Raw genomic sequence first — 144179 nt, forward strand, 5'->3', positions numbered from 1 at the left:
GAGAGAGAGAGAGAGAGAGAGAGAACAGTGTAGGTAATTGGTAAAAATCCAGATCATTTCCGTATACCGGAGATGCAAATAATTTGTTATACTGATCGTCTGCTATTTAATATTTTCTGATATGACGTGCGCCTAACATGTATTAAAAACACGACACGCTTTATATAATTAAGAAGCATTCAAGATTTGATTTCGCTAACCAAGTAATTATTGCTATTTTTATACAGCCATGATGTTCCTAATGTTTAGCTATTGCACTGATTATGGTGTATGTACCCTTCTCTCACGACCATTAATGTATTCTCTCTCTCTCTCTGTCATCCCTAATTTCCTCTTATTACTATCTGTCCCGAATCGCGTATTAAATCATATTAATTTTGGTACCGCTATCCAATTTTTTTTATAAATTGTAAGTAAATGGCCTAATTTAAGTTGTGAGGACTTGTAGCCCAACACCATTTATTAACATTTATGGCAATGAAATTTAAATTAATTGTACAAATAAAATAGCAAATACAGCACGGTCTCAAGTCTTAAATTTTATTTGACCAGGTGGGTGCTCTGCGTGACATTTTCTGTTGATAAAACCACGTACCTGTATAGCAAAAAATCAACCACAGCTACGCTATTTGTATCTCACACAATTTGTGTTGTGAATGAGAGCTAGTTATGAAACCATAAACTGCTGCTTTGTATATCATTAAATTTTTCACATAAATAGATTTAAGTTAATTAAAAACTAGTCTTTAAGCAGTGCAAAACAGATTATTTCTCACATATACTTACTCCTTGATTGGATACAAGTAATTTATAAATTCATTGACGCCTACAAATTGCTGAGGCAAATACTGATGAGACTGGACACATCAGTCGCAGACCTCGATGTTTCAACAAAATATTTCGACATAATAGGTTTAGGCTTGTATAATCTTCTTTGTCGTGTTTGCACATTTTTAAAATCCATTTTGACATATTTGTTTTGTATTATTAATACAGACAAAGCGGTGGACAGTCATATTTAAGAACCTATTCACCCATTCATAAATTTGTCCTCTTGCGTGAAGAAAACGCGTCGTTCGTCCTTTGAGTCGGGTTTGATTAATGTCAGTGAGAGACTGATCAGTCTAATTTGTGCTTCTCTGAACTGTCTGTTGCACTCTAGACAGGAGATGCCGCTTGGGTTGTTTGATCAATAAAGGACTGTAGCTCCAACACGAATGAGGCTACGCCAGGTAGAGAGATTCTGTGCGAGATCATCTCCAGACTCAGGGGCAATGGTGAAATGTTTCAAAGATGACTTGAGGGAATCTTTGACGAGTCTCCTCTGCCCACCCTGACAGCGTTTTCTGTCTTTCATTTTACAGTAGAAAATCTTTTTTTTTTGTAGTCACTCTTCTGATATCCTGATGACGCGTCCTGTCCACATCATATGCGATTTCATCAGTAGAGTGTGGATGCATTAAATACCTGCCGTTTGAAACGCAGCAGGGAGGGTTAACAGACCTATTGCTGAAACGTCATTTTTTAAAAATAAAGCTTCCTACGAAAGAGAAAATATAAGGTCAATAACGCGAAAACGAGGTCTCTAACTAAAACCGAGAGTATCTATAACTGGGTTAGTTTATTTTGTAACTTTAGCTCTTGTCGTTCGTGTTTTTTAAAATTTGTATGTGCGTTCGTTTACCCGCCGGACGTTTCATTGAGGTCGAACCCTCCCTGCTGCTGTAATGTGTGAGTAATTAAACCATTATTATTCCAGTCTCTCAGCCAAATATTTTGTCAAGACCTATACGACATCGTGATCGAGGATCATGCAAATTTATTTTTATTATTCCGTGTGGGGCAGGTTGTGCTTTTGAAAAGAAGTTTTTAAACTGAATCATATCCATATCCCCACTGCACCAAGTCTGATGAATATTTCGTAGAGTATGTGTATCAACTCCATTAAACACAACTAAAATATTACAATTATCTTTGATCACTTTAGGTATTTGTGTATATCGTCGAGTAACATAAATCACGTCTGTGTTTTTATGTCTGCATCGAGAACATATCCGAGCTGGATTTGATTGTTTGTCCGGCGCTGGTCTATGTCTAAATTTGGATCACTTTATTCAGAAAATATATTATAATGGCTTCTACAAAACTAGTCTGCCTAAATATGCCAAGGAGAAAAATTATAAAATTTAATTCCAGGAGAGAGATGGTCAAAGAACTAAATGTGTCGTATAATATTTTTCGTCGTATTTATTGTTATATGTTGGACGGTTTATTTTGGCTCATTCTTCACAACAACGAAAAGATCGAAGATTGGATGTCTAATATTTTTATTGACATATTTGATCATGTGACTTAAAATCTTAAGATATTATTGTAATGGTAGAACTGTTATTTAATCATTCTGAGGTCTCTATCGTCGGTGGGGAAAAGGGAGTAATTACAATATATTATATATGAAATGTCCTTTTCCCCAGTCGCAAAATATGCATGATAGAACAATTATTTGATCATTTTGAGACTTCTATCGTCAGTGTGACAGAAGTATGACCATCATGTTTTGTTGATAGAGATCTCAGAACGATAAAAAAATATTAACTTTGATAAGTCTAGGGAAAGATGATTTACTTTCACGATGTTGTAAAAGCTCCTCAATTGTTGGAGGAGCTTCTTCTTTTCCTCTTCTATTATAATAATCAACTAAAGATCTATATCTTCCTCCTCCTCAATCGGTACAAAGTTGAAATTTTTCACGAACTCCTTTCTTACATTTTAGACACGGTCTTGGACCAGCACATTTTCTCTTCTCTCACTGTGATTTATGCGCTCCACAAATCTCAGCATAACAGCTCATATTACATAATTCCCTTGATCCTTGTAAGGGCCATTTGCATTATATTGTATCACACCGTGCTGGCATGATATATATTTTCCTTATTTTTAATTAAAATTATATCTAAACATGTTTATGAAATATATATAATTTTTAATTAGACATAAAGATATAATAATAATGATTCAAAATACAGAATCACAGGCTTCTACTGAATACACTTGCGATTTATTATGTGAGATTATACCTGCAGATTGTGAGATTAAATCCGATGAAGTTGTTGAATATATCTATTCCAAATCTTTAAATATAAAATCAGATGATGATGATGATAATGATAATGATGTTTTTGTTGACTGTCTTGGACCAAATGAAGATGATATAAATAAAACGTTTGAAAACATACATGATGATGAACTACAGGATGTCGCTAAGTTCGGGGTTTTTTTTAATACGTAATTGTTGTTCATATTATGTCGACTCGCGTAATAATGCTGTTTATTTTGATAATAAACAACAATCAATAAATATTTCCCTGGAATATGGTTATCTGCTACAAGGAATAATAATACAACATTTCAACAAATTTTATGTTTTTACTTCTGATGATGATTTTAATTTTATTTCTAATGAATTTATTGGACAATCGTCCGTCGCTGAAATTATCCCAACGAACAGGAAAAGATATCCTGTGTTTGATTTTGAATTAAATTACAAATACGAAACGAAAATATACTCTTACAAAGAGAACGAAATAAAACTTAGTGACGAGAAAATAAATACTGAAGAGGTCATTGATTATTTCGCCTATTTATGTGATTGTACTAGAAATAAAATATTTCTGTTTGAAACAAATAAGTGATATCACGTATTATGTAAATCAACTCCTTTATCTGTCGAAAGACATAAAGAATTAATCAATAAAGCAGCTGATGAAAAAAAATCCAGCTTGGCAGAGTGATAGACAAGCTGGAGTAAATAGTATAAAACTCCCCGGCACAAGACCATACAAACCAGGCGAAACGAGCTTATGCAAAACTTATTTCACACAACGATACATTCGCCGCATCTGAATTACTTTCTTATCCAACATGGATCCAGGAAAAATACATAAAAATTAATAACAATAAAATTAAGAATGATCGAAATATTGATTGCGATCAGATTTCACAAGATGACATGAATAGAATAACTTACGCGTTGACAGGCCAACCCTATCAATTCACGAGTATTATTTCATCCGGCAGAAACATACTTACTATATCAAGACGTCCAGGACATTATTGCAACATCTGTGAACGTCAACATGGATATAATAATTTCTATTATCGTACTGAGGATAAATGTGATAATTGTCTTGTAAATGTTTATTCAGATTGTTATGTTGTAATGTGTCCCAAAAATCCTAACCAATGAATAACAACTTCTCGTGATATTGGCGAAGAGATTAAGAAATTTCTGAACAGCTAGTCAAATAATACGGCGATAGCAGGAGTTGTTGATAATTTACCGGGATCTCAAAGAAATCCAGATTTCATTAAATACGTGATTAAGGCTAATTATCATAAATTAAATTATCCGGGACATTTTCCAGAGAGAGAACTGCAGATTATTTGTATAATGCAGCGCCGTTTCATGAAGGAGGTCCAGGATGTCGAGTAATACGTGAAGAAGACTATATTGATGGATCTGCATGTGGAGTGGGCAAATCTGAAGCAGCATGGAAATCTTTACGCGATGACCAATCTGTAGCTATAGTAAGTTACAGAAAGAAGTTCACTGAAAATACAAAAGCAGATTATAGTATTGAATCTTACTCGGTTATTACATGTGATATAATATTCAAACCTGGGGATCGGAGAAGATTGATAATTCAGTGGGAATCATTACAAAGAGTAAGAGAAGCTCTAGACGTGCTGATTGTTGATGAGTGGCATGGAATTCGCAGACAACAATTTTCATCAGTAAGATTAAGCCGTGAACGATGGGATAAATTTTCGGGATTAGTTTTATCATGTAAAAGATTAACTGTTCTTGACGCAGATATTGATGATTTAATGATTCGTGATGAAACGAAAAGATCGACAATGAAATTTGTCATCAACAATTATAAACCGGATCATGGTTAAAAAAAATTCATCGTGGAAAATTCTCACCAGGATAATTTTGAGAATATGTTAGAACAAGTAAAATCTGGAAACAAGATAACTATGTTTACTCATAACGCATCTAGCACGAATTATTCTGTAGAAAGTCTTGCAAAACAATTACAATACAAAGAATATCGTGTGAGATATTATCATGCAGATACGGATCGAGAATAAAAGAAATTAGAAACACAGCCGTGCTTAACCCTGCTGATGACTGGGAATGGTTTAAATGACTCGTCGCGGACGAGCAATTCATCATGAAATTGCCGAAGCACCTAGATGAATTTCCAAAATTTTGTCACGATCATCCAGAGGCCTCCATGACTGACTGTGTTAAAGGCTTTTGTCAGGTCTGAAAATGTCGTGAACTGGTTGAAGGTCTGTCGTCTGCATATCTCCTGAAGATGACGATCTGCAAAAACCATGTGTGTGATCCATCTTCCTTTCCGGAAGTCACGCTGACTCTCAAGCAGGGGCCTGTGACTAATGTATGCACAAGGCGATTCCGTGGAATTCTGACTAGGATTTTGCCTGTTATTGAGAGCAAATACCCCAAAGGTTGTCACAGGATTGTTTATTGCCCTTCCACTTTTACAATTGGACAATGGATACATCCTTTGTACTGCTGAGGTATAGTTCATTGAGACTAAATTGATTGGAAGCAGCCAGCCAGTTTCTATGCCATGAGCGAGCCTCCTACTTTGTAGACTTCTGCGGGTATAGCATCCACTCCAGATGCTTTGCCATTTAACAGCAGGTCAATTGTTTTCTGAGATTTCAGTCTGTGCTAGAGGATCAGCAAGTGCCATGTTGATTTTCACTTGGGACAGTCGATCAATTTCCTCCTCAGTGATTGTTGATTGAGGATGTTACTTAAGTGTTCTGCCTTTCTTTGTAGTATCTTTTCTTTGTCAGTGAACAGTGTGGTGTATTGGAGAGGTTCTGATGACTGTGTCCCGCAGATTGTCGTCAAAGTATCATGGAGGTTCTTCATGTCATTCATGTACGCATACAACTGTGTCTCAACTGCCTTGTTGCTCAACCATGAGCCCCATGACTCTTGCAGCTCTCTGAGTTTCGATTGGACAGTCCCCTAGATCTTATTGACAGCTGCTTTCTTTGATGATGATGAAGTGCTGCCTTCTAAACAGGCTTTTCGTAGCTGATGTCTGTTACTGAGTAGTCTCTGTATGGCTGCATTGTTCTCATCAAGCCACTCCTGATGTTAACATGTGGTGGGATCAGGGGTCTCTAAAGGATACCCCATTTTCTTCAACATTGTCAGAGTTCGCATCAATTGTTTTTAGTTGGCTGCACAGTTCTTCGACAAATGCATGTTTAACATTCTCGTTTCAATCTGGTGACGTTGAACTTCTAGTACACTTTTTTGCCTTGTAGATGTCTGCTAGACAGAATCTGGTTATTGAACTTGGAGACAAAAAGCCTGTGGTCAGTCTAGCCTTTTATACTTCTCATTGCCTTTGTGACCTGGACTTCCTGTCTGTTTCTTCTAATGATGACGACATAGTCAATGAGATACCAGTACTTGGAACATTGGTTAGGCTGGTTCACTATGATAATCCATCTAATATGAAAAGCCAGATCCAGAAACTCCAAAAACCTGGACCTTAATCAAGCAAAGACAATATCCAAGACTGACTGCAACTATTGTATTTGTTGTCACTATTCCATAAGTTTATAATTTTATTGTTGTTTCTGTAAGATTATAGTGCCCCTGGTGGGCTTGTGGTCTTAGCTGATTACCGACATCTCACCTCAATCAGCATGGATTTAGGTCCTACCTTGTTCTGAAAAATGCCATTAAACCAACATATCAGTCAAGCTTAAGCAAAATTGTAAGGGTTGGCAGGTCTGCAACTAAAGTGTCTGAGTACAATCTATCTGAGATGCACACACATATTCCTTACTGCCTATGTACATGCACGTACTTCAGGCACAAGAGATATTGATTTAAATTGAAAATGCAACGATTCATCATACACGAGTGCATAAATAAATAGGTGTTCTTCAGGCTTAAGATATTTAAAAATGCCAATATCATACATACATACATAAATACATAGACAAATAGATACATACATACATATATACATGTGGGTGTGTGGGTGTGATTTGGATGTTCAATGTAGCTTTAACAATCTTTCAGTCATATCGCTACAATATCTGCAGTGTGGCAGTTTACAGTGATGTCTAGCACTGGGGCATCATGCCACAGACATGTAGCATGATGTCCCACCCAGTCACATTATCCTGACACCAGGCCGACCAGTCCTAACACTAACCTCTTAATGCTGAGCGCCAAGTGAGGCAGCTGTTAGTACCATTTTTGTAAGTCTTTGGTATGACTCGGCTAGGGATCGAACCCACAACCTCTCTCATCTGAGGCAGATGTTCTAACCACTAGGCCACCGAAGCGGTTCATATATACATACATATACAATGTATACATACATACAGTAACATATATACATACATACATACGACCGTGCTCTTCATTCAAGAATTTTTTAATTTTTTGTTCAAATTAAAAATGCAATTATAGAATTAATATCATTTATGCACACAAAAAATGATGACAAAGCAAAGAATATCTGGCATGATAGGTTTATTGATCAATCAATGGTAGATATGTCAAAGCCTTAAATTTTCAACAATTTCCTTAATGACTCATCAAAATATTACAAACAATAAAAGTAAAAGGAGAAAATGACAAATTAATAACATTTCATTATTAGAAGAAATATTAGCACTACAACAATGAAAACTGCAATAGCAAATGCCATATATGACATCTTTGAAGTCTGTTCAAATGGCAAACAACACACTCTGATTAGCCATTGCATAATGTGCTGCCAGATCAGGGTCCATGTTGTTTGTTCCACTGATTATTCCTAACAAACTGCAGAGACTTAGATCTGCCAGCACATTATGCTACTTAAAAGCAAGTAAAAATAGTAAGTAACCTGATGTACCTGTGCTGTGTGAAAATTAAAAGTCTACAAAACCTGTGACACTATTGTGCTAACAATACATGATGAAACCACAATAATGGGCTTGCAATATACCAATTAACAGCTAAAATAGTTTTCAATTTGATTTTGTCACTTATATTTAGATGCTCCAAAGAGAAAAATATAAAAGCAAGAAATTTCCACAAAATTAATAATTCAAATGTACTGGGATTAGTATATTATGCACATTCCCTGTGCAGTATTTCTACGTCAAGATCAGCTTATTGTACAAAAATAATTTCAAGTTTTCAGTTACAGACTCCTTAAAACTTCCCATTTAACCACATAATTCATTATCTTCCTTTGGTATTTACAACACCCCCATCTTATTGCCAAAAGGGTTCAAACTGCCATGGATCCCAACAAAATAGCAACAATAAATAGAGTCAATAGGAAAACAATACATTATTTTATGCTTGGCAGTGAATTAGTGGATTTTCCAAGTAAAATTATTGTGATAATTCACTGGAGTTACAATAATTAATTTCACTGCTGCGTCAATCACAAGATAACCATGAAATTCAAAGTAATTTTTTTCATGCTAATGAGGCAGAGTGGTGAACATAGCTGCTTCAATAGAAATAAGACTTGAGTTGAAATCGGCTACTTCAATGTCTAATACAGTATAGCTTGCTAGCCAGTAAGTTGAAGCATACAGTAAGAAATCGGCTACTTCATTCTGTAATACAGTACAGCTGGATAGCCAGTAAGTTGAAGCATACAATAAAAAGAAAATCTGCTTGCTACAAGTCAATAATGGAATAGCCACTTGAGAAAATATTGTTTTTCATGAACTAGATTAAATATATCCAATATTCACTCATTTCAAGCGAACATCCTCTATTTATTCTATGTTAGACACTACATTTGTTGATTTTCCAACAGAGGTAACTTTGACAATTCACAAGTCAATTATCAAAAAAAATAATCTTTCAGTCAATAATATTCAATGTAATAAACATTATCTAGCAAATATATTTAAAGAAAATGTTCTTGTTTAGAGGGAATAATGGCTATATTGCATCTTGTGAGTGGAAAACTAAAGTATTTTTATTCATGGATTCACCACTCATGAAAATACTAGTTCTTAACCCACCAGAAACATATCCATTATCCACTTGATACAAGCACATATTTTCTATATGCTGATAAAGTTAAAATGTGCTGGAATAGGAAGAGACCCATGAAGGGCCTGGTTCTCTACTGGCCCAAAAGAATTTCCTGGAATTGGTTGTTGTTGTTGTTGTTGTTGTAGGGTTTAACGCCATTTTTTAGCACACGATAGGCTATACATGGCGGCCAGTATTAATGGTAGAGGAAGAACCTGGGAAAACCCCTGGAAAGAACCACTGACCCACGAGAAGCTACTGGCAGGCTTTCTCACATACCCACATTGGCCGAATCTGAGACTTGAACCCACGCAGACAGGTGAGATGGCTGTGATCCGTAACGGAGAGCGCTTTAGACCACTCGGCCACTCTGGGCCCCTTCATGGAATTGGAATTTCTTCCTTTTAACTATGTTTTCAAATAAGCTGCTGTGGTATATATAATGAAGGACAGCTTGGCACCATTTATATTTAGTACAAAGTACATAGATATCACCAAAAATCATCTGGTGATGTGTCATTCAAGGGGTGTAGTGCCAGGATGATTCAACTGGCACCATTTTTAACTAGGACCAACTAGGTATCATAAGAAGTATACTGGTGAAAACCCCATGTTGATATAGCCATCCCTTTGGACAGGAGTGGACAATATTCACAAGATATGACTTTCCATTCTTCTGGAGCAGCAATAACAAGATTTTCAAGATGGCTGCAGTGGTGGCCATATTGGGTGTCAAATCAGCACTATTTTCACTGAAGACCAATTGGACATCATAAGACTTCAGGTGAAAACCACACATCAGTATGACTTTCTGATCAAGTGGAAATGTGATAGCATTTTCAAGATGACTGCCAGATGTCAGATTGGCACAATTCTTTATTTATGTAGCAGAAGCAGCAATAAGATTTTCAAGATGGTCACTGTGGTGGACAATACTGGACATCAGATGGGCACCATTTTCTTTGAGGGTTAACTAGATATTATAAGAAGTCGTTTAGTAAAAACCGCATGTTGATAATCCATTCAGGAGATGTACCATGAATAAGATTCAAGGCCACTCCAGTGGCCTAAGTGGTTAGAGTCTGCCTTGGAAGCAGGTTGCAGGTTCAACCCCCCTCCCGACATACCAAAGACTTACAAGAATGGTACCAACAGCTGCCTTGCTTGGTGCTCAGCATTAAGAGGTTAATGTTAGGACTAGTCAGCCTCGTGTCAGGATAATGTGACTGGGTGGGACATGATGTCCCAGTGCTAGACATCACTATAAACTGCCACTGCAAAGATCATAATGATATGACTGAAAAATTGTTAAAGCTATGTTAAAAAAATCCAAATCACACACAAAGATTCAATTGGCCACTGTGGCAGCCATACTGGATGTCAGATATACACTAATTTTTTACTAGACATTATAAAATGTCTCTCAGTGAAAACTCCAAGCATTCAGGAGTAGTAGGAATAAAACAATTTTTAATATAGCCGCCATGGTGGCCATAATGGATGTCACATCAGCACTATTTTCATTAGGATAACTAGTCATCATAAGAAGTCTTCTAGTGAAAACTACAGGATGATATGACTATTCCTTTAGAAGGATTAGTGATAACAAAATTTTCAAGATGGCCAATGGATCTTGGAGCAGCACAATTTTCATTTAGGACCAAGACGACCATGGGATGAATGTGCGTGTAAAGTTTCATGGCAATCTTCCAAGTAAGGGGAATAGCAATAATAAACTTGTGCTAACAGATGGACAATGGACAACTGACAATTCCATAACTTCCTTTGCTCTCTGGCCAGTATATGATAATTACTTTAGTCTTGATTAGACAAATGTACACATGAAACATCATTGTTCAATAAATATGTGGTGAACATGGATTGTGACATTTTGAGATCAAGAAAGTATTTTAGTGCAATTCAAAGAGAAGCAAACCTGACACATTCATGAAAATATCAAACAGTAATTTGACTAAACTCAGAAAAAATTATTTGCACAGCACACCTTTTCTTGTACCAAAACAAGAAAGAGTACTGGGCCATGCACAGCTTAAACCTGGTGTTAGTCCATGATGACTTCCCAAGTCTGGTACTAGAGATTGTAGGAAACCTGATGTCATATGTGTTGTGTGTCCATCAGATGACATTTTAGTACTTTTATTTCTAGAACAAGCCGAAAGATATTGTTAACATCCATTTCAGTTTTAAAGGGTTGGATCTGTGAAGGAATGGATGTTCTCCTAATGTATTATGATCAGGTTATGTATTTGAAAAAGACAACTGCTTTGAATATGTTTGTCAACTTTAAAGGTATCAATAAAAGGACCTGGTTTTTTATCATTGCTTATGAAAATTACTCATAAATAAATCATACTATTTACAACATTGTTTTAAGATTATCTCACTTTATTAAAAAAAGACCTCATAGGATAATGATAGTAACATGGTCCAAAACTACTGCCTCTTAGTAACTATCCTTTAATTTCTCTAATCGAATGATGCTTGTTTTTTCTTTATTTTCCTGAATCAACAAATTCCTGATAGACTGATCATGGGCTTGAACCCAAGGTAAAATATAATTGCAGACCTTCTGCTGGGTTCTAAACACCAGTCTCAGCAATTCCATAGTATCTGACACATCCATAAATATGAAATTTAAAGTATAATGCCCATTTTATGCCAATTAATTCTGTTAAAGTTTTGATATAATTTATACATGTACAATAGATAACCTTTGTTTTTTTTCAAAATCTTCACTTTATAGAAGTCCAGTCAACATTGTGTTTTGAAACATTCTTTTTACCTCCGAGTCATGCAAAGATGAAATAGTGCCCCCCTCTTCATTATATGCAGAGACACCTACTTAAAGTTCCCTATGATCCAACACTTTAAAAAGTTTAAAATTCTTGTGCTAGTACCACATGATCTATTATTATTTATTTATATGCAACATATACTACACTCTGTATCCATGGCAACATACACTACATTTTGTATCTATGGCAAATTAAGAAATAATGAATGTTGACAATTCTAAGTAACAAAAGGTGGCTCTACACAACTTGCTTTACATGTGCACCAGGTCTAGTTAATATACCATGAACCATTTTGAGAGTTATGTTCCAAAAATGAAAATGTTTATGAACCAACCAAACGATATAAGCACAAATATAGTTGTATATCCCAAATTACATACAGTGGGGATAAAAAAACAAAAAGAAAACAGGGTATGTTGGATTAAACACTCGTACTCTAATTGTAATCTTTACGGCAAGAAGTACAACCAAAATCATACCATATTGTTTAACATTATTTCTTCATAGTTTTTATTACATTAGTTTCCTCACACAAGTGTGTCAGTGATTAGCTGGTTATTACTGACCAAGTGAGGTACTTGTAATTTATCATAACTGAAGATAAAGAAAATAAACGCATCTAAGATTAAACTTTCAAACAATAAATGTTGTTTTAAATTCTCAGCATATGCATACTCATTTTTTTAATTCAAGATTTCTGCAAAATCTTTGTACATGTGCATCAATTACTCTGAAACTGATATTACATGAATATCTTGCACTCGCCTAGAAACCTACTGAAACTTGCACATAAAACATAACTGCTCTTGTCCTTGGTTACTGGCAACATTTTAAACAATAAACATTTTGCATATAAACCTGAAAAAGATACTTATTTTGAAAGAACGCTTGAATAAGTACATGATTGCTTTAATTAAACATTTGGACGGTAACATTAATGATGAGAAATCACAACAGCCAATAACAAGCATTCATTGGCACAGTTTTGATGAATGAATATTTGAAATGTAACAACATGATATGCTTACAAACACATGCATGCATCACACAACTTTCAAGCAGATATTGACATTAAAAGCGTTAGTCCTTAAATATATAATACCAGTTGAATGAATTTCAAAACCTGATGGAAAGCCCAACAGCTTACCAGGAAAGGAATCTAACATCCTGACTCTAATCCTGGAGCACAGAGAAGGTTTTTCAAAATGAAACTTAGCTTCAAGGTTTCTCATTGTCCTTCTTAAAGGAGATTCCTATGTACTCTCCTTGGTAATTGTGGCCTGGAGAAAATGTAATAAATTATGCAGAAGCCTACTTGGCCACAATAAATTAACAGATTGTAGCGAAGATGTAGCATTCTGGCAACCCCCAGCCTTCTGTGCACAAGATTTGTTGGACCCTGTAAACCAAAATCTAAATGACCAAGTGAAGTCCATGTATATATCTAACCTACCTCTTGTCTGTCAACTATTATATAACATAAACTCCAGTGGCAAAAAGACTGGTCTTATTACCTATCTAGGTGTGAATATTCACAAAATTACATTTTGTTTCCATGTACTCGGTGGGTGACCTATATGATTTATACTATACAGCAAATATATTTCCAATCTCTACAACAACTATCATCCAATTTTCGGATAAGTTAAAGTCCTCCATCTTAGACCAGGATTTGTTTCAAAGAGGATAAATGACAAATTTGGAAATAACCAATTGTAAGGCAAAGCATTCTTCTTTTGAGAAGGTCAGTAACCAACAAAATTAAATATTTCTCAAAAAGTAAAACATCTGCTTCATTCAGCACATGAAAATTTCAAAGTATCTGGTACAAGAAAATGAACAAGTGCTCCTGTTGATCAAGTTTGATTTTTAAAAATAATTTGTCGTATATATTCATATATATTTTTTTTAATGTAAAAATATCATCCCAACAAAATCCTATGATCTGCTTTTAGTTATGGTTTCATGCATGTACTCTATAAGAATACTTAAAATACACAACAATATCCATATGCATCTAAAAATGTTAAACATTTTTGCAAATTATCACTTACAATCATTGAGATACAAAAAGTATTTTTTACAAGCAGTCCACCTGCAACAACTATCATGTTGTTTTATCATCATGAAAGCCATAATATCAAAAAACTGAGACATTAACATAAACATTAAAAATTAATGACCTGATCTTCTTCCTATACAATTATGGTATAGAAGCTCAAATGATTATCTGTGATCAGTTTGTAACCTTCCAGACTTGCCAAAATCCAGCTTCATTTTTACAAACCATCTACTATTTCATTCCCATCATCCTCTTCCTCTTTGTCTGTGTCAGACTGATGATCTTCTGGTTCCTCTTCCAGATTTGCAAGCTGTGTCTGTGACTGATTTACCCACAACTGAATTCTCTCCTTATCAACAGTCTTGCTTTTTCCCAATGAAGGGTTTTCTGGTACTGTCTCTTCATCATTTTCAGGAGAGTCCAACTTGACACCCTCAACACCGATTTGCTCCCCTACAAGAGTGGAACTTCCATCTCCATAAGTCTTTGACGAGTGTGTGGTTTTGGATGAATGTGTTGACAAGGCTTCACAATTTTCAAGTGTCCTACTAGAATTCTGGGATAATATTTCAGTACTGAGGTCATAGTTATTACTGTGTATAGAATCTATGTGTGGAAGGTCTTCCATGGTATCACGGGATATGCATGAATCAACATCTCTTTCATTTCTGGAAAAGCCTGGTTTCAAGAGATTTTTGAATTTTCGTTTTCTTGTACTGTCAATCAAATCTTCTGTGTCAGCTTCATTTCCTGGGTCAATTTCTAACACTGATGGATCCATTGTCAACTGAGTAGAACCAATATTGCTGTTGGAATTCCCTAGCACCCGCTGGCCAAGTTGTGCAGGGTTTTTTATTATCTCGTAACCTTTACTATCTGTTTCTGGCTCACACTGTGGATAATTTTCAGATATTGGCTCAGAAAGAATACTACTGGTAAAGGAGATAGCACTACAACCAGACGGCGTCCTAGAGTGTCCCATATGAGCGTAGATATGAGGCATATTAGTGGATGTTGAGAGGTGAACAGGATTTTCTTGTAACTCTTTTTCTATCTGTGCCAGCATATCTCCATAAGCATCTCGAGCTTTCTGTGTTAAATCTATCAACTGCTTGAAATTTTCCTGAAAAGGAAAACAATCGTTAATTATTGTGAAAGCAAATTGTAGAGTAAATTATCTTTCTGTTAGGATACTTACCCAACCACATTAACATTATGAATATAAGACTGCTACCCTCTGAATACAGCCTTACTAAAAGAGAAAAATCTGCCTTCCTATTTAGAACATAGAGAAAGGGCAATAACTCTTGCTCATTACCTCCCCATGCCACCTAGTTGAGTCAACTACCAACAAGAATGCTTGTATAGTGGATTGGTTGGGAGGGTCTTCAAGTAATGCGATCAGGTAATCCCCCATAGATTAACATTAGTAGAATATGAAACAGGTGGAATGAATGCTAAACATCCTACTTTTACCTTGGGTATCCTTCAAGGAAATACTGGATTCCCTTTATGAATGATATCCTGTTCTACTGTTTAAAGCAAAACTGCCTATGGTCACATGATCCGTGATTGCTCTATCAGGTAAAGATGATTATTGAAATCTTACCTTCAAAACTCACCGGTGAATCCAGCTAAGCCGAGATGCTGTGTTGGTATTTACTTAGGTCTGGTTGTGATCTGGATCCACAAGGTTCAGATTTTCTCTCTGGAAAGCTCAATACCCAAGATAAAACCTCAAGGATTACTCTGAATGCCAGCCAATGGCTTCAATGATGTCTTGGATATAAACACTGCATTAATTTCATCAGCTGGCAACTTGGATCTTTTGAGATGTTAGAATATGCTAAGCATATATACCAAGAAGACTGGGTGATGTGGAGGTGATGCCCTGCCTTCCTGCATTCATTGGGTGAAAGAGAGTTGTTTGTGGTTGCCATAACTTGTCTCTATGCATTTCAACTAGTGCTGGATGGTGTGGACATGCATGGCTGCTACTCTTGACTTATCTAAGGATGAGAGGGAGCATATAAAGACTCTCCTTGCTCACTGATGGCCACAAGGTCTGGTTGCGTCATGACGATAACCAAACCATCTGATCTGCACTAAAGATAGTTCAGGTTGACTGAAAAGGTATGTAACTCTATTGCCCTGCAAGCTAAAGCTAATGTTGTCCAAAAACACTTTTTTATGATAACAGCATCACCAAGGTCTGGTCTAATGGTTCAAACTACTCAGATTTGAACCATATTTGGACCGAAGTCATATTCCATCTTGGACATTAGGTCTATTTAAATCAAAATTGGCTAGTAGATCTGATAGATCTTTATCTTGACTGATATCACCTCCACCATGGTGAAGAATGTGTCAGATATGATCAAGCAGTAGCCTTTGATGGTAACTTGTGCTAGAGATAAAAGCTAGTTGAGGAACTGAAGCACTCAGAGGGATGATGGTACTGACTCTGCACCAGCCCTAAAGCAGAGCAGCATGTGGGTGCCCCAGCCACGTGTACTGGCATTTGTACATATGTCTGGATGGAGTTTCTCCAGAGGAATTCCTGTTCTGAGCCAAACGTGGCTGTGCCACTGACGCAGGCATGATGATATCTTGTTTGTGATACTGACCTTTTGGTTCAGTGAACTGGAAAAGGTGCACCACAGAGCCAGCAAAGTCATTTGTAACTCGCACATATAACAGTGACCCATCTACATTGGGAAACAGGTGATTTGGATTTTTAATGTAGCTTTAAAAAATGTTCAGTCATATCTCTATGATACCTGCAGTGTGGCAGCTTATGGTGATGTCTAGTACTGGGGCATCATGCCACAGGTATGTAGCATCATGCTCCACCCAGTCATTTTATCCTGACACTAGGCTGACCAGTTACAACACTAACCTCATAATGTTGATTGCCAAGCAAGGCAGCTGCCAGTACCATTTTTATAAGTCTTTGGTATGACTTGCCTGGTGTTCAAACCTGTGACGTCCCACATCCAAGGCGGCCATTCTAACCACTTAGGCCACCCAAGCAGTGCCAGGGAAACAGAAGGCTTGGGAGTAGAGAAACTTAGTTTCTTACATTCCCTGTAAGATTGCATTCTAGTCTGATTCGACTGTTGTCTGCTGGCATAATGAAGTCACCCATAAAACCAGGGGGTGATGTGGTTTTAGTGATGAATCAAGTCAAGATTGGCATAGGCAGTCAATGTACTAGCGACTGGATGGTGAGCAGCCCGGTTAATGACATAGGCAATTCAGGCTGACGAATCTCAGGCATGCTGGTTAACTGATTCTTCCACCAGTCAGAAAATTGCCAACGAAGCCAGATCCAACACTTAAGACATGGCAACAACCCGCTTCAATGTGGCAGGAAACATACTTTTTTTTATCCACCTTTTAAAATGGTGGGGCAGACATGTTAAATACTATTCCATTCTTATCCAATGGCAAGTGTTCATTATGGTAGGTAGTGGAATGTGCCTTGTACCAGAACGACAAAAATGTGACTGGTACTTGACTTCCCAAAACAGAAACCTTTAGCATTAACTGGATCACAGATATATTCTGACAAACGGTCTTTAATCCTCTTGAGTTTTTCTGAAATCAGCCAGAAAGATCAAGATTCTTCTTCACTGTGATGTTGACAGATGCTTTGAATTTATAGTTATGTGCCATAGGGCATTCAGACCTGCCAACCCTGACGAGTCCATCTCATTAAGGCAGTTGATTTTTTTCCGTAAGTTTGACCAGTTTTCAGTAAGGTGTAACAAAATATCATAAACTGTTATTGTAAAGCTGGAAAACATAATTAAAAATTAGTTTTTTGGAATGTGCAGCGATGATAAACATTATGTTCAACTGAAAAGTTTGTAAAGTATGCGTAGGACCTTATTTACCGCTAGTACAGTTGCACAAATTTTAGTTCCAAATCCTATGGAGCTCAAAGGTTTGTTGCTCTCAACTTGATGTAATTCTTGGAAATTCTTTTTTCCATTTCACAAGACGACGGCAATCATATTTCCCGCCATGAGTGATACTCAAACTGGCACATGATGTCAAATAAACATAAGTGTGTCCCTCCAGCTTATATTCACAAGAATCTGAATATTCCTTTTTTATTTTTCTGTGTTGGTTATTAACACTTTTCAAGAGGCTTATTTTCCCTTTCGTCTTAAACATGCACTGCTTGCTGGACGCCAATAAAAAAAAATTCTATGATCAACAGTTTGATCATGCAGGCGCTTCGCATGAATAAATATGTGCAGTTTAAAGCATCTTACATGCTGCTGTAAAGTTAGTCTGGTTCCCTGACCAATTTCACTATTTCCAATATGAAACCCAGATCCAAATCAAACACGGATGAACAAATTTTCCAGAATTTTCGGCAATGATCATTTTCCTGTAAGACTTACAGCAAAAATCGCAAAAGTTGGCAGGTCTGGGGCATTCCATGACTTGCAACACCCAGTATATCTCCTCAGTAGCATTCTTGAAACTAAACTCTGTCCTCTCCATTGATCGGATTTGAGGATGGCTGTTGCTCAGAATCACTGTGAATACTCTTCCATTTCAGGACAAGCTGTGCCATGAATTACCAATAATGCAATGCCAACATCTCTAAATAAACCAATGTCAACAAGCATTAAGCAAGGAAAACGGCCAATTTTGTCACACCTTATCAGAAGGTTGGTTAGAGAGGTGAATGGTTGGTTCAGTTGTCGGAAATGCAGAAGCTGGTCTGCTTGGCTTCAGTACTGGTTGTGCCAGAAGCATGGTTGAATGGACAGATTTTCTACAACCTTCTCTGGATATATGGATGTATCTTTCATCAAGATTCCCCTCATTTTATGTATATGTATATGTGGGTGGGTGAGTATTATATATATATATCTCTCTCTCTATGTATATGTATGTATGTCTGCCTAAACCATTGGCTCTATCACTAAGATTCCCATAATCGAATCTGGGTTAGGAAAGTTTGGCTGGCTAAACATAACTACATTTGTCTTTCCCAAATCTGCCAAAGTCAAAGTGGTGGAATGTGTCATCCTTCTGTATTTTGGGTGAGGCAAGACCCCAGCAGCATCCACGACAAGGCTCACAAATGAATCTGTATTTAGATGAATACTTAGTATATCTATACTGGTCTTGTGTGCTTTTACCCTCTTCTCTTTGCCGTATGCTGATTTTTGTCGTACGGCTCACCAGTTGTCGTCAGACTACAAATTGCACACACTGCTCTTCTGTGATAGAAATGAAGGGCGTAATAAATTACTAGATCTCTTTCAAGAATGAATCCTTGAGATAAAAGATACATGCTATAAAATACACACCCTGAATTGTAGCTGGTATTTTCTTGAAATTTTCAATAGAAACTATTGAACAATTGTTGGAGTGAACAGCTCTGCATTTGATCCTGTTATGACCCTGACCTTGGATCCAGTGTCCTGCCTATGATATGTAACACAATTTATAACTAGGATGTTGCAACATGTACATCCATCAAGAGCTCTACATTGAGACAAGAAATTCTGAAGTCCGTACATTAAATGTTAACTACTTAATGATAGTATCTTACCTCAGTTCCTTCATAGTTAAAAATTCCAACGACACTGACAGGAACTAATTTTGCACAAGCTCGCCCTAATGCTCTTCTGCCCAGGGCAAACACAAAAGGCACATTCTGCTCCTGACACAGGTCTAATATGTTGTTTAAGGCATCATCTAAACCACCTAATTCAAAATAGGAAAAATATTCTTCAATATATTTGTGAATTCAGTAAGAATCAATATACGACTCTGCCTAGACACAAGAACTTGTAAATCACAATATTTTGGTGTCATTATAATTTTGTTGTTAGTTTTAGTGACACATTTAACATATTATCGACAGTAATTGGGAAATGGGAGATAAGTGCCTTCAAAGAAAAAAAGAGGTGGCTGACCTGACCAAACAAGTGTGGTATAAATCAATTAAAATTATCATAATGTGTACAGGGGTCAAATTTCAGTATCTCTTTGAGTGGTTTAATGCTTACATCCCTGAGAAGGAAACATGTCACAAAACTGCATTATTTCTTTCTGTCCACATATCCCCCGAGTTGGGAACCTTACTATGACATGCAACACACAGTCTAGTCATAATATAAATCTGGGTGAAATTTCATGCCAATCTCTGAGATTTGCATAATTACTGGACAAGAAAATGTCAACAGATGGACTAATGGTTAATGCTTTCACATGATATGCCTGATAAAAATTTATGCACAGCAAAACATTTGATAATGATAATGAGAAAACTTGAGACTAAACTGTATATTGTTGAGTTTTGTCACCATGACCTGTTAAAACTTCTTTACATAAGGATATATACCATCAACATGCATAAGGAAACACTTTGACACAATGGACACTGATCATTAAGAACAACACTATACATTTTCAACCTGCATATAAGCAAAAACCAATACATATTGGAGAAATCTGTTTATGTTCCATTCTAGTCAGGTTTTAGTGTATTCTTATTCCGTGATAGGTCTTGATAAAAGCCTAATACCACTAACGGAGCCCTGTGATCTAATTTTATATGGTGTCAATAATTCTCCTAAAAATAAATGCATCTTTTTATTTTCACAAACATACATGTGCCACTATCTTAAGCAGTGAAAAAGCAACAAGAGTCATCAAAAAGATAAAATATTCCACTCCCCATGTGCCCTGTTTATGTACTGCGTTCTACTCATAGTAACCTACAGTCTAGCACTTTCAATTTATATATAGTTTATGCTAGTACCCTAGTTGAGCACTTTCAATTTAATTTATATACTATGTATGCAAGTACCCTATAGTCCATCACCAGTAGCTTCTTGTGGGTCGGTGGTTCTTCCCTGGGTTTTCCAGGGTTCTTCCTCCACCACTTATATTGGCCGCAATGTATAGCCTATCTTGTGCTGAAAAATGGCGTTAAACCCTAGAACAACAACAACAACTTACATTAGAACCTATGGTCTAGAAACCTTAATTTAAGCACTACTTGTGGTATAATTTGTTTCCATGGTAACCAAAAAACAAATTGACTGGAAATTTCTCTGCATCAAAAAGGCAGCCTTAAGCAACTTGCTGGACACGTAAAACATTTGGTAAATAATTCATTGGTTGGAGAGTTTTGCTACAAAACAAATATGTTTACAGAAAAACATAAGGACACTGGAATAATTTATGTACTTCTTGAGGTACAATTTGCTTCCATGGTAATAACTACATCAACCCATATTACATATTCAGCGCATAAAAATGTAACCAACATTGCACTGAATGAAGGTCATCATAAGATTGAGGCATTTTTCCATGAATGTACCCCCAAGTTTTATGACTGCATATGCAAAAATATTCTCAAACAGACTGAATGACAGCAATGAACCGCAAACTAACATGCATGTACTTACCCTTTGATTGAATTTTTTCCAGATTGGGGGAGATTACAACACACTTAATCTTCTTAAGTTTAAGATGTTTTGTGACTTCTCTAAGTCCAAGCACAAATCTTCTCCTTGCTTTTGCCTGTGTCCAGAAAATTAAAAAGCAATAAAGTTCTGCATTTTAATGCCACTATAAAAATTTCATGTATAATCTACACAAATTTTATCTAAAAAACAAAATGCTCAATTTTCTCAAACAATAATTCTGCAGAATGTTATGGCACTCTCTGAGGATTATTTAAAATACACAACCAAGTCAATGAAGTGTGTAAAGTAAATCAATGTGACCTTTTGCTCATGAATGCATCATGTTTTGCTTGTACATGCAACATCATCAGAAAACGGACATCTACACCAACAACAATGTTGTTGGAAAAAGCGATATCTATGTTTCACCTACTCCGGTGAGACAATTATATTACTTTGTTCATCAAATCTGCACGGAAATGGAATTTCAAGTACCTAGTTTCAACAAAACCTCAAACATTAAAGAAGCTGACAGATTTTTGCATATTTAACATGAGTACCGTGAATGACACATTATATGCCAACCCAGTGTTTAACAGTCTTCTATATAGATAACTCTTCTATATAGATAACTGAAATTTTCCTGCAGAATCAATATTTCTCCTTTCAGAGTGAACTTGATATCTGAACCCTGAAATTAATAGGGCTCTTCCTTACCCCAAACCATCCACAAAGGCTTGGTAACGGTAGATGGTGATATTTCTCGAGTTACTGTGCAGAAATCATATATCTTATTCCAGTCAGTGACCATGACCTTTGCATGTTTGACCCCAAAAATTGATAGGTTTCTTTCCAACTCAAAGTGCAAGCAATCCACAAAGTCTGTTGTGGACAGAATCAGCAGCAGACCAATGGACAATATCAAAACATAATAACACATTTCTTGTATGTTATGCTGTGTGGCAATATCCGAGTACTAAGTATACTGATGCCTTAGAGGGTTAAGTGACACTGTCAAAGTAAAATATGCAATCAGATGGAAGAAGATAATTTCAGAGCTGTTATTATTAATGGTCCTTTTTACTATCATAAACATATTACTCTAAATAATCATTATAATATTTATGAGGTAATTTATATTAACATCTAAAATGTTACTTGACATGTGACTGTAGTAATAGCTTGTTCAAAGCATTTTCTACTACTGTATTATATTAATGGAAAAATATATATGTACACTGCTCCCTTGATAACTCACATCAGTGGAACAATACCCAATTGAGATTAACTATTATCAGGCCTATCCATTTACCTAAATTGAAGTTTCCTCTTTTGTTTTAAGCCACAGCAACACCTGTAGGTTATTTAGTTCAAAGGTAACTGAATAAAGCGTTTGCCCAATGAAACACCAAGGGAGGTAACTTTGGTTGATCCAATGGCAGTATTCAAAACCATGTATTTTTAGCTATGAATTTAGCATGCTAACCACTGGCAGAATATTGCTCTCATCTACACTAGTTACCTTATTTTATATCTCTAACCTGTCAGTGTCTGTGCATTTGCATGTGTGTAATAAATATACAGGATGTAAGGCACATTTTAACTGCACTGGTCGATGCAAAACACTTTCGACAGCACAGATTATTCCACTACAATTTAATGAAAATAAGTGTTCTCCTGCCCCCCATTCTGATTCTTTAATAAACCTTATAGGTGAATCCAGTTGAAACCAGACCTGTAAAAATGACTGTAGAAAAGGTGGGCTTAAAGGAATAGTTATGCCCGGATAACATGCAAATCCGCTTATAATGCAGTGGCAGGCATAGACTCCCATTTTATTACCTGGAAAATTCCAAAAAGAACTAACCCTTGGTAAATGGAACCCCAATAATAATTAAACACCCTTAAATTATCTTAAATTATCCTAGTCATTCCTGATCAAAAAATGTGATCAAAGGTATCAAGACAACCAAGTGAAAGGATTAACTGGTAAATTTAGATTACCCAGTGAAATCAAAGCTTTTTTAAGATAGCTATGGTTCATTATGGAGAAGCGAGTTCCAAAATCTGAATTTAACATTACTGAGCAGAAGTTCCACTATCACTTGCAATGAAATCACAGCATCAATATTTTGATAATAAAACAATTTTAAAAAATAGAGCTTTAACAGTTTTATCGTGAAACAAATGTCTCCAGCTTTTGAAATCTTGTTTTGTTGTGCAAAAATAAATGACATAATACAATGTTTTGCAGGTACACAATAAGGCATACATGTATGTCATGTGTTGAAACCTCTTAGAGTTATGTTTATCATAATCTTTCTGAGATAGTTGAAAATAAAGGTAATTTATACCAAAACACAATTTCATTAGTAAAACTGTTTCTGACAACTATTCCCAATATGATTATAGAATGAAAATACAGCCATTGAACAGAGCCTCTAACTCACCCTCCACTGTCTTTTTAATGTTTAGCTGGGATGGACACTCTCTTCCTCAATTGCTGAGGTCCTTTGGTTGTTGTTGTTGTGGGGTTTAACGCCATTTTTCAGCACAAGATAGGCTATACATGGTGGCCAGTATTATTGGTGGAGGAAGAACCAGGAGAAACCCTGGAAAGAACCACCAACCCACGAGAAGCTACTGGCAAGCTTTCTCAAATACCCATATTGGCCAAACCTGGGACTTGAACCCACGCAGACAGAGGTGAGATGGCCGTGATCTGTAATGTTGAGCGCTTTAGACCACTTGGCCACTCAGGGCCCCAGGTCCTTTGGTAACTGGTGCCCTCTCTTATAATGCAGTTTATGTTTTTGGACCCCAGTGTGCACAAGTTATTAAGGCAGGGGTGTGTGTGTGTGTGTGTGTGTGTGTATGCAGTGTTTTATGGCACCTCAGCACATTAGTGGCTATATGCAGACAATGAAAGGTAAAATTTGAAAACAATAATATAATGAGCATTCAATTTTACCAAGGAAAATCTTCCACATAAATACAAAGATAAAATAAAAATGTAATAGGATGTTAACACGATTAATATAATTATCATGCAGGCTAGAATACCCACGAGTCCATACCTTGGTAGGATCTTTATGATACATACGGTCCTGGAACTTAACTAGATCTTGTAGAAGAGACGTACAACAAGCATCTATGTCCTTATCCAACACCTGGTTACAGTACCTATGTGGAAGAGATAAATCGGAACTAGAGATGGAAATTATAGCAAAAATCTGCTTGTATCTTTTGTAAACTTTTTTCTGCAAGAGGAAGAACTAAACATGACCCCAAACCTGTAATTCTAAACACTCTCTATCCTAGGTTACTTACCTTGCTTAACTCTGGTCTGGGTCAGTAAAAACCTTTCTATTTAAATTTCTTCTAGTACTAGTGATTACGTTATGTTATGAAAACAAATTTTATTTTTCTCAAAGTTTTTATATCTGATAGCACATAACAATCATCAATGCTGAAAGCCTCTATGCCAGGTGCTCTCAGCATGGCACAGTACCATCATTTGTCCAATGCTGAAAGCACGGTACATGAGCATCATTTGTTCAATGCTGACAGCACGGTACATGAACATCATTTGTCCAATGCTGAAAGTATGGCACATAAGCATCATTTGTCCTATGCCGTAATCACGGCACATGAACATCATTTGTCCAGTGCTGTAATCACGGCACATGAACATCATACGTCCAATGCTGAAAACCTCTATGCCAGGTACTCTCAGCAAAGAACATGAGCATCATTTGTTCCATACTGAAAGTCCCTATGTTTAGGACTAGGTCAAATTTTAGCTTTGATTTAGAAACAAAAGTAAGCTTCTGGTGCAAGTGACATTAATTAATCATAGTTTTCTCCTCTTTCATTCCTGTTTATAAAGATACATCATCTTGAAGTAACTAGTATATTGGAGTCTGATGAAACTCAGGATGCTTTATGTTATGCTTGTTGTATGGCAATCAATGTATAGGGATATTTAAGGTCATTGTATGGCATTCAATGTACAGGGATATTAAGGTCGTTGTATGGCAGTCAATGTATAGGGATATTAAGGCCGTTGTATGGCAATCATTGTATAGGCATATTAAGATTGTTGTAAGGCAATCTATCTATAGGGATATTAAGGTTGTTGTATGGCAATCAATGTATGTATAGTTGTTGTTTGGCAATGTATAGTGATATTAAGGTCACTGTACGGTAATCATTGTATAGTGATATTAAGGTTGTTGTATGGCAATCAACATATAGGGATATTAACGTCATTGTACATTAATCAATGTATAGGGATATTAAGGTCATTGTATGGCAATCAATGTATAGGGATATTAAGGTGGTCACTGTATGGCAATGAATGTATAGGGATATTAAGGTCACTGTATGGCAATCAATGTATAGGGATATTAACGTCATTGTACGGCAATCAATGTATAGGGATATTAAGGTCACTGTATGGCAATCAATGTATAGGGATATTAAGGTCACTGTATGGCAATCAATGTATAGGGATATTAAGGTGGTCACTGTACGGCAATCAATGTATAGGGATATTAAGGTCACTGTATGGCAATCAATGTATAGGGATATTAAAGTCATTGTATGGCAATCAATGTATAGGGTTATTAAGGTCGTTGTATGGCAATCAATGTATAGGGATATTAAGGTGGTCACTGTATGGCAATCAATGTATAGGGATATTAAGGTTGTTGTATGGCAATCAATATATAGGGATATCAAGGTTGTTGTATGGCAATCAATGTATAGGGATATTAAGGTCATTGTATGGCAATCTATGTATAGGAGGGATATTAAGGTCGTTGTATGGCAATCAATGTAGAGGGATATTAAAGTCATTGTATGGGGGGGGGGTAAATTATTGCAATACTGATACAGACTGAATTTTCTGACATCCTTTTTTGAATACTGTAAATAATGACATTTTAGTTTCAATAAATAGCTTTGAAATAGCATGAGATGTAACAACTCCCTGACAAATGTTTCATGGCAATTTAATCATCTGGATGATTGATCAGCTTAATTACTCTACATAATCATCTGGATGATTGATCAACTAAATTACTCTACATAATCATCTGGATAATTGATCAGCTTAATTACTCTACATAATTATCTGGATAATTGATCAGCTAAATTACTCTACATAATCATCTGGATAATCGATCAGCTTAATTACTCTACATAATTATCTGGATAATTGATCAGCTTAATTACTTTACATAATCATCTGGATGACTGATCAACTAAATTACTCTACATAATCATCTGGATAATTGATCAGCTTAATTACTTTACATAATCATCTGGATGACTGATCAACTAAATTACTCTACATAATTATCTGGATAATTGATCAGCTTAATTACTCTACATAATCATCTGGATGACTGACCAACTAAATTACTCTACATAATCATCTGAATGACTGATCAACTAAATTACTCTACATAATTATCTGGATAATTGATCAGCTTAATTACTCTACATAATCATCTGGATAATTGATCGGCTAAATTACTCTACATAATCATCTGGATGACTGATCAACTAAATTACTCTAAATAATTATCTGGATAATTGATCAGCTTAATTACTCTATATAATCATCTGGATAATCGATCAGCTAAATCACTCAAAATAATGGCTAATTGATCAGCTAAATTATTGTTGTAAACACTCAATTAATTTATGAATTTTGTTTCCTTATGAAAACTGTGAGCACCTAAAATTTTGTGATTTAGAGTAATAGCTGACCACAATCGATGAAAATATTAAAAACCATCCTTAATTAGGCATTACTCTCTAAAACGCCTGCTATGGATCTTCAGTTTTGCAGGGTCAGTTACTGTATTTCCTGCAACTGGGCTGTTCACACCTGAACTCTGTGGACTTGGAGAAAATGGACTCATGCTAATCGGTGAAGTCTGGCTTATCGGAGACAGATCCGCACTTGCTGGCAGTGAACATTTGGAACTCATAGCTGAAACAAAGTGAAATACAGAGAATATATTTCACTGGTAAAATAGTAAATGGGTACCAATTAAAATTCACACTCCATCTTGAAATGGCAAAAGAAAAGTTCCAACTGTTGAGTGAATTTTTCAGTTACAAGTGCTCATTCAAGGCTGACTAGTGTTTCTCACTAATAAAATGGATATTCTGTTGAGAATATTGCTAACTATATTCACTAAAAGTCCATACTTTTTACCAGAAGTTTGTTTCAATATTTTACGTTGTGGTTAAGTTCACACAATTGCTTTGCTCTCCTTTTTCAATACTTAATAAAAAATAAAGAAGACAGCAGAGTGGTCTCAATATGTAATTACTTACAACTGATGTTAAAATTGTCACAGAATAAGTTTGCAAAACAACTCTCACATCAGTGAGTTAGTCATTAGAACTGTCAACTTTTATATCTCTATAATAGCTGACAGACTCAAAGTTTATTCAGGGTGAGTAAAATTTTATAGCACAAGTGGATTTATAGTACAAGATAGTACAAGTGGCTTTTTAGTATGAGTGGATTTTAGCACAAGTGGATTTAAAGTACAAGTGGAATTTTGGTACAAGTGGATTTTAGCACAATTGGATTTTTAGTACAAGTGGATGTTAGTGGATTTTTAGTACAAGTTGATTTCTTGTACAAGACAGTACAAGTAGATTTATGGATCCAGATAGCACAAGTGGATTTTTTGTACAAGTTGATTTATAGAACCAGATAGTGCAAGTGGATTTTAGATGATATTTAGTACAAGTGGATTTTTAGTACTGCCCTGAATTTCAGTGTACAGCATATGCCTGCCTTGAATTTCAGTGTACAGCACATGCCTGCCCTGTGTTTCAGTGTACAGCATATGCATGCCCTGTGTTTCAGTGTACAGCCTATGCCTGCCTTGTGTTTCAGAGTACAGCATATGCATGCCCTGTGTTTCAGTGTACAGCATATGCATATTCTGTGTTTCAGTGTACAGCACATGCATGCCCTGTGTTTCAGTGTACAACACATGCCTGATTTGGGACAGCATTGACCTGGGAATCACAGTGACCCTGACCATGACTATTGCCTGCAGGGCAGTATATATTCCTTCCTTGCCCATTCATGACGTTTGTAAAATGTATTTTTTGAGTGTGGGACATTATGACCTTGACCTTTAAGATGATGACGATTACAACAGCTAAAGGTAACTTCCTCCTCATAACAGCAAGTCAGCTGCCAGAATATTCAGTATGCTTGTTTTATTTGTAAAGATGATACCTCAAATCAATACCCACATTTAACCAGACACTATCAACATTATGGAGAAATTATACATACATGTAAAGTGCATAGTTACAATATCAAACAATAAGCTCCACCCACTTAGTTACTGTTGCTCTGGCTCACAAGCTATTGTCAAAACAGCGGATTCAGCATCATCAGCAACACATTCGTTGGAAAATATTCTCCACAATGTTTCTGAAACTTATCTACTTGACTGCAAGTCTTTCAGATCTTGTGTTAAAGAAAGGCTTGAGCTACTACACATAGGGTTATCTCCATGAAATTATGATTTTTGATAGTGAAAATGAGGTGAAGCATGTTGCAGGCAATTTATAAGAAAAAAAAACAAGTATCCTAACATCATTTTACTAGAAGAGAGCAAAGTAACATAATCTTTCTGTCCTTGTACGGTGTATATTTAATAATTAAATCAGAATTTAAAATAGGACTTCAGTAATATTTTTGTTTTATTTAAAATAAAAACTCTGTTATGTAGTTGTTAAATTTATATCATACATGTATAACTGTCAGGTAAGAATAAAAAAACAAGTACGTTCTACAATTAAAAATTTGATTATCAATTATAAATTTTATTATGTTTAAGAAAAGCATTAAAGTTACAAAAAATTAAATAAACAATTTATGCAAAGTTGCTAGAGTGATCTAAGAAGCGTTTTACATTCCATACATTGCAACAATTGACGGATAAACATTTTTCAGAAGGGTATCATTGATAAACCAGCAAGATTAAATTTTTCAAAATCTCTCAGAAACAAGAAATACTAATGGCACATCGAAATAAGCAGGCATGTTGGCAGGAGGTATATTTGCATCTGCTTTTACCTATCTTTCTTAATTAGCATGACTTGTTTCAAGGAACATTTTGCAGGTGTTATGAAATCAGTAATTTGTAAAGCATGTTTTATTTGATATCAGCATGACACAAATATAATAAATGGCATAGCTCACTTTTGTTCAATAGCTTAGGGCCTAATAAAGGCAAAATAAATATTTTTTTTACAGTTTCATCACTTGTACAGTATAATATTTATTTTAAAACAACCTCCATAATAATCATTTCTTTAAATTAAAAATTTTGAAATAAATATCAAAATCCAACTTTTCAAGTACAGATATTGAACAGAATTAAGACAATTTCAGAAATTAATGTAAAGGGTGGAAATGGTTTCAAAATCCCAAACACCCCAGCATTTTATTAAATTTCTTTAAGTAAAACAATTCTAACAGGCTTTTTCATGTTATGTTTTTCAGATTACAAGGATACTGTTCATAAATTATTTGCTTACTCAAGTCACTAAGAGGTTTCAAACTTCTTAATTTTAAGAAGGTACCTGACCATCAGAGTTTTATAAGTTTTCCAAAGCAATGGTGTGTGCCTAGGTAAGCTAAAACACAACCAGTACCAATCAACCATGCAGCTGTTGCTAATACTCCAAATTGAATTTTTTTAAAAACCAATATCAGGTAATAGAAAGACCCCAACAAATAACATGTATAAACACAATATTGCATGCAATATTCTGACTGAAATATGATACACAATTTGAACATAAGCATACAATTAGCATAAAAATGTATTTGAAATTTACACTAGAACAAATAATGCTCTTCTTTTGGAAACGTTTTGTGCATGAAATATAATTAATGTTTCACTTTCAATACAGGCCAATTTTCCATGTTGATTTTTGGCTAGAGAAAATTAAAAAAATAATTCCCCACCCCCTGAATCTGTTCAGGACAATGACAATCTGCATTGCATGTACCACAAGCACAATGGCAAATCATTTATGTGATAAATTTTCAGTGATTTTCTGTGTAATCTTTCAAATTCTCTTGCAATGTAATAAGAAAGTAATCAAGTTTGATCTTGTTCTTAAGAAAATATGGTGAAAACCACGCCACGAATTTGGATTGGTCAAAAAAATTAATTTTATTGATGGGTCGGAACTATCCACTGCATCATATGAGTAACTGTATCCTAAATTTATACAAAGTAATAGTTACCATCTTGAGACAGATCACTCTCAGCATCAACCACACCTATTCCAACTGGAGCACTGAAAAATTTAGGTTTAAATACTGATTTCATTTAGTAACATAATTCCTACAACAAAGAATGATCGATACTTATGCAACAATGAACAGATCTGTGAGAATGGAAAATAAATTTGGCCTCCTGATGTTCAGAGTTAAAAAGATTTTTGTTGTTCCAGCTACTTTCTCATTAACAAATTTCTTAAATATGGAGATATCTTGTTGGATGCTGCTGCAAAACCAAGATGCCCAATTGGGTCAAACAACACTTACCTGGATTATGTAACCTAACAGTTGACCATTTCACTTTATCCCTAAGCAGACATTTGTGTTATTGTAAACTATCTCCAAAACTATGCTGATTTTGCCCAATTTACTATATCATATCTCCAAAACTGTCTATCATGCTGATTTTGCCCAATTTACTATATCATATCTCCAAAACTGTCTATCATGCTGATTTTACCCAATTTACTATATCATATCTCCAAAACTGTCCAACATGCTGATTTTACCCAATTTACTATATCATGATAAAAATTCATTCTAAAAATAAAGGAATAATTAACATGCAGTCTCTTGTCATAATCGAAGTCATCCATGACCTTTATGACACAAACCAAATAACCAAGTTTTATGCAAATTTGATGAGAAATATAGTTGCTTCCATAATGGTTACGAACTCACCAATCACATGCAAGATTATCTCATTAATATGCCTCAATCTTTTTCATTATTGACCCCTATATTCCAAGTCTGGTCAAAACTGGATCAGAGAAAAAGCACAAACTCAGATAATCAGATGCAAGACCACTTCATCAGCAGGCATGGATCTCATTAATTATCCAAATTGTCAAAGATCTTCCCATATATTAATATTCCCAGATCTTGTTCAATATTGAAACCATCCAAGATCTTGATAATGCAAGCCAACATTTCAAGTTTAATCAAATTTATCAGATATAGGGTAACGAGCTCAGCCAGATTAACCTATTATTATGTGTGCATCTCACACTCCAACTTGTTCCCAAAATTTTGGTGTTATATTGCATATCACACTCCAACTTGTCCCCCCCCCAAATTTTGGTGGTATGCGCACATAGTAAGCTATATATGATGGTCAGTATAACGGGTGGGGGAAGAACCCAGGAAAATCCTGTTGAGAATGACTGACCCACAGGAAGCTACTGGCAAGGTTTCTTACATACCCATGCTAGGTGAGCCCAAGACTAAATTAATACATGTGAATTTCGCTCAACACTGAATTCATCTGAGATGTTAACAATATAATCTTAGATACCAAGTGTGAGCAAAACTAGATCAGAAATATGGTCACCAAGGTGGTTACAAGGTCAGCCAATCAGATGCAAGATCATCTCAATAATTATACATGCATCTATCTCATCAAAGCCCATACTCCATATTGGATCAGAAATATTTACTTCTGAGTGGTAACAAGCAATTGACGACAGACGGATGAATTACTTCTGACACAAAGTGAGATGGATACCATAAGCCCGAATGGCCAGGTGAGCTAAAAATCATTGGGAACAAAACCGTTTTGTGTATTTATGGTGCTCCTGCCCAGAAAAAAACCCAACAAAAAATGTGGACTTGGCAGATTAATATGTCTCATTGCAAACTGTGCCAAGATAACCTGGTATTTATTATATCACAATAAAACAATTTGAAACACCCAACATAAAAATTATAATACTGCTGGTTCAATGATGCCTCATTCCCCATCGGAAAGGAATTTTTACACAAGTCTTTAAACTTTTAGGTGGCTGGACAAAATCAAATATATACTTACCCTCCACTGTCAGGTCCCTCCCCGTCAAGCATACGCAATCTTTTCTTCTCCTCTCTCTCTTTAAGAATAACCTGGCATGAAAATAATATAAAAAATTGTAATGTTCATGACTGAAGCTATGTTTTTAATGACATTTTATGTCTATAATGTTTATAATGCAATAACTTATAAATTGATCAAAAATTATATTTGAGATCCAATGTAATACCAAACCTATAAATAGTTTGAAGAAATAACCTCCCCACACCCATTACTAAACCAAGTAAGCCAAATTACAAGTTTGCTTTATTATTTACTTAACTCCTATGACTAAATCATTCTATAAAATGAGGGTCATAACTTCACACAAATAAAACATTCCAGTACTACAGATCATCTAGTGCCGACATATATCCCCCAGTGCCTGCCTAATATGTAAATACTCCAACTGAGAATATCTAATGGTCCACCATGCTCAATTTTTATACTAATCACACACCTTGCTTTCATGATAACTTGAAAAATATTGAATGCAGGTAATTTCGTTAATCAAAGGGCACTGCTATACAATTTTCCTATGAGAACCACACTCCACAAAAGAAAATGATTATGGATAGACAGACGGACAGACAGATGGAGACAGCAATAGCTATATTAATGTGTAATACATAAAGGAACAGAGAGATCAAAGAAAAAATAAAAAGCTTGTGTCATGTGTATCACCTAACCCAACAAAATATCTGCTAGAAGACCAAAACACAGGAACTTTGTATTATATCATAAAGTGATAAGCATCAAAATTTGCTCCAGACATGAAGAAAAAAAATGCTGGATGGACAATGAACAAATGGAAGCAAATGTTAAAAATACAGCAACTGAGAAACTGAATAGCAAATGGGACATATACATCACTGTTCTAATATGTGTACCAAATTTCATAGCTTAAAGATGCAGTTCTGTCCAGAAAACAAAAAAATCTAGGTAATGGATGATCATGTAAGTAAAATATATTAAGTCTGAACAGCAAAAGGCACAGAAAGTGAAGAATTGCGATTAGTACAAGAATAAACTCTACTCCAGTCCAATACCAAATTTCATAGATATATCTTCAACAGTTTTGGAGTTCTGCCCAGAAATGAAATGAAAGTGCGAGTGATAGGTGGATGGGTGCATACAAACTGACAAAAATGTTAACAAGAGGCCCAAGATGGACTGAGATCACTCACTGGCTGACATCTAACAGTTTAATGCAAGGGCAATAGTCTAAAAAATCTGGGTCAAAAGGATTCTTTCTGTGGAATTGTTTTCTAATTCTGTTGACTGAAAACAATTGTTACAAGGTTTTTCTTTTTTAATATCTTTAGTCGTATTTCAAAATACATCAACACCAGTTTTTTCCTCATTTCCTGAAAGACCTTTATACCGGGATGCTTTCTGTCAAATTTGGTTTAATTTTATTATGTGTTTTTTTTTTAAAGACAAAGTTGTTTCAAACTTTTCCCATCTTTAGCGATGGTAAGAACATTTGGTGACTGATATCATCTGTACTTATTTCTATGTCAAATAGAGTAGTACATTTTTTGAAATATTTTTAAGGGGATTTTGTTTTTTTCCCTCAATGGGGTCTTATGGGCAGTGCCCCTGTTCTGGGTGGGGGTCCAGGGACCCCCGGCCAAAAACGCATTTTACACTCATAAAAAACTGCTCCTGGTGCAACTTATGATGATAAAATAAACCAAAATAATCATTTGAAAAACTAATAAACTTTCTAAAAATGTTCAACTTTACTTCAATAATTTCACAATATTTATTGCTGGATCACTGCCATCTCACCTCTGTCTGCGAGGGTTCGAGTCCAAGGCTCGGCTAGCGTGGGTACGTGGGAAAGCCTGCCAGTAGCTTCTCGTGGGTCGGTGGTTCTTCCCTGGGTTTTCCAGGGTTCTTCCTCCACCAGTTATACTGGCCGCCATGTATAGCCTATCTTGTGCTGAAAAATGGCATTAAACCCAAGAAGAAGAACAACAACATTTATTGTCACATGAATTTGTTCCACAATACTATTGCTGCTGAAGTTATTTCATGTGCATGTCAGTGTTCACATCGTAATTAAGTCACAATAATTTGTCAATTTTTGCAGCAAATATATTATACTTCTCTCTTTTCATAACAAATTTGTAAAATAAACACCTAAGTACATCAACTACGTACTAAATAATCCCATACATTCTTTTGTCTTTTTTCTCCAATGGACACAACCTGTTGATATGCCAGTCGAGTTCTTTTTGTGGCTTTGGCAAATATTTCTTTTTGTCACCACTGACTTTTTTGGTTCAATGTGCAATCGTTTCTTTTCCTTCTCAATGAGAGCCTTTTTCCTTTCAAGCTGGTGTTTGTATTGGCAACATGCAGTGTGTATATTCTGACAGACGGCTACATGTTCCCTCATGCACGAAAACTTTCTTCTTATAGTAATTAATTACACTTTTTCAGATGCCTTCTGAGCTTCAATTTTTTCGTACGGAGCTTCTTTTGTAGGTGATGTTCCAAACTTTTCCAACTGTGATTACCATAATCTTTCTTGCAGAGGTCACAAAATGCCAGTCCTCTAGCGTTCAGTTTTCTTATAAACTGACCAACTAAATTTTTTATCAACTTTTCGCTCCAGCCATTCCCATTTTTTGTTTTTAAACCCTTGGGATACCATGTTTTGCAAGCATGCTTCTTCTTTCCATTGCCATCAGTTTCCATTACATGAAGAGTCACGGGATGAATTAGAACCTTTGACCAATCAGAATACTCTTTATGAGAGTCATGTGCTAACTAATACATGGAACAAATAATTTACAAGGGTTGTTGCAAAATGGGACCAGACAGACCGTTTTTTTAAAACTGGATTGGAGATGATAAAATTGACTATATCAAGAAAAATCTGATTCAAGTTAGGAGAAAAGCGGAATTCTGCTTTAAAATGGAGAAAAATCATGTCTGATTTATGGCAGGTATTCGGGCATATCCTGCGATAGAAAAGTTGCTGGCACTAAATGTGTCATGTGATAGCAGACACTCTGGCACAGATGGGTCTAAACTATTTGCAACTGGAGGGGTGTCAAGTTATACTATCAACTAAATGGTACTTACTTTCTTCAGAGGACTTGGTTTTTTAGGTTTGGGAATCTCCCTTTCCTTTCCTCTCTTCTGTACTGGAGCACTTGCATCCAAAATGTTGTGTGGTGAGAATTTATTGACCTGGAAAAGTATTCAAAGTTCACAAGCAATCAACTGTACCTGAATTTCAAATATCATATTAACAATACATAACAAAATGGCCATCAGCTAATAAAGGTTTGACAGACTTCTGATATCACACACATTTCGACCTATGCAAAGCATTTCTTGTACATGTAAAACATGTATTCATGATAAGTATCTTTTCTTCACATAGTGTTGGCATCAAAAATGTCATACTAACTAGTGTGAAATCATTGACCCACAAGGTGAACTAAAAGTAAAATAAGTGTTTTGTCAATTTAAACTCGGTAAATGCATTATATTACTCAAATCTGCAAGCTCCCTTTCTTTTACTTCAAGTGATAGTGCTGGAAACTGATATATTTGTATAAATTATCAAAGAATTTTTCATCTGAATAAAAGTCTGCAGGGCCAAGAATAAATTTCAACACAACCATATTCTAAAGGGATAATTTTCAACTACAAGAGTTATTACTTTGGGTACCCTGAAGATGATATATGATGTCTGATGAACAAACACAGGATGCAGGTTCCTGCTAATTTAGATTCAAAACCTATACGCACCTTCTCATCTTTCTTAAGAGCTTTTGGTTCTGTTTTAGGTTGAGGCTGATCTTTCTTCATCTGAAAATGTGAAAAAATAAGGTAATAAATTCTGCACAGTAAAGAAAACTTGAAGCACATAAATACCTGCTTTCATCAACCTGCCCAATATTAGCAACTGACCATAATTGGGGATATTTGTTTTTATCAACAATGTACTAGCATGCACTTAAGAATATCTAAGAGCTGAGATAATGATAGGTCTGAGAATGAGGACAATACTATACATTAAACAGGTTCCAAGGACTGAACATATATTGTATGATATTGACGATCATGTTTCTTTTCATAACATATATTGTATGATATTGACGATCATGTTTCTTTTCATAATAAAATACAAGTATCCCTCAAGAAACTGGTAATATGATTTTTAGCTTCTTTAACTCTTTTTTCATATTTATCTCTAAAGAGAAGTAATAAAAATCATTCTTACAACATTTTGAAAAGAAATATGTAAACAAATACACTTTAAATCATTTTCTATTGACAGCTGTCAAATTATATCAAGGATGGTAATTACTCTGAGGGTAATTATGTCCTCTGAGAATTAAAATTTGAATCATATCCCTTTACATAGTGAATTTTTAAATTATCTCTGATATTCCTGAGAAGCTCTAATGTACCTTGAGTCAGCATGCTCACAAGATATATGTGAGTTCAGTACAAATTTCTTTGTCCTAAACCTTTCACACTGAACATGATATCTGGTATGTTTAGTTAAATCTATCATTAATATTTGGTGGGGGGGGGGACCAAGCATTATTTAAGTTGCATTGTTCAGTGTATTCATCAGATGTGTCCACAATCTGGGTTTGATAAAAGTCAATTCATAATTGGTTGTTATCATGCTCACAAGCCAGAACAGCTGAAAACACATGTCTTGACTTTACAATAGATGTCCCAGTCGTGACCATCCACCTGTTCACTGGAAAGCAGCTAACTACAAAGTAGTCAAATTTCATTTGTATATTTGTAGATGTCTCTGTATTCACAAGCTCAATGAAGTACAAAAAATGCAGATATGCATGTCTTTAGAATCTGTACTATTTTAATTCAGAACCAATTAAACATTGCACAAAGTGTTTTAGTGAAAACCCCATGTCTATGCCATCATTCATGATTCAGAACCAATTAAATATTGCACAAAGTCTTTTAGTGAAAACCCCACGTCTACGCCAGCATTCATGATTCAGAACCAATTAAATATTGCACGAAGTGTTTTAGTGAAAACCCCATGTTTACGCCATCATAGACCAGAAAACCATAGACAGAGGAGCTTACGGGATAATTTTTCGTCTGTCAGTCATCTGTTGTCCATAATCCATCCATTTACACAAGTTTGTTATCACTATTCCTCCTACTCTACTTAGAAAACTGCAATGAAACTTTGTATACACATTCATCACTTGGTCTAGCTGGTCCTAAATGAAAATGGTGCTGCTCAAAGATCCAAGATAGCCCCAAAAGTGGCCCCTTAAAAATCTAAACTCAATTCCTCCTGAATGAAAGGTCATATCAACATCAGATTTTCACTAAATGACTTTTTATGATAAACAGTTAGTCTTCAAATGAAAATCACATGGACCTGATATCCAAGATGGCTGGCTACCCTGGCAGCCATCTTGAAAATGTTACTGCTACTATGTCTGAATGTATGGTCATATCAAGGTGGGTTTTCACCAAAAGACTTCTTACAATGTCTAGCTGGTCCTAAATAAAATAGTACAAATCTGATCTTGAAAACCTTGTTATTGCTACTCCTCTTACATGGATGGCCATATCAATTAACATATTAATCAATTAACATAGGATTTTCACTCACACAAAAAAAAACCTTATGATCTCAATCTGGTCCTAAATACAACTTGTCCTGACCTGGTCATCATGGTCACAATCTCGAAACTCATTTTCACAACTCCACCTAAACATAAAGTGGACTTCTCACCAAAAGACTTCATATGATGCTTCTTGTTTCAAGAAGGTCTTAAATGAAAATGGTTCTGACTTGACATCCAATATGACCAACACAGTGGCCATCTTGAAAATCATGTGTTTTCCAAGTTGGAGGAAGGAATGAGTTTTGATAAGGTGTAGTAATACTCTGAGGCCATCAAACTGAAATGTATTCATAAGCTATATTATTTTTTCTCTCCTCAAATTATAACAAAACACAAATGCAGTTTTGTATTAACAGATCTGTCATCCCTAACAAGACATCAGTAAGGCATTCAATCTTTCTACAAGTTACACGAGTTTGCAGTAAGGTGTAACAAAATATCATGTACTGATATTGTCCAGTTGGAAAACATGCATATAAAATATTCAGAGGTGTGATTCAAGACTGATGCAGTGACGGTAAACATTATGTTCAATTAAAAAGTATGTAAAGTACACTTAAACCTTAATTACCTCCAATTTAGATTCAGAAATTGCAGTTCCAAACCCAATAGAGCTCAATGGCTTCTGGATCTCTCAAAAGAATATAATCCTTTGATTTTTTTCAATTTCACTTGTCAACGGTAATCATCTCTCCTGCCATGAGACACTCAAATCAACACATGATGTCCAATAAACATAGTTACTGCTCTTCTGCCCAAGAATCTGAATATTCCTTTAAATTTTTCTGTACTGACTATTATACTTTCTAAGAGGCGTATTGTCCCTTTTGTCTGGCACATGTATAGCTTGTTGGATGCCATTTAAAAAAAATTCTACAAGCAAAAGCTTGATCATGCAAACGTTCTGCAGTAAAAAAAATATATATATGCAGTTTAAAGTATCTTATGTACTCCTGTAATGTTAGTCTGGTTCCCTGAATAACTCCACTGAATCTAATATGAAATCTGGATCCAAATCAAACACAGAAGCCAATATCCCCAAAAATCTGAGTAATTTTTGTGCTTTTTCTGTACGTTTGTATTTTATGGGTCATTTTCATAACATTTATGGTAAATTATTACAGTTGGCAGGACTGTATTTATTACATGCCCCCACTTTTATGCTTTGAAAATATATTTAGCTTTACGGCATGAACAGAATTCAAAACAAACTGATAGGCATACAAATTTGAGTCACTGCATCTAAAAATACCAATGTGCATATATCAAAGAAGACACCTAATTAAGTATTTGCAAGAACACAACTTATAGCATGTTTATCTGATCTAATTTGCTATAGCTTCATAAACAAAATGTTCAAAGATAAAGCTATAATTTACTGGCCTAGTTTCTTGCTCATAAATGAAACCACCTAAGATCATGATGATATAAACCTATTTATCGAGTTTTATCATATCTGCTGACCAGATAAAAGTGACTGGTCATATTACCTAAATAAATCCAGAGTTTATAATATACCTCCAATGCATCAATCATGGCCCCAATATCAAGGGCAATTGGCTGTTTTGACTTCTTGCCACTGCCACTGCCCTGTATATCTTTGGGATTTGCTTTCAAAATGCCTGGCTGATTAGTGATATCTTTCTTATTGCTGCCCTTCTTCTGGTCTTTTGCTAAGCCTGACTCCTGTACCACGGTGCCCTGGAGCTGCAAAAAAAATATTCTTGTAAATGAATAATACTTTGATATCCAAATTTAGCTACTACTCAATGTGACTCAGACACAAATGAAGCATATTGCTGCAATATTTACATCATTGTGACTTAAATGTAGCTGAGGAGTATTCAGATGCACTGTGTACATCATTGTGACTTAAATGTAGCTGAGGAGTATTCAGATGCACTGTGTACATCATTGTGACTTAAATGTAGCTGAGGTGTACATCATTGTGACTTAAATGTTGCTGAGATGTATTCAGATGTGCTGTGTACATCATTGTGACTTAACTATAGCTGAGGTGTATTCAGATGCACTGTGTACATCATTGTGACTTAACTATAGCTGAGGTGTATTCAGATGCAGTGTACATCATTGTGACTTAAATGTAGCTGAGGTGTATTCAGATGCACTGTGTACATCATTGTGACTTAAATGTAGCTGAGGTGTACATCATTGTGACTTAAATGTTGCTGAGATGTATTCAGATGCGCTGTGTACATCATTGTGACTTAAATGTAGCTGAGGAGTATTCAGATGCACTGTGTACATCATTGTGACTTAAATGTAGCTGAGGTGTACATCATTGTGACTTAAATGTTGCTGAGATGTATTCAGATGCACTGTGTACATCACTGTGACTTAAATGTAGATGAGATGTATTCAGATGCGCTGTGTACATCATTGTGACTTAACTATAGCTGAGGTGTATTCAGATGCAGTGTACATCATTGTGACTTAAATGTAGCTGAGGTGTATTCAGATGCACTGTGTACATCACTGTGACTTAAATGTAGATGAGATGTATTCAGATGCGCTGTGTACATCATTGTGACTTAACTATAGCTGAGGTGTATTCAGATGCACTGTGTACATCATTGTGACTTAAATGTAGCTGAGATGTATTCAGATGCGCTGTGTACATCATTGTGACTTATGTGCAGCTGAGGTGTATTCAGATGCACTGTGTACATCATTGTGACTTTTATGTAATTGAGGCATATGGATTCAATATTTACATCATTGTGACTTAAATATAGCTGTGGAATATTCATATGTTACATTTACATCATTGTGACTTAGATGTAACAGGCATATTGCTGTAATATTCAAGTCACTGTGACTGATGAAACTGAGGCACACTGCTGCAATATTTACATCACTGTGACTCAGATGTGACTGAGGCATATCACAGTGATATTTAAATCATTGTGACTTAGATGTAACTGAGGCACACTGCTGCAATATTTACATGTCAACGTACTTAGATTTTAAGTTAGTTATGTGATTGCATCACTGACGTTAAGTTTTCTTAAACATGAAGCAGAAAATACCGGACTGTTGCCAGGTGGTCCATAACACTGTCATCTTGTTCACAATATAAGGATTATTTTTTAAAATTCAACAAAGTACGAACCAATAAAAACCATGTGCAAACTGTATAATCTGTGAATTATAATTCGGTTCAGGCTTTGTTAAATTAAAAGAAATAAACAGTCAATCTTTATAAATTCAACAGCATAAATAGATAAATAAACTCATAGTTTAATAACATTCTTTTATTTAATCATATTGTGAATTTCATTTATAAGGCGCACTTCTACAGAACAGTATATATAACAGAATGTTATTAAACTATTAGTTTAAAAAGCGATGCATTTCTCTGGTTGGCTATATATATATAGCTGATGACAAGGCCACCACTTTAGTTAAAATATCAAAATCCATATCTGCACGATAGAAATCATCGTCCACAAAGACTGTTTTGTTGTTTTCAGGCAAAACACGATTTTGTTCTTCATTTTCATCAATGTTCAGGACTGTATACAAATCATGATGCAAAATGCCATATTGCGCTGTACCATCATCTCTTCACATCAAAATATGTAAGCAGACAATGTTTATTTATTCATTTAAAGTGTATCTCATTTGTAGCATTAGTAATTTCTCCTAATTCACTCCAGTGAATGATCACAATCATTTTACATGGAAAATCCATTGATTCACGGCCTAGCATAAAATAATTAGAAGATTTTTTTAACCTTTAGTAACTTTTTCACAAACAAAACCTTTTTTTAAGCATAATATAACATAATCATGCAAGGGAGACAAATGAAATTTAGTAGGTATGTTGCATGCATAATATAACATAATCATGTAAGGGAGACAAATGAAATTTAGTAGGTATGTTGCATGCATAATATAGCATAATCATGTAAGGCAGACAAATGAAATTTAGTAGGTTTGTTGCATGCATAATACAACATAATCATGCAAGGGAGACAAATGAAATTTAATAGGTATGTTGCATGCATAATATAACATAATCATGTAAGGGAGACAAACAAAATTTAGTAGGTATGTTGCATACATAATCAGATGACGTAATCAAGCCACAACAGCAATTTTCCCACTTTTTCTCTAGTTTTGAATATCTTTGGGCTGGACATAAAGTATCTGCATGTTTTACAGACACAATTCTAATTATTTCCTTCACAGCTAAAGTGAAACCATTGTCACAAACTCCTTTCAAATATATCATGTGAACTTTTTATGACTAAAAAAAAGCCCTGATTATATTTGTTCATGCAACTAATCTAAATTTGTTGGGATGGAAGTGGGTTTTTTTGTTGCTATTTTACAAAGCAGCAAAACAAGTAGGTCATTTAAACCCGAGGCAATTCGAGGGCATACCACAATAACTGACCTAGGCTGATCTTCCAGGAGGATATGAACCTACACCATTTCTGTCACAAGTCTGACAAAATGACCACTGAGCCACAAGTCTGCCAAAAAACCCACTCAGCCACAAGTCTGTCATAATAACCCCATAGCCACAAATCTGACAAAATGACCACTGAGCCACAAGTCTGCCAAAAAACCCACTGAGCCACAAGTCTGTCATAATAACCCCATAGCCACAAGTCTGACAAAATAACCACTGAGCCACAGTTGCTCCATGAGTTGTTTTTAATGAGATATGGCCCTCTTCTACAACAATGAACCTATGTGCAACTAATATAAACACCAAGCTATTCCTCATCAAAGCCATCTCATGCAAAAATACAAACTACTATGTGCATATTTTACATGATGCTGGAACCTGAACAATTGCTTTTAATAAATGAAAATAAAAAAGACTCACTTTCAGGGTGACCACTTGTGTTCTATGTGGAGAAGGAGATTTGGACTTTTTCTGAATGGAAGCATGCCCTACAGATATGGCTGTCTGTTTCTGCTGCTTGAGTTTTAGCTCCAACATCTGCTGTTCCAGATTTATTTCTGCCAACTCAGCATCAGCTGCCTTGCTTACAAGTTCACGTCTCTTTTGTCTTTTTCTTGAACTTCTGCCCTCTCTACTTGGTACTGGATAGAAAACAAGGAAACATGTATGTCATGTTTTAAAGGTATCTAGTAAATAGCGTGTTGCCATGGCAGCTCCTCCCTCATCTCTATCTTTCTAACCATCTGTATACAGGGACATACATTTGGTTCTTAATTAATGGAAATTGCACAAGGATAATGAACAACCAGGGATCAAAAGTCTCATTTTTATAAAGGTGTATGATAAATCTGACTTGAAAAGTTATGGCCCCTGCTGACTTTTCACAACACAACTTCTGTGTGTTGTGAACAGCAGTCAGAAGGGGCCATAATTTATCTGTTCGAACTGAAACTACGGAATGCTTGAAATTAAAACTATACAAGGTATCATCAACACAAAGCTGCATGACCAACTTGGTTTAAATCATCTATTCTTACTAAAATAAAGTCTGCTGAATCCAAAGTCTGATTGACATAAAATCTGTTGTTATAACTTTTCAATTTGATAACATGGAACACTTAAGAAGATGATTTTCAAGGCCACCATGGTGACCATATTGGAGATAAGATTGGCAACATTTTCATTTACGAGCAACTAGGTGTCATACGAAGTTTCCAGTGAAAGCCCCATATCAATATGATACCTTCAGTTCTGAAGGAGTATCGAAAACAAGAATTTCAAGATGGCTGCCACACTGGATGTCAGAACAGCACTATTTTCATTTATGACCAACTATGCATCTTTGAGTGAAAAGCCCATGTCAATATATCACAGAATAAGGCAAGAAATAGCATGGTTTCGCCTTAGAATGATTCAATCATTTTCGTTGTACATGTACAAAATGTTACCTAGGGTGGATAATTGTTTTTCTAGTTAAGTTACTGATCTAACATGCATCATGTCATAAATCACTTGCGGTAAGAGACACAAAAAGAATGATATGCATGGGTATTTTACCCATGCTAATACTCATTTTCCTGTAGAATTAAGGCAAGTTTCTGTTCTAATCAACACATTGGTCATTTGGGAACTTGTCAAGGAGTGTATGCTCTCCAGACCTGTCAACCCTGAGGAGTCCATCTCATTAAGTTAACTGATTTTTTTTCCTTAAGATTGACCAGTTTTCAGTAAGGTGTAACAAAATATCAATAACTGCTATGGTAAAGCTGGAAAACATAATTAAAAGTTTGATGCATTGACGATAGACATTATGTTTAACTGAAAAGTTTGTAAAGTACACGTAGACTTTATTTACCACTAGTACAGTTGCACAAACTATAGTTCAAACCATATGCAACTCAATGGCTTACTGACATGTATCTCAACTTGACAATTCTTGGAAATTCATTTTCATTTGACATGACAATGGCAATCATATCTCCCACCACTAGACATACTCAAATTGGCACGTGATGTTCAACAAATGTAATGGGAATCCTTTCCAGCTTTTATTCACAAAAATCTGAATACTTCTTTTTATTCTTCTGTGTTGATTATTAACACTTTTCTATCAGCTTATTTTCCCTTTCATCTTAAACATGCATCGCTTTCTGGATGCCATTTAAAAAAATTATATAATCAACAGTTTGATCATGCAGATGCTTCACATGAACAAATAGGTGCAGTTTAAGGCATCTGAGGTGCTGCTGTAAAGTTCGTCCGGTTCCCCGACTAATTTCACTAATTCTAAGATGATCCAAATAAAACACAGATGAACCAATTATCCAGATTTTTCAGCAATAATCTATTTTTCTGTACTTTTTGCTTGTATGCTGTAAGTTCATATTTAAGGGTAATTTTCATAAGATTTACAGCAAAATCATAAGAGTTGGCAGGTCTTTCTCAATTTCATTCTATAGCCAAAGGGGTAAGTGTTACATTTTATTTGCAAATATGTAAAGCATATTCAGTTTTACTGATGTAGCATGAAATGTTGCTTTTATCACTACTTGGATTTGAAACGTTATGAACTTTTGAACTGTTACAAATTGCTATTAAGAGTTTAATTTAGTAGCATGTGTTTACAGATCTAATTCCGCACCTGTTATTACGACCAGTTTGGTTTTATTTTAGCTGTGTGCGGGTGTATCAGGCTGTCAGTCTGGCTGTTTGTATGTCTGTCTGTATGGGGATGGAATCATGTGTGACCATCAAGGCCATACAAGGATGGAAGTGTTCATCTGTAAACTTGTGCGCATGGTGGATTCATGAAGGGGGTTGTATGGCCAATAGAAGTGCAGGCAAACCCAAGAATTCCGGAGAAGTGAGGTTTAACAATGGACAAGTGAAACAGGTCAAAATATCTCATTTACAAGGTTTACAAGTATTTAAATGAGTCATACTTAGTTTTGAATCGTACATGCTGTACAAACGACTATATGAGTCAGAATTGTTTGATACAATTGTTATGTTTATTACAATTGATCATGTTTGTTTCAATTGATTATGCTGTGTTTCAAGTGAGTACATGGAACATACCTTGTGTTTCAATTGAGTACATACAAGTACAATTGAGTTACACCTATTTGTATGAGATTATATGAATCTTACCTTTATTACATGAGATTATACGAATCACATCTTGGTTTTCATGTGTCTACAATTTTTTTGAATATATGAATCACATTTTTATTTATGAATTATTTTTGTATCTCATAAGGTTTCATAAAGTCACAAATTCATTCGCAAATAACAAATGTTTGTGTGAAGTAATCGAATGAGTCGTATGTTTAGAGCTCAAAAGAATCGCACTGTATATGTTGTAGAGAATATGCATATATTAATTCATTTCATAAACTTCCATCCTGCATTATATTGTGTTTGTGTTGTCATCTAATTCAGGCATCCATTCAGGTAAAATCCTGTTACACAATGAGTACCCATTCAAAAGGATTAACACAAAAAATATTTTCGAGATGATCATTTTGGTGTTCATATCTGAGCATCACCATTTTCCTTGGGAATCAACTAGACCTTACTATGAATAAGTGTGTAAAGTTTAAAATCCTCCATATAGTGTCTCATGCTGAAGCAAATTTAGAACATTTTGGCATTCAAGACTTTATCTTCCAATATGTGTGTGCTACTGTAATAAATGCAGCAGTATTTTTGCTGAAGGATTCACCTTCAATTTACATTTTCTGTCCATTCAATCACATGCTCTTAATCGATGCCAAAGCATATGCTTCTTTGGCAACTAATATGTCTAAATTCACCCAATTTTTTTCATTTCTGGGGTCTTTTTTAACAGGATGCCACAGAAGGAAATTTCTTGTGTTAAAATGAAAGCTAAAGGTCCACAGTGTAATGGCACATCCTAAAATGAACACTGACTAACAAAATACACCCAAATAATAATTTCTTAAGTGATCAGAACAGGAAACAAAGTGTGCAATATGTTTGTTTGCAGAAACAATCATTAAATATTCAACACATTAACTCAATACACAAATTTTTGTACTGATTACAACTTTTAGAGAGTTCCTAATCTTATGAAAGACTGCTATTTGTGATCAGATAGGGGTATAAAACCATTTATAATTGAGTGTAACCAGAGTTTTGGAAATGGTTACAACTCAGGTGCATAAGTCTCCAAACTTGAGCTAGATCAATAAGGACACATTCCATGCAGGTATCAACTGTCTGTATTAGTGTTATCTGAGCATTAATCAACACCTAAACTCTAATGTTTGACTTTACTCAGAGAGGATCAAATCAGAGCAGATTTATCAATAACTAATCTGCAACATATTATTTCAAGTCAATTAATACAGCTATCAAACTCTGAAATATTTGTCATTCATATCGAAAACTGGTATTTTGATGTCACTCATTTAAGAAACAAGAGTCCCTTGAATGAACTGATGCTCTACTGAGTGAATATAAATACCAGGAATTCAAGACAATACCATTTCTTCCTTTAAACTGCTGAGTGTTGAATGATCTCTGATATTCTTCAGTGTTAACAAGATATTACCTTCTGTGGTGTACATGCTGGATGTCAAAATGGCACCATTTTGTTATGGACAAAGCAGATATCATTAGAAGTTTCTGGTTGAAAACCCAATGACATAATGGTCATGCATTCAACCAATGAAATTGACTGTCTTATGTTTTTTTGGTGCACACTATGCCAGATTGGGGTGTGCTTGATTCAGCAAGTCACACAATCAGCTTTGATGATCTTTTAATGTTTGGGTGGGTTCTTTATTACACGATGCCAATGAAGGAATATTCTTTTGTCCAAAAATAATAAATAAGGGTCAGCCATACAATAACATAACGCAGCCTGAAATGGACACAGCCTCACAAAATATACCCAAATACAAATTCAATGCACTGAGTGGATATTATGCTGACGTTGACAGAACACGAACATTTAACTCTGAAAAGTCAAAAGGAAGTTATTACCTAAATAGGTGATGTAAAGTTCATTCAGTGCACAGAGGGAACATTTAAAGCATTTAACCCTGAAAAGTCAAAAGGAAGTTATTACCTAAATAGGTGATGTAAAGTTTGTTCAGTGCACAGAGGGAATGTTATGTTAAATATAGCATTTATTCTTTATACAAGTAAACACTGACATTGAAAGATATGTTCACGTACATGTATCTGGCAGAGAAAGCCGATAAGAAATTAAAATATAAATGAGTGATATTCAATTTTAGCGGCATAAGCAGCATTTTACAAAGAACCAAAACTATTCTTTCATCGAATTTACTGTGTCAAGAAGTAGGGAGGAACTGGCTAGTAATACATCACCAATCCCCCAAATTATTAATAGAATGTCCTTTTTGCATACCTGCACATACTGTACCATGTTTCATTTTTGGGATTAGCACTATTTTATTTAAGTATACTTCTAGGTTTGGTGCTAGGAATTGCTGAAGGTTTTGCGCATTAGATTTGATTATTTGTCAGTGTACTGTTGCTTCATCAATTTTCTTGTGATCCCCATTTTCACTGATTTTGTGATTACCAAAAACAACAAAAAATTTAAACCCCAACAATGATCTTTGTGCAGAGAGTATTTCATTCCCAAAGTCACAATTTAAATACCCATCAAAATGCCCTCTCTATAAAAAAAAATGGCAAACTTTGATGTGAAACAAAATAAATGAATTCACAGTATAATGTGGCATAACATCAGAAATACAATTTATTTATTTATTTATTCTTATGATAGACTGCAAAAGATTTGTGATCAGAATAGGGTATACATCTTTTTATAATTCAGTGTAACCAGTGTTTTGGAAATGGTTACAACTGAGTGCATAACTCTCCAAACTTCTTTGACTAAGATAACAGATCAATAATGACACATTCCAACTGTCTGGACTAGTTTTATCTGAGCATTAAGGTACACCTAAATTTTTAATGTTGGACTTAACTCGGAGAGGGTCAAATAAGGGCAAGTTGATCAATAACTAATCTGCAACATATTATTTCAAGTCAACTGCTTCAGGGCACATAGCTATCAAACTCTGAAAAGTATCTGTCATTCATATTTAAACTGGTATTTTAATGTTGCCCCTTTTATGAAACAAGAGTCCCTTGAAAGAACTGACACTCTAATGAGCAAAAAGAAAATTCAAGGTAAGACCATTTCTTCTTTAAAATGATGAGTGTTGAAACATCTCTGATATTCTTCAGTGTCAACAAGATTTTAAAAAATAAGTGGCTGTGGTGTTAATATTGGCTGTTAGAGTGTACCATTTTGATTACAGACAAAGCAGACATCGTTAGAAGTTTTTTGGGTGAAAAACCCATTTCATGATCACCCAATCATGGGAAGTAGGACAGCATGATTTTCATGACAGCCTTCATTGCAGCAAAACCAGATGTATATTATCACCATCATCATTTAGGGCCAACAAGTTATCAACTTATCATCAGCAGTCTATTCAGAAGATAATATTTTCAAGATCGCCACCAGGGTGGCCATATTGAGGACTTAGTTATCTTCTTTTGAACCAAATAGACAACATAATAACTCTTCTGATGAAAACCCTACACCAAAATGACTTTCTATTTAAGATAAGCAAAAACAAGATTTACAAGATGGCCAAACACTGGACATCGGACCAGCACAATTTTCATTTAGTACCATCTAAACATCAGTCTTTGGGTCAAAACATCAAGGCAACATGACTTTCCATTCAGGAGGAGTAAATATACATACTTTTTACAGCAGCCATATTGGCTGTCAAATCAGCAGTATTTTTTTGGACCAACTATGCATCTTTTGGTGATAGCCCTTGCCTTTAGGACCCTTCATTCAGGTGAAATACCAAAAGCAAGATTTTCAAGATAGCCACTTGGGTAGCTATACTGGATGTCCAAGTGGCACCATTTCCATTTAGGAACAATGAGACCTTGGAATGAATGTGTGTGTAAAGATTCATGGCAATTCTCCAATTAGTTTAGCAGAAGAACCGATATTAATATTGTGCCAAAAACATGAATCGATGATGGACAACAGGCCATCCTAAAGGCTTTATGGTCCATGACCAGTGGTGCTAAAAACAAGGATTTTAATTCTTCATGCTTGAACATTCATTTCCTTCTAGAATATATGTTGGACATTTTTTTCCTTCTGATACATGCTAACTGAAATAAATGCAGAAGCATTTACTGAAGATTTCCTCTTCTCTTTACATTTTCTATTAATTATCATTAATCAGATAGTCCTGACTGGTGCCCAAGCTAAGAAGAATCAGTGAGACATTTCTATCAGCCAATGAAATTCATTGTCTTATTAACCTGCTTTTTTAGCAATCAGCACACTTGACCACAGGTCTCGCTGGGATTTTAAAACAAGAGTCCAGGACTCCTATTTTCGTAAAAATATGAGTCCCACGAGCAAAATTTGCTGTACTTCCCTGAAGCATGTTGGGCATACCTGAGGTGGCTACAAAGCAAGATAAAACTTCGTCAGTTTTATTGATTTGTAATTATTTGTAATTCTTTAAATATTTTATGTATTAAAATTGATATCTTGTATGAATATCATATTATTTAATTATATGTACAAGTAAAGGTTTTATTCCAAATACTAAGCCAGGCATAACATGCTTTCTTGAACTTGGCCACTGTCACAACTATCAGTTCTAGCAACTTTAACACTCTTCTGAAGCTCCTTGTGGATCAGTGGTTCTTTCCGGGGTTTTTACCATTAATACTGGCCACCATGTATAGCCAGCCTATTGTGTGCTGAAATATGGTCTTTACTACTGGATGTCACTGAGCAAACATTCTCACTGCTACAATGACTTACCCATAAATGAACACTTTCTCTCAAAATATAACCAAATAAAAATTTAACTGCACCAAGTGGATATTACAGTAAATGCTGTTTTTATTATTTACACAAGTAGACGTTTGAACTCAAAGTTCATGGTCATTTAAAGTACTTGACTTAGAAAAGTCAAAAGGAAGTCATTACATAAATAAGTAATGTACAATTCATTCGGTGCACACAGATGGAATGTTATGCTAACTACTGTATTTATTCTTTATACATTTAAACACTGCCATGGAAATATGTTCATTTCATATACATGTTTGGCAGAGAAAGCCGACAGGAAGTTAAAATATAAATGAGTGATATTCAGTAGTATAGCAAAAAATATAAAAAAGTTTTCCTTCTTAATGAGCTAACGGAATGTCCCTATTCTACATCTCCACATACTGTATAATGTTTCATTTATCTAATGATGATAATGTGTTTCATTTTTGGGATTTTCATTGTACTCAAATAAACTCCCAGGCTTTGTATTAGGAACTCTTTAAATGATTTGGGCAATAAGATTTCATAATTTGTTACCTTACTGTTACTTCACCAATTTTCTTGGGGTCCCTGTTTTCTATGATTTTGTTGTTGCCAATTAATTAATACAGACCTGTTGGTGATTTGAGCTTTTAGGATATATATATATATATATATATATATATATATATATATATATATATATATATATATATATATACACCTCTCCTCTGATAACTTGCACACAACTGGGTCCACAAACATAGATCGCACTTCAAGCGAGGGCGCGAGTTATTGAGGGTCCTCCAAAAATTGAAAAAGTCTGCTTATACATAGAGATAACCAGGGTGGGTGGGTAGGAAATGACCGAATCTTTTTTTACAATCACACCAATAATAATTGTTAATAATGCGCTTTTTCTAATGAAGTTGTTCATTATTCTGGATAAGTAACATTATTTTCAAAATGTCCCATATGTGAAAGATCATTCCGACTGGTTTCAACAACCATCACGTGTAAGCAAAAACATGTCTATTACGTCACTGCTTTTTGTTTTGTTGATTAGTCTGGTTCCCAGGGTGGTATTAAATAGTGTACTAGCAAGTTGGAAGTCAAAGTAGCCAGAAACTAGACAATCAATTGATATTCCACCAAACAAGATTCCTTTTTTCTCAAAAACTACTGACATTCATTTCAACTGACAATAGCCTATGTCGAAACTCAATTTTTGTATTATTCAATTAGTATAATATTGATGTCGTGATTTCATTGAAAGTAATAGTGAAACTTCTTCTCATCCTTGAGGATATCTCTAAGTGCCAGTTCAGAAATTCTCTGAAAATGGCTTGCCCACAATGGTCCGTATCTGTGAAACAAAGCTCTTTATTTTACTAAGTATTCATTTTGCTAGGTTGCCTTGCAATATTTGATCACAGTTATGAAAGAGTGGTTTATGTTACATACACAATAAACTGTATAACAGTGTTCGATTGATCAAATGAAGTTGAGTTCACCTGACATATGACCAGGGCCATTAGATTTTAGGTATGTAGGATTTGTGTGCCTTTTGATTTTGTTTATATATATATATCCACCTCCTTTATTTGATTCAAAAGACATAATTAACATGATAATACAAAGGAGGACAGCTTTTAATTCAGTGTAACAATACAACAAATACTTCTGCAAGTCATATCAAAATATGGTTGGCACTTTATTAGGTTCTCAGAGAAACGCTTGCAGACATAGCTGTTACGGTAGATTGACACATTTTATGTTTAAATACACATTGCATTTATGATGATTACGCTTAAGTGGAATTAAAAGATATAATTAAAACACAAATTTCACTTAAAAGTTATTTAATTGGCATTTTTAAATATTACAGGGCTCGAAATTAGCGGTAGTCCGCTAGCCTGAGACTAGCAGATTTCCTGTTGGACTAGTAACTTTCATAATGTTAATAGTCCGATGGGCTAGTAAGTTTCGGTTATCAATAGTCAGCATTTGTTTATGCCATTCCCTAATAAAGACTTGACTTAGCAGATGTTCTGTAGAATCAAAGCAGTGGCCATGGTAAACAGAGTCATAAAATATTAGCATGAGAAGATGAAGTCAATTTCTGCCTCGGAAAGGTGTATTTCTGTAACAAGAATCCATCCAATTTTGTGCATTTCACTTAACAGCGCATATTATGGTCCCGTCATTAACAACAGAAGTTTGGTAATTGATCCTAATTAATCTGATAATGAATTAAATGAAAAAATGACATGGTATCACACTTTATTCACTCGACCACAGTAACAAACTACAAAGCGGTATACCACACAAAAGAACACGGCAAAAACTATTCAAAGAAATTAGTTTGCAAGTTTTTTTTGTTTAAGGTTCTTTTTTTTTTGCTCGCTACCTAAACGCTCCAACAGTCACAAACAGGAAACTACATATTTTACATTTCCATCGAAATAATTATAAGAATTAGATCAATTTATTACGATCATGTTATTGACACATCCTTTGGATACAACTACTTTTTCTATGATGATAAGAATAGTTTTTATATTTTTCCCTTACAAGAATGAACAAATAATTGAATACACGTGGAGATATCCAAGCAGAATGTTGTTCATTTGTTGGGAATTAAAATCTCTGAGCATGGGCATCTAAGATTTGAAAATTTTCCGCCTTATTATTAATTTCAACAATACACTGAGGTTTGATTAATTAAAAACAATTACCAAACTGATGACTTATGATACCGTAATTGCAGCTGTTAAATACAACGCGCCGAGTGTCAGATGGCTTCATTTGATGGGAACACACCTTTTCCAAGCTGAAACTAACACTATCTTCTGATGCTAATATTTTATAACAGTGTTTACAATAGCCACTGCTTTGATCATGCAGAACATCCGCTCAAGTTAAGTCTTTGTTTGGGAGAGGACATTTAATTTTGGGAGGGGGCAAAGACGTGTTTTGAAACGTGTTTCTTGCTCTGACTTTCTTATAAGTTATATAAAGGACACTGTGCCATTCCTTTTCTTGCTTTAAATAATTCGCGTCACCTATACTATAACATCTCATATTTCAAAACAAGGCACAATTCCCTCCTTATAAGACAGGCAAAATGTGGCATTTGATAGAAGGTGTTCAGCCACCAGAAAAAAAAAGCAAAAGTTGAATGAGAATGATGAGGAATAATTCTTATGATAGGGAAAAGCGTAATGGAAAATTTCAGAAGAAATGGACAAAAGACGGAATGGCTGAATTATGACGAGGAAAGGAACGTTATGTGGTGTAACTGGTGTACGCAATTTGCAAAAACAAACACTCAGAAAACATCCAGTTTTGTTGCAGGTTGTTCGAACTTTAAAATTGAATCGGTAAACGTACATGAAAGCTGTGTGACATTGTTTTGTGAACAGGACTAGTAAAGATTCGGCAGAACTAGTAAATTTCTCAATATACTAGTCCTTCTGGCTACAAAGAAATTTGTGTTAAATTCGAGCCCTGTATTAATGCACTGCCTACACAATGCGTAAGTGAAATTTTCATTGATCAAAATTTCCTTAAATATCTTTAATTACGGTGTACTAAAGATGTCATTTGGAAAGAAAATGTAACCAATTATATGACTTCTTATTAAAAGCTGATAATTTCAAAACTGTAATTAAAGTTTTTAGGTCATATCTACCGTTTTTGACCATAAAACAAGCAATATATCAACGTTTCAGTTACCAATTTTGATCAATTTGTTTTTCAAGTTCAAGAAATGGGGATAAAATTTTTATTTTTAATTTCTGGTTTAGAAAAAAATGGGATCCACGCCTAACCTTGAGTTATAAGCCGGTTCACAAGTTATCAGGGTGCAAGTTATCGAGGGAGTGGTGTATGTATGTATATGTATGTATGTATATGTATATATATATATATATATATATATATATATATATATATATATATATATATATATATATATATATATATATATTGCAGTCTATATTTATTTAATAAAACATGAAGTTTGCAAAGGTCCATCTTCAATGCATAAACTATTGTACTAATTACAACTTTCAGAAACTTCCTAATCTTGTGAACTTTACATACAACAACTGAAGACAGAAATGGGTATACCTACATTTATATCCAAGTGGTACCAGTGTTTTGGAAATTGTTACAACACAGGTACCTAACTTTCCAAGCATGTTTGAGTTAGATAAATAATCAATAATGACACATTCCAAATACAAACTGTTTGGACTAGTTTTATCTGAGAATTAAGGTATACCTAAAATAAATATTCGACTTTCCTGGATCAAATCAAGGTAGCCTGATCAATAACTAATCTGCAACATATTATTTTTCTTGTTCTTATTTGGATCTGGTATTTTAATGTCTCCCCCTTTACAAAACAAGAGTTCTTTGAAGGAAATGACCCTCTACTGGGCAAAAAGAATTACCAGGAATTGATAAGAAGACCAGAAGACCATTTCTTCTTTTTAACTTTTGAGTGCTGAAAGTGTCTCTGATATTCTTCAGCAAAAGCAAGATTTTCAAATTAGCTTTAGATATCAGATCGGCATGATCTTCACTTTATACATTATTAGAATTGTTTTGGTGAAAATCCCATGTTCATGATGATACTCCATTGGGGGGGGGGGGGGGCGAGAGAATTGACAACACGATTTTCATGACAGCTGTCATAGCAGCCATACTGATTGTCACCATTTTCATTTAGAACCAACCAGGTATAATAAGAAATCAATTGGTGAGAAATCTCATGCTGATGTAGCCAACCATTTATGCGACAACATTTTGAAGACAGCCACCACAGTGGGGGGTTTAGTCATTTTTATTAGAACCAACTAGGCAGTGTAAGAACTGTTCCGAAGAAAACCTTATATCAAAATGACTTTCCACTTACAACAAGTAGTAAAACCATGACTTTTTTTAATGGCTGCATACTGGACATCTGATCAGCACCATTTATACTTAGGACCAACCAGACATTATAAGAAGTCTTTTGGTGAAAACCCATGTCAATAAGGCAATGTGTTCTGGAAGGGAATCAATAACAAGATTTTCAAGATGGCTGTGACAGACATATATAGAAGTTCCATGTGGCACCATTTTCAATTTGGACTAAGTAGACCATGGGATTAATGTGTGTGTGAAGTTTCATGGCAATCCTCCAAGTAGTTCAGGAGGAGCAGTGATAACAAACTTGCTCTAATTGATGGTCGGATGACAAAAGATGCATGAAAAAGCACCCTGTTAATTTATGGTCAATAAGCAGTTGAGATAATGAACTTGACAGTAATAGTTTTAGCTATCCTACTCTACTGTGCGACTATCAGTACTCTACTGTGTGACTATCAGTACTCTACTGTGCGACTATCAGTACTCTACTGTGTGTCTATCAGTACTCTACTGTGTGACTATCCATACTCAACTGTGTGTCTATCAGTACTCTACTGTGTGTCTATCCGTGCTCTACTGTGTGTCTATCAGTACTCTACTGTGCGACTATCAGTACTCTACTGTGTGTCTATCAGTACTCTACTGTGTGACTATCCATACTCTACTGTGTGTCTATCAGTATTCTACAGTATGACTATCAGTACTCTACTGTGTGACTATCAGTACTCTACTGTGTGACTATCCATGCTCTACTGTGTGTCTATCAGTACTCTACTGTGCGACTATCAGTACTCTACTGTGTGACTATCAGTCAATTCTGTATCTGGGTAAGCACTGGAGAAATCAGCATTTCAATACTGTATTCCCCAGGTTTAATTTTCATACTGTATTCCCCTACTATAATTTTAATAATATAATTCTTAGGTATAATGTTAATACTGCATGTTCCAGATGTAATTTAATACTGTATTTCCCATGTATAATTTTAATCTGTATTTCCCAGGTTTAATTTTAATACTGTCTTTCAATGATGTCATTTTAATTCCGTATTTTTCATGTATACTTTAACACTTATTTCCCAGGAATAATTTAATAGTCTTTTCAGGTATAATTTTAATATTGTTATTTTCCAGGTATCATTTTAATACTGTATTTCCCAGGTATAATTTTAATACCATATTCCCCAGGTATAATTTAATAATGTATTTCCCTGGTATAATTTTAACACTATTTCCCAGGTATAATTTTAATACTGTATTTCCCAGGTATAATTTAATACTATCTTTTAAGGTATAATTTTAATAATGTTATTTTCCAGGTATAATTTTAATACTATATTTTCCAGGCATAATTTTAACAATGCATTTCCTTGGTATAATTTTAACACTATTTCCCAGGTATAATTTCAATACTGTATTTCCCAGGTACAATTTTAATACTTTATTTCCGAGGTATAATCAGCTATTACTGCTATGAATGGAATACATTTGCATGCATTTTACTGCAAGTGTTTATTCAAGACATGGGTCTCAACATTCTTACTTATAAGATGTACTCTTGTCATAGAATTATTAATTAATTTATACAACAAATATTAATTTATCCAAGATTATAAGCTTTGATACAGTCATTGTAAAATCATACTAAATTAAAGTTTTCTACAATTTCCTTGTCACTAATATAACTGTTCAGGACCTGTTTAAGTTGACATCAAAAATTTAGTGAACCATGCATTAGTCTAACTCTACATCCAATTTAAAATATGTAATGATGGAAATATTAATATTTATTGCAGAAATTAATAAATCCATGACTGGATTACCAGTGATCATTATCAGGCCCCCCCCCCCCACAACAGCTGGATATGAACTGCCCATGTTCAAATGTCCCTCCCTTCCTCTCTAAAACTTATTCTGAACATCTGAGTCGGCTTATATTCCTCCTTGTAAACACCTCTGTTAATAAATGTTTTCAATGAAGATTTCTTTTTCTCTTCTTTACCTTGTCTATTAATTATCAATAATGTACTCTTAATTGATAGCCAAGCTAAACTCATTTCTACCTGCCAATGAAATAGATTGTCTTGCGCTTCTGTGGCACTGAGTGTCTGCACTCAGGTCAGTAAGCTTGGGAGGCACTTGATTCAGTTTAAGGTCAACTCAAAATGTAATGATTACAAAATGTTCAAGATGGACACTGACAACACTAGTTTCATTCAAGACCAACTGGTGCATCGGATGAATATGTGTGCAATGTTGCATGGCAAACCTCCATGTAGTTTATGAGGAGTAGCTACATGCATGACAAACTTGTGTTAACATACAAAGGGGTGATACAACATACTATCCCAAAAGCCTGCTGGTCCATGACCAGTTCAGTTAAAAACCTATGAAAGTGAATATTTCTACAAGTTCTTTTTAAATGATCCTAAAAACATCCAACAAATATGCCTAAGACGAAATGACCTTAAATGATATTTGCATAATCATGTTCTAATCAAATTATTTACATATCCATGCATAAGCTAACCAAATTTATATATATATATATATTAAATCCTTTTTGTGCAATCTTGCAAACAAGACTGGGTCAAATGGACAGATAAACAGATGTCCGAACCAAACCAAGATTTCACTGCAAACTGTGGAAGCATAAACACTGTGCTAATTGTATTTATAAAGTTCTATGTATCATACTGTTAATATATCACATTTAGCAGGTACAAAATAACCTGTCAAATAATAAATTCTCACCAGAATATTATGGTAGGCAAAACTAAATTTGCAGATTTTAAAAAATTTCTCAAAGACTTTATAAAAATATGGTTCTGTAATAAATCATGTAAAATTATCAATAATTTCTTAACTAGCACCCAATTACTGATTCTTTCAGACACCCAATTACTGATTCTTTCAGACACCTAATTGCGGATTCTTTCAGACACTTAATTGTTGATTCCTTCAGACAACTACACACTGATTCATTCAGATACCCAACTGCTGATTCCTTCAGACACCCAACTGATCATTCATTCAGACACCCAACTGCTGATTTCTTCAGACACCCAGCTGCTGATCCATTCAGACACCCAGCTGCTGATCTATTCAGACACCCAGCTGCTGATCCATTCAGACACCCAATTGCTCATTCATTCAGACACCCAGCTGCTGATCCATTCAGACACCCAACTGCCGATCCATTCAGACATCCTATCATTGATTCATTCTGCCACCCAAATGCTGATTCATTCAGACACCATTTACTGATTCATTCATTCAGTAGTATATCAACAATAACTACCTCGCCTGTCAGTATCCGAATCTTTGGCTGCCTGTCTTCGCTCAGGGCTAACCGACTCCTGTAAATGTTGGATGATACTGCTATCTATGGATGGCGATCTCTACAAAGCAAAATAGCAAACGTTTATTGTTCATTTCAGTTACTGTGTTTTATGACTTAAACAAGAATCCCTTAAATGAACTTAACAGTATACCTAAATTGGCCAAAATGTATTTCCAGGAATTCAAGATAAGACCAATTCTTCCTATTAACTGTTGAATGTTAAAAGTATTTCTGATATTCTTCAGGGATAACAAGATTTTCAAATTCCTAAGTGAAAATCCAACGTCAATTCAGGGGAGTAGTCACAAGAAGATTTTCATGACAGAAATCATGAAAAACATGTTGGATCTATGATTTTAGGATCAATTAGATACCTTAAGAAGTCTATCAGTGAAAACACCCTGTTTATAAATTCATCACTTTGGCAGAGCAGAGATGAAATATTTTCAAGATGACAATCATGGTGGTCAAACTATGGGCCAGTCTGAATCATTTAGTAACAATTAGACACCATAAATCAACTGACTTTCCATTTAAAAGGAGAAATGATAACATTTTCAAGATGGCCTTCATGGTGGCCATGTTGGACATCAGACTGGCACCAGTTTAATTTAGGACCAACACAATATTTTAAGAAGTTTTCTGGTGAAACCCCACGCTGATACACCTTTGGCTATATTGTATGCCGGATTGGTGCCATTTCCACACAGAACCTACTTGACATCACAATAATTATTTTGTTGAAAGCAAAATGCTGATATAACCAGCCATCAAGTAGAGATAGCCATAGCAAGATTTCCAAAATGGTTGTTGTTGTTGTAGGTTTTAACGCCATTTTTCAGCACATGATAGGCTATGCATGGCGGCCAGTATTAATGGTGGAGGAAGAACCTGGGAAAACCCCGGGAAGAACCACCAACCCACGAGAAGATACTGGCAAGCTTTCTCACATACCCACATTGTCTTTCAAGATGGTCATTGTGACAATCATATTAGACATGTAAATGGCACAATTTTCCTTTAGAATCAACTAGACAAATAAGAAATCTTCCAATGAAAACCCTATGTCAACATGACATTTATTTTAGAAGTAGTGATGACAATATTTTCAAGATGGCTAACCAGACATCACAAGAAATATTTCAGTAAAAAGTCTTTGCTGCTATAACCATCAATCCTTGAGGAGTAGCTGTAACAAGATTTTCAAGATGGCCACCGTGGTGGCCATACTGGATAAGCATACTGGATCAGCAATCAGCACTGTTTTCCTTTTATAACAGCCAGACATTATAAGCAGTCTTAAAAAAAAACAACCCATGTGATTATGACTTTCAGTGCAGGAGATGTAGTGATAACAACATTTTTAAGATGGCTGCTGTGGCAGCCCTACCAGACATTAGCCTGGCACATTTAATTTTAAGACCAACTAGACATCACAAGAAGTCTTTCAGTCAAAACTTAGTGTTGATATGACTATCCACTCAAGATGACCACTACGATGGCCATATTCAATGTCTGAGCAATACCATTTTCATTTAGGACCATGTGATAAATGTTTCATAGCAATCCTCCAGGGAGTTTTAGAGGAATAGCAATAATGAACTTGTGCTTACAGACAGATGATGTATAAAAGAAAAACATCACAGATCTCCTTGTCTATGACTTGTAGAGCAACAAACATTCAATTTTCAGTTCTAAATGTTGCAGAGGACTCTTGTTTTGTAAACAGAGCATTTACTTTTCCACCATGAAGCTTTGTAAATCCTATTTTTATTATCCCATGCTTCAGTGAGGGGATATTGTGACATGATGTCTACGTGTCTTTCCTGCCTTCCATAGTCATACACTTGTCAAAATGCAGAGTGGGAATTCACTTACACAAGTACTGCATATACTGTTATAGTTTTTTAAAATATTTTTGACCTAACTTTGCAAATGCACTTGTAGAATGAGGACACATAATTCATCAATGACAAAAAGCACTAAGAAAAAGTTTCATCAAAATTATGATGAAGAGATTACAAAATCTAATAAGATCACAATATGACAAAATGATTCAGCCTGAAATTAACTATTTATGTCAAATAAAATTTATATATGTGTGTAAGGCCAAATATGATATGTGATGTTCTGGTACCCAGACCTACCATTATAATCTAATGGCCCTGACACAGTAGCATTTTATCATGTAAACTAAAAAAAATTTACTGTACCAATCATGCTCTTTTTCACCTCTAAACCAGAAACTTTACTGTGACATGAACATAAACAATAACTTTACCCTTGTTCCTACCTTTATTTTGCTTTAGAAATTTCCAGAACCACACCTATTAGTGGAGGGACGTGGATGGGGGCAGCTAAATAATTTCTAATTACTGGTATGCATTGATGGGTGGGAGGATGAATAACAAATATGCTTCTCCTGCAGTTTGCATAAGGAGTACAAAATTAGGTGTAAAAAGTTACGAAAAATACAAACCCCCTTCAGAATTTCACTGTATGAGATGAACTTGTTTGCAGCACTTGACTGATGGGCGTTGTTGTTAACATTTACTGATAAATCTGGGAATTCCTCGTCATCTTCGAAGTGTAAATCCACAGGCTTATTAAAGGCTTCATTCTTAACAGTATCCTCTTTGCTTTCCTCTTCTTCTAATCCCTTCTTTTTCCTCCGCCTTCTCCTTCTTCTTTTCTTCTTCCCATCCTCTCCATCTTTCTCCTCATTTTCAGCTCCGCTTTTGTCGGATACAAAAGAAACACTTGTCCTCTTTCCAGGTCCTGATTCCTGTTTATTTTTACTAACTAAGTTAACCTTGGCACAGTTCTGTCTAGAGATATTGACACTATCACTGTTTGTGTTGACATCACAATCAGCTGATCCCTTACTATTTATATTATCACAGCTATTATTTTTTCCTGGTCTTGGTGGAGGTGGTTTCTGTGCCACAGCCGCGTATGAAAATTTCATCTCTGTCCATGCTCCTGTAACAGGCACTTTAGGTGGTGGGATAAAGTCCTTTTGCATAGATGATGCGTTCAAGTTATTTTGATGTAAATCAACTGTGTCACTTTTATCATTATTAGTACTCGGACAGCCATCCTTTGGAAGTCTACTTTTATTGTTAATACTACGAGAAGAGGTTTCCTTTGGATGTCTGCTTTTACTGTTAATACTACTAGGAGAGTTCTCCTTTGGAAGTCTACTTTTTACCAAACTAGTGCTTGTTGAGCTAGAGATCTGATTCTTTTTAAATAAAATGCTACTGTAACCACTATCTGAATCGATGTCTGAATCACTACTATCCAGTGTTTTCACTGGTCGCCTCTTGTGATATCGCACTGTCCTAGCATTTTCCGTCTTAGGTGATTTGTATAATGTATTCGGTTTTGCTTCCAAAGAAAGGTTTGCAATATCTTCTGGAAAATCTGCAAAGAAAATTAGGAAGAAATATTACACGAGTCAACTTAAAACAATCATACAAGTTTGTAAGGGAGTTGCAAGAACTGTTGGTAGAGTATCGACTCGGGTTTGATGAATGCTCAGGCCAGCTGCCTCTCTGTCTGCATTAAAGGTACTTAGCTCAAATCCAATACAGTGTTTAAAGTCTGACTAAAATCAACAAATCAACCTGCATTTTTGATCAACATATATTGCATACTGAAGCTTAGTCACTTAAAAAGTGCCAAGATGTTTAACTAGGTACATAAATTAACAATTCTGCACAAGAATTGTGAAACCTAATCAGATCAAATTCATACGAAACAAACATGAACACTGAACATAACTAATGCTGGAAAGTTTCATTAAGGCAAGGTTAACACCACATACTATACTGAACTCCCGATGATACTAAAATGAATTAGTATTTTATTCTCTGTTTATGAAATTGAGGGATTTTAGTTTGATAAATAGGCCCCCAAACATATACTGATTCTGATAAATGGCTTAGGTGCTTGATTCACCAAAAGAGAGTTTCCAGGGGGTGCCAAATGTAGCTGTCACTTTTGGTCAAGTCACAGGCATTACCGTCTACTGTTACAGTAGCAGGCAAAGCCAGGCTGATCATATATGATCAGAGAAAAGAGCACAACAACTTGTAAATTGGTGTGGAATAACAAAATTTTACCTTTGTTCACTTTTTTAAATTTAATGGCTACATCCAGCTGTGGACTTACTTGTCTCTGTCAATTGCATGATTTTATGAAGTGAGTTCAGATGCAAACTGTCCAGTACAGGTGTGGGAGATGATGTATCGCACTAGGTGTATTGGAATGATGTATTAGACTAGTACAGGTGTGGGGGATGATGTATCTGCCTAGGTGTATTTGTGAACATAATAAACCGAAGCAATACAGTGATGTGCGTGTGTGTGTGTATGTCTGTGTGTGCACAACTGACCATACGTAATTTATCAAATCATCACATTATTGAGACAGAAAAGATAGACCTGCAATAACTACAGCAACAGCTGAATTCAAAGAAGCGTCAGAATGATAGTATACACCTACCCACATGAAAATTTCAGATCCTGCACCCCTCCCCCAAACCCTGACTCTAGAGAGAGAAACCCATACATGTCTTGGAATCATGACAATGTTACCAAATTAGTATCCACTATATTTAATTCAGATTTTATGGACAAATATCATCAAATTTCTACTGTTAATTGCTGTGCTACAATTAGGGTTGTTAAACAAGACACTCAACACACCTTTCCCAAGTGGGACTGGTTGTTGTTGTTGTTGTTGTGGGGTTTAACGCCATTTTTCAGCACATGATAGGCTATACATGGCGGCCAGTATTAATGGTGGAGGAAGAATCCGGGAAAACCCCGGAAAGAACCACCAACCCATGAGAAGCTACTGGCAAGCTTTCTCACATACCCACATTGGCCGAATCCGAGACTCGAACCCACGCAGACAGAGGTGAGATGGCAGTGATCCGTAACGGAGAGCGCTTTAGACCACTCGGCCGCTCGGGGCCCCTCCCAAGTGGGACTGGAGATAATCAATTATCCTTTAACTAATTGCTGTGCTGATAACTACTATGAAGGCTTCATGTAATGACACCTAAACACACACGTATTGAATATACAAGACTCTTGGAATTACATTTGCGTTGTTTAAATAACTGACATAAAGATGATTAATTCTGAATTTGGAATCAATGTGTTACATGTTTTATCAAAAGGCTTCTTTCTTGTGAAGAAAATGATTAAGAAACAAATAACATGCAATTCAGTGCTAAAAGTAAGTGCAACATTTTAATGAAAATATGTATCAGTCACCTGTACTTTATGGAAATGTACCTGTCATTCAAACAATGCTGCACATCAAAACCAAGTTTTTTTGCGCCATTTGAATACTGTGTAATGCATATCGGGCTTTTACAAAAGTCATTCTGCTGTTTCTATAGAGGTCGCATTCAGGAGTTAATTAAATACCCAGAGAACCTCAATGACTGTGCATCATTTTGTATTCCTGGGTGCAGTATACAGTATCGACCTTTATAGTGTGAATACCACTTACCACAATAAATTCCTACACCTAGTACTGATTACATTTTTGTAGGGTAGAAAAATGACATTAACAAGGGATCAGTGGGAGAGAGATATATAAAAGCTGATTTGGAAAGAATCAAAACTTGATTTGGTGATGTGATTTGGATTTTTAATGTAGCTTTAACAATTTTTCAGTCATATTCCTACGATGTCTGCAATCTGGCAGTTTATAGTGATGTCTAGCACTGGGGCATCATGTCGCAGACATGTAGCATGATGTCCCACCCAGTCACATTATCCGGACACCAGGCTGACCAGTCCTAACACTAATCTCTTAATGCTGAGTGCCAAGCGAGGCAGCTGTTAGTACCATTTTGTAGGTCTTTGGTATGACTTGATTTGAATAAATCAGCTTGGAAAAATTTATACACTTCTATCATTATACCTTGTCAATCCAATTAGCTAACCGAAAAATTGTTATACATTTCAGCTGGCTCGTATAAATCTTGCATCAATAAATATTATCAGACAGCCATTTTCAGTGGTTTGACATTTAATTTCATCAGCTGGTACTTTGTAACATGTAGTCAATTAAGTTCTATTTATGCTCGTTTGAATGAAGCATATAATTCTAGGAGCTTGAAGTCCAACCATAACTCTATTTGAAACTTTAAATGACTTTTTGAGTGTATACATGACTATACCAGGCAGATAATGTACCTGTACTAAAACAGCAAGTAGGTAAATTCTTCTGTGCAACATTACCTTAGAAACAATTTTCTCTGACCACAATATCCAGATGGGGCACACAAAACCAGCACCACCATGTCCAGATGGGGCACACAAAACCAGCACCACCATGTCCAAATGGGGCACACAAAACCAGAGAACCACAATGTCTAGATGGGGCACACAAAACCAACACAATGTCCTGATGGGGCACACAAAACCAACACAATGTCCTGATGGGGGCACACAAAACCAACACAATGTCCTGATGGGGCACACAAAACCAACACAATGTCCAGATGGGGCACACAAAAAACACAATGTCCTGTTGGGGCACACAAAAAACACAATGTCCGGTTGGGACACACAAAACCAACACCACAATGTCCAGATGGAGTACACAAAAAACACAATGTCCTGATGGAGCACACAAAAAACACAATGTCCGGTTGGGGCACACAAAACTAAGGGTGTAATGATATACCGATTTACCGGTAAATTGCGATACAAAATGCCTGAAACAGTATATCGCGATACGAGTTTAGTAATACCGGTATACCGGTTTTATTTTCTTCACCAACATTAGCCAGTCCATAACTAGCTTTGAGCACACCAATGTCTTTTATTAGTCTTAACGTAGTTACCAAAATGGCGACTTCTGTGTATGAGCTAGTGAAGAACCCAAGAGCAAAGAGTTCTGTCTGGAATAATTTTTCACTAAAAAGGGAGTTTGGCACTAATACAATTGACAAAACTGTCGCTGTGTGTAATATGTACAAAACTGAAACCAAGCACGCAGGCAGTACAACGAAACTCTCGACTCATTTACGGCATCACCATCAATCATTACTTTCCATAAGTACTGTGCAACAGAGTGACACAACCTCTAACGCAACAGTCGAAGGTTCCATTAAAAGTGTACGTATTGTTTCAGATTGACAACCAAAGATTGCTGTTATGCTAGGTGCACAGACTAAATACAAATCTTCATTACCAAGGTCCACAGCTATCATTCGTGCCATTGCTAGTTTCATCGTTCACGATTTGCGGCCGTACAGTGTTGTATCAAACAAAGGATTTTTAAACATGGCATCGGTGTTAAGTAATTAGTCTCTCAGGTTCCAACCAAGAAAGGTTGGGAATCACTGATATTATTAATTTACTATATTATTCATTTTTCTAATCAAAGTAGGATATTTATCAATGTGATAATTTGTGATTATGTGTTGTTTTTCTTGTGTTTATCCCTTGTCATGTTTTGTACTACAAGAAATGAATCGTTAGATCATTTTGATTTGAAGACTTTCTAATCAGGCAAAATAACTCTACAACTCTTTTCCAGTATTTTGTTTCTTGCTTGTAGAAGTTTTCACATGTTGATATAATTTTTATTTTCTAAACAAGTGATGTGATTATTACAGTTACTGGGTATTTTGGTTGAATTAAAAGCATGATGGTTTCATTTTCTTCTTCATATTTTATTAAATGCAAGGAAATTGCTCATTATTTCAGTACAAAATATACAATATCAACATTTCAGTCATAAATACTATCAATGACCAATACGTATTGATACGTATCGCAATACAGACATGCCATATTGCAATATATTGCAATACATATTTTCCTGGCAATACTCACCCCTACACAAAACCAACACCACAATGTCCGGTCTAAAGCGCTCTCCATTACGGATCACTGCCATCTCACCTGTCTGCGTGGGTTCGAGTCTAGGATTCGGCCAATGTGGGTATGTGAGAAAGCTTGCCAATAGTTTCTCATGGGTCGGTGGTTCTTCCTGGGTTCTTTCTTCACCATTAATACTGGCCGAAAAAGGGCGTTAAACCCCACAACAACCACAATGTCCTGATGGGGCACGCAAAAACCAAAAGGTCATGATGGGGCACACAAAACCAACAGAATGTCCAGATGGGGCGCACAAAAGACACAATGTCCTGATGGAGCAAACAAACAACACAATGTCCTGTTGGGGCATACAAAACCAACACCACAATGTCCAGATGGGGCACACAAAAAAACACAAGGTCCTGATGGGGCACACAAAACCAGAACCAAAATGTCCTGTTGGGGAATACAGAACCAGAACCACAAGGTCCTGAATGGGGCACACAAAACCAACACCACAGTGTCCTGATGGGGAACACAAAAACCACAATGTCCTGATGGGACACACAGAGAAACCACAATGTCCTGATGGGACACACAGAAACCACAATGTCCTGATGGGATAGACAAAAACCACAATGTCCTGATGAAGCACACAAAACCAGTACCACAATGTCCTGATGAGATACACAAAAACCACAATGTCCTGATGGGACACACAAAAACCACAATGTAATGATGAAGCACACAAAACCAGCACCACAATGTCCTGATGAGATACACAAAAACCACAATGTCCTGATAGGACACACAAAAACCACAATGTAATGATGAAGCACACAAAACCAGCACCATAATGTCCTGACAGGACACACAAAAATAGCACTACAATGTCCTGATGGGGCACACAAAACCAGCACCACAATGTCCTGATTGGGCAGATAAATCCAAGGTGTGTGGATTGCATGCCTTAGTGAAAATAGGAGCATGTAGATTCCTAAACAGTCTTGTGTTCTCATTATTTCCAGGGAGTATTTTCCTTGTCTTTTATAATATTCATATATATATCATACCCACCTGTTTGTGCAAGAGAGTTTGTCACGCTTCTTTCCTTTGAAGAACTTATCAAAGGCCTATCCTCATTAACAGCTGTTGGTTCTGCAATTGTCACTTTCTTCTGAAATACAGAAAATAAAAATGTTCAAATAAAAAAAAAATATTTCATACAATACACAGCAACTAAATGTAAAGAACATATGTTGATAAACTGGTTTCACTGGCAAAAGACAAACCCACTCTACAAAAACATGACTATTTTCTTTTGTGTGGCATTATGAAAAGTGTCTTCCTGGAATTTTAATGAGTAAAAGATGTCTATTCACAGTCATTAGATCTTTCATGTTCTGGTGACTTGTATAATTCAAAGTTCCACTTATTTTTGGTATCCTGTCAGATAAGCTTGTTGTTGTTGTTTTGTTGTAGGGTTTAACGCCATTTCTCAGCACATGATAGGCTATACATGGCGGCCAGTATAACTGGTGGAGGAAGAACCCTGGAAAACCCAGGGAAGAACCACCAACCCACGAGAAGCTACTGGCAGGCTTTCCCACGTACCCACGCTAGCCGAGCCATGGACTCGAACCCATGCAGACAGAGGTGAGATGGCAGTGATCCGGAACGGTGAGCGCTTTAGACCACTCGGGGCCCCCAGATAAGCTTGTAATCTATGTTAAAGATCATTATCATTAGAAATGTCATGTTCTGGAATGATATTTTACAGTCAAAAATGTGGAATTTTACAATTTGATTTGTGACTCAAAGGGTCAACACAATGTGAGCTCAGGTCAAATCTCGTTATGTTGGAGATTTTAATTTTAATCCCAGTCAAACACCACAGTACTGGAAAATTTACCTAAATACCAACTTTAATTAGATGGACTCAGACAGCACTCAATGCCCCCCTTCTCATGTCAGGCATAAAAAGAAATGCAGAAAACACAGATATGATGTAAATCATGTATTCAAACGAGGATTCACAAATAAACCTCACAATAACTGATGTTCTAAAAGAATTTCCAGGAATTTAAGATAAGGACCATTTCTTTTTCTTAACTGCAAATGTTCTCTGATATTCTTGAGCAACAAAATTTTCAAATTAACCATACTGGATAGATTTAAATTTAGCACAATTTATTTAGAAGACTTATGGTGAAAACCACCATGCCAATAAGTCCATCCATCCAGTCAGGGCTGGTAGATCTTTAAAATGGACAAAGTATCATATCAGTCTATTTGAGATAAAAAAAGCATTTGCTTTCAGGCCCAACTAGATATCATAAGAAGTCTTTTGGTGAAAATCCTATGTCCATATGTCCATCCATGCATGATGACCATAACTGTGGCCATATTGGATGTTAGATCATTAGAACATCACAGGAAATCTTCTAGTAAACCCCAAGTCTATAACTTTCAGTTTAGAAGGAGTAGCGATTGATAATAATATTTTTAAGATGGCTGCCATGAAGAACATACTGGATGTCAGAGATGTACCATTTTCACTTAGGACCAAATGGATGTCACTAAATGTCATTTGTTGAGAACCCAATGTCAATACAACTTTCCATCTTAGTTCCAAGATGATTGCTATTACAGCCATATTGGGTGCTAGATTGGCACAATTTTCTTTTACGACAACTGTACAACATAAAAATTTGTGTGGGTTCGAGTCTCGGATTCGGCTAATGTGGGTTTGTGAGAAAGCTTGCCAGTAGCTTCTCATGGGTCAGTGGTTCTTTCCGGGCTTTACCCGGGTTCTTCCTCCACCAATAATACTGACCGCCATGTATAGCCTATCGTGTGCTGAAAAATGGCACTAAACCCTACAATAACAACAACATAAAAATTCTTTTCAGGTAAAAACTTCACGCTGCTGATACAACTTTCTGTTCAAGTAATGGTAACAAGATTTTCAAGAACTATGCTGTATTAACCAAATTGGCTTTCAGATCTGCACCATTTTCATTTAGGACCAACTAGATATCATACGAAGTATTTAAGTGAAAAATCTTTGCTGATGTGACCATCCATTCTGAAGTAGTTATGATAAAAGATAAATACTAAATGTCTGAATAGCATCATTTTCATTTAGAACCAACCAGAGATCACAAGAAATCCTCTGACAACTCATGAAGATAATTTTAATATATCACTGAGAGTGATTTGTACATGTCAGCAACAGTTTTACAATTACATGTATATCCACTCTCTGTGGTTGGAGCTTGAGGGACAAAGACCCTTTTGCATACAGGTATAAAGGGAAGGAGAAAAGAAATGAAAAGCGCAGCGGGAGAATGAATAACTGAGAAAAGAAATGAAAAGGGCAGTGTGTGCGTGCGTGTGTCATCTAGATTTTTAACATAGCTTTAAAAAAAAAAATCAGTCATATCACTATCATGTCTGCAGTGTGGCAGTTTATAGTGATATCTAGCACTGAGACATCATGCTGCAGACACGTAGCACAATGTCCAACTCAGTCATATTATCCTGACACCAGGCCGACCAGTCCTTACACAAACCTCTTAATCAAGGCAGTTGTTAGTACCATTTTTATAAGTCTTTGGTATGACTGCTGGGGTTCGAACCTGCAACCTAGCTGAGAAAAGGCCGGAATGATTTTCTTGCAGATGGTTCACATATTTCAGTATATATTACTACTGGGTAGTTCTCATGGTCTATTATACTTTACTACTGGGTCATTCTAATGGGCCAGTATATATTACTGCAGGGTGGTTCCAATGGGCCAATATATACTAATGCAGGGTGGTTCTCATGGGCCAGTATATATTACTGCAGGGTGGTTCCAATGTGCCAGTATACTTTACTACTGGGTCATTCTAATGGGCCAGAATATATTACTGATCATTGGTTCCAATGGGCCAGTAAACTTTACTACTGGGTCATTCTAATGGGCCAGTATATATTACTGCAGACTGCTTGCAATGGACCAATATACAATAATACATTGTGGTTCTCATGGGCCAGTATATATTACTGCAGGGTGGTTCCAATGTGCCAGTATACTTTACTACTGGGTCATTCTAATGGGCCAGAATATATTACTGATCATTGGTTCCAATGGGCCAGTAAACTTTACTACTGGGTCATTCTAATGGGCCAGTATATATTACTGCAGACTGCTTGCAATGGACCAATATACAATAATACATTGTGGTTCTCATGGGCCAGTATATGTTACTCAATGTTCTCAATAGATATGTACCCTTGGGTTTTGACACCTGTAATTGAAATTCTACCCATCTATTATGTATGGTATTTCCAACCTGTGCAAATTTGTAACACTTTTTTTGTTGATAAGCAACTGTTTTGACTGTATGTGCCAGTGATTGACATTTCCTAGATTATTTACATATTATTGGCCTCTATGCAAAATCAGTATGTCCATAACAAATTTACTGTATGTGCCAGTGATTGACATTTCCTAGATTATTTACATATTATTGGCCTCTATGCAAAATCAGTATGTCCATAACAAATTTATTGTATGTGCCAGTGATTGACATTTCCTAGATTATTTACATATTATTGGCCTCTATGCAAAATCAATATTAACTAGGAACAGAAAACAGGTCTTTGAAGTCACACATAAGTGGAAATAACTGAATCGCTTAGATTGTTTTGAGACCATTATTGATGTTTATGATAGGAGGGAATCAATTACAGCATGACTGAAAATCTTTTGAATCAAATATTAATGTTTGTTTCATTGCTCACTAACATAATGATTATACTTGCTGTAGGACAAAAATACCATTTAAAGGCTGACTACTGTAATACTGTTTCATAGTTGCAATTTATTGCTGCTGAAAATTTAAAAAAATAATAACATTTTTAAGATAAAACGAATCGGTATATATTTGTATATACTCCCGAGATTATAGTAACCAGTAGGAACCAGTCTGCTTGAGACCAGAAATGTAGTACCGGTGCAATGAATACAGCTATGAATGCAGTGAGGTGTGCGCAACAAGCTGTTATTTTATTATCTTACTAATGATGTCAAATGCAATATGTTTTATGAGGTGTTTAATCAATAAAGGCATCAAAGGTAGTTCAAAATGTCTTTCAAGTCTTTTAACAAAAATCAGGTTACCTTAGATTTTTTGTATTCTTGAATTGTACTTAATTTGCTCAAGGTGTTTATTGAGGAATATTTAAGGGAAGCTGATAGATGTTTTACTTCAATTCATGTCAAAATGCTGGTACATAAGCTTTCTCACCAAAGCCCCCAAAAATTACCCCAAAACATTGGCTAAGAAATTTGAAACTCGGGACAAGAAAATTAGTGAGACCCTCACAAATGTAAAACTTAATAATCCCAATTAATGATATTAGTGGTCATCAGTAAGTGATCTTGTGAATTAAACTAAATATGAATGGTCCTACACTAACTCATATTAATTAATCTTGAGAAGAATTGTTTCCTTTCTCACTCTAAACAACGACCTGCCATGGATGATCATTCTGTCCCTCAGAAAATAGAAAGTTTGTAAATAATGTGAGAAGGAGAAGGAGATAAATCTCCTAACGTTGCAAGAAATCTTAAGCATCAGTTACAAAATACTGTACAGGTGTTTCCCTTGAGACAAGAAATCTGGAGCATTAATTACAAAATACTGTGCAGGTGTTTCCCTGGAGACAAGAAATCTGGAGCATCAGTTACAAAATACTGTGCAGGTGTTTCCCTTGAGACAAGAAATCTTAAGCATCAGTTACAAAATACTGTGCAGGTGTTTCCCTTGAGACAAGGAATCTGGAGCATCGGTTACAAAATACTGTACAGGTGTTTCCCTTGAGACAAGAAATCTGGAGCATCAGTTACAAAATACAGTACAGGTATTTCCCTTGATACAAGAAATCTGGAGCATCAGTTAGCTCCTCGAAGAACAAATACCAGCTACAAGAGCATGACTAAAGAACAAGTGACGCTTGAGATGCCAGTCTGAGATTTTCATTCTAATTCTGAAAGATTTTGGTGTCGAGGATCAAATGACTCTTCAGTTTTGAAATCTATATATATATGTGTGTGTGTGTGTAGAGAGAGAAAGGGTAAAGGAGAGAGGAGTGACAAAAAAAAAGACAGCATAACACCACTATAACACAGTGGTTTTGGGTCCATAGAACCTGACCATGTTATACACTGAACTGTGTTATGACCAACCAAATGATAATCCACAATCAGTGGCGGGGGGGGGAGGGGAAGGGCAGGGAGAGGAGGGATACAAACAGGGCAATAACACATGCTTTGGTTAAATAAAGCCAAAACCAGTCTGAGATATACCTGCATATTGACAACTAACATTTGTGTAGATCAGTCCATAATATATTAAGTACTGTACATGTATATGAACAAACAATGAATTCGAGTATAGGTAACATGTTAAAAAATTCATGTATCAGCCACATCGCATTAGAAAACAAAATAATATATATCAAAATGGTAGACCTTGTTTATCTATATTCCAGTCAAAAAACATGCGTCACTAAACAATTCACTTTGATATTGTCACCAGTAGAATGTGGCTGTTTTTGTTTACATGCAACATGACATGCATTTAAACTAGATTTTGGTCAGCTGGAGATAGCTATCATCTTTCAGAGGTTACACAGGGGATAAGGCTAATTATAATGAAAGAAAACATGAGAACAAATTAAAAAGTAACTTGACAACCAGACTTCTATGGTTTCAAAAGACTGAAAACTTAGTTTATGTTTTATGCCGCTGTTTGTAGTGATCATAAGCATAAATGTCTTTCTTGCAAAAAGAAAACTTTAACAGCACAATAAACATTGAAGACTGATGTTGGCTTACTTTGATAGAGGGTACATGTGGTACTGAATTCATCGCTAAAGAACAACTTTGGAAGATCAAACAAATACCCATTTGTTATTCCGGCAACATCTGATAACTGTACATCATTGATTGAGACCGATTTTTTTTGCTTAGTATTTATACAGAACAATCGGTGCTTAAAAGTTAATGTTTTCTTTGAAGTTTCAGCAAAACTATTTTCCACGTATTTTTTTTTAAAAGTTAGTCATCGCTTGGTCAATTGTAGTCATTCCTGTTCCTGCCTTCAAAGGTTCATCGATTGTAGTTAGTCCAGTAGCACTACTAATCAAGTGTAGCACAGCATACAGCAAGACAGATGTCAGCATAAGTGAATTATGATATAACAATGCACTGTTAAGATGGTTTGTCAATATGAAACGAAGATTTGTTTATGTAACATTAGATTCCAGTACATTTTATACCCATGTCTGCAGCTTCCATTATTCATGGTGCAATTGAATTTCTCCACTCCAAAGCTAAGACGGTACATACAAGTTTAAACAGCCAACAAAATTTTCTCCAGAAAAATCACCGGATGGTATCTTTTGTTGACAATAAGGATAAAAAAATACCATTTGCAACACTGGCAAAGCCCAGCATGAACCCTAACTAAACTTCACATATGTTTCATACTTTTAAGATGAAAAAAAAAAATACTTTCGTGTATGAGCCAGGACAGAATCATCTTATATTAGAAATCATCTCTTCCCAAAACCTTTTTTCACGTTATTTTTTGCACTTTTAAGAAGAAAAAATATTCCTTTGCATATGAGAAAATACATGCATATGAATTTCTGGGAGCCATGCCACAATCATGTTATATTTGAATTCAGGTTATAATGGAGTGTGCTATAGCTATATATATTACTGCTGGGTGGTTTTTAATGGGCCAGTATATATGACTGCAGCTGATTCACATGTGCCAGTACGTACTTCCGCAGGATGGTCCATGGGCCAATATGTATTACTACAAGGTGGTTCCCACAGGCCCATGAACATTACTACAGAATTATCCTAATGGGTCAGTATATATTACTATAGGGTGGTTTTTATGGGCCAGTATAATACAAGGTAGTTCTCATGAGTCCATATATTACTGCAGAGTAGTTCTCATGGGCCAGTATATATTACTATAGGGTGGTTCTCATGGAACATTATCTATTACTACATAGTGGTTCCCATGAGCCAATATATCTTACTGTAGGGTGGTTCACATTAGCCAGTACATACTACTGCATAGTGATTCTCATGGGCCACCATATACTACTGCATAGTAGTTTTTATGTGTTAATATATACTAATGCATTACGTTTAATTTTCTGCAAAACGCTTTTCTTATTACCTGATTTTCTTTTCTACCACTTTTTATTTTGTCTTGTTTATCTTTATCTCTGATGGTATCATTCCACAACTGATTCTTCATTGCAGAGGGTTTTTCCTTCTGTCGACTCTGATCACTAAAGCCACTAGGAACCCGTTCTCCACCTCTTGGGGAAATATGAGATGTCCCTGTACCAGGAACTGACTTGTTCTCTGACACTGATATCACTGGAGAAAATGTAGGCCAATGTACAAATCCTTTAGGACAAGTTCCACCATCAAATGGAATCCCATTTTGAAACGGGGTTGGAAATTGTGGGATGAAACTTGGAACAATTCCTGGCACAGGTGATGACCAGGTGGCAGAAGGTAATCCAAACTGTTTGAAAGGCTGATGTGAGGAATAGTGACTGTGCAAAATACCTGCAATGTAAATTTGAAAGATCAGAAACTACTTTAACCAACAATACCTTTTTTAGCATAAAGAAAATACATATGCTAAATAAAAAACCGACCCTCTCCTTTGCTGAGTAACAAATTAAGACAAAGCTAAGCTAAAGAAAGGTTACGTTGCTGATAAATATCATACCACATAATAACTGGTTGCTATATGTACAAACGATATGAAAATACACGAGTTCATTGACACAAATAGCATATGCATGTACATGCAAATATAAGGTCAGTTAACTGAACCTTACTGGACATTTGTTAACAAATCTACTTCATCACTAATTAGTAAGCCTTTTGGTAGAAGCTAATATTTTACATGCTTTATCCAATTTCTGGTTACGTTGTAAAACAATTATACGATATTAACTCTAGTCTGTCAATTTGTCCAGTCATTTCACATCAACACGGATAAAGGTATTCAATTAGGTCATTTCTCAGTACATTATTGCAGCTGCATTATTAAGTATGTAAACAATTCATGAAAAGTACTACAATGAGCGAAAACCCAGTGAATGTGACCTATATGTTGTGGTCTACGATCTTGCCATTTTTCTTTTGTACAACCATTCTTGATGAATTTGACCCCTGATGACTGACATCGAAATAGTGTGGGGGTGGGGATGGATGGAGATCGTTCATGTTGTGGTTACATGAGTAAAAATCATACATGAAATTGATAAAGCATCAATTATTATTAGTACATGGAAAGCAGGTCACAGTACCCCGATATCAGTGGAATAATCACATGAAAATAAGTGGCATCTCTCACTATATTAGGACTTTACGATGGACTGTTATTTTGAATGTACAGTGTTATTTAATTCTGCATAATGTTCACATTTTTTGTACAATGTACACTTTTTTATAACTTTTTTTTCTTTTTTAGGCGTGTGCATTTACACTGGAACAAAATGTCTTTTTTCTAAGTCTATGCATTTCAAAGGTATTGACAGTTAGATACAAACATGAATGCCTGTTATAAACACCACTGCTCAAAAACTGTATTGTGTATTATTACTGTCATTTACTGTCCTTGAACTGCAAACAAATTGCAAACCCTGTCAATTTAGTTATCTGACTGCTGTTGAATAAAGTGCTCTCAGACTTCATTGTTGTGGTTGTTTAGCAGAACAACAGTCAATACTAATGAGACTGAATTTTTTTTCCTTTCCATTCCTTAAGTCTTAGCCTCAAAGCTGGGCCAGTAAGTGGTGTAGCTCGTAGAGCAGATGAAAATAAAATCAAGGAATGTAGTCATTTCTAATTATTGCAAAGGATATTCTTTTATCAATTCTACTGATAAAACTTGTCCATGTATTACATCTATTCTGCAAATTGAAAAACAAAAATGTAATAGGTCCTACTTTATGTTTAATCTAAATTATTTATCAGCCCCACTCTTCATTTATTTCTATATTTCTAACCTTATTTATAATTTCTGTCTCATAATTACTACTTATAACTTTTACATTCATACCAGTATTAAAAAACTAAAATAAGTAACTTCAGATAAACAACTTTCACATACTTTATTTCAAGTCAAATGGTGCTATACACTAACAGTATAAAACATATATCAGAAACACAATCAAAATGCTATGAACCAAACATATTTTCCTGGTCAAACAATGATGAGTCGATCAGTCAAAATGGTGGACCAACTTCCAGCAACATCTGAGGTCTGCACAAAATACAGCAAGACTAATATTTTTATCTTTCATTTTACTAAAAAAATTAATTGAGTTCCAGACACAAATCAAGTTCTGCAACAGCCATACTAGAGCCGTATGTCGGTAAAATTTACGACTATACCACAAGTAATATCCTCGAGCATTTATATAGCCTATCTACCAGGCTAAATCTGAGTTTCAACAATCAGCACCTTCATATGCTTGATGTATACAAAGACACATGGCCATATCTGTCATGGTCTTTTACTGTACTTCATTAACTGGACACTCAATCAATGCAATAATTATATATATATATATATATATATATATATATATATATATATATATTAGAAGAATACTGTCCCATGTTTTATCCAATACATCCAACACAAGATTACTTGTCAACTCTTAATGGTGACTGCCAAACATTTTTTACTGATCCAACGTATTTGTGAGAAATGGGGTTTTCGTGATCCAATGTATTTGTGAGGGATGGAGTTTTTGTCATCCATCAGCAAGCTGAGAGACTTGGTCACAATCATTTTGAGCAGTATGGTCATGATTTTGATCGGCAATTGGGTAAGGTGCCTATGAGTTTGGTAGGCTGCAGTTTTATATGCAGCTTGTATCATTTCTAGCTAGCTTGATCCACTATAAATCATTTTGTGGCTACCTCCATTTAAGAAGCCAAAACTGCACAAATCAATGAATGCCCCCCACCCGCCTCGCATCTCTGCCCATGAATCAGAGAGGATTTTTCAGATTATGATAAAGAAAGCTACTGACTGCCAGGAAGAAAAAAAAATCCATATCCAATGTTGAAAGTTATATCTGTATGTCCAATGCATACTTGTGAACATGAACAAAACCAGAAGTCTAGAAAATTCAAGGTTATCTAGCACATGTACATATAATCAAGGTTATCTAGCACATGTACATGTAATCAAGGTTATCTAGCACATGTACATGAAATCAAGGTTATCTAGCACATGTACATGTAATCAAGGTTATCTAGCACATGTACATGTAATCAAGGTTATCTAGCACATGTACATGTAATCAAGGTTATCTAGCACATGTACATAAAATCAAGGTCATCTAGCACATGTACATGTAATCAAGGTCATCTAGCACATGTACATGTAATCAAGGTTATCTAGCACATGTACATGTAATCAAGGTTATCTAGCACATGCACATGTAATCAAGGTTATCTAGCACATGTACATGAAATCAAGGTTATCTAGCACATGTACATGAAATCAAGGTTATCTAGCACATGTACATGTAATCAAGGTTATCTAGCACATGTACATGTAATCAAGGTTATCTAGCACATGTACATGAAATCAAGGTTATCTAGCACATGTATATGTAATCAAGGTTATCTAGCACATGTACATGAATTCAAGGTTATCTAGCACATGTACATGAAATCAAGGTTATCTAGCACATGTACATGAATTCAAGGTTATCTAGCATATGTCCAACTCTTGAGCAGCTGACTACCAAACCTCAGCATGTTCAGCTTAAACAAATTATGGCCTGAATGACTAAAGCACTCAATGGTATGGTAAATAAAATCAAAGCTGAAAAAGAGTTTACTATAAATGCTTAAGAAAAATAATACACTAAATTAACTTATTTAATGTTTTATAATTCATATACCAATAAATGCATGTGTAATCTTCAAATATAAACTGTGAATGTCTAGTGATAGAAGAATATTTTATTGCTACATGAAATTATTTGGGACGAAACTAATGTAACATTTTAACAAAAACTATGAATGAAGAATACAATGCATGTATGTTAACTTGGGGTATTTTCGTTCATAAGAACTGGAATTTCAACCTTGAAAACTGCTCATCTTGCATAACCTGTTATGAGGCCACCTGTTTTGAGAGACCACTTTGTGTGGGAAGATGAGGTAGTGGTCTGTCAAGACAGGTTTTTCTTTGTCAGTTATTAATTTAGCTGTCAGTGTAATATGATTTAGGCAGAGACTAATCAGTGTCATGTTCTTTCAGCTCAGATGGTCAGTGTCATGTGGTTTCCAGCATAGACTGTCAGTGTCATGTTCTTTCCAGCATAGACTGCATCTAATTAAAGACTCCTTGTATGAAATTAAGTGCACTGATAGGAAGTCTAGCAGGGGATCTTTGGATGTGAATTTTCAGAAATACTAAACTTATATTTTATTTATCCTGTGTATGAATTGCACTGCAGTGATTTTGAGAAAATAAGGAATATACATGTACCAGTGAATGAAATCGAGAGAATTAACCTCTCGAGAAACAAAATAAATTTATTTAGAGAAAAAAGCTAAAACATTAATTCATCTGTGAAATATAAGATGTTACACTATGGTGAACAGATGACAGCTTGGTGTGTGAGTATTAATAACTGCAACATAAAAATAACAAACAAATAACACAATCCTTGAACAATGACAACTGAATCCAGAAAAAGATAATCACTTCTTGAAGAAAAAAGCAAACATCTCATCTCCTGAACTATGGACTGACTTTAAAAAAACAATGCACCTGACCACTACAGTGAAGCCCTTACAAAGATTTCTCATGACGTTTTCAAGGCAGTGTGGCTTTTCACAGAAGATAAAGAAAGAAAAAACGAACAGTTTAACCAAGTGTGTCCTTGACGGCTCTCTCTGCATATAGGATTAAATGATCATGGTTGGGTATTTATTGATGTTTACAATTTACTTAATCACTCACTCAAAGTTAGCATATAGTTCTTTGGACAGTATTCTTTGTGATGAGGTAAAATTTACAGACCAATAAATACCCAACCATGATCATTTAATTCATTCCTTATAATTCCAATTTACTTCCTTTCTGTCAAACGGATCATCAACAAAACATTCACTTTTCTGTAGATCAAAGTTTTCTTTCATTAGCCTCTTCACTGCACCAGAACACATAGCCCAATCTCCGCTAGCAAAGAGTTGTCAATTCTTTATACAGTAATATAGTGTAGAGTATCAAAGCGGGCCATGCCAGTGATATATTATGATCAGTACTGTAATATAAAAAAATGGATGATGTTGCTTAAATCAGGCTATTCCTTTTTTTCTATAATAACACTTGTGTATGGCACATGTTATTATAGCATTCATTGTTGTTACTTTCTATGGAATTCAATCTTTCAAAAGCAAAACTGTGTCCATTTTTAGTGAGATCCCTTGCTAGACATATGACCCTGACCTCATATAACAGCTGCTGGAACATGTCGAAGCAAAATGCAATAATTTCCAAAGACTGGCTTGTACAGCCTGCCATATGCCTTCTTTGGCAAAAGGGAGTGAGTGCTGGAGTGCAGGAAAGTTTGTGCAATTACAATGTTTTAATTTATAACGTTCGATTTTAATCTAAAATGTGAAAAGAAAACAATTCCACAGATTGGACCACTGTGATTTAAAGTTAAATTCATCAAGAACAAGAGGTAAATTATCCTAAATTACTAATTATAAAATACTACCTTGGGGTGGTGATGCTGATGCTTCACTGGAAAAACTTCCAGATGGGGACATACCGCCACTGTAAAGAACGAAGAAAATATGTATGCGTGTCTGTGGCGTCATGAAAAAGGTGCTACATCTGTTGAAAATGTTTCAAGAATCAATATAAAAACCTGAAATTGTGCTCATGTCATTTAAATTTAACAAGATCGAGATAAAACTGAAAACCTTTAACTTGATCAAAGTAAAATTTAAAAAGTGAAAATTTGGACCATAATTTTGAGACAATCTAAAAATGTATCTTGTTCACAATGATGTTGTCATGGTTAATTACCTTCACATTGTCCAAATTTGCATTACAAGAGTGGTAATTTTGCCATTAGCATTACCAAGAAAATACAACTGAACATATCTGAAACCATGCAGAGAATGAAATAAATAAAACTATGATTTTTTTTTAAACATATGGAACACAAGGCCCAAAATCAAATACATTTTATACGAATCTCACAGTCTCAAAACATGTCTGACCTTGAGAGAAAAGGACATCTGTTGACTTAATACATAATAAAAGTTGTAAAAGAAAGCACAAAGTAATTTCATATACAGTTATTGAAACTTTTGTACATTTGTTTGGTATCAGAATGCAAAATTGTGGAATCATATGATATATTGGCAGCATCTGGGAAAAAAAGATGACACTGCTTATTTTCCATCTATATGTAACCCAGTTACACTAGCATGACCTCATATAAAGCAACGATTGTGCTGATTGGCTGATGAAAGGGACTTCATTGTCACAGTTACAGCCATTCTTGCATGGAGTTTTTGCTCCATAAAGATGGGGAAAAAAGTTTGTAAAACAGTTATAAATAGGGGAATGATTTCCATTTGTGTTGAATTTTGCCTGAAATTCATGTGGAAACTTTGAGTGTCACAATTAATTTGTAAGAATTTAAAAAATGGCAGCAAATAACCCAGTTTATATTATTTATACAAGAAAAAAATTTGTAATGAAGCAGTGGGTGCTTCCAATTTCCAAATGGAAAAGAAAATCCTTGCCATGGATTAATAAATGACATGAAAATTTACATTACTCAAATTATGAATATGAATGCAATGGAAGTGCAAAGCATGGATGTTTAAAAAGTTTCTCAACCTCAAATCTCTCAATATGGTAAACAAGACTGGTTCGTTGTCATCATGCAATCAGTTGGATATTTTCATCGATATTACCAGAATTGTAAATCCAAGATCTCATTGGTATCATATGTTACATCTTTTTCCAAACCCAAACTGGTTAATGTTTACAAAATGCTCTAAGTACAAGGAAAAAAAATTGCCCCATAGTTGGTGCTTCAAAATAAAGTAACACAGGCAACTTTAAACACAAAATGTTTTGAAAACTTGCAGATATAAATTTAACATAATTTTATGACCAGATTCTGTATTATAATGTATACACTCATAAAAATACCACACACATATTAATATGTATAGTCACGATCGGCATGTGTTTAATAACCCTCTATGAAGGCACAAGCAGAGTATGGATGACAAGAGAACGACTCAAGATTCCTAACTAATCGGTCACAATGACCTTGAACTTTGGTTAAGGTATGCTGGCTGGAGTTAAACTAACAATGAATCCATGATTTTATCAAACATACCATGATAGTGAATTCTGACCTACAGACAAAAGAATCTAACAGTTTCTTTATTATCCCAAGAGAAAGTTTGGTCAAGGAAACTGATCTAGAACAAAAGCTATTCTTCTATAAGTAACAATGACCTTTGCCTTTGACCTTCTAACCCACACATCAATAGGCTTCTTCCATACTTCAAGGACAAGCTATTCACAAAGTCTGGTAAAGGTACATGGTGTAGAAATCATGCTATTTAATGTAAACCATTTTCTTCTTTCAACCACAGTGACCTTTATCTTTGACCTTTTGTTAATGAAATCAAGAGGCTTAAGTGCCAAGCAGCTATCAACAATGTTTGGTCTAGGTATGTGATGATGAACTCATGTTATTTTGTGGAAACAATTTTTCTTCTTTCAGTCACAGTCACCTCGACCTTTGACTTCAAAACTGATTGAGTTCTTCATTACTCCAAGTGTAAGCCATCACCAAAGTCTGGTTACTGTTGAACTAGAGTTATTCTTCAGTAAGTGACCATGACCTTTGACTATCTGACACTGAAATTGATATAGTTCAAAAGAACTGAAAGATATGAAATATCTGCAAAAAAAGAATGATATGAAATACAAACTTTGGTAGTGCATCTGTCTGTACAAATGGATAGCATGATGTCATATAACTGGGCAGCTGCTGCAGTGGCATGTGACCCTCTTTTACAGCAAACCCAGAGCCAGGTCCAATCCCTCCCAACTCACTTTTAGTGGTCCTTGGTACAAAGACTTCTGCCTCGGGTGAAAGAACTGTAGATGCCTGTGGAATAAATGAGAACAGTTTGTATGAGTATCAATGTGAGTTACAGTGTTGCCACACACATTTCTTCATATCAGTTTTTCAGTGCTGCATTAAGAGAATGATGCTGTCTGAAGACAACAAAATATGCAAACTAATTCAGACACCAGATACTTCTTTGATATGGTGATACAATACTATTCAGGATGTCTCCTCACACACATCTGAATTAGTGTACAAGACTCACCTAAACATCCAAGAGAATCACAAATGGGTAAAAAAAAAAAAATGGGTTGCATTAACCTGCGTATAGTATCACTGCGTTGTACTGCTCAGAATAAAGCATGCACATATCAAATTTTATATAAGCATAACTGTGTCTGACAATACACTGTCAGCTGAACCCAAATAGGAAGTCATGGTAACCTACTATCAGCATAGGAGTATGACTCCTCAAGAACAAGTGTTCTGCAGAATAAAATGCCCCATCTTCATCTGACTGTCAGTATAACTGCTGTATTTGACTTTCATTATCAGTGACCATAATGTTATAGTAGGTACAAGAGAACATTATCAGTAACCATAATGTTATAGTAGGCACAAGAGAACATTATCAGTGACAATAATGTTAAAGAGAACATTATCAGTGGCCATAATGTTAAAGTAGGCACAAGAGAACATTATCAGTGGCCATCACGTTAAAGTTGGCACAAGAGAACATTATCAGTGGCCATAATGTTAAAGTAGGCACAAGAGAACATTATCAGTGACCATAATGTTAAAGTAGGCATAAGAGAACATTATCAGTGACCATAATGTTAAAGTAGGCACACGAGAACATTATCAGTGACCATAATGTTAAAGTAGGCACAAGAGAACATTATCAGTGACCACAATGTTAAAGTAGGCACAAGAGAACATTATCAGTGGCCATAATGTTAAAGTTGGCATAAGAGAACATTATCAGTGGCCATAATGTTAAAGTAGGCACAAGAGAACATTATCAGTGACCATAATGTTAAAGAGAACATTATCAGTGACCATAATGTTAAAGTAGGCACAAGAGAACATTATCAGTGACCATAATACAAAGAGGCTGCCAGGATTTTATCCAAAAAGGGGAGTTCCAAAACTGTCACAAAAATAAGGGGGAGAAAGAAATAAAGTTCAATATTAATCTAACAGATCAATGATTCTTTATCTCCCCGTTCAACTGAACTTAAAAGATGTCACCTCTAGTTGTATAAGCATTAATCAATTGTTTCTGAGCCTAATTTATGCCATATATTTGTATCCTTATTGTACTATGCCAAGATTCCCAAATCAATCAGTCTGCTGTCTTATAGGGGCATATAATACATACATATATATATATATATATATATATATATATATATATATATATATATATATATATATATATATATATATATATATATATATATATATATATATATATATATATATATATATATATATATATATATATATATATATATATATATATATATATATATATATATATATATAATACCTAGCAGGGTTCCTGCATCATGCAGAATTCTGAATGATAAATTCAAGAACTTTCCCAAACTTTCAAAGACCACAAACAGAGATTTCCAAGACCTATTTTCGGTAACATTTTGTATACAAGTTATATGAGAAAACAATGAATGCAAAATACTACAATATTGTTTAATGATGAAATTCAAACTATAATTAATCAAAAGAAAGAAACCAGGAAAACTCGACTACATCCGAATCTAACAACTTTGGATAATTTTATCTGTGATTATGGAAAGAAATTAAAATGTTTGGGTTTATTTCAATTTTCAAAGACTTCTAAAAGACTTCAGGGTAATCTGATTGATTTTCCCAAACTTTCAAGACCATGAAAATGCTATCTCATTTTTCCTAAACTGTCAAAGACTGCAAGAACCCTGCCTAGCTTAAACAGATTCAACAAGTTGTCAAACTGTTCTTTTTGCTTGTTATGTACAATTTACAACTTAGTGGTATTGTCTTTTGGATATCTCTACTCCAAAATAAGATTTTTCACAAGTACAAGTTCTGCCAAATTTCACTTCCTTGAATCAATGCTTTGCTGACTATTATGCCAGATTTCTTATCTGCACCATAATGCTATATTTGGGTTTTAAGTCCATCAATGTCGTAGAGAGAGATAATTTGATCAAATAAATAACTTAAACCTTATTGGGCTAAATAGTTGTGTAGCACAAAATCCATGCAGGAATTGTTTGAGAAAATGAAAATGTAACTGTACTTTTAAATTGTCTGCATTTTAATTAGGGTTGGTACTGTGCCTTTTCTACATTTTGAAATACATGTACATGTACTGCTAAAAGAGGGGTTTCTCTGCCTGCCATCTGTTTTTGTCCATCCAGCATGTGCATAGGACTCATATTAAATATCGTTTTCGCATTCAAAAGGGGATTTGCATTACTGTAATAAATGTTTTATCAGGTCCTCAAGTAATCCATAAAACCATTACACAGATGCACTATTGAATTTTCTGTACCAGATCCTGCTCACAATTAACTTTAGCATTCATTCACTCATTATCTACCAGCATTTTATTATAATAATTATCATTTTCCTAAATTACTTTTGTTTTGAAACTAATAATTCATTGAATAAATGCCAAGATCAAACAAAAAATACGTGCATTTCTGGTTGGTCAACCAACCCTATTTCTCAATGCTGACCATAGCACTAATGTGGTAATAAAATCACATTAAATATAATGTTCATAAAAAACAACCACAACCTGCCTACATCAGTTAAAACCAGTGCAACAGGAAACATTTATTTTCTGGATTTCTTAAAGTTTTACACCTCTCTTTGGTCATTACTTTAACCTTGAAAATACATAGTAACAGTAACTATGCACTGCAATTTCGAAGACTGTTATACGCCTTGAATGTCATTTTAAAATGGAAATTAACTGCTTTCTCAAAATTGTTATTGCTTCTGGTAACTTTGGCCACTGCTAGCACCAACAACTACCAGTATGTGGACTGATAGGCAAGAACAACAGTTTAGGCACATTTTTCTCTCTTTCCATGATGAGAATGCATATCCAAAGTGTGTACTACTGTTGTCAAGACATGGGGATGTATGAAAAATACTTTAAAGAAACCAGCAATTCCTCTTTTTCACTGCAGCACTGTAAACTGCCACACAAAGTTGTCATTTTCTATAAAAATTTAAACTTAATAAATGTAGAAGGCCTGAATAGAGTGTCATTTATCTTTGAATTTCAGCATCACTTTTTGACAGCAGTGGGTAATAAAAATTCAACAGTACTGCATGGAATTTTAAGTACATGTAGACACCTGATATTTTGAGCTGGCTCTCAAACACCACAGGGACTTGCACAGTACCAGTTGCTGCATGGTACATAATGCTGCACAATTCAGTCTTATTTTCAGGGTCTTCAACAGTATCTACATGTTACATTCCTTACATGCCAGTATTTACATTACTCTCCTGTCAGCTAAAACAGCAGAAAATCAGGGATAAGAGCTTTTAAGGAACATAACTGGTCCCATGCATTGACTGTTAGTGTCCCTCTACAAAACTTGCAAATGACTAAAGACCATGATGCAATAAATCCCACTTACGCAGAAATAGATAAAATTACTATCTTTACAAGGAAATCTGTGTCTAACATGGCAATTTTTTTCACTTCAACAATATTTTTGAACCAACAAAAGCTTACAGAATCTTAAACCAAAGTTACCGTGCAAAAACAATCAGTTTCTTTTCATGACCATGACCATGTACATCATGACCCCAGAAAGACGTACACAAAGTTTAGTCAAGAATCAAACATGAAAAGGAAAGTTATTTAACAAAACCCATTTTCTTGGACCCCCAATGACCTTTCTTAAGCTTTGACCCATTCCATGCTTTAAGTGCAAGCCCTCCACAAACTTCAGTCACAGTACTTTATATAGAAAGAATAAAAGCCCCCAAAAATCCCAACCTATTTTCCTTACATTAAGTACAAGACACACACAGAGTCAAGTCCAGGTTTATGACTATAACTATTCTACAAAGACTAATATATTTCTTTAATTCACTGACCCTGACCTTGGATATTAAAAACACAAAATCATTATTTATCTTCCTATCAATATATCTGTCTGTATACATATACATGTCTGTTTTGCTCTTCTATGTTTGCATTCTAACCATTTCTCATCAACCTATCTGACTGCATTATTTACAAATATAAATAAAAAGAAAATAAAAATAAATACAACACAATTTCCTTAAAATATCTCGTATTTTATATTCTTCTTTTTACTCATGCTTGGATATTATGTTTGTGGCAAGATCAAATTTACCATGGGCATTTTCACATTTTCCAATCAGCTTGGCTCATAACATTTGCAAATCCCTGCAAAAATGAATTACTCACCAGCAACTGGGTCAATCTGTTAGCTACAATGTTCAGTTTTAGAAAGAGAAAAATATCTCTGAAATGAGAACTCCTACAATTATAAATTTGACCAAAATACCTTCATTACTTGTCAAGTAATTCAATTATCTACTCTTCAAAAGCCAGAGTCTAAGTAGAATTTTCTGTGGACATATGACAGACTTTATTATAAATTATTCATGCTGTACCACTAAGTACTGTATTCAACAGTAAACTGTATACAAGTCCTCTTCACCAAAGCATAAAATATGCATATGACGTACATGTAAAATGGTTGTACTTTTCTGGTAGTTCAGTGCTACATGACTGAGGTACAATATAACAAAATGCACTTGATTATTTCACCGGTGATTATTTTTATTCTGTAAAAACAAATACATCCTCTGCAAGGTATATCATAAACAATTTCTGCAGGTAAACTACCGCAATACAAAGAATTGTCATATATTCTTTAGTTTTTAGCACAAGTGTTGGCTGGTCAAGCTGATGTTTATTCAACGCATTCCAAAATATATCCATGGCATTTATTTCATTATGGTTTAAAAAAAAAAAACCAATCTGAAATGTAACAACATATTTATTTTCTATACATCCCACATAAGACCAACTTGATACTAACAAACCAAGCCTACATATTATTTTTCTACACATTTCACGTAAGACCAACTAGATGCTAACAAACCAAGCCTACATACTGGGCTGGCACTACCATATAGGCAAACTAGGCAGCTGCCTAGGGCGCTGATTTCAGGAGGCGCATTTAAAAAAAAATTATTGTTTATAAATTTTGAAATTGATATTTTCTGGGGGGTGGGGGGCGCGTCAGAATCTAACCGTGCCTAGGGTGCCAGATAGTCTGGCTGGGTCTGGCGCCAGCCTTGCCTACATATTATTTTTCTACACATCTCACATAAGACCAACTAGATACTAACAAACCAAGCCTACATATTATTTTTCTACACACCTCACATAAGACCAACTAGATACTAAAAAACCAAGCCTACATATTATTTTTCTACAAGTTTCCAGAACTTTATGGAACATGACTGAATACATACATAGTACTGACATACATAGTACTGTGCTTTAGGAGCTTAACACATTAACCCCAAGCAATGACTTAACAGGGCAGGAGGTAGTAGCTTACTGCTGAGCTCTGTAGCATCATGGTAATGCATGATACACTAAAGTGGGTGGTATTATAGAAAGGTAGACAGATGTAGCTCCACAATGATACCAAATAATCTGGAATATCTAGTTGCACTACAAAATACAGATTAAAAAACTCAACCTGACTTTTTTCTACCCAAAATCCACCTGTGGTCGGAATCCAATTTTGTGTCTAGATTTTAGACTTTTGGTCTGAGATCTAAGGCAAACCGACAGATGACCCTTTGCAAAAAGTAGGATAAGATGGGCATTTGGAATAAAGAGTGGTCTCCATACAAAAATAATGGCTCCGTTTAGCAAAAAAAAAAAAAAAAAAGAAAGAAAGAAAGAAAAGAAAAGAAAAGAACTCCAACTTTTACCCTTCTGCTCATGTGCGAGTCAAATAGCCAATGAAAAATGATCTTTCTAACACAACTAGGCAGTATGTTATTGAAAGATCACCGGAGATTTGGTGTTTTCTAGCCTATTCAGAAATAGCTTTCAAAATGTGCTTCCTACTCGATTTTCAGGCGAAAATGACAAAAAGCTCCAGGGGTTAATGTGTTAACAAGCATGGTACAGTGCAATAGGAATTTAAAAAGCATGGTATGGAACTACAGAAATTTAAAAAACATGGTATGGGACTACAGGAATTTAAAAAGCATGGTATGAAGCTATAGTTATTTAAAAAGCAAGGTGTGGAGCTAGAGGAATTTAAAAAGCATGATGTGGAGCTACAGGAATTTAACAAGCATGGTGTGGAGCTACAGAAATCTAAAAAGCATGGTATAGAGTTACAGGAATTTAACAAGCATAGTATCGAGCTATAGTTATTTAAAAAGCATGGTGTGGAGCTATAGAAATTTAAAAAGCATGATATGGAGCTATAGGAATCTAAAAGTTTAAAAGCATGAAATGGAGCTATATGAATCTAAAAGTTTAAAAAGCATGGTATGGAGTTATAGGAATCTAAAAGGTTAAAAAACAATGGTATGGAGCTACAGGAATTTAAAAGTTTAAAAAGCATGGTATGGAGCTGTAGGAATTTAAAAAGCATGGTATGGAGCTGTAGGAATTTAAAAAGCATGGTATGGAGTTATAGAAATTTAAAAGGCATGTTTTGGAGCTATAGGAGTATAAAAAACATGGTATGGAGCTATAGGAATTTAAAAGTTTAAAAAGCATGGTATGGATTAATAGAAATTTAAATAGCATGGTATGGAGCTATAGTTATTTAAAAAGCATGGTCTGGAGCAATAGGAATTTAAATAGCATGGTATGGAGCTATAGGAATTTAAAAGTTTAAAAAGCATGGTATGGAGCTACAGGAATTTAAAAAGCATGGTATGGAGCTACAGGAATTTAAAAAACATGGTATGGAGCTACAGGAATGTAAAAAGCATGGCATCAAGCTATAGTTATTTAAAAAGCATGATGTGGAGCTAGAGGAATTTATAAAGCATGGTACTGAGTTACAGGAATTTAACAAGCATGGTATGGAACTACAGGAATTTAAAAAGCATGGTATGGAGTAACAGGAATTTAAAAGCATGGTATGGAGCTATAGGAATTTAAAAAGCATGATGTGGAGCTATAGGAATCTAGTTTAAAAAGCATGGAATGGAGCAATAGGAATTTAAAAGTTTATAAAGCATGGTATGGAGCTACAGGAATTTAAAAAGTATGGTATTGTGCTATGGAATTTAAATTTCATAGTACAGAGCTACAGGAATTTAAAAAGCATGGTACTGTGCTATAAGAATTTAAAATGCATGCTACTTCAAAGATGTTAATCCAAGCTTTTATTTCTTCTTGTTCCAAGAAAAGTAATAATCATGTTTGATTGCTGCAGTACTGGCTTAGTTTGGATTTTGCCACTCTCCATTTATGGATGATTGTAAGTCATGTGATCTATAAGCCGTGCTGTAGCTGAAGGCTTTCACACAAACCAAGACACTAAACATTTTATGTGAAGCATGTAAAAACCTTAACTGTTTACTTTATCAGTTAACTCTGAACCAAAGATGTTAATTGTGTGTGGATTAAGATGATAATTGATAGTGATAATAGTGTAATTGATTACACTACTGTCATGGTTTTGATCTGTGATGTTGTCCACTATCAACACAGCTGCTGTAATGGTCAGAAACTCATTCATTTTCTTTCTCTGAGGTATTGTTTACAACATAATTTCCCCTATTTTATGCAAATGATAAATAAAGATGCTAATGGGTACTCACCAGCTGATAATAACTTGGGTAATAAAATGAGCTATAGGGTACATGTATATCATATACAAGTTTTCTGCCAGTGCCTGTAAAAGCAGCACTCACTTTGTTGTCAAGTTGACAATCCTTTTGATTGAGCTGCAAATACATGTACTTGCTCTGTGCCAAGCAGTCTGCCTCTTCCAGTACATAACTAACCTTAATCCCATAGTTTGTTTTACCATGAGACAACACTTTGAACTGCGAGTGTTGTATGATGGCAAGTAACGGAAGGGGTTATTTGATCTTGCCACACAATGACAATGTTCAGTTGCAACCTTTAACAGATTTCACTGATTGTATGATCAAAGTGTCATTCATAAACCTCAAGCTGTCCGTAAATATGCATCCGCATATGACAGTGAGACCAAGGAAAGAGAGTCAGATAATATTGATGAAGACTTGATCACGAAGATTTGCTACACAACAACGGAGGATTTAAGAAATTTATCAGAAAACGAGGATGAACTCTAGGACTTTGTACCAGATGACATTAGGTAGTAGTATTTATGGAATATTGTGAATTTTAAAAAATGTTGACTTAATTTCAGGTTTGTACACATTTAATACAATTTCCCTTTGATCAGATACCAAGGTAACTGATTGTTAGAATGGACTGGTACTGATCACAATTTTCTAAAAATCTGACAGCTTAATGCATTCAATAGATTGGCTGATTAGCATTTGCACCAGTAAAAGTCATGTACAGACTTTTCCCATCCTTGCCAGTATGAAGTACAACCCTATCAGTATCTCTGTATATGCATTTTTGTGTTGAAAAAAAAATCTGTACTGCAATAATTCGAAATGTTCTATGAATAGATCAGACCCCAAACCACAAAACATATCAATATAGGTTTGGGGGCTGATTGATCAGGATATTCCCTGTAGCATTCTCACGCTATCCCTTTTGTACACCCCAAGCTACTTTAAAAAGAGAGGGCATAAAGGATATTTAAAAAATTGCACAAAATTTTGTCATTTCATTCATTGATTTATAAGTACAAACCTGATTGTTGCCAGAGGGTTCCAAACACTCAACTTGTTGACATTTTGAATCAAATAGGAGTTTCTTGAGCAACATGCTCACCATATTTGCTTGGGCCAATTTATGTTTTCAGTTAACAGATGTAGTGTACTACACCATATTTGATAATCTCAATAATTCTATTAATTTGGATTTAAATCTCTTTGAAGACCAGTTTACAAGAGTTCCACCTATTTATTTGTCCAAATTGTTTTAGAAATATTATAACTAAACATTGCAAATATTGGACACAGGCAACACTGTTTTTACTGAAACAGACTATTCTAGAAACCAGAATGGACAACAATCAGGCTGTCTGCTTGTTGACATGAAAAGCTTCCATTCGAGTTGAAACACGAGTAAGTTGACAGTGTCTGGGACCCCTTGGTGACACTCAAGTCAGAAATTATAAATCGGTGAATCAAATGACAAAGTTCTGTGCATTTTGCTTTATATATCCATGATGATTTTCGTTTTCAAAATCGATAGCAGGGTTCAAACAAAAGGGAGGGTGCGCGAATACTCTATTTGTAACTTTTTAATTACTGCAAATTTAGGTCAAGATGACAGCGGCACAGTGTTATGGGGAGGTCAACCATACATAGTTCTACCAACTTCTGACCAATCTTGTCTACATATTATGAAAGTCTTGAAATGTGGGAGTGTGACTGACACACATAAGTGACCGCATTAGTGGAGAAGAAAACGGCATAAAATTATTGAAGTCCATGGGAAAAAAACAACATGGTACCTTTGTAAATTTGTCAGGATGCCTGTGTAAAAACATTTCTAGGTTTTACACCAGCTATAATTAGCGATGCCATCGGAAAATAACTATACTTTCCAATTTATTTTTATAGTACATAATTATTGTAGCAAACAATGACCCCGATTTTGAAATGAGAACTTCAAAATTGCGTAGGCAAGAAATGCAATTTCGTCAGCACTAAACACGACGTGAAGATGAAAAAATTGCCCAATATGAAAAGTACTCAAGTACGCCGGTTACTAACGAATCGAGAATGTACCAATAACGCAGACACCACTTTCAGTTTTATCCTCCATGTTTACCCTGCATTTTGTTCCAGTGGTATTTTCTGGTTTTCTCAGCTTCAATTCATTTACGCAAATATGCTGGTTTTGGAAAATTTTCATACAAACCTGAGTCACTGTTGATTGTACTTGTGTCATATCGAGGGCTGTGGTTACAAAATAGCCGCTACAAGACAAAAGGGAAATAAGAAACTTGGAGGAAAAGCCATACGTAGCCTAGTCCTCCATACTAGCGGAAATGTACATTAATGGGAGGAACTTAGCTAGTCACGTGGTATTGACGACAGCGATTAGTCTATGTTCATCACATGGTACATAACCCCGTGAACCCTATGTGAAAATCAAAACACATATTGTTGACAGTGCATGTGACCTGTTGACAAATATAACTTTGTTTCAATGACTTTCAACATGATGCCGTAAATATATGAAAATTTGAATAAACCACAATTGTATTTTAATAATCCACATTTCATGTTCATGTAATTCCAAACGTTGCTCCCACCCACCTCCCACCGCTTCTGTGAAAGCGTCATCTCATATTCGTTTTTATAATAATAATAATAATAATGAGGACTTTGTATAGCGCCTAATCTTTAGAAGCTCTATGCGCTCTACAACATTAGACAATACCTATAAGATAAAAAAACATATAATAATATTATTACAAAAACAAACATCATGAAATTAGAGAAACATTGAAAAATAAAAAACATGCTGAGAATATTTCAGGTAGAAAACATTATTAGTCTTTAAGTTTGTTCTTGCAGTCGAAATAAGTGAGTTTTGAGAGCACTCTTGAATGTTATCACTGTGTCTAACTTTGAAAGTGAGTGCTCTTTGTATACATTTTATATATTGTAACGATAGCTACTGTTTTTTAGACGGCTTTTTTTGGGAGTGGCCATACTACAGAGTTTGATATTTTAATACATGTTATATTTAAAATTGTGTAAATCATATATGTGTCATTCATATCAAAGTCATGGTCATCGTCTTCATCGTCATCCTCATCATCTTTATCGCCATCTTTATTATCATTATCACCAGCAGCAGCAGGAAGGGCGAACAGACCAATGGTCGAAAAACGTCCAAATGTCGAAAATAAGCCTTCCTACAAATGATCAAAAAAAGAAAAGCGTCGACAGATTTAAAAAAAGCATCAACACTTTACTGAGAGAGTCTCTGTGGAATTTCTAATTAATATTACTTTATTGTCGTTGGTGATTTTTTCTAGTTTATTATACACGGGCTTTATGCAATTACGTCAACGCTAAGTCCATTTATACATTACCAGCACCTAGCGCTAATTTACCTTTCATCGCGGATCTTATTAACCAATTAGCTAATTTTTCTTTGATATTTTTATTTTTTTTATAGAATTTAACGCATGAATTAATTTCAATTCATCGTCATCAGGCAATTGTTGAACGATTTTAATCGAACACTTGCTGAGCGGTTATTTGGATATCAATACGCGAAGGAATTTATTCAAGACAAGATATCTCGTGAATGGGTTGCAAGATTACCAAGTGTGATAACTGCGTTAAATAATAAAGTAACTCGAACGACCAACATGAAACCTATTAATGCAATTACAAAACAAAAAAATATACCAATACAACGACGTGATTTTTCAGCGCAGCCAGTATTAGGTAATGTTACTGTAAGGTATTTATATGAACCCGGTGAACTCGAAGGTGGTAAAAAAAAGAGCGACTGATCCTATTTGGAGTGTTACACACATAAGATATCCACCGTGACAAGATCCTCAGGTAGACCCGCAATCTACAGATTAGATTCAACTGCTCCTCAACGTGGATTTACACGTGAACAACTACAAGTAATTCCTGAGGATACGCGAAGGAATTTATTCAAGACAAGATATCTCGTGAATGGGTTGCAAGATTACCAAGTGTGATAACTGCGTTAAATAATAAAGTAACTCGAACGACCAACATGAAACCTATTAATGCAATTACAAAACAAAAAAATATACCAATACAACGACGTGATTTTTCAGCGCAGCCAGTATTAGGTAATGTTACTGTAAGGTATTTATATGAACCCGGTGAACTCGAAGGTGGTAAAAAAAGAGCGACTGATCCTATTTGGAGTGTTACACACATAAGATATCCACCGTGACAAGATCCTCAGGTAGACCCGCAATCTACAGATTAGATTCAACTGCTCCTCAACATGGATTTACACGTGAACAACTACAAGTAATTCCTGAGGATACGCGAAGGAATTTATTCAAGACAAGATATCTCGTGAATGGGTTGCAAGATTACCAAGTGTGATAACTGCGTTAAATAATAAAGTAACTCGAACGACCAACATGAAACCTATTAATGCAATTACAAAACAAAAAAATATACCAATACAACGACGTGATTTTTCAGCGCAGCCAGTATTAGGTAATGTTACTGTAAGGTATTTATATGAACCCGGTGAACTCGAAGGTGGTAAAAAAAGAGCGACTGATCCTATTTGGAGTGTTACACACATAAGATATCCACCGTGACAAGATCCTCAGGTAGACCCGCAATCTACAGATTAGATTCAACTGCTCCTCAACGTGGATTTACACGTGAACAACTACAAGTAATTCCTGAAACAGTTTGATCGCTCTAGTGGTTTTACCAGAACTGCCAAGTCCGTTTAGATAAACCGTTTTATTTCTAGTTATTGGATCGTATACCGATGGTGCAGATGATAATTGTAGTTTTTGATATTTTTTTACAATAAATATCTTTAACCGCAACATCAGCTGATTCGGAATGATCGAGTATATTTTCTTTTTTTATTCTCCACGAACCCCATGATGCACAAGTACCGATATGTAGTTGTTCTAGTAATCCTGCATATTTTTTATTGATATAAAACGAATCCGTAGCAACTCTGACAGCGAGTGTAGAAACTTTATTTATCATCGATAATAGATTTATTGAAACGTACGCGAGCATCGATGATCTTAAATGAGTATACTGAGGTGAATCACCGTCCATATAACTTACAATTGTACCTAATTTAATTCCATTTGACAAGAAAGTTATTTCTCGACTTATAAACGTATTTCTGTTCGTTGTATCAGCGATTATAAAATCTAACTCGGCATCATCCATAATCAGTCTTAGACAATGTCGTCTGTGATCATATGCTCCTCCTTGGGTGAACTTGCCGATTATTTTTCTACCGAGATCTTTTGCGATTTTATTCTCGTAATCGGTTATATCGGGGTTTTCATCATCGGAATATTTCTTTTGTTGTGGTAACCAAACTTCGGTTTGTTTCCGATATGATATAATTGCTTCACTTACGATCAACAGTGTTAATATCGCACAATCAAGCATATACCGTAAGAGTACTATTGGTGCCCACATTTTTTCTGAAAAATGTTTTCCAAACCAAGTATAACAAATCGCATGGAGATCTTTAGACATTTCAAATGACTCGATACAAGCAAATCCAGTTAAGTCAAAATCCGGTAATGGTCCGTTTATCGATACTCGTGTCATCTCGTGCGTCTGATGACCGAATCGCTCAAAGTACACAGAACAATCTCCGTATCCAAGAAAACTTCCAGGATAACATGCAACCATATCAACCGAAATAACATCTTTATGATCGTATTTAGTATTCCATAGTCCGCCGTGTCCGTATTCGACACAACTCGATATCATATCATCGAGAAAATCAAATCTAGTTAGTTTCCACAAATTTTTCTTTCTAGCAAAATGAGCCGCAACTGACGGAACAGTAAAACAGTTGCTCAATAGTTCATCATTATCATCAGTATACTGCAGCGCAAGATTTTTCATTTTTTCTTGGAGAAGATCTGTACGATAAATAACACCATTCGGTCTTACAAACTGATCAAATTAATTTTTTTCTTCCATATCTGATTCGTCGTTAGAACTCTGAAACAGCCATACTGACACAGGATCGTTTTTACTTATCTCTTTAATAGAAACAGTTCGATCTCGTGGAAACACTGTTACTGCGCTAGTCCAGGCGTGCGCGTTACGATCAATAATTTCGATCGAAGCTCCTTTTGATTTATATTTTGATTCATATAATATTTCTCCTGTTACCGTCGCTACGGTTATTGGGAATTTTAATTTTTTTTCCTAACACAGCGACATCTTTGATAGACGCTCCGGTATCTTTAACCATTTCTCCCCACTCGTTTATTATTTTACGTCTTTTATCCGTTAGACCGTTTCCACAAGTCGAAACAGTAAAATGTTCTATTACTCGTTCAGCTACACAATTTAGTTTTGAAAATCTCATTGGGGCTAGTTTATTAATGCTGGGTTTTTCATTTATCGGATAAATTCCATAAATAACTGCTGTTACAGGAAACGCTCGCTCATAATACGGTTTGTCAATATCAGTCAGCGCTCCTGGTTTGGAATTTCTACTTAATATAACGATTTTTTTTATTACCAATGACAGGATCGTATTTGTCACGGATAATCCAGGTATATGTTTCTGTTAACACGACAAATTTTATTCTGAAAAGATAACTTCTATCATCGAGCTGCTCAATAATAGCTGCCGCTCGTTTGTCATTCATCGTAACGTCGATGATATCTTCGTCGCGTATAATCTTGAACGTTGACCAGACATGAGATGCACCATCTGCATGAAATTCTTTCTTGGCGTCGTGAATTTTATTGATCAAACTTTTATTTTTCTTATCAACCATATCTCGTATTGGTAGATCAGAAGATATCCTGTCGAGGTTGACTTGTTTTCCAAGGCTTGATTCTGGATAATCTCTCAAGCTCATCCATATTATATTTCAGACAAGTATTTAAATAAAAAATATTGTATATACAATGTCTCAAGAGAACAAGTGCAAATGGTTGATGATCGGATCATTAACTCACTGTAATAAATCATGCAGGAAGGAATTATGCGGGATTCACTTGCAGAGCGTTCGTAAAGGTTGTTTAGGACCGACACTGTGTCTGCGATGTGGTGCTGGAGTACGAGATAAAATAGAGTTATGTGCGAAATGTGGTGGAAAAAATATCGAGAACTTAAGAGATACTATGATAAAAAAAATAATGTCAGTGACGGAGCTATAAAATCCGTGGAGGATTATCTAAATAAGTTTTCAGACAAATTATGATTTAAACAAATGGTATTATTATACGATGGAGCAAAATGAATTTGTCCCACATCCCACAATAACAAACTACGAATCAAATCGTGATGGTATGATAAGACACTTTCGATTGAAAAAAACCAGTTGGTTCTGTTAGTAATACTGGCTATCTAATGTTCACGTTTGGTGTTGATAAAAGGAAACGCTTTCTCCGTCATCGATTTGTGTATGAATGTCACAAGGGGTTGATTGAAGACGGTCTTGTGATCGATCACATCAACGGTGTGAAAACCGACAATAGTTTATCCAATCTTCAAGCTGCTACACAGAGCGATAATTCTGCACGGGGAGGAACTGGTAAATATGAAAAAACAATTGCAAGGAGGGTGGTTAAATCTACAAACATATAAACTGGTGAAGAGAAAACGTTTCAATCAATGAACGCGGCTGCGAAATAGTTTGATATTAACTCGCGTGTGGTAAAATATGTCGCAGAAAATATAACCAAATCCACTCTTTCCAAGAAGTATAAACAGAAAATTATTTTCCAATATTGTTAATGAGATAAATTATCATCATTATCAAGTAATTACCTCGAATTATATTTATTAACTATTTATTTAATTTTTGTTTTGGTGACCCAACATTCTCCACTCGTATACTACTTATTTTTCGACTTGATCGAAAGAGAGATAATTTTATAATATAGCTTTCTCCGTAGATTTCTGATTTTTATGGTCGTATTTAGTCAATTAACCATCTACGTCGTAATTAATATCAATAATTATACTCGTAGAAAGATATTTATGGTTTTTTAGCTTACAAAATAGAAGAATGAACGTATTTTACATCATACAATATAGCGAGTTATTTTTAAATCTGTGATGAGAAATAGAGGCAGAACACGCTGTTAGTGCAGATATTTACAATCTGTTCAGAAACCGCTGTTATAATGCAGAAATATTTAAACCGATCTGTAGGTAATAAAACGTTTGATGGTGCAGTGGTAGGTGATGTATATATATTTTATCAGGGGAGAACACGTTGTTTGAGTGCTGATATTTACGATCTGTTACGAGAAATCGAGACAGAACACGCTGTTACATTTATATATTTTACAGTGTGTTCAGAAACTGATCTGTAGATAATAAAATATTTGATGGTGCAGTGGGTGAAAAATTCCTCTGCGGTTTCGTTAATTTTTCTAAAATTTCTACGGAGATTTGTGAACGGGTTTACGTGAACATCATACTCGGCCCGCGACGTGGATAATTTACCATCTACGGTGTTATAGTTGACTTCGACGTATTTTTTTGTTGCTGCGTCTTCGTCGGATGTTGGATCCCTCAACACTACTATCTTATTCCCGTTCATGCTGAATTCTCCCGTCATTGTGTCACCGGTATTTTTCACGCGATTAGCAACGCTTCTTTATATTTCATCTCTGATAGTTGTAAACGACATACTTGAGTCTCTGATTTTTCCGCTGTCAGTAAACACAGGGATGTTATCCGTGACCGGTACCAGTACTCGTCGAACTATGTCATTCCGTTTGATGTTACTCGTTTTTAAAACACCATATCGGTCCTGAAAAACAACAACTTCATCTCGGTCAACTCTAGCAAGATTCATAATATCGGCAAGTTCATCTTTAGTTGCGTACTTTGACAAATCGATGTCATCGGACTTTTTTTTACTTTTCTTACACGATGAGGAAGATCTTCCGTAAATATCAACCATTATATAAGATCCTTGATCTGTTTAAAACACCTTGCGCGCAACGAAGCGGTTACTTGTAAAATCATGCACAACTTTATGTGGCGGTTTGGATGATTCTGATATGGCGTTAAGTACATTAATTGCTTCACGGCCGCATATTGGCGGATCTGTCATTGTTTGTGTTGGTAGCGTTGAATACCAAACTTTTTATGAAGTGGCTCGACATACTTGATAAATTCAAAAGGTGGAGCTAATCCGTACGAATCAAAATAAACGATTCCACGTGGATCAATTGCGTATGATACCCAATGAGTACCGATTCCTGAATTCGAGTCAAGATTTATAATACCCGTTTCGAGTTCATTCGATTGTTTCGATAATTGATCTCGCATAAAAAGCAGATATTTTTAGTTGTTTAGCAGCATTAAGTAAATCAAAATTTGATGCTGGAACGTCTAACGGATTGTTCCTGGAAGCCTCAGACCTCTTCCCCAACGAGATCCTGGTAATCTTAGGCCGCGTCCCTTTTTTTTGTATCGTTTTCCTGTTGCTTTCTTTACAGCCACTCCAGCAGCTGTTCCAACAGCACCTAACGCAGCCGCTTTTGCTACGGCTGGAGCAGCAGCAGCTATTAATGCCGGAATGTCCGCGATAAGTGGAAACCATGTCCTTGATGGCGCTCGGAGAAAGATGAAATTGAACTCCGGTTTTTGATTCTAGGGCTTTATTGAGATGTTTAATCTGATTATTTGTCAATGATAATTTGTTTGGACCGCCACTTGAAATCTGATCTCGCTTTAGTGATATTTTTGTTCCGCATTTGTTGGTGTTTTTTGATTGCAATTTTTTCACCTGACCGGGAGTCAGAGCGACATTAACATGACTATACGACATTTTATGATAAATATCTTTTTCTAAATAACACGATTAAAGATTTTCCACTGGTGCATCAATGACTCTCATTCGACCGCTACCACCTTCAAGTAACATGGTTTTATCACTGAGTATGACCGCGATTGCTCCATAATCAACACCACCACCTGTATTTAATGTTGCTTTAAGATGTATATCAACGACAGATTGTTTTGATAGATCAAGATGCTCGAGCGAAAAATAATAGATAGGATACAAAGTTCTGAAATCATGTTGTGATATTTGCAAACCGGTATCTACATTTTGATCACGTCCCATGAATGACATCAAACGACGATATACACGTCCTATATGATTTTCTCCATAATTAAGTTGTATATTCTCTGTTGGTTCTTGTTGTCCATTTATCCGTAAAGAAATATATGTGATACCTAGTTTGTCAAATATCATATGAGTATGTTCCTCATTATTTAAACGATCATGGTTCTGAAACGCAATAAAAATATGCCGCGGTGCAGAAACACTTTGTTGTGATGCTATATGCCATGTAAACTGACCGTTAACGTCAGTTTGTATACTATCTGTGCTTGTTGTTAACCATGACAACAGGGATTTACCACCTGTGTCCATAAAAGAAAGTAATTTTTGTTCTTCTGCGATCGTTGGAGTCATCACCGGCATCCACAAGGAAAAGTTTGTTAATACTACTTTACCAGCATCACCAGCAGGTCTCCACAGAGCATCGTTATCATCACCCTTTCTTGCAAAAACAACTGTGTGTCTAGCTCCAAAGATAACTTTTCTAACATTCCTACAAAATGTCTGATAGTGGAATTGTACATGAAAAATTTCTCTTAGTTCCTAGCAACATATTTTTACGCGTTGCAAATCCCAAGTTGAAATCTGGATTAGAACCATGAACTACTGGAGTCAGATGAGCATCAGCGTTTCCGGCAAAATTTCTTGGTCGTCTTATTTTATACAGACTATCATCGGTTTCATCAGTATTATCTTTTACAAACATCATCGTGGGACCTGCTGATCTTGTATAATCATCAGAATATCTTGCCAACCCTATTATTGTTGTAGCAACGTCGACATCTTTCTGAATCGATTCGATATTTTTTCCATCAATCACAGAAGTGGCGCAATGAAACAGTGCCATAATACCATTGTTGACAAAATCAACTTTTACTACATCTTCGTAATCATTATTATTCGTTTTTACAATTTTTCCTTCTACCTCAATAAAAGCCTCAGCGGGTAAAAAGTATCTATTTGTATCATCAACTTGTAGTTCAATTCTTCCACGTTGATCTGGTAATCGTGCGTCATAAAAATAAAAGTGATAATCTTGTATAGACTCATCTTTAAGGACAGGTGCTTCCATGTCAAATGCTGTGTCGGACATGCGCTTGAACATTTTATTGTAATTATTTTTCGTCTAACACGTTGATTACCGCGTTCGGGAAATTCCACTTCCGGATATTAAACTTGATATATTATTTCCCGATTCACCGAGTCCTTGATCTGCTAGTTCTGCTAGTTTTTGATTTGCAGCTTGATTTATTATTTTACTGACATCTGCGGGCATCACTTCAGTACTTGGCAATTTTACTGGTTGTCGTTTTCGTCTTATTAATCGTGTTAGTCTATCTTTGATCGCCGAGAACGCCTTACCAGCAAAATTGATAATTGCACCAGGAGCTTTTTCACGAAAAACATCGATAGCTTTCATCGATAATTGTTTTGCAACAGGTGCTACTTTTGGGGCTATCCTTGTAAATAATCCCTGTACAACATCATCAAGTCCATCTCCGTAAATTGCTCCGTAGACTGGTAGTCGTGAGTTCACTACTCTGACCGGTACAGGTCTGCGATAATTATTGTGTATGATCATCTTATCTTATGTATCATTTATCTAATCGCGGTGACTTTAGTCATCAACGAGCTCATCAATAAGTTCCCGGTAAACGCCGATATCCATGATGCCGCCGCGAAATAATCGCTGCTTCATTAATTATTTCTGGTGAATTATTTCCGGCACGTTTTCTTCCTTTGAGAACTTCTAATTGTGACACGTCATTCAGGATATTGTCAGGACAAATAATATTACCTCCGAAACCACTACCAGTAGCACTAGGTGCATCGTGAAATTCTTCTTCTGGAGATTCTGATGAAAAAAGAGAACTAAGAATATCCGTTTGTTGCAGAGACGGAGGAAGGTGATAAGATGAATATTGTTTTTTTTGTTTTTGTCCTTTTCGCTGTTCTCGTTCTTTATGTTTCTGTTCTTTTTGATGTTCTCGTTTTTTATGTTTCTGTTCTTTTTGTTTCCATAATAATTTATCATGTAATGCTACTCTGTCTAAAAAAAGTATTATAAACATTATCCTCTTGTTTGAATATCCGAGTGGTACCCTGGTTTATTTTAATCACCCAATCAACCCACGTATCACGACTAATACCTTTACCACATTCGGGTTTTAAAAATTTGTGTCGTGATGGATAACTTGAAGCAGCAAACGTACCAAATTCTATTATACCTTTTTTTTTATCTTTTAATGCAAATCCCTTTATTGTCAGTGTACCACCATCGGTAAATTTTTTCGTAAAGGAAATTCCCCCTTTAAGTTCTTCTTTATCAACATCTTTTGTGACAGTGTCAACCACAACATCCTCATCCGCAACAGGGTCAACAACAATATCTTGTGGTTGGGGCTGAGCCGCAGCTATATCAGTTGGAAGATCTCGTAAAATCTTTTTTGTCTGTTTAGTTCTTCTTGCTATTTTTTCAGTTTGCTCTGCGGATTGTTTTAATACTGGAAAAATACCCTTTTTCCTCTCCTCCTCGTCCTCCTTAATATCTCCCCATATAGTTTTTCAGCAGCCGCTAAAACTTTTTCAGCAGCTGTAGTGACGGGTTTAAATAAGTTTTTAGTGTCTTCCTCGTACTCAACTTGTGATTGTTGCTGAGCTCGTAAGTTTTCTCTAAATGAGTCTCTAACAGGAAGAAATTTCTTAATTGCTTCTAATCGTTCTCGTGCTAATCTAGCTGTGTGAGATTCAGAGTGAACCATTTTATTATAACAATAATCTTTTTAATTAATAGCAGCAGGAAGGGCGCGACCTCAATTAAGACGTAATTGCGTAAAGCGCGTGCATAATAAACTAGAAAAAATCACCAACGACAATTAGAAAAATTCCATAGAGACTCTCTCAGTAAAGTGTCGACGCTTTTTAAAATCTGTCGACGCTTTTCTTTTTTTCGATCATTTGTAGGAAGGCTTATTTTCGACATTTGGACGCTTTTCGACCATTGGTCTGTTCGCCCTTCCAGCAAGCATACTACCATTGTAACTATTACCACTACTACTTGCGCTTTCTTCATATGGTCAGCACTGTCGTCGACAACGTCATTATGATAATCGGACCAAATAAGCATAATCCAACATTGTCTTACTGGATGCTATGATCATTTCTGGATTTCAACATTTTCCATCATTTGAATAATAGCACTGTTATTTTATATTGTTATACAACGTTGATTAAATAAAGATCGAATAAAATTACACTCACATTTTAGCCAACACACTGATTAGCTCAAATTTTTTTATTTCTTTTATTATCACACTATGATACAATGGGATTGGGCACAAGTTCTAACAACTCAAATTAGCATTCTCCCATCATATTACAAGTATTACATATTTCAACATGACAACAGTGACTGAAAGAGAGGAGGGGCACATTGGCAGCATTCTCGATTTGAGTAAGTTATCAAAATCATCCGATATCGGTTGTATATGTGCACACATGTTGTAGAATTCTATATTTTTAGATTGCATCGTCGTTTTCCCAGTGCAGTAATTCTAATCTGACAGATGGGTATGGCAAACTGATTACCACGAGGGATCCATTTTAATACACTAAGCGATACTAGTAATAGGGAACTGTATAGCGACAATGGAAATCCCAGTGAAAAAGGTGTGTGTGTGTGTGTGTGTGATTATGATTTTTAACGTAGCTTTAAAAAAAATCAGTCATATTGCTACGATGTCTGTAATGTGGCAGTTTATAGTGATGTCTAGTACTGGGGCATAATGCCACATGTAGCATGATGTCCCACCCAGTCACATTATCCTGACACCAGGCCGACCAGTCCTAACACTAACCTCCTCTTAAAGCTGAGCGCCTAGCGAGGAAGCTGTTAGTACCATTTGTATAAGTCTTTGATATGAGCCACGACCTCCCGCTTCTGAGGCGGACGCTCTTACCACTAGGCCACCGGAGCGGTCTAGTCAAAAAGGTCGTGGGATTGTATGGCGACAACGTTGTTATGGGCCCTCCCCCCCCCCCCCCAGGGCTGTATAGCGACAATGGGAATTTAACATGGGGAATGTTGGGGCTGAATGGCGAAAAGGGAAAGTGATGTTGTTATATACAGACAATAGGAATGGAACAGGTGCGGTGACGTCACGGTACTGAACATTGGAAACAATGTGGAAAGGGGCTGACCTCACTCGGACCAAACAGCGGAGAAAAAACCTAGAACGCTTGACGGGACATAGACATATATAACACATACAACACATAGACATAGACTGATGAACATCAAACACATATATGGCAAAGAGAATCAATATCGTTTCGAGTTATATGAAAGGCCCTGAAAGGGCCTTTGGGTTTCTTCTTCTGGTTCTTCGAATTTTCTTCTTTTCCTCCACCATCTTCTGCGTTTCGTTATTGCTGTTGTCTTCTTGTTTTTTTTCTCTTTCTCCTTCTCCTCTTCCTCTTTTTTCCTATTCTCCTTCTTCTCTTCCTTTTCTATCTTTTCATTTCATTCCTTCATTTGTTTTCTGTCCTCTTCATCCCTCCTTCTCCGCCTTTCCTTTATTCGATGAGGACTATAAGAGTAAAATTCGTCATTTAGTTTGACCAGCATTTCTTCAATCATGCCCAAATTATCCACAACGTCTTGCAGCTCCTTCATTTTCTCAAGGTGGTTACTTGCCATCTCGGTTTATTCAATGTTGAATGGCGCGAATGTTACTTACTTTCTTACTTAACTTGAATTATAGAGGTTTTCGCACATCAGTTCATGTACCTGTGGTTAATGCCTGCACTGCAGGCTATTTATTTAATCCTGGGGGAATGGATTGGAGCCACATCACCCAGGTATTTATGTGCTCAGAGCACTATTTAATTTAGCCATCAGGTCGTGGGACTAATTAAAGTCCCTAACGATCTGAATGTAGGGCTTTCATGAATATGAATGGACCCAACACGCACTCATGTTAAACGGCAAATTAATTTCAGTCTGCCATCAACTGAGCCAGGTGTCTATCAAGAGAGTATGTGATGCCCGTAGCGATTGGTCGCAACTATGACGTCACATCGGGACACCTGGGTTTAGACGGGAGCAAATGGTTCCACATCTCCGTCGTGGTACAGGAAGTCCGGGAGAGGCAAGGCATGAGAGGTACCCGCAGCAGGCACAAACGTACAGAGCCCTGAAACGCCAGCCCATACTTAACCAAATCTAGTCCAGTCATTCTAATGGACAATAAAAGTACCAATAACGTGTAAGCCACCTGTGCAAATAATCGAATCAACTGAGTCAAAAAAATTCAAAAATAATTCATTAATACAGTTGGAAGTTAGTGCAGAGTGTACATACAATTAACTAATAAATACCAATCAGCGAAGTCAAAATGACTCATGCATAGTTTGTATCACGCATAATAAAATCGGAGAATACAAATTTTGATGGCGGTAACAAAACATATCAAATTAGAATATTAAATTATAGATATTATAAAAAATTGTTCTCAAGCCAAAATGAGACCCGTATACAGTCAACCAAGCAATATAATAATTCCTCGACCTTTTCATGTCGAGTCCAGGAACGTCGTGACGAGCGCTTGACTTTATATTTGTCAAGCACTAACGTGAAGGAAAACATCCCTTACACTCACTTCACATATTATCTATTATCCACACCAACGTACGCGAACGCATACAAATACACACTCTACTATCCACACAGAAGGGAGGGAAAACAAACCACAAATCTACTATCCACACATGGGAAGAATAAAAAGCATTCACAAATATACTATCCACACACAGGAAGAGGACAAAAACTGTTATATACTATCCACAAACCCAAAATATACTATACACACACCGGAAGAGGAACAAACCTAAAATACAATATACACACAAAGGTACACGAACGCATACAAGCACATACTCTACTATCCACACAGAAGGGAGGGAAAACAAGCCTCAAATATGCTAATCACACAAACGTACTCGAACACATACAAACACAATATCTTCTATCCACACAGAAGGAATGGGAAAAAATACACACTCTACCATCCACATAAACGTATGCTAACTCATACAAACGCACGCACACACACACACACACACACATAAGGATAGGAGTGAGTGTTTGTAGTCACACTACTCCACGTTCACACAAATTGGCAACTTGAATAGTCTCTTTTCTAGAGTATTGGGGTAGCCATGAGAAGGGCTGTTGTTTTGAACTCCAGATGCACCTAGTTAATGGTGACACCAATTAGACCGGGCACCGCAGAAACTTCGACGGCTCCAATCGTTGTTCCAATGGATTTGAGTAGTTGGAAGCGCAGAAGTGGGATGAGTGACCTCATCATCCAAGTTTTCACTTTGTGGAATAGTGAAGACCTCCCTCCTCCGTGGTTGGTGAGGTTGCGGTGCTGGTTGTCGTGCTGGTACTGGCCGTGGAGGTGTCCTCACATCAGGCCTGGCCTCACACAGAGGCCTTAGCATGAGGTGAGACAGGATTCTTTCTTCCTTCTCTTTCTCATTTTTCCTCTCCTCCTCCTCTTCAATTCGTGCACTCTCTGCAATATCATCCACGGCCAGCTCGTACACGAGGCGCCAAGCATACTCCAGGTGCATTTGGAGTTTAAGCAGTTTGGTGAGTCTGCTCATCTTCGTTTAGTTGATGTACCAGACAGACGAACACTTTTGCTTTATATGTGTGAAGCGCTGACGTGAAGTAAAACATCCCCTGCTACCAAAACTTACAAAACACATATCATTATCAAAACAAATATGGAACTCACGGACCATAAAGAAACACTCACACACTTTTTAACTACACTCACAAACTTCAAACACAAACACATACAGACTATTTTTATACAAGCTAGGGAAACGAAGTGCTTATAGACACACTTATATTTTCTTTTACATCAAACAAACAAATGAAGTGCTTATAGACACACTTCTATTTTTTTTTAACTTAGTAACATACAATTGGCAATTGAACTAGTATGTCTTTTCTAGAGTATTGGGGTAGCCCTGAAAAAGGCTGTTTTTTGTGGACGGGGATTTATGGCTATCTTGTATCGTCTAAGATTGCGTCCCCGTCTGGCGGCAGGCTTTCCCACAGGATAGGGCCTTTTTTGGAAAGAGAAGGAGAACTCTTTCGTGCCTACACGACAGTCAACAAATCGTCTGTCTGGTTCTGCTGTTGTTGCTGCTGCTGTTCGCTATGCTATCTCTGCTTCTGAAGTCCGTACTTCTCCGTCCATTCTTCTTGCTCTTTCTTGATTTCCTCTCTAAAGACCCATCCAATCATGTCTTCGACCACCTTCGTCATTCTAACATTCCTATCTCTTTAGGCTTGGATATCAGCCTTTGCCTGACACGGTGCAAGTACACGTAGGCTTCGTTTACTTTAGCTAAATTAGAAGGCATCTTCATAGGAGGATGAGTCCACAATGGATGGTCAGACTGAAGACTGCTTCGCTTTATATAGTTCGAGAGTGGACGCGATAGAAAACATCCATACAGTGTTTAGAGTCGGAAGGCTATGATAGTTTGATTTTAGGGTGAGAGATAGAGAGAAGTAAAAAAGCATGTATAATGATAAAAAATTAAAAACAAACGACAGACACAATTATTTCAAAACACAACATTTTTTCTTCAAGTAACTAACAACCAACAATTAAAAATAAAACAATCATTTTTCAAATAACAAACTATTTTTGACAAGGTTGACAACGTTGTGAAGGTAAGCTAGACTTCCTCTGATGGACGTCATTGGGCCATATATGTACGCATGTACACTACGTTTCCTAGCTAAAGACAAAATATAGCCATAATGGTCACAAAACCATCGATCTACTTTGTCATCGTTTCTAGAAGAGTGACGATCAACGTAAGTCACTAAATGTTCTAAAGAATATCCAATACTGAATTGATGAAGAAAATACACACAATAGTGTCCACACACCATGGAATATGTGCCTTGTAATTTCACATTATTGAATCGTGTCGTCTGGGCATTTCTTCTCATAAAGTCAATAATGTAGTCTTCCAGAGGTGACAATCCATACGAATCAAAATACTCCACACAACCTTCTTTAGGAAAGTAGACCGCTACCCAGTGGGTTCCTGGCATATGACTGTCATCCGTGTTGATGACATAAGCTTGATGATCTTGATGTTAGCGGTGAGGCAATTCACCCGACTTGATTCCAACAAACAGTTTACGAACTGTGGTTCAAAAGGTACTAAAAAGGTACTAAAGTTCCCAGGTATCTATTTTTTGTTTCGTTCTCTTGTTTTTTTCTTGTGTTTTTTCTCCACAGGTAATGATAAGTCATCAATTCAATCCGAACTTTTTGCTTGAAAATCTCTGACAAGTAACCGTTTCTTCGCTTCGTCTCTGAACTCTGAGTCAAGAGAGCTTCGATGTGATGAATCTCTAGAGCAATCAGTGGAGGAGAGGAATGATCACAGAAGTCTTTATACCACTGATGCAACACGGCTTCTTCCGAGATGAGACTCCAAGCGTCCTTCAGATATTCGTCCAATTTTTCTTCTGGAGTCAGCATCATACATATATCGTGTTGAATTTGACTGGGATAATCATTTTGACATCCATAGCAATCTTTCTTGATCAATTCCGTAATTTTTTTCTTATAGGTGTTTGGCAAAACAGGAGACTAAATGCTGTTCTTGTTCAGGGCAACTTGACTTCATCACTATGTCCTCTTCATCTTTGTCTTTGGGTTCTACTTCGACGGATTCATCCAAGTCCATTTCCATAGATGTTCCACCATTCAAAGAAGGATAAGTGTTTTCTATAGCATCTATGAGTCTTGAATGACTTATCTCAAACTGTTGATTCCTATGGTATTATTGAATTGGGCATACAAGCTGGCATTCATCCTGTTATTTGCGGGTAGAGGAAATGCAAATTGAAGTTCCACACGAATCTGGCCGGTTTTTAATGGGTGGAAATGTCCCTCGGCGCTGCCTTGGTCTCGAGTGAAATTAAAAGCCCACAAAGCGTACCCTCCTGCATAATCTTCGTACGTAATGCCTTGAATGGTGTTGGTCCCTAACTGTCCCGTGGCTTCGTAAAGGTACAGGTACGATCTCAAGTTCTTCTCGTTACCAAATTTAGGTTCGAAAGGTCTGGTACACAAGGTCTTGCCATCGCGACTGATTTCGATCTTGGACACTTTGCAATGCTTACACTAGAAAGGATTTTACTTGTTGGTTCCGTTTAAGGCTGAATTCTTGACGATGCCAACGATTAAACGCTTGAGTACATGTCCTTGGAACAGATGGTCATCGATCCATGCGTCGTATCCGATACTTGGCAGTTGTTCTGCTCAAAGTGTGACTGATGTCGTTTCCCACTTTAGGTAAAACTTCCACACGTCGTACGTAGAATCTGGTTTGTTCGATGACAGTTTTGTAAGCATTAGCGTCATCAGTTTCAGCTATTAAATCGAAAGCGGTACTGCTTCGATCCAGTCTCAAGCGGACATCCACGCTGTTCAGCAAATACTTCTCTTATAACCACTTGTCCAAATGCAAATGATCCATCATTTCTAAACTACGACTTTCTTTGATTTTCTTTCAACGCTCGATAAATCGCGATAAAGTTTCATCGTCCTCAGCAATCGTCGTGCTGTTGAACTTGGTTGCTGTGCCAGGTTTCCATACCACGCAGGCATCCAGATGGGTGTTCTTGGCCTCTTTTCCGTATGTCAAGAGATTTTGCTGCTGACCAGTTTGTTATTCAAGTACAAATTCACTTTGCTGAACAAGGAATGCATACAATTGTTGACGGGAGCTACTCTCTCATTGACTCCCAGATTGATGTGGTGTTAGGGAAGCAGGAATGCCTGAATCGGTAGCGTCCATGGCATTTATAGGAGTTTCTCCTCGACCCAAAATGTCTTTGCCCGTTTGAAGCAAGACATTTTGCCTGCTCTCAAGAAAGCTTCTTTGGGGTTTTGTTTGTCGATGATGACATATTGGAGAAATTTTTTGCCATGCGTCAACGCGGCATCTTTTAAAGCGTGCAATCCTCGTGCCACCATCGGTTTCAAAACGGGGGTCACCGAACGAAAGGTCGATGTTATCATATCTCCTAAACCATGTCCTCGCTGTCGAGCGACGCCTCGGTACAATGGATACATTACTTGCAATTTATTAGAGAATCTTTTCGAAAATCTTTTTGAAAATGGAGTTTCACCATGACTTTGAAAAATCCGGCAGGCTGTTGTTTTAACGGTCAACAGAGCCAAAAAGTGTTAAGATTGATTATCATAAAGTGGATAGTCGCCTATTGATGAAAGTTCAGGATACCGACACGTTGGCCATCAGGTGTAATGGAAATTTGTTTGAAATTTTGCGTGGACATCCACAGATGGGCACAGATAATTTAAGCCGAAGATCAACAGCAATATGGAATTTAATAAGTGTTAAAGATCCCCGGTAGAACTGAATGAAAGACTCAATTTTATCTTTGTGTATTCCTATATGGAGGAGTACAACGTGGTTGGACACACCTCCGTACCGTTACTGCGTGTCATTCCTTTCAAAGTGGATTCTATCACGAACATTGACGAGGAGGATGGAAACACCTATCACGTTCACCGCGAATTTGTACATCCTCACTATTTGTCCGTCAGTAAGTCGTATTTTGACACTGTCAACATTGCTCTAAAAGGAGATCTGGGACAAAATATTCCATTCACCAAAGACAAAGTCATTCATTGATTTATAAGTACTAACCTGGTTGTTGCCAGAGAGTTCCAAACACTCAGCTTGTAAAACGTTCCTTATAACACTTCCCATTTAATGTCTTCCAATTTATAGCCGGCAGGAAGAATGCCACGAACTCGATTAGCGACTGAAAAAACTTCGGTGGTCCAGTTGGGTAAGTAACCTTTGTTGAAAGTGCGTTTGGTTTTGCCAATGCGCACCCAATCTCCTGCTGCCAACGCTCCACTTTTTGGGGGGAGTGTCACCGTCGGGGACGTACCAGACAGGCGCTCAAAAAAGAGCACGTTGTTGTCGGGAGTCACTTCCTGGTGGGTGGGTGGCACGTCCGATGTTTCGATGGTAAGCTTGGATGTACGCTTGAACCAAGTGCGGTAAGACGTCAGTGTACTTGAGAGTGTTTTGATGCGCTAAATATTTCCACATGCGTTCGTTCAAGGTGTGTTGAAAAAGTCCCACGATGCTGGCCCTGATTTCGGGATTCTCGATTTTAGGTGGCTAAATGAGAAACATCGGCTAAATCGGTTTACCATTGATGATCGATTCCCTTAAACCGGGTTCGACTTCTGGAACTTTTCGTCGAATGGGCTTGTGTAAAGTGTACGTGGCTTGTTATTGTAACCATCGTTGCGCTTGAGGTAAACGGAGACCTTTCAGACGGGTTTCGTCAGCACGATAAAATTTCTGAACTCCTCCATAATCTGCAGGGTGGGCTGGATGGTTGTAAATGCTGGCTAACACCTTCTTCATTTTTAGTAAGCCACATACTCTTCGCTGATGCTACTTTGGATGGGGAGATATAACGGTTTGGAAACAGCTTTACGTGTCCAATATGCCACGGGAGTAGAAGTCGAGTGTAGTGGTGGCGGTGGAGATGCTAATGGGATGGCTTTGGTCTTTTTTTCTTTTTTCACTTCTGGTTTCCTTTCTTTCTTTTTGACTTCTGTCGACGGAGGAGTGGACATCTTTTTAACGCAAGCTTCATGTTATTCTCGTTGGAGAGTGGGGGAAAGGTCAAAAAGGACCCTGAAATCTTACTAGGAATGGGAGCTGCTGACGGTGTTTGAAAGACTTCTCGTGTCCATTATTCCTCTGGCATCCATGGAGCTGCGTCCGTAGTGACCACTGGGGGTGGTGGTAGTGGTAGAGGTGGTGATGGACTTTTCATTAGGGTCTTAAAATCTTTCAAAGTTGGAAGCTGTTTCCTCTAAAGCTTTCTGGTGAAAGAGTTGCAGTCGTTGTAAAAGTTGACCGTACCTGTTTCCTTTTCTAACAAATCGCTGCGATCCGTCAACGATTGCAGTTCGTGTTGTAACTTGGACATATCGGTCAAATGAGGATTTGGAGGGAAATGCGAGGTCCATTGTTCTTGCCAACGATGGTATTCCAGCCATCGTTTGTAAAGTCAGGTTTCGTCCTTCCATCAGTTTCCTAAGGTCACGTCTGAGATCTTTTAAACCTACAGCTCCCTTTTGTCTTCTTGGTACTTTTTTATCTTGCTCCCATGAGACCTCCAATCATTGGTTCCAATATTTCTTTCAGCAACTGTCTTAAAACCATGGGCAAAATTCCTCCGCGTTGTACCAACATCTTTTTATATTGACGATTAGGTATTTTCACCTTGACCATTTGGCTAAGAACGTGTGGATGCTTGGCTAAGCATTCTTTCTGATGTTTCGACAAAGGTATCGTGCTTTTCAAGATATTCAGGCAACACGTCCCAATGTTTATCTACATGAGAAGGAAGCCCACCTATATTTCATTTGAGCTTAGAATAGGGACGGATACGGGTAATTGACATCTTTTGTTTGTTCCGGAGAACAAAAATACTCATTTCCATTCTTCTCCGCACGTCTTTTTTATACTGGAATGCTTCACCACTGATTGTCTTTACGTCATATAAATTTGATGACAGGCATCACGCGTCGTGGAGGGGTTAGCAACGGACTAAATCGGGACAGTTCTTGCTTGGATAAATCCGATAAATCCAGTAAAGTCTGTAACATGCCCGATTTCTCTTGGACTTTGATTTTGGGGGAAGGTACTTTGTGAACAGTTGATACTGCAGCTAAAGAAGAAGAGGGTGACACCGATGGAGGAGAAGTTCTTGGAGATGCGGGTTTCCATTGCTTCATCAAATGAGGAAGAACGGGTGTCAAAATGGACTTGGCTGCCATCACCAGCAACGGAGAAGTGGAAGAACATGAGGTTACTTGAGACGCGGTCACCGTCGCTCAATGTTGTGGTTTGCTAATGTACGGTTGCGTCCTGACAGAAGTGCCATTCTTGCGGGGAGAAGCTGTTTTCTGTGGTCTTTTCTGGGGACTTTTCTTTTTCTGGCAATGTGATCTGGTCTTGACACCGTTGCTCTTTTCTTCTTCTGTGTCAGTTTGGCTTTTTTGTGAATGGTTTTGTCTTGGGGATAACGTTGGGGGCATTGGGATCCCATTTTAAGAGGGAGTGAATGATAGCACCTCCTAGAAAACCTATACCTCCAGGTTTCAAGATGATTTGCTTTTCGGTTTGAATGTCGATGCGCGGATCGGCGAGTTGCGTCAAGGCTACTTTGTTTCTGTCAAAAAGCGCCTTGTTTGATGTGGAATGTGAATGATGCCTTGCAGTAATTGACGTGCTGTCATTGTGAACCATGGTACGACTGCTTTGAGACTGGTTTCTAAGACACGAACACATATTTTTGGATTTTTTGGCGACTGATGCCGTAGAAGGCACGAATCGATTTGACGGGACGATGAGAATCAAGGCACGTAATGTTGAAAATGTATGAGATAGACCCAAAGTGTACGAGGTTTTTATAGAGTTTTTTTGTTAAGTCGACGACGGGGACGTGTACACGACAGGTCTTTCCTCTCTGCACCAGTGGTGAAAGAAATAGGTACGAAATCACAAATAATCGGGGTTGGGTGGGTTTCAAATCCACCAGTAAATAGGTGTGTGGGGTTTGAGTAGCATCGTCAGGCGCATGAGTCAGCCAAGGCATTCATAACTGTCTGGTTAAGAATTGCCCTTGCGATTTATCTCTAGGACTTTTAAACAAGACCACGTAATGAGCATCGAGACTGATGGGCTTTACTTTGTAGAAACAAATTTTAGGTAATGTAAATGACACTGGCATCACGATGATACCCTTTGCGCGTAAACCGCAGTTTAATTTCTTCTTCGTCTTCTCCTAATATGTATTTGAAAATACCCAGATTGGTTTCACTGGGGTCAGACACGATCCCGTCGTCTTTACCAGGAATGCCTTCCACAAACACGATGGAATCGCCCTGACTTTCTCGCAGGAGGCTGTACGCAGATTGCCACTCTTTGTAACACCACACAATCCTTTTGAGTTAGACAATCGATCAAATGATGTTTATGTTCGATCAAAGGTTTGACAAATTCGGTTTTCCCTGAACCAATGGGTCCGGCAATTAACATGTTAAACGGATGCCGAAAATATAAGGCCTCCCAACTAGCATGATCTAAGTGTTCGTCGATGAGTTTGAAAGTGGAGGAAGAGGGAGCAGAGATAACAGAGGTAGCCATAGTGCAGGGAATGTCACTTTTGACACGAAGACGAACAAGACAAGAGGTTCTTTTACTTTTTCAGGACACGTTTAGTTTTTAAATGTGAACAATACGAAAGACAAAATTATATAAAAGTCAAATGGTTAAGTACAAAAATAAAACACGCATGAAAACGATCAAAGTGGAGTATAAACAGGTCTCTGTACAACATGTTTTTGGTAACAAAGGTTACCTAGCGACAGTGTGTAATGTTCTCAAAGTCTCTACATTGGGTACAGTCACACATGAGTCCTCCCGAAATAGCCTATCGGGAATGTTCATGACAGTCCTGTCCTGAGGTGAGTGGATTTCCTCGGTTTCGGATTCTTTTTCTTCCGGCACAATCGCTAACACATGTTTAAAAGTTATTTTTCTCGCTGGACACTTTAAGTTCACCTTTTTCTTTGAATGCATAACACAAATCTCGGGCAATGTAAGCCACTTCTTTTGTCCAAGCCTCGAATCTCCAACATGTCCAGTCACGTACATCTTTCCCATTAGGGTGTAAGTCAGAAACTATACGCCCATCTTCGTAAGCATCCGGAGTGGCTAAAATCTCACAAAGAAACTTTTCTTCAAACAAAGGTCGAATTGTTTGTAGATGAAAGCTTAAGGATTTTAGCAGAACGAGTTTCTCGTGCTCATTTAAAGGAAACACCATCATGATTTTTGTTTGGTACAGTACAGATCCTACAGAGCCCACAAGGAATCGGCTGCTAAACGAAATCCCAGAAAGGAAGTCACTAGGAACACACCACACGTCGACCCCGATTCATTTGACGCATGTCTCGTAATAAGTGTTGGTAATCCTCCGCCGTTTGAATACCCTCATTGATTTCCCTCTACGGAATATGTTGTATCACAGCTGATAAAGGTCGTGCCAATGGTAGCCCGTTTTTTTTTTACCTCTTTTGGTCGGAAGCAATAAGTGTACTTTCTGCACACAGAGATGATTGTACTTATACTCCAGTGGAGAATCTAAATGGTTTAGTCATTAACTTGCACATCAAAGCATACCGTTCAGAAGTTTCCTCTTGAACTAAATGTTTTGGTAACCCTCTAAATCTTCCTCTGGAATTCCTTCCTGTAAGTTTACCTTGTAGTAAAAAGAAGCAGTCACAACAAACTAATCCTTCTTGTCCACGTAATATTTAACAATGTCTGACCACTGGAACACTTTCAGCTGAATCAGTCCTCTTATAGCTTTCGGGTACCAGTGGTTTAAACATCGGTGACGTGACGGATCCAATTGTTCTTTGCGTTTCACTTGTATTTTGACCAGCTGACGACAAATGCGTTCTCTCAACTCCGCAGGAAAACCACGAATGTTCTCTTGCAAGGTATCCATTCAGTGTCCTCAAAGAATCAGGAATCGCTGGGTCGTGGTCAATAGCCTCGTTTATATTTCTGACTGTTGTAGTGTCCTCCCATAATCAGTCTTGGTTTACTTTGGAAAACAGCATCGTTTAAAAATGGAGAAATGATTTTGAGTTTTCGTTTTACGTGTATTTTGACCAGCTCTCGGTAAATGCGTTATCTCAGCTCCACAGGCAAATCACGAATGTTCTCTTGCAAAGTACTCACTCTTGGATTACTGAGGTAGGTAGGTAGTGACAATCTGGAGACCATCGAGCATGATCCAGGTAAGCCGAATCTTTCTAATCACCATTCGTGAAGTGACACAGCGCATCTGAGGAACTTGACTTTATCCCCTTCGCCAAAGTAGAAACATCCGGCTGTGGCTAATTCATTTTGGTTATGTCCTCCCAGATATTTAGGCCGTTTTCCCTTGAAGTTTTGAAAACGACTTTCAAAGCTGCAGTATTCAGGCAAACGAACAGGGAACGAATATTCATCTTTCATGTTCTCATTCGATCAGGGTACGGTGAAATCCACAGGAGTTTGCTCATTTTTGGATGACATCCGTATGGTGGTAAACGAATGATTTCACGTGGAGGATGATATCCACAATGAAAAACAATAAAGTGACAAGTTATTCTGTAACGAGTGGCATGGCTTTAACATCCGTCAGTTTTAACATCCGTCAGGTTTCACATGCACAGCAATACTTTCCTTGGATGGTGAAGCTTTATCAGCAGATATAGCAAAGTTCCCATGATGTGGTACGGAATCGCTGAGGTCACAGAGTACGTCATCGCTCTCATCGCGAGGCACAGCATCGCACTCCACTTGAGACTCACCGAATTTGAATGATGTCTGTATAAAAGTATTCATCTTTCTCGCTTGGTTTTTGTAGTTACAATGAACTATTGGTCTTGAACGTTGTCCCTTTTTATATGCTGACCAATACCGACGTGTCCGTACGGCAAAGTGAAGTGGTTGTGAAGCCGCACTTGCTTCTGGTACACGATTTGATAAACTTTTTCCAAAGGTCCACTGGCGATTTGATGGGTGGGTAAACGTACGATCTTCTACGGTTCGTAGGTGGTCACTTTAAAGTTTCTATCCTGTCCAGACTGAAAAGTTCATCACTCGAATGGTACGATAATTGAGAGTCAATCCTTTCACTTTACATTCCGTGTGAACTTCTCCTTATGGGTCACGGTATTCGTTGCCGTAATTATTAGGACCGCCACAAGCAAAACTGAGAATCTTGTTGTCGTGTTCTCGTCCTCCAGGTTCATAAACGGTCTAGGGTAACAGTGACCCAGGCGATAGATGTAGATGCAACTGTCCGTGTCAAAATGCTGCACACGATCTCGTAACAGTTCTAAAACTTCGTATAATTCTAAGCGAGCGGCGGCTGTCACGTAATCCGCAATGATTACTTTCCCAAATTCGTTGGCTTCTCCAATGTCCAGTTCTTCTTCGTAGCTGACTAAGTTCAAGTCCTTTCGAACGACGTCCACGTCTTTGATGTATTTGGTTTAAACACTTTTATGCTGACCCACGTTCACGTCAAGACACATTCTTCTTTGGTGTGCTGAAAAGGCTGATCTTGATTGCATGTTTCGGCACAAGTACGGCACAAGGGAAACATCAGTATTCCTTGGCAATGGTGAGGTAAAACGGGATGGTACAAGTCCGTGGGTAGCTAGACTTTGCACTTGATCAAGCCTTCGTATTGTTGAATGTTGTCCAGATCGATGTGTTCCTTCAGCAATTGCGGATGCCCTTCGGCAAAGGGACAATATTTGCACACGCAAGGATACAGGGAACACTCAGGCAGCCCGAATCCAGGATACAGGGAACCGGAATCCTGACCGAAAGAGTCTACACCCAACCACTGTTCACCAGTAAACCCGGAAAAGAACTATTACAATCGAGAGGCAGAAAAGCGAGCCTCTAGAAAATTTAGAACTACCGCTTACACGTACACGGTAAAGTTTAAAGATTTCGAGTCCAACGTACCGTTATGAGAAAGCAGATGGGTTCATCACCGAGGTGAGGAATTCTTTGTTAAGCACACTGAAACGACAATGTGAAGCCAAAGAAGACGATCGCTTGAGTCTTTATATTCATCACGACAGTTTTAAGTCGTCCGTTTGGATAGAGTTTAGCAGCCCAGCAGAACTGCCACAGTACAAAATCATCGATTCAACATGTGCAACAATCCAACAACAAGTTTCACATCAGCGATGAAAAAGCGACATTGTTTATGACCCATGTGTCTCTTCCACATTTGATAGGACGCAAAAAAGTTGTTATTGATGGACAACCTTCGTAGCATTAAGCGTAACCTTGTTCAAATTAACAATCCTCAAGACCAGATGTATTTAGCCAGTGCTATCGTGGTGGGACGACACGGCAGAATGGAATAAAAGCCTGGAAAACCGACCCAAACAGCGAAGTGAAGCAAAACTCTTGTTACATCAAACGAAGATATCCCAAAACACATCCTGTGGCCTTCCTCATCTGCAATAATTGCAAGACTTCTTAGCTCCACGTTACACCGTGAACGTACATCCTCAAGAAGTGTGGGGACCTATGTTGTTTCGAGGCAAAGATTTCAAAGACGGAAAACACATTCACGTCTATCGTAATGATGAACATTTCAATGCCATCACCACCAGTATTGCCCCATTCCTGGAATACAGTTATTATTGTGAGAAAAGTGACTATGACTATAACAATCGAGAACACCACAAACATTGTGGATCGAAATCTGACGGATATTTGGCCTCTAAACCCTGTCTGGACGAAGGAAATGAACGGGTGCATTTCCAAGCTTGTCAGCGCACTTGTGTCAGTCCAACCTGTTATCAAGAACATCTGAAGACGCAAGATTCATATAAGAAAAGTGCTTGTTAACTGCTGTGATTGTGTCTTAATTGTGGGCAAGGCATCCGTTCCTATAGTGCCAAGTTACAGGTATGTTCAGAAAGAAACGATGTCACATTTGGTACCAAATCGTGGACTTTGAACATGAATGCTACATTCAAAAATACCATTCGAAACAGGAGGAAGTGACACATTACCAGAAGAAAGGGAATTTTTGCTTTCGAATGCATGCAAGAGACTGACATTCATATTCCAAATTTCTGCGTGGTTCACCGAGCGTGCGAGAAGTACATACAAGAACCTACCTTTAGTCATTGTCCTCACTGCGGAAAGATTCCTGGAGGATGTAATAAAATCTTTCTGGATCCGAACACACTGGCCGATTTCTCCCAATGGATATTAATTAGACCCCATCGACGAAACGTGTATTCAAGAGGACATTGAACATTACGGAGATTGTCATCGCTATGCCTGTGATGGCTCACAAATTCTTGGGGTACGATCGGCAATTTTTACTAAGATACCATACGGAACAAAGCACATAGCATACTAAAGTGACTTTGAAAGGAGCCAAAAAAAAATTTCCATGCAAATGGGACAAGTGCAATTTAAAGATTCAATGAGTTACTTGACCACGAATGCCTAAAACATTTGGAATGTCAGAAATGGCCAAATGCTATTTTCTACACTTTTTCAAAACCGAGACCAATCAACATTCCGTTCTACCTTATTTGTCTGATGCTCACTACTACGACCCCGGCAATATGCGCACCGAACAGGGAGAAGCTTTCTAAGCTTGATACCACTCTCACGCCTCGGACCCGCTCGACTTTCAGGAAGTAATGCTAAAGTATTGTCGATCCGACTTGAGAAATTTACGGCGTTGTTGTGGAAAATTTCGAGAATTATTCATGGAACACGGATGGATCTCTCCTTTGAATAATTCCTGCGTCATTACCAAAACATATTCCTTAGTATACCGGCAACAATTTATGCCCGAAAACACCCATGCTGTCATAAGCCCTCAAACGACCAATTTTGTCAAACATCAATACTCGGTCAAAGCCCAACGCTGGCTACATTACTTGTGCAACAAGGAAGACAAATGGATCCGACACGCCCAAAACGGAGGAAGCAAAAGAACCATTGGAACGTATTCGGTGGATAGTTAGGACTAAGATAATCCTCATATCGTGTACGAGTTTAACTGTTGCTTATTTCACGGATGTCTCATTTGCTAACCTCAACGTGACACAAAAAATCAGTTTTTAAAACTTACTATGGAAGACTTGTACCGGGCCACTTGTCAATGGCGCATGAAGTTAGATCAGCAAGGATACCTATCGGTGGAAACGTGGAAACAAGAGTAATAGCAGCGATTGAAAACTGATCCCGAGTTTAAACGTATTGTATAAAGTTTCAAGTTGTTGGACCGTCTGAAAACGCGGAACTGCTTGTACGGAGGCCAGATGAATGCCACCTGTTTGCTGTACCACGCCGACGAGAAAGGAGAACAAGTCAAATACTTGGACGTGTTTTTTTAAAATATCCATACATGTGAAAATATTGTCACTTTCCCGCATGGCACCCGCAATTGCTGACTAAACACATTGACGTGGACAATATTCAATAATACTTAGGCTTGAATAAATGTAAAGTTTTACTTCCAACGGACTTGTACCATCCCGTTTTACCTCACCGTTGACATAAAAAAAACTGATGTTTCCCTTGTGATCTACATGTGCCGAAACGTGCAACCAGGACCTACCTTGTCAGCACACCCAGGAAGAACGCCCCTTGACAGGAACATGGGACGGCGTAAATTATTTTTAAAACTCTGGACCTTGGATACCATCTGTTAGAAGTCTGCGAAAATTACTACTTTCCCAAGACGGAAAAATATCACAAGGTGACCAAACTGAGAAAGGCATTTTCGCGGACTACGAGGAAGCTTCTTTTAAAATGAAACAAGAAACCATCGTCTATTTGACAGAACCTTCCCGTTATTTACAGACGATTCAAGACAAAAACCACATGCGTGAAACACGTGGACGTCCTTTGTGAAGGCTTGATCTTGGTCAGTTACGTAGAAGAACTGATCTTTGTATATGATGAATTTGGAAATGTCATCATTGCGGCCTACGTGATAATAAAGCTCGCTTAAGAATGTACAAAGCGTTACACCAATTAGGAGATAGTGTACTGTATTTTGACACGGACAGTTGCATCTACATCGATCGCCTGGGTCGGCGGCAACGTGACATCGAGCAAGATCGTTTAGGAACCTGGACGGACGAACACTCCAACAACAAGATTCTAAGTTTTGCTGGTGGAGGTCCCAAACATAACGGCTCCGAATACCGGAACTAACAAGGAGAAGTGCACACTGAGTGTAAAGTTAAAGGATTAACTATTAATTATCGCACCAGTCAAGTGGTGATGTTTGGCGTATTGAAAGAAGTCTTGCAGTCTGGAGAGGATTGCTATTTAAAGTGACCACCTACCAACCACACAAGACTGAACGTTTAGTCACACACCAAATCGTCAGTCGGCCTTTGGAAAAAGTGTATGGAATCATGTAGCAGAAGCGAGTACGGCATTCCAGCCACTGTACTTTACCTTACGGAGATGTTGATATTCGTCAGCATATAAAAACGGAAAACGTCCAACACCTATAGTTCACAGTGACTACAAACACCAAGGGACAAAGATAAATACTTTGAAATAGACACGATTCAAGTTCGGTGATTCTCAAGTGGAGTGCGATGCTGTACCTAGCGATGGCAGTGATGCCGTTCGCTGTGACCTCATTGATTCAGTACATCATGGGAACTTTGCTATGAGTAATACTACCATCCCTATCATGTAAAGTGTTGCAGTGGGTGTTAAACCTGACCGATGCGAAAGCGATGCCACTCGTTACAGAACATCATATCTCTTTACTGGTTTTCATGATCTGTGTCATCCTCACGAGGCTACCACCTTACGGATGTCATCCGTGCTGAGTAAACTCCTGCAGCTTTCATCTTACCCTGATCGAAATAAACCTGTGAAAGAATATTCGTTCTCTGTGCGCTTGCCTGAATATTGAGTCTTTGAAGGTCCCAAACGTTTCAAGAAAAATGGCCTAAATATAGGGAGGCGAGGCCTACCCCCGAAATGTTAGCTAGATCCGGATTTATTTACTTGGGAGAAGGTGATGAAGTCAAGTGTTCAGTTGCGTTGTGTCACCAGTAGGAGCATAAAGATTCCGCTTACATAAAACATGTTCGATGGTTTCCGCAATGTCACTACCTATCTTTAGTGTGACGCCCTCAATAATCTCTGGATGGATAATTTACAAGAGAAATTGGTGGTTTGCCTGTGGAGTTAATAGAACGTATTTACCGGGATTTCCTCAAAATACACGTCCAACGCAAAGAACAATTGCATCCTTTTCATCACCGATGTTTAAGCCACCGGTACCTTAATGCTGTTAGAGGACTGATTCTGACGAAAACGTTCCTGTGGTCAGACATTGATCAACTACCTAAGAACCAGAAGGTTTGTTTTGCTACTGATTGTGTTACTATCAGGTAGACTTGCTGAAACGTATTCCGGAGGAGGAGTTAGAGGGTTACCAAAGTCTTTTACACAATGTAAACTTGGTTCAAGAGGAAAACTTCTATGCGGTGTGCGATGTGCATGTTAGTGACTAAAACATTTTGTTTAGCTGCTGGATTACGATCATCTCTGTGCATAAAGTACACTTATAGCCTCCGACAAGAGAAATATATTGCTATGAATGTCTATTTTTGGAAGAATACTTTCAGAATCAACCTCTGTAGCTGAGAGAACGCATTTTCCTAGAGTTGGTCAACGCAAAGAACAATTGCATTCATTACGTCACTGATGTTGAAACCACTGATACCTGAATGGTATTCATTTGAAAGAGTTCCAATGGTCAGACTGAGAGAACGCATTTTCCTAGAGTTGGTCAACGCAAAGAACAATTGCATTCATTACGTCACTGATGTTGAAACCACTGATACCTGAATGGTATTCATTTGAAAGAGTTCCAATGGTCAGACATTCAACAACTGGACGACGACTAGAAAACTTTAGATGCTACTCATCCTACATCTTATAAATAGCCATACCACGCATGATTCCGAAGAAAGAGTAAAAGGATTACCAAAATCTTTAACAACAACAAAGGAATTTGCTCCCTCTTCCTCCGCTTTAAAAGTCATCGATGAACACTTAGATCGTGCTAGTTGTGAGGCCTTGTATCTTCGGTATCCCTTTAACATGTTAATTGCCAGACCCAGGGGTTTAAGCAAAACCGAATTTGTCAAATGTGTGATCGAACATAAGCATCACTTGATCCATTGTCTACCTCAAAGGATGGTGTGGTGTTACAAAGTGGCAATCGGCGTACAGCCTCTTGCGAGAAGGTCAGGGCGATTCCATCGTGTTTGTGGTAGGCATTACTGGCGACGACGACGGGATCGTGTCTGACCACAGTCAAACTCTTCTGGTCATCTTCGAAGACATGTTAGGAGAAGACGAAGAAGACAATAGACTGTAGTTTACGCGCAAATGGAAACTTCGTGATGCCAATGTCATTTAAATGTATCAAAATGTGTTTTACAAAACTTAAAGCCCATCACACCACCAATATCAATGTTCATGACGTGGTCTTGTTTAAAACACCTAGATATAAATCACAGGTGCAAGTGTTAACTAAACATTTAGGAATACCTCGGCTGACTTCATCCATTCAAACCCCACACGCCTATTCACTCGTCGATTTAAAACCCACTACTACAGAATGACGAATTTGGAAATATCATCATTGCGGAAAATTGTCTTGCTACAAGCCAGGGGTCTTTACTTGACTGAGAGGTTGTCAAACCCTGGCGCGATTAACGCTAGAAGTCATAAGTTAACCCAAATTTCCAAAGACTTCCATATCACTTCAGTTGTAAATTAGAAAGCCCGACGCGATTTCGTACCCATCTGTTTCACTCCTGTGCCAAGACAAAGGGCCTGTATTGTACACGTACCCGTCGACTTAACAAAAAATTCTATAAAAACCTCGGACACTTCTTCCCGTCTAATTGTTTCTTTGACTTTTACGGCATCAGGTGCCAAAAAAATCCATAAATACGTGCTAGTGTCTTAGAAGCCAGACTCAAAGAAGTCTTACGATGGTTTACAGTGACAACACGTCAATTACTGCAAGGCATCATTCACATTCCACATTAATCCAAACGCTTCTTTGAGAGAAACAAAGTAGCCTTGACGCAACTGTTAGATCCCCGCATCGACACTCAAACCATAAGGCAAATAATTTTGAAACCTGGAGGTAGCGGTTCTCTAGGAGGAGTCATCATTCACCCCTTCTAAAAATGAGATCCCAATGCCCCGAAAGACCTCTCCAAGACAAAAGCCATCCTCAACCCCAAGGTACCCAGAATAAGATGAGAAAGAGCAGTGGTGTCAAGACCAGGTCACAACCCAGGAAAAAGAATAGTCACAGAAACAGTAAAAGAAAAGCTTACAGACAAGATTCCAGAAAACAGCTTCTACTCACAAGAGAGCCACTGCGGCCAGGACTCACTCTTAAATCCCCAATCCACGACCTTCAGCGACGGTGACCGCATCTTCAGTAGCCTCAGATTCTTTCACTTCTCCGTTGCAAGTGATGGCAGCTAAACCCAATTCAACACGCGTCTTTCCTAATTTGAGGAAACGCTGAGAACCCATATCTCCAGGAACTTCTCCAGCGGTGACACCCTTCTCCTCCTTAGCTTGCACTGTCAGCTGCTCCCAAAGTACCTGCCCCCAAAATCAAAGTCCAAGAGAGATCGGGTATGTTACAGAGTTTACTGGATGTATCCAAGCAAGAACTATCCCGATTTAGTCCGTTGCGAACCCCTCAAAGTCGCGTGATGACTGCCAGAGATAAAAATACAACGGACCGACAATCAATGGCGACGCAGTACACTTTTAGAACGACCTGAACTAGACGATGGGTATCAGTGCTTTTGTGCTTCGGAACACACAACGATATCCCCTCAAGTAAGTGAACACCAGCACTATCGCCGTTCTCCTGTCCAAAAAGGCAATAGAAAAAGAAAAGGACAGTCTCGTCGCTTGACTCCACATCTGTACAAACATTTAGACAAGCATCTACGTCACCCTCAGAAAAGACCATATCGTCCAAAGAAAATGAGGGGAAACCAAAGGGGAGTATTTTTTCTTTATGGCGATAATGCAATGGTCCAAGAGTTCGTCAAAAAGACTTGTCACACACCCAGCCAACTAATCTAAAAACACTACTTCAAAAATTCGATAAAAGAACGTGTATCAAGTCATCGACGTCGGTATAATTTTTTGTGTGTGTGTGCTCCAGAACAAACAAAGATGTCCCCTCAAAGAAGTGTACACCATCACCATCGAAAAAGGAAAAAGAAAAGGACATTCTCGTCGTTGGACTCTGCATCCAATAAAACGCTTAGCCAAACATCGACGTGTACCCCAGAAAAGACACATTCGTCCAAAGAAAAAGAGGAGAAACCAGAGGGGAGGATTCTTTGGCGGTATAGGAAACAACACTGGTCACACACGCCCAACCAACTACTCCAAAATATAAGATACAAGTGCGTGTGCCAAGTCATCAATGTTAATTTACTTTTTATGTGTGCTCCTAAACTAACAAAGATGTCACCCACAGAAGCCATCTCTCTTCTGCACTCAAAGGAAAGGAAACGAAAGTACTGCCTCCAATGTTGCTCAAACATTGGAACGTATTATCCGTTCTGTCCAAAGCCCCTCCATCCATGGGAAAACAAATCATTCAAACTGCCTCCAAAGACGTCGTCGATACAGCGTGCGAATGTTGTCTGAATATCTTGAAAGGAACGATACTTTTGTCTCCATTTCAGAGCAAATTCTTCGCTATTCATCGACACGTTCACCAAATGTCCAAAAGAATATACCCACCCGTCAAAAGAAAAAGATGTTGGTACAACGCGGAGGAATCTTTCACCTGTTAGCACCCATACTAAAAGCCACATTGTCACCAGCGATTACAGGACTCGTAGAAGCTGCTGCTTCACAAGGGATCAGTAAAATATGTACGATCAAGGAGATTAAAGTGATATCTGGGGCTACAGAATATCAGACGTGACCTTTCCTATCCGATGGAAGGACGAAAACTGACTTTAGTGCCTTACACACGATGGATGGAATTCCATCGTTGGCAAGTACAACGGACTCCGCATTTAACTCCCAATCTTATCTGACCTATGTCACACTTACAACACGAATTGCAATTGTTGATTTGTGAGAAACGTAAAAATAGCAACTGTACTATCAAGTGTTGCAGGGACAGTGACTCTTTCAAAAGAAAGCATTAAAAGACACAGCTGCATCGCCTCTAAAAGATTTTAAGATTCGGATGAAATGTTCATCACCACCACTACCATCTCAAAGTGACCAGGACAGACGCAACCCACGGAGGCTAGAGGAAGAAGACGCAAGAGACGTATTTCAAACACCGATAGCGGTTCCTATCCTTAGTTAGATTTCAGCGTCCTTGTTGACCCCTTCCTCCACACCTTAACGGGAAGAACTACAAACTTGGATTCAAAAGATGTCCACTCCTCCTTCGACAGAAGTGAAAAAGAAAGAAGGAAAACCAGAATTGAAAGAGAAAGCAAGACTAAAGACACTCCATTACCGTCACCACCACCAGTACCTTCGACTTCTATTCCCGTGGCACGTCGGACACGTAAAGTCGTTTCCAAGCCATCACTTCACCTTGTCCAAAGTTGCATAAATGAAGAGTGGGTGACCTATTAAAATGAACAAGGTGTTAGCCAGCATTTACTACGATCCAGCCCATCCTGAGTGGTACGGAGGAGTTCAGAAATTGCATCCTGCTGCCAAAAATCGTACTGAAAAGTGTCGTTTATCTCAAGAACAAGCCACTTAAATATTACACAAGCCCTTACACGAAAATGTTCTAGAAGTTGCACCTGAGTGGAGGGTATCGATCATCAATGGCAAGCCTATTTAGGCGATGTATCTCATTTGGCAGCCTACAATCTTGGCTAAAAATATTTGTTTTGTGTCATGGACGTCTTTTCCTAATTTCGATGGGTCGTATCATTGACTTCCAAATCGAGCAGTGAGTTAGTGCGAACTCTCAATTTGGTGTTGAAACAAAGCGGTTGTCACTCTCTTGGACCACGAGCAGACAAAGGCACCGAATCTCTGAACCATGCTTTCCAAAAGGATGGGAGAAACGAGACATTCATTTTTTCACTACCGAGAATCCTGAAAACGTACCTTGAAAGAACTCATGTGGAAATGTTTTACGCATCAACACACTCTCAGGCACATATACGTCTACCCACACATGATCCAAGCGTACAAAAATATTACCATCGGAATATCGAATGTGCTTCCCGTCTTGGAGCGTCTGTTTGGTACGTGTCCGACTGTGACTGTCTCCAAGAAAAAGTAGGGTGTTGGCAGCAGAAGATTGGGTGTGCATTGGAAAAACCAAACTCACTTTCGACAAAGGTTACTTACCCAACTGATCATCGAATTGTTTCGTGTCACTGGACGAGTGCGTGGCCATCATCCTGCCATCTGTAAATTGGAAGACACGAACGGGGAAGTGTTTAAAAAGAAACTGTTTACTTGACCGAGTTAAAATAAATGACCAAAAAAGAAGACGAATTGTACGACATCGAAAGCATTCTCAAACGATGAACCCTTAAAGTGGGAAAACGACGTGTCAAAGAAGTCAAAGTACGTTGGAACGGATATCATCCCAGTTTTGATTTTTGGATCGACGTTTCGCAAGTCATCAACTATAAAAAGAAATAATCCTCATGCCCTTTAACACAGCATCAACAGCTGCGACAGTGACATTTCCTTCACCCAGTTTCTCTCTGAAAAATCGACAAAAGCAACCATTGTGGATATGGTGTGGAGAACCTGTGCCTAAAAGGCAAATCGTCTTTTTCTGCCAAATCCTTTTGGTGTATTTTGTCATCTGTGCTTCCATTGCCAATTTGAGTTTTCAAAAAGGAGACAAACAAATGTGGACAATTTTACAGAGAGGTTATATCGGTTACCTTCTTCCCAATCCTTCCCTGAAAAACACAAACGGTGACAACGGGAGTCTTATGTCCAACGTCAGTTACCCTTACATCATTCACCACCCAAACAACCACCACAATAACCCTCTTTTAGACATTCATCTAACTTCGAGTGACCCCTTGGACAGCAGAGCTCTGGAATTATGAATAACCAATTTTACTTAACGTTACCCAGTGACAGTTCTATGGATGTGTTTCTCTACAATACCCCTGACAATCCAATTGGATTACGAAGCCCACTGGGAAGTGGCTTTGTTCGAAATGATTCAACCTACACGAATCCTAAACATCACTAAAAATCAAAACACTTTTGCGGTCTAAGTTTATGACGAACAAATACATGTTCAGCCAGATTCTGTAACTGCAACTAGCGCTAAGATGGAACCAGAAAGCGACAATTTTCAATTGATCTCATATGTTTTGCATATTCCTCCAGGCTATTATTTTAGTGGTCAACATCTGGTGAACACAATTGCTGCCAGGCTCAATGCACTGATTGGAAAAGCCTTGGACAAAAAAATCAAAAAATGTGTCACCCTCGAGTAACAAATAAAGTAGCTAGTCTCCTACTGATGAAATTTCATGCTTATGGCAAAGTGATAGGTATTAGATTTTGTCCTGAATTGTGTGACATTTTGGGTGGAAAACTCAATTTAATCAAGGGTAGAGTCATACCAACCATTACCAGCAACTTGGATGAAATGAACCAAGGATTACATTTTATGTTTGCTTACTCTGATGTGGTGGCGAACAACGTGGTGAGACACAACTCCATACCGTTACAGCAAGTCATTCCTTTCAATGTGGATTCTTCCGCGGCTGCTGGGGAAGAAGATGGAAACACCTAACCATTTGCCCTTCAGAGAGTTGTATTTTGACACTGTCAACATTACTCTAAACGGAGATCTGGAACAATATATTTCATTCACTAATGGGAAAGTCACGATGAAACTCCATTTTCGAAAAGATTTTCTAACAAATTATGTCATGTGTCCTGATTCTAAAGGAGTCGCTCGACAACGAGGGCATGGTTTAGGAGATATGATCTAATCGGCATTTCTTTCGGTGAGCCCACTTTCAAACCGACGGTGACACGAGAATACGTGCCTTGAAAGATGCCGTGGTGACGAAAGGAAAAGAATTTTTTCAAAATGTCATCATTGACAGACAAAACCCCAAAGACACCTTCCTGAGAGAATGCAAAAATGTCTTGCTTCAAAGGCCAAAAACATTTTGGGCCGACGAGAAACTCTTATAAATGCTCTGGACGCTGCTAAGTCAGGCATTCGTGCTTCCCTGACGCTACAGCAAGGATTGAAATTGACGACGATGAAGACACCCCTCCAGAGGACTTCACAATCCCAGAGCTAGAAAGGCTAAGAAAAGAATAACCTTCCGGGAATTAGACATTTTTGATTATTAAATCACAGAGAGAAAAAATGATTCACCGATAGTCTTTCGCCTGTTCCGAGTCGGAACTGGGTCTGTTTGCCATGCCACACACTATGATGACGATGCAAGACTCCCGGAAGGGTAGCCGAAGATTACATTACTGAATGGCAGTTACTTGTACCTGAAAGTCAAAGTGATCAACACGGTCAACACCAATCCAGTAGACCTTGCTAGAGTAGCTCTCGTCAACAATTGCATGCATTCCTTGTTCAGGGAAGTGGATTTGTTCTTGAATAACAAACTAGTCAACGTCAGCATGGATACATACCCTTCCCGAGCGTACCTCGAAAATCTCTTGACGTACGGAAAAGAAGCCATGAACGCCCATCTGGATGACTGTGCGGTATGGAAACCAGACACAGATGGAGAGAACAAGCTTAACAACACATTACTGCCAGTAGATGACGGCTATCCCCACAATGTGGGTTTTAATAACTGTTGAAAGAACATCCTGCAAGGACGCAGATTAGAACTGATGGATCGCTTGCATCTGGACATGTGGTTGCAAGACAAGTATTTGCTGAACGGAGTAGATATCCGCCTGAGACTGAATCTGAGCAGTGCCGCTTTCCATCTGATGGCCCATACCAACGAGTACATAACCATCATCAAAGAAACCACCCCGACGCGTGGAAGTGATGCCTAAAGTGGGAAACTACATCAGACACACTTTGACCAGAACGACTCCCAAATATCTGAAACGATGCATGGAAGTAAAAGCCTTCACCATTGCTACTGGACTCTGATCCAAGACGGAAGATCATCTCTTCCAAGGACAATTACCCAAACGTTTAATCATTGGTATTATTAGCAATATAGCCCTCAACGAAGCCCACGATCAAACTCTTTTCCAGTTTAAGCACTACAGAGTGTCAAGATCAAAGTCAGTCGCGATGGCAAGACCTTGTGTACCAGACCCTTCGAACCTAACTTTAGTGCCTAGAAGAATTACTTGATATCGTATTTGACCCTGTACGAAGCCACGGGACAGCTACTGGCCAACACCAGTCACGGCATTTCATACGAAGATTATGCAGGAGGTTACATTTTGTGGGTCTTTGATTTCATTCAAGACCAAGGCAGCGACGAGGGACATTTCCATCCTATAAAATCTGGTCAACTGCTTGTGAAACTTCAGTCTGCAGAAGCTCTAACCGAGACGGTGAAAGTCCTCTTATATCCCGAATTTGACAATACGATACAAATCAATAGTTTCAGAGAAGTCATTCTAGAATATTAGAAACTATGGAAGAATGTTATCCCTCTTTGAATGGTACAAAATCTTTGGAAATGGAATGGAAAGATATCGTGGAAGCCGTGGAAGACGAAGAGGACATAGTGATAACGTCAAGATGGTCAGAACAACAACATTTAGTTTCCTGCTTTGCCAAACACCTGGCAGAGAAAATTACGGAATCGACCAAGAAAGATTGCCATGGATGTCAAAACGATCGTCGCAGTCACATTATACACGATAAATGTATCACGATGAGTTTAAAAGAAAAATTTGACGGATATTTGGAGGACGCTTGGAGTCTTATCTCGGAAGAAGCAGTGTTGCATCAGTGGTATAAAGACTTTCGTGATCATCGCTCTCCTCCATTGATGGCTCTAGAGATCCATCACTTCAAGGTGAAGAAACGGTTACTTGTCAGAGATTTTCAGAGATTTTCAACCAAAATATATCATTGTATTGATGACTTACCTGTGAAAAAGAAAAAGAAAAATAGATACCTGGGAACTTTATTACCTTTTGAAGAACAGTTCGTACACTGTTCCTTCATGTGTGCTAAAGATGACCTGTCTCATCGCAAACCTCAATACCATCAAGCTTATGTCATCAACACGGACGACGGTCATCTTCCAGGAACCCACTGGGTAGCCGTGTACTTTCCAATAAATGGTTTTGTGGAGTACTTTGATTCGTATGGATTACCACCTTTGGAAGACTACATCATCGACTTTATGACAATAAATGCCCAGAGGACACGATTCGATAATGTGAAATTACAAGGCATAGCAACCATGGTGTTTAGACAATATTGTGTGTATTGTTTTCTCCAATACAGTCTTGGATATTCCTTAGAACATTTAGTGACCTATTTTGATCGTAACTCTTCTAGAAAATGTGACCAAATTGGCTTTATCTTGTCTTTAGCAAGGAAACATATTATATATCAATTACATAATGACTTCCATAAGTGAACCTCTGACATGATTTCACAATGTTGTCAACCTTGTCAAAAGTAGTTTGTTTGTTTGTATAAAATTATATGTTGGTTAATTGTTGTTTGAATAAAAAATGTTCTGTTTTTAAAAAATCGATGGTGGCTCGTTTTAAAAAAATAGACACTTTGAATATATGCTCTTTGACTTCCCTCTATCATTCATCATAATGATAAGTTCTATAGCGTTCCGACCCTAAATATTGTGAGGATGCTTTCTATCGCGTCCGCGCTTAAGATATAAAAAGCAGGACACTATCCTGTCTGACCATCCATTGTTGACTCATTCTCCTATGAAGATGTCTTTCAAAAAGCTAGCCTAGCTGAAAGAAGCTTACGTGAATTTCATCGTGTGAGGCAACACCTGATGCCCAAGTCTGATGAGATATAGAATGTCAGGATGCTGAAAGTGGCCTCAGATCTGTTTAAGCACTAAATCAAGAATGAGCTAGAAGAATGGTTGGATAAGTATAGACTTCAAAAGCAGATAGAACAGCAACATCAACAGTCACAGGAGTCATACAGAGGTTTTGTAGGTTGCCACGTGGATACGAAAGAATTCTCCTTCTCTTTTCGCAGAAGCAGACCTTATCCTGTGGGAAAGTATACCGCCATACGGGACGCAATCTTAGACGTTCAGAGATTGCCATAACTCCCCGAACAAAACAGACCTTTTAAGGGCTACCCCAAACATCTAGAAAATAGATACTAGTCAAATTGCCAAAATATATGTCTGTCATTGAGTTTGTCTTTAAGTTAAAAAATATAAATGTGTCTATAATCACTTCGTTTCCCTGACGTGTACGATAGTATGTTTTTTTTTATATCTATCAGCGATATTAAAGTGTTTGTAAGTTAAAAAAAGTAAACGTGACCTTCTTTTAGGTTCCTGCGTTCCATGTTTTGTGTGGTTGTTGTATTTGTTTTGATTATGATATGGGTATTGTGAGTTTTCGTGTGAGAGGGATGTTTTCCTTCACATCTATGCTTCAGACATATAAAGCGGAGCGTTCGTTAGTCTGTCTACGCGTCGTTGACCTGTCAACAGTGACAAAATGAGCACAATTTGAAAATTACTAGAACGTCAGATGGATGAGCTAGCCTTCGAGGCCATTGCAGAAAGCGGAGCGTTCGTTAGTCTGTCTACGCGTCGTTGACCTGTCAACAGTGACAAAATGAGCACAATTTGAAAATTACTAGAACGTCAGATGGATGAGCTAGCCTTCGAGGCCATTGCAGAAAGCGGAGCGTTCGTTAGTCTGTCTACGCGTCGTTGACCTGTCAACAGTGACAAAATGAGCACAATTTGAAAATTACTAGAACGTCAGATGGATGAGCTAGCCTTCGAGGCCATTGCAGAAAGTGCACGAAGAGAAGAAGAACAGAAGGAAAAGTAGATGGAAAGAAAAAGAACGATCCTGCCTCATCTCATGCTTAGACCTCTGTGTGAGGTCAAGCCTGAGGTGAAGGCACCTCTACAGCCACTGCCAGTACCACGACAACAACAGCTACAACCAGTACTACCAGTACCAAGAACCGTTGTCCCCAGACTGAAAACTGGGAGGAGGGGATAGAAAGACAGCGAAGCCGCACGGACCTCATTATCACCGGGTGTGGTATAGAAGAAGAAGACAGAGTGAAGCATTCACTTTCCTGCAAAATGAAGACTGGGATGATGAGACCACTCAACCCGCCCCTGCGCTCTCAGCCATGTGCATAAATTGGTAACAGGACTGGAGCCTCCGAAGTGTCTGGAGTATGTCAACATTAACTGGGCGCATCTGAAATGGAAAAGCTGCCCTTCTCAGGGCTAACTAGATTTGTAGAAAAGTGACACTATTCCAGTTGTGTGTGTGGAGGAGTGTGATTATAAACACTAACTCCTTTACTGATATATATGTGTGTGCACGTTTGTGTGATTGTGTTTGTATGTTTGTATGTGTGCGCGTATGTTCGTTTGTAGGTGTTTGTTTAACAAAAAATACTGGTCCATACACTATGTAGATAGTATATAATAGGTGTTTTAGTCCCTTCTGTGTTGATAGTGAAAGCTGGATTATTGATAATAGATAATGGGTTATTTTCTTCCCTTAAGTCTTAATATGTAAAGTTATTACAAAATGGAAATAAACATTTTAAAGAAGACCAAGGAAAGACTGAGAGAGCTATTGAAAGAAAAAGGAGGACGAAGAGGATAAACAGAGAATGAGAGCCTGGAATGAAAAAGAGGAGAATATGAAGAGCAAAAAGAGAGGAGAAAGGGGAGAATAAAAAGAAGAATGTAATAGAGAAAATAAGATGTTGGTGGAGAAAAAGAAGATATTAGAACAAGAAAAAACTCAAAGGCCCTTTTCAGAGCCACCCCATTGCCCCGAAAAGATATATATTTTCTTTGCCTTATTTTAGTATTTGCTTTGTATTTGTTTGTTTGTCTATGTCTATGGCTATCCAGTGATATGTTCCGCCTCACCAAGCGTTCTAGCATTTTCCCCGCTGTTTCGCCCGATATAGGTCAGCCCTTTGCAACATTGTTGCCAATGTCCAGTACCGCAACGTCACACTAGCAGTTCCATTCTTATAGACTTTATACTAAACCAACCTATATTTAACTTTTCCTTGTCCGTAAACAGCCCGAACCTTTTGTCCGTATAAATCTTGTCCGTAAACAGCTCCAGTGTCTAAATCTTTTGCAGGGTCAAAAGTTTTATAGGGAGAAACGGAAATGGTTATGTTAAAATATTTCTTTTCTTCCGTATAGCCGTATCCGTAATCTTAGTGTTGACCCATGATGCCTTCACATAGACTAGGTAGTCTGGGTTGAAAAGCATGTTGAAAATGATCGTCGATGGTTCTAGATTTGGCCACAGAATGTCAGGTTGTCTTGATAGAAGATGACAGCATAGGAAAATATAATTATACTTATTTTTGTTCGTAATCATTTTAATAATTAGACGGTTCATTTTCGTCACATGATCGAATATGTCAGTAAAAGGATCAGACATCCAATCTTCGATCTTTTCGTTATTGTGAAGAATGATCCAAAATGAACCGTCCAAACTATAACAGTAATTACGAAGAAAGATATTACACGACACGTTTAATTTTTTAACCATCTCTCTGCTGGATTCGAATTTTACAATTTGTCTCCTTGGTATATTCAGGCAGATTTTTTCGTACCTACAGAAGCCATAATAATATACATCCTGAATAAAATGATTCAAATTTTGACTGCACCATGGATATCATTGATTTTTCAGCGACACGTAAGCAACAGCCAATGAAGAGCTACCAAATTTTATCAGAGCAATTATCATCTGGGCCTGGTAAGACGCAATTATTTGTTAATCTGATAATGAGCTAACCCACACGGATTTATAACAATAAATTTGCATGATCCTCGATCGCAATATCGTGTAGGTCTTGATACAATCATTGGATGAAAAGACAGCAGCAGGGAGGGTGCGACCAACAATGAGTGTCCTAAAGGTAAATAAAAACACGCATAAAAACTTAGAAAAACACGAACGACTTAGATGAAGTAACAAAATGAGCTAACTCATTTAGAGAAACTCTCGGTTTTAGTTAGAAGGCTTGGTTTGACGTTAATACGCTTGTATTTTTGACTTTTTTCGTATGAAATTTTATTTTCAAAAATGGACTTTAAAGCAAGTGGTCTGTTTACCCTCCCTGCTGCTCTGCACAATACGGAGAACAAATTAGACGCTGTAACGTGTTCACGGTACACTTCTCAATTGTCCATGTCTGGATGAGGCAAAGGAAGGAAATAATGCAAGTGGTTTCCGTCTCGCCATTGCTGGAGGGATGCAAGTGGTCCAACATTAAACGTTTTTTTTTTTTTTTATAAATTAAAAAATTGCCTTGTTTTATTTGCCAAAAGTAGATGTTATCTTTCACCTTAGCTAATATATGATTAACAATGTGGAAAAACTATGCCATTGTAGCTACTGTTGGATGATTATGAAATTTTAAATTTAAGATGAGTAAGCAGCCGTGCGATTCGTCGTTTAACCCGTAGAGAAGCAGAACAGGAAACATTATAAAGTGGGTAAGCTGATGAGGGCTATCAGCATGATGTAGCGAGTAAAGCACCTCCTAGATCGGATAGAAACATTGAATTGCCACCCCCACCCACCCCCATTCGCGCACCAGGCATCCGAAGAGGAAAACACCTCTCTATGAATTAGTTAACATTTGGTTAGAGATGTGATGCTGGACGAATATACAATGAAAGCGGTGTTGACGCAGGAGATGACAGAAAGGAAATACTGAAGAAGTGGAAGGAATTTAACAGGATCAATGAGAACTAGATAAAATCCAAGGTTAATTCAGAGAACTGGGTGATCCAGCTTTGTAGGGGAAATACCCAAAAGAATCTTGGGAGATGGAGGCCATAGAGCCTAGTTTTAGGCTGGTCGTCTCCACACAAATCTCATGGCTGAAAGATGTGCGGTATGTGGCACCCAGACCAAGATAGATACATATATAAGCTATGGACAGTTAGGTTATTATACGGACAGACAGACAGAAAAACAGATACATAGATGGGCAAAACATTTAGGTAGACTATCTGTCATTATAACTGCATCAAACGTGGTGGTCTAATAGAGAACTTGACGAAAACGTCTCAGTACTTTTATTAAAACACAGATAGATATTCTCATTTTCATATTGAAATGCTGTATCAACACACTAGACATCACCCATTTCACAGTACCACATTACTTGAGACAATGGATATTCTTGCAAACTAAACTGTAACATCCAAGTGTATATGATAAACAAATTAACATTAATACATAAGGAGGAAGAAGGAAGAACTGTACAAATCGTTTAAAAACACGAATCATTTTGATATCTTTAGATACGAGTTTGTGGTGTGTCGAGTCTTCGTTGATTTGCTACACCCATGTAGAGAGATAACACGTTACAATTGACTTTTGTGATGTGTTGAAAAGAAAATTATCTCGTAAAGTTCATATGCAATGTCTTCAGCTTGCTGCTAACATGTTTAATGTAATATTGACAATTTATTAAAACAAAGATTTAAAAGATGCTAAAATTATTGTGCAAAACGTAGGTTTCGAAGTTATTGTTTTTACTATGCTCTTTGTAATTTGAAGGTCATGTGGCACTTTAGCCCTATACAATACATTATCCTTCATCCAGTTTTAAATGAATTAGATAAAACAGAAAACAATAGAATATGTGAATTAACAGTTCACCACTTTAACTGTCAATAGCAGATGAATTAAACTTTCTGGTATAGTAGTCGACAATATTGCTACGAATGCTGCTTCGCTTTACATCAATATAGAGCAGACCTAATGCATGAGCAAATATAATAAAATATCTAAAATGTAAATTTTATCATTTTTCTGTCTGAACCATCTGATTTATATTAAACATATCATTTACATTGTTTTGGTTTTTTTTAATAAAATGTATATTCCGGATTGGTGCGGTCCTTGCATTGATCAGCAGACGGTTTCTGTTTGGCTTGCCGGACAGTAGAAAGCACCATTGTTGGAACATTGACAGTAGAATTTGAGGCATCCCTCGATGTAGGTAAATCTCCTAGTGAAGTAGACATGATCTTTTACCCGACATTCTGGAAAGATACAAAAGCACTAATATATAACGCACAGACTATGTATAGTACTGCCGCAACACTAACAGGACACACTAGTCGTTCAGATTGGTGTAGGTGCCAATAGCCTGCTAGAGTATTTGTCTACAAGGGTTTTGTGAACCCACTCGTCGAGACCACACAGCGATGATGATGATACTAATGTAGATGATGATTTGTGTGTGTATGTGTGTGTTTCCAAACTTTGCAAGAATAACGAAAACAATCTTTAATTCTCAAAGACCTACGTGACCTCAGGTAAAAACGATGAAAAATATACAGATGGGAAGTTTTTACAAATCAACTGATTTTCGATAGTGCGAAGCAGCTTCAAAATTAGTAATTGAAAAAAATATTTATAATTAAAAAAAAAACATTTGCGGTTTTTTAGAACCATTTATGCTTGAGCCCAACTTCTATGCAATGTAACAATACTGATTTGAGAGAACTACTGCAGAGAGAACACTGGAATCAGAAGAATGTGTTCTCTTCTGAACATGCTGTCAATGACACTATATCGAGCTTAACTCGCAAAGGTTCCCGTATCTTTTGATATGATTTTGCAGAATAATTAAATTTAAACTTAACGCCACTAGATAATAAGTATTAGTTACTCCCAGAAAGTGAATAATTTTATGAATGTAAAAATACTAAACAATACTAAAATAATAATTAATATGACTATGTTCAACCCCAGAGCAATAATGACTATTAAAGTTGACTTTCCTACTGCATATTTAAAATATTGTATTTAATGTAAGTATAAACACAAACCTCTCGCTTTCTTTGCAGCAATTCCCCCATTTCGATCACAGATGTCGCTTCTCCTAGACGAAGGGCACGTGTAACTTCCATCACAGTTACAATCACATAAATACTCGGCGCACCCAGATTGGAAAGTGAAGGACTTCATGCCTTGTACGACCATTTCTCCAAGATGACAGTTTGTACAGTTTCCTCCGCTGGCCAAAAGTGCATTCAACAGACTTGAGGACGAGGACGAAGAAGAGGAATATGAACCTGATTCAGAGATGTTCCCACTTCTAGAAGAAAAATAGGCAGAGGAGGAATGTCTCGAGGAAGATCTACTGTCGCTGGAGGAACCGGAGGATTGGTATGTTCCAATGAAGGACGATGAAAGAGAATCATCTGCATCGTGAACACGCGACACTAATGACGAACGCTCTGAATGACCATTGCTGTCATAGGACGACGCAATGCTGGATGGTCGACCCTGGATCGAGGAACTATTGCTATTTCCTTTGCTAATCTCACGAGATAGCGATGATGTTTGAGACGTTGATATTTTCGTTGATTTTGAGCTTGTTATCTTTCCCTGCGTTTCTTCTATGACTCGAGACCTTGAGCTGCTTGGCCGAATCTTGACTTCTGTGGTATAGCTTGTGGAGCCAGTGATTCCTGAGGCGGAAGGTGTTTCAACTTGCGAACATAAGTCTTCAGTGTCAGAGACAGGACAGTCATAGGCTCCATTACATGAACAATAACATCGGTATAGATTGCACCCATCTCTATACTCAAATTGACTGTTGGGTTTGTAACTCACGCTTCCAACTCTGCATGGCATACAATCCCCTGAAATACATTCTTTGATGGTTTCGACAGATGAACAGTCCCAATTTCCTGAACAGTCACACTGGCATCTAAACTGCAGACACTTATCCAATAATTCAAATGCAGTATTGCCCTTGTACTCCTTGTTGTTGACTGTACAAGACTGACAGGACCCTGTTCCGGGTGTTCTAATCTCCGTTTTCTGGCTTGATTGTGATACCAATATAGTATCGGACACACGGCTCGACGAATCCGCTATTACGTGGCTTCCAGCTATATCGTAGCGAGAAGAATGTGACAAAGATGTGCTGTCAGGTGTAAATACTCCAGATAAAGTTTGAGGGCCGCATACGTTTCTTGGTCTCTGTGTAGGACAGACCCAGGAGCCATTGCAGCGACAGAAACAGTCTATCTGAAAACAACCACGTGTGAGTTTAAATTCGCTGTTTCCTTCATATACATCACCATGGCCTAGGACACACCTACTACATTCTGAAGTTCTCGTATAAGATCCACGGCAAGTATAACCTCCTGTACAATCACATTGGCACTCTAATGTAACGCCTCCTGCGTTTGTTACAAAACGGGTGTTGCCACGATAGTTCAAAGCAAATATTGAACAGTCCTGACACCCTCTGACAACACATTCATTACCTGTACAGACTACCCTGTCACCTTTCTTCACACATTCATATCCACCGTCACAAAGGCACTCGCATGATATAGCTTGATCGTTGTACGTTAGCTCAAACTTATCAAGGTAATTGTATTGACGTCCAAGCACACTACATTGTCTACATGGCACTCTTTCTTCTGGTATGATAGTAGATCCTGTACAACTATAGCTTCCATCACACTTACATGCGCAAGTACTTTTGATACCGTTGATGACAGTGTCAAACCTCGTGTTTCCAGCATATCTTTGCCCGTCGATTTGACACTCAACACAGGCTGTTGTTTGGTCCGCGACTCTGTCGACCTGATAACCCCTGCATCGATAGCTACCATCACAGTTGCAAACACATTCCATACGTAAACCGTCATTGTTTATGGAGAATCTAGTGTTGCCTTGATAGATTTTGCCATCCACTGCACAGGTTCTACAGCCTCCACCCCCGCACTGGGCACCGACACACGCAACGGCGAGGGTTTTACCATCGCATCGATAGGTTCCATCACAATTACATTCACAGGACAAAGTTATCTCTCCTTTTTCAAGGGTGAATCGGGAGTTTCCAGGATGCTGTTTTCCATCTATTTCACAGTACCTACAGCCGTAATTATTGCATTCTGATCCAGTACAGGTAATGCCGGCAACAGTTCCTTGGCACCTATATGCACCATCACATTCGCAAACACAATTCATTGTAAAGCCTGCACGTTCAAGAACGAATCGTGAATTGCCTTCATAGCTGACTCCATCCAAAAAGCAGTTCATACAAGCTTGATCAGCACAACCGTTTCCTTGACAGGCATTCGTGTAAGTGTCTCCCTCGCATTCATAACTGCCATCACAGTAACAAGCGCATGTAAGTGTTCTTCCTCCCCGTTGAATCCTGAATCTTGTGTTTCCGGTGTAAGGTCTTCCGTCGATTTCGCACATTCGACAACCTTCTTGACAGCCAGGGCCTTTACAGTCCGTCAATTCCCCCTGACAACTATAACTTCCATCACATCGGCACAGGCACTTTAATGGCACACCGTCACGAACTAGTTCGAATCTAGAATTTCCTTGTATTGCACGTCCATCCACGCTACAAGATCGGCATGTCTGATCACAGTTCCCACCATCACATGCAGTGATTGTCTGTCGACCTGTGCATGAATATCCACCATCACATCTACAGATACAGTCAAGCTGGATTCCACCGCTTTGCATAGTGAATTGTGTGTTACCCCTATATGTTCTACCCATGACGTTACAATCCCTGCATCTGCTATCGCAATTTGGACCAGTACATGCAGTGACCTCCTTCAGTCCAGTGCACTTGTAGCTGCCATCACAACTACATATACAATTCATTTCTACCCCATCGATTTCCATCTGGAACCTAGAATTTCCTTCATAAACGCGACCATCAGCTATACATCGCCCACAAGCACCTGTATCGCAACCCGTACCTATGCATGTTGTAACGGTATTTTCCCCTCGACAGCTATAGCTTCCGTCACATCGGCACGTGCACTGCATTGGAATACCATTTCGCATTATTTCAAATCTTGTATTACCAGCATAGGGTCTTCCGTCAATCACACACTGATTACAGGTTACGTTTGTACAAGCCGCACCCTCACAGGAACTTGTAGTTCTTTCACCTCTGCAAGAATAACTACCATCACACGAACAAGTGCACTGAACAGGAATACCATTATATGTAGTTTCAAAGCGCGTGTTACCTCGATATCGTCTTCCATCTATTATACAGTCATTGCATCCACCCTCTCGACACCCTGCACCGTAGCAATTAGTCTGCCTAACTTCTCCTTTACACGTGTAGCTTCCTCCGCATAAACACGTACATTGCATTCGCACGCCATTTATCATAGCTTCAAATCTTGTATTCCCGGAATAATTCCTCCCCTCGATTGTGCAGGGTGCACAATATCCTTCAATACAACCTGGACCAACACAAGTCTCCTTTTCACCTCGACATGAATAGCTTCCGTCACATCTACAATTACATTGGACGGGAATATTATCAATAATTGTCTTAAATTGAGTATTCCCCTCATACTCTCTACCATCAATTGTGCACCGTCTACAGCCTATATCACTGCATCCAGATCCTGTGCATTTTCTGGATTCTGTAGTACACGTGTAGCTACCATCACAACTGCATCTGCATTTCATTCTCAAACCTTGCACAAAAGCCTCAAATTCGGTGTTCCCTTCATACTGTCGTCCTTCGATTTCACATCTTCTACAGCCAATATCTATGCATCCAGATCCTGTGCATTTTCTGGATTCTGTAGTACACGTGTAGCTACCATCACAACTGCATCTGCATTTCATTCTCAAACCTTGCACAATAGCCTCAAATTCAGTGTTCCCTTCATACTGTCGTCCTTCGATTTCACATCTTTTACAGCCTATATCTATGCATCCAGATCTTGTGCATTGTCTGTATTCTGTAGTACATGTGTAGCTACCATCACAACTGCATGTGCATTTCATTCTCAAACCTTGCACAATAGCCTCAAATTCGGTGTTCCCTTCATACTGTCGTCCTTCGATTTCACATCTTCTACAGCCTATATCTATGCATCCAGATCTTGTGCATTGTCTGTATTCTGAAGTACATGTGTAGCTACCATCGCAACTGCATCTGCATTTCATTCTCAAACCTTGCACAATAGCCTCAAATTCGGTGTTCCCTTCATACTGTCGTCCTTCGATTTCACATCTTCTACAGCCTATATCTATGCATCCAGATCTTGTGCATTGTCTGTATTCTGAAGTACATGTGTAGCTACCATCGCAACTGCATCTGCATTTCATTCTCAAACCTTGCACAATAGCCTCAAATTCGGTGTTCCCTTCATACTGTCGTCCTTCGATTTCACATCTTCTACAGCCTATATCCATGCATCCAGATCCTGTGCATTTTCTAGATTCGCTAGTACAAACGTAGCCACCATCACAACTGCATATGCATTTCATTCTCAAACCTTGCACAATAGCCTCAAATTCTGTGTTGCCTTCATACTGTCGTCCTTCAATGTCGCATCGTCTGCATCCGGTGTCAACACAACCAGAGGGTGTACAAACTCGAGTTTTTCCCTCACAACGATAGCTTCCATCACAGTTACATGTACATCGCATTCGAACATCCTCTATCATGGTCTCAAACTGTGTGTTACCCTCAAATCGTCCCCCAGCAATGTAGCAACTGCTACACGTATTTACACATCCGCTGGATGAAGTACATATCCTCCTTTCTCCCTCACAACGATAGCTTCCATCACACTCACAAGAGCATTGCATTTTTGATCCTTGTATTAAAGCCTCAAAACGATTATTTTTTGGATATTGACGTCCATCAATTGTACATGGCGTACATGTTAGTTCTCCACATTCGGCGCCTCTGCAGGTAACGTCTACGTTTTTTGCAGAACATCGGTAAGTCCCATCGCAGTTACATCTGCATTCAAGGCTCTTATCGCTTTTACTGATTACAAACTGGGTGTTCCCTTTATATCTTTCCCCATCTATGACACAATATTTGCACTCTACATTTACGTGATGATCTGAAGAGCAATCATGTGTTCCGTTACAGTAGCAGGTACATATCATACTAAGCTGTCCTCTTTGATGTCTAAAACGAGTATGTCCGTCATACCTTATTCCGTCGATTATGCAATGATTACACTGCGGTCTTACCACCTCATTGCAATTCACGCTCCCATCACATTCGCATTGACATCTCTCTTGACGATTGTTATTTATGGTTTCAAACTGTGTGTTGGGCTGATATTCTCGTCCCTGATAAATACATGACTGGCATCCAATTTGTAAGCAGGTACCACCTCTGCATTCAATGGTTATTGAAACTTCAACCCCTTGGCACCTGTAGCTT

General features: G+C 37.1%; 2 protein-coding genes across 2 annotated transcripts in view; both read right to left on the reverse strand.

The window, feature by feature from the left end:
• Positions 1-7591: 7591 nt before the first annotated feature.
• On the reverse strand, positions 7592-93175 carry LOC149772808 (uncharacterized). Its single transcript, XM_089947259.1, has 18 exons — positions 93040-93175; positions 82810-82988; positions 80556-80614; positions 74951-75351; positions 67776-67875; positions 61322-62268; positions 58801-58900; positions 43134-43354; positions 39791-39979; positions 36393-36452; positions 35718-35825; positions 32601-32671; positions 30758-30810; positions 27271-27451; positions 24525-24630; positions 21448-21562; positions 19581-19735; positions 7592-15122 (listed from the first exon to the last, which is right to left on the reverse strand). Exons 1-18 carry the CDS (start codon positions 93067-93069, stop codon positions 14217-14219), a joined length of 3981 nt encoding a protein of 1326 aa, XP_089803385.1. The 5' UTR covers positions 93070-93175; the 3' UTR covers positions 7592-14216.
• A 43847-nt stretch (positions 93176-137022) lies between these two features.
• Positions 137023-144179, reverse strand: part of LOC149772809 (uncharacterized) — a 20684-nt gene continuing 13527 nt past the window's right edge. The window contains exons 3-4 of the mRNA XM_089947272.1: positions 138805-144179; positions 137023-138012 (exon numbers count right to left, since the gene is read on the reverse strand). The exon at positions 138805-144179 is cut by the window's right edge and continues 4705 nt beyond it. Coding sequence (XP_089803398.1) covers positions 137879-138012; positions 138805-144179 — 5509 coding nt within the window. The 3' untranslated portion in view covers positions 137023-137878. The remainder of the gene's footprint in view (positions 138013-138804) is intronic.

This window comes from Sinohyriopsis cumingii, unplaced genomic scaffold (assembly GCF_028554795.1).
Source record: "Sinohyriopsis cumingii isolate HCF-2022 unplaced genomic scaffold, ASM2855479v2 utg001170l, whole genome shotgun sequence".
Taxonomy (NCBI): domain Eukaryota; kingdom Metazoa; phylum Mollusca; class Bivalvia; order Unionida; family Unionidae; genus Sinohyriopsis; species Sinohyriopsis cumingii.

Coding starts and splice junctions, on each gene's coding strand:
- LOC149772808 (XM_089947259.1), bottom strand. CDS start 93,069: ATGACACAAGTACAATCAACAGTGACTCAG. Junction 35,826..36,392: donor CTCTTAAGAAAGATGAGAAG/GTGCGTATAGGT, acceptor ATACTTTTCCAG/GTCAATAAATTCTCACCACA. Junction 19,736..21,447: donor GGAAAAAATTCAATCAAAGG/GTAAGTACATGC, acceptor ATTTTGAATTAG/GTGGTTTAGATGATGCCTTA.